General features: G+C 47.4%; 1 protein-coding gene across 1 annotated transcript; it reads left to right on the plus strand.

Moving 5' to 3' along the window:
* The first annotated feature begins 12,181 nt into the window (after window positions 1-12,181).
* On the plus strand, window positions 12,182-111,829 carry USP53 (ubiquitin specific peptidase 53). Its single transcript, XM_063920235.1, has 15 exons — window positions 12,182-12,785; window positions 48,513-48,605; window positions 50,317-50,451; window positions 56,803-56,916; window positions 57,008-57,090; window positions 60,336-60,441; window positions 62,797-62,943; window positions 66,449-66,598; window positions 67,441-67,609; window positions 68,793-68,948; window positions 74,790-74,954; window positions 75,695-76,430; window positions 91,186-91,247; window positions 104,598-104,694; window positions 104,887-111,829. The coding sequence occupies exons 1-15, from the start codon at window positions 12,639-12,641 to the stop codon at window positions 105,794-105,796; spliced, it is 3,270 nt and encodes a 1,089-aa protein (XP_063776305.1). The 5' UTR covers window positions 12,182-12,638; the 3' UTR covers window positions 105,797-111,829.
* Window positions 111,830-144,179: the final 32,350 nt, after the last annotated feature.

Below are 144,179 nucleotides of genomic sequence, written 5' to 3' on the forward strand. Positions count from 1 at the left end.
CTAACGTGCTCTGCCTGGCGCAAAGTGTCTAACGTGCTCTGCCTGGCGCAAAGTGTCTAGGAGGTTCTACCTGGTGCAGTGTGTATTAACTGCACTACTGTGTGGTGTAATGCGAATTGCCACTATTATGTGGCCACGCACCTTCCCCACGAAGCAACGCCCCTAAATTTTTGATGCGCGCCTTCGGCGCGCACTGTCCATGCTTTACCGTGTAGGTAGATGAGCAACAAGCATTACAGTATGTACATCATTTTGCCCTCCTAACTTAAAAATGTGCCCTCCCTGCCCTAAAAAGTGAACACTATCGTGTAGCTGGCACTGCTGGGGGGCATATTGTGTGTAGCTGCCACTGCTGGGGGGCATATCATGTCTATCTGGCACTGCACATTGTGTATCTGGCACTATACTGGAGACATTATGGCCCTCATTCCGAGTCGTTCGCTCGGTAAATTTCATCGCATCGCATTGATTTCCGCTTAGTGCGCATGCGTAATGTCCGCACTGCGACTGCGCCTAGTAATTTTGCAATGAAGATAGTATTTTTACTCACGGCTTTTTCTTCGCTCCGGCGATCGTAATGTGATTGACAGGAAATGGGTGTTACTGGGCGGAAACAGGCCGTTTTATGGGCGTGTGGGAAAAAACGCTACCGTTTCCGGAAAAAACGCGGGAGTGGCTGGAGAAACGGAGGAGTGTCTGGGCGAACGCTGGGAGTGTTTGTGACGTCAACCCAGGAACGACAAGCACTGAACTGATCGCAGATGCCGAGTAAGTCTGAAGCTACTCTGAAACTGCTAAGAAGTTTGTAATCGCAATATTGCGAATACATCGTTCGCAATTTTAAGATGCTAAGATTCACTCCCAGTAGGCGGCGGCTTAGCGTGTGCAATACTGCTAAAATCGCCTTGCGAGCGAACAACTCGGAATGACCTCCTATGTGTATCTGACACTATACTGGAGACATTGTGTGTAAGAAACACTACTGTGGCTGTTATGTGTAAGGCTGCTAATTGTGTGCGTAGAGGGGGTGTGAAAACATATTTATTTATAGTCTAATAATATGAAGTTATGAGACCACGCCCACTTTCCAAGAAGCCACGCCCACTTATCCTGGAGAGCGCGCCTTCGGCGCACGCATGGGGGGGGGGGGGGGGCGCTTTTACATGCTTTCGCTCAGGGTGCTAGTAGGCCTGGAGCCAGCTGTGTATACAGTATATATCTATGTGTAAAATGCACATATATGGAAACCCCTGACCCCCTGCAAATATTGTGTGTGTGTGTGTGTGTGTGTGTGTGTGTGTGTGTGTGTATATATATATATATATATTCATACAGCATGTACATCAAAATGCTAGCAGGGGGGAGTGCAATGAAGCGCTGCCACAGGTTCTATTCCCACCCTATGGGTGTCGTGGACACCCACGAGTGGGAAAAGCCCCTGTGAGCGGTATTCCGGCTATCAGTATAGTTGGCTGTCGGGTTTCCGGCGTCGGTATCCTGACCGCCGGGATAGCGACAGCCGGCAAACTGATTACCTCATATTATATATGAGGTACTCAGAACCCCCATGCGTGCGCGTATGCTGGCTCTCCCTAACACTCTCCTCTTGCACCTCTCTCGCTGACACTCTCTCTTTTTCTCCTCTCTTTCTCCCTAACACTTTCTCCTCTTGCTCCTCTCTCTCTCGCTGACGGGGGACTATGATATCCCGACTGTCAGGATCCCAGCGCTCAGCATACCGGCGCCGGGATCCTGACTGCCGGAAGTGGGGCGAGTGCAAAAGAGCCCCTTGTAGGCTCACTGCGCTCGCCACACTGCGGGCACGGTGGCACTCTATTTATTCTCCCTCCAGGGGTGTTGTGGACACCCCAAGAGGGAGAAAAGTTGTCAGTATCCTGGCAGTCGGGATTCCGGTGCCGGTATGCTGAATGCCAGGATCCCCACAGCCGGGATATCAAATGCTTCGCCTCGCCAACACCCTCTTTGTTTCTCTCTCACTCCCCTGTCTTCTGCTCCCCTAAGGGGAATTGTAGTGGCAGTGGATGGGTATGTATGGGGTCGGGGTAGGGAAGGGGGCCCAGAGATATCTGCATACAGGTCCCCAATATTTCTGTTGCCGTCCCTGCCTGCTCCCCGGAGGTCCCGGGGGCCAGCCTTACCTACACAATGGTGCTTGCCAGCGCAGTGCTGCAGTCCCAGGCTCCTCCTTCCCCCATCACAGCACCTCCGTCAGAGGGAGTCCCGGCCTCCATCTACATAGGGCGTCTCCTCCTCCACCATGGTGGTGGCTCCGCCCTTAGGGGCGCCACAATGAGGATCTATCTCCCCCCCCCCCCCCCCCAACCTATAAATGTTCTGACGCCCCTGGTTGCAGATTCATTACTTGCAACCCTGTCAGAAATCTGAGAAATCCAAGATTTGATAGAGGAAAACCACTCTGGTTCCCTTGCTGGTATCTGTGCTAAACCAGTGCTATCCTGATTACATGGAATGGGATCATCCTGGGAGGATAAATCCTCTGCAGCGTATGACACAGTGTCCCTGGACATAGCTAAAGGAGACCATCAAACACACACACAGGTGGGGGCAGACAGAGTTTCCCACCCCCCAAGAATGGCAAGAGAGACACAGAGATCGGAGCCAACCCAACACACAGCACTTTCAGCAAAGGGAGACCCCTTGTCAGTGCAGACTGTGTCCCTTAATAGGAGACACAGTCGGTTTACAGCCCCCTGGTGCCGTGTACTGACAGTTGGAGCTGCTGTGGAAGGACCTGTTCTTCCATCCAGCGCTGTGCAGGCAGGAAAATGGCGCTGGAACGCTGCTGGGTCCACTCTGAGGAGAAGCTCCGCCCTCTTAATGGTGCTGTCTTCCCGCTCTTCATAGACTATACTGGCCAAAGGTAAAACTTGCTGCTGAGATCCGCGGACCCCGACAGACTTGTGGACCAGTGTGAGGGTAAGCGCAGGCTCAGGGCGCCCCTCACAGCGCCGCACCATGTGTCTCTGAACCTTCACAGGAGCGCAGTTAATACTGCTTTCCCTCCCCGTTGCCACCATCTTCACACCGCCCCCCCCCCCCCCCCCCCGCTTGCTAGGGGGGTCGGTGACTCACTCACCACTTCTTCAGCTCTGTAAGGGATTGGCGACATGCTGCTGGGGCGAGCGGTCCACATCCCTGTTGCGGAGAACGATCAGACCCCTCTGGAGCTCATTGTCCAGTCAGCGGAGACAGTGGCTCAGACCCCGCAGAGCGGACACTGCTCCCCCCTTAGTCCCTCGTTGCAGGCAGGCTGTTGCCAACAGCTTCCTGTAAAAATATAAACTCTAAAAATAACTTTAACTAGAAAAGCTCTGTAGAGCTCCCCTAGCTGTGACCGGCTCCTCCGGGCACATTTTCTAAACTGAGTCTGGTGGGAGGGGCATAGAGGGAGGAGCCAGCCCACACTCTCAAACTCTTAAAGTGCCAATGGCTCCTGGTGGACCCGTCTATACCCCCATAGTACTAATGTGGACCCCAGCATCTTCTAGGACGTAAGAGAAAGTGGGTTCAATTAGCATTATCAAACTAAAGGGGGTACTCACGGAGCAATATTCTAAGCAATCTGACTAGATTGCTTAGAATTTCAGCATTATCGCTCCGTGTGTACCCCCTACAGCGATAGCGATGCGCAGCCCCGCGTATTGCTATCGATGCTGCTAGATTGGCCTGCATGCAGGCCAATCTAGCGGGTTGCTCACTTCACCCGCTGGGTGAAGTGAGCGGCCCCCCCGTCTCCCCCGCACGCTCAGCACAGATCGCGCTGTGCTGAGCGGCGGGATAGATGTCAGCACACATCTCTCCCAAATCGGCCCGTCTATATGGGCCTTAAGGCAGATGAGTTATCATGTCAAATTTTTGTTTAAATTGAACCTTAAAGTATGGAAGCCCATTGACCATCGATGATTCCTAATCATCAATGGTTTATGGCTGATGTCAAATGCTTTTGCCATCAATTGGAGAGAACCAGATGGTTTCCCTCCATCGATGGCAAAGTATATACGAATATTATTTGTTTTTTACTGCAAGGTGCCGGGACATAGAGCATAGCCCCACCCCCGACACCCACAAAGCCCCTGGCCCTCGGGTCATTCACTTAAATAAATGGTCTTCCATAGCATAGCTGGTGACTATTGATGGGTGTCAGTATCCGGAGCCTTACCTCCGGTGCGGTCTCCCAGGGGTTGCCATCCCAGTGGTTGGCGTGGCTGCGACGGCGGGGAGCTGCTTGCAGCGGGTCCTTGGGCGCATGTACGGCTTCCGGAGGTCGGGGGCCTGGTGAGCCAGGCGCTGCGGTGGGTAGTCGCTGCATCAGAGCCCTCTGGCAGTGACTCTGTTTCAGGAAGTCAGGGCCGGAGCTGTGTTAGCTAAAGTGCTGCAGCTGAGAATGTCCCCAGTGCTGGGGGCGGCCATGTTGGGGACCAGAGATCTGCCAATTGAATTCACACTCTGCTTCCAGCCAATCCGGTGCAGTCTTCCCTTATAAATGGGGGCTGGCCCAGGGAGAGAGTGCCAGTGCTTCAAGTTGCTTTCCTGTGAAAGGTGCTCCAGCTCTATGCTCCCAGGCTGCTCCTGGTTCCCAGGCTTCAGTTGCTATCATCAGTTCGTGACCTATCGCTGCTGAAGTCTTGTCGCTTAACCCGTCGCCACTCGTGGAGGCCATTAAGGGGCTTCGGGTGCTAAACGGTGGTCCCTGCGGGCGTCTCGCTAGTCCAAACCACACAGTCTTCGTTTCTTCAGAATCTGAGTTCTTCAGCCTCGCTTTCCAAGCCCAAGCCACAGTCTTCGTTTCTTCAGAATCTGAGTTCTTCAGCCTCGCTCTCCAAGCTCAAGCCACAGTCTTTCAGTTCTTCATAACCAGTCTCCTTCAATCTTGCCTACCAGACACTAGCCATAGTCTTTCAGTTCTTCAAAACCCAGCCTCATTCAGCTTTGTCTACCTATCATAAACCACAGTTTTTCAGTGCCTCAAATACCGGTGATCTTCAGCTCCATTCCTCAAATCGTTTAATCATTGACTCCAGTTCTTTTTCTGTGTCTTCAAGTATCGATGTACAGTTGTTTCTTCATTAAAGATACAGTTAACCTCCTACAGATTCCTCACTCTTTCTTCTGCTCACCAGCCAACTCTACACCTACTAGGCCTCCACCTCATGAGGAAGAACTACATTCAACCACCTCACCTACTTTCTACACAGTCAGCTGTCCTCCCAGCCCAAGCTCGGTTGTCGGAACCCCAATCCTTGCCGAGCGAGACAATGGGCACTCACAGCTTCGCCATCGATGGCAACCATCGACAGCGAGCACACCGATGGCCATCCCTACCTTTACGTATACTTTAAAAGGCTATAAAAAAATAATAATGAGATTTTGATTGCCTGTATGAGTATGTTAATGTCTAATTATAATTATTTCCCTAAAAACAAAAATTACAGTTAAGTATAATTTTGCACGGGGAGTATTTTCAATTGTGTATTTCTATGTATATGTGCAGATTTCTAATTACATATAGCGGAGTATTCAATTAGCTGCGATAACCCGTTTTTGCATGAAAAACTGCGATTTTACAGCAAATCTTGAAATACCCCTATTCAATTAGCCACAATAATCTATCGTCAATAATATTACTGCAAATTTCACTTGTCCTACTATGAACAGGTGCAAAGTTGGGGAAAATCTGTATTTTAAGGGAAACATGTTGGGATTTGGTTCAGAAGTCCTGGGACAGCCTCCCATCCCCCCCCCCCCCCCCCCCCCCAGATTTGTCACCATCTGTATTGATTCGTGTCACTGAATGCCCTTCTCTGCCATTTCATCTTGGATGTCATCTCGCCACCTCAAACTTAATATTTTTAAAGCAGAGTTAATTATATTTCCATAGGCCAATAGTAGTTACAAACCTGATATCTCTCCTACCCCACAAGCTGTCCTTAAGTGTACTGTACCATACCGTATACCCCTTATAGACATTATGCACCACTATAGTAGGACCTCTTATACTATCTAGTACTGATGCCGCTTTCTTATTACGCCACACATTATTAGCCAAAATTCACATTACGCCACACGGATGAGCCAAAATTCACATTACGCCATACGGAATGAGCCAAAATTCACATTACGCTACACGGAATGAGCCAAAATTCACATTATGCAACATGGAATGAGACAAAATTCGCATTACGCCACACATAATAAGCCAAAATTCACATAACTCCACACGGAATGAGACAAAATTCACATTATGCCACACAGAATCAGCCAAAACTCACAATACGCCTCACAGAATGAGCCAAAATTCACATTACACCACACGGAATGAGCAAAAATTCACATTACACCACATGGAGAGAGACAAAATTCACATTATACCACACAGAATGAGACAAAATGCAGGGATAGGGAGAGTTACAGCAGGGACAGGGAGAGTGACAGCAGGGACATAGGGACAGAGAGATGACAGAGTAACAGGGAGGGTGACAGCAAGGACAGGGAGAGTGACAGCAGGGACATAGGGACAGGGAGAGTGACAGCAGAGCCAGATAGATGACAGAGGGACAGGAAGAGTGACAGAAGGGACATAGGGACAGAGAGATGACAGAGGGACAGGTAGAGTGACAGCAGGGAGTGGAGAGTGACAGCAGGGACAGGGAGAGTGACAGCAGGGACATAGGGACAGAGAGAGTGACAGCAGGGACAGGGAAAGTGACAGCAGGGACATAGGGACAGGGAGAGTGACAACAGGGACAGAGAGATGACAGAGGTACAGGGGGAGTGACAGCAGGGATATGGAGAGTGACAGAGAGAGAGACAGGAAGGACATACAGTAGGGAGCAGGTTAAGATTACCTAATGGACCACGGTGCGGAGGAGGCTGTGGTCGGCAGTACGGAGGAGACACCTGTGGGTAGCTGCAGTGGCGGTGTGGAGGAGGCTGTGGTCGTCGTCGGTACGGAGGAGGAAACTGTGGGCAGCAGCAGCGGCGGTGTGGAGGAGGCAGCGGCGGTACAGAGGAGACAGCTGTGGGCAGCGGCGACAGCTACTGTCCTTCAGTGCGGCAGCTGCGGCTCTGATTGTGAACCACCCCCTGCGTCCAGTCCGCCTATCATTCTAAATCTGGCTTGGGCTGGCAGCCAATCAGGAGCGGTCGCGTGGCCACTACTCATTGGCTGCCGGTTCGAGAACTCCAATTGGCGCTTGAATAGCGCTAAATTTGAAATGATAGTGGCGGCAGGGGTCTTCATCAGCGGTCAGTGCTCGAAGTACCGGTATGCCATACCGGTGAATACCGGCCCACTTCGAGCACTGGATGTGAGAAAATAAACCTTTTTCATACCGACTTTACCTTACATATCGGGCCCATTTATCAACAAGTTTTAGCTATTTAAAACTCGTTGCATATGATAAATGTTGCTCCAGCCAAACAGTTCCTGTCAGGTGATTGAAAAATGACAGTTAGGAGTTGATATCATATGCAACAAGTTTTAAATGGCTAAAAATCGTTGATAAATGGGCCTCATAATTTCTTCTTGTATCCTTCAGGTGGTAGAGGATACTATTATGTGTTGGAGATGGTCCTGGAACAGGAAGATATAATATAGTTCCATTTTACCCAGGTGTAGTTCTTTGCCTACTATCAGAGTAGATTTACACAGAATAGTGGGGGTAATTCCAAGTTGATCGCAGCAGGAATTTTTTTTAGCAGTTGGGCAAAACCATGTGCACTGCAGGGGGGGGGGGCAGATATAACATTTGCAGAGAGAGTTAGATTTGGGTGGGTTATTTTGTTTCTGTGCAGGGTAAATACTAGCTGCTTTATTTTTACACTGCAATTTAGTTTGTAGATTGAACTCACCACACCCAAATCTAACTCTCTCTGCAAATGTTATATCTGCCTCCCCTGCAGTGCACATGGGCCCTCATTCCGAGTTGTTCGCTCGGTATTTTTCATCGCATCGCAGTGAAAATCCGCTTAGTACGCATGTGCAATGTTCGCACTGCGACTGCGCCAAGTAACTTTACTATGATGAAAGTAATTTTACTCACGGCTTTTTCTTCGCTCCGGCGATCGTAATGTGATTGACAGGAAATGGGTGTTACTGGGCGGAAACACGGCGTTTCAGGGGCGTGTGGCTGAAAACGCTACCGTTTCCGGAAAAAACGCAGGAGTGGCCGGGGAAACGGTGGGAGTGCCTGGGCGAACGCTGGGTGTGTTTGTGACGTCAACCAGGAACGACAAGCACTGAACTGATCGCACAGGCAGAGTAAGTGTGGAGCTACTCAGAAACTGCTAAGTAGTTAGTAATCGCATTATTGCGAATACATCGGTCGCAATTTTAAGAAGCTAAGATTCACTCCCAGTAGGCGGCGGCTTAGCGTGTGTAACTCTGCTAAATTCGCCTTGCGACCGATCAACTCGGAATGAGGGCCATGGTTTTGCCCAACTGCTAACAAAGTTCCTGCTGCGATCAACTCAGAATTACCCCCAGTGTCAAATAGTGTCAATGCTGAGGCTTCACCTGAGATGGGGGATTGGGTGTAGTCTGAGTGATGGTCCAGTTATTGGACTGAGGTGCATGCAAACCATGCGCAGCTGCAATTTCTCACGGATTCTCAAGTACAAAAAATATGCAAATAACAGCTTGAGCATTCCTCCTATGTACAGCCCTATAACGATGGACTGAGCAAACCCTGCGACACTCACTGTTGAGCAATGCTCAATTGCACTGGGTCTGCTACGTTATGCCGGCTGTCGGGATCCCGACCTATGGCATTCCGGCAGCGGGGCGAGAACAAAAGAGCCCCTTGCAGGCACAGTGGCGCGCTACTATTTATTCTTCCTCCAGGGGTGTCGTGGACCCCCTAAGAAGGAGAATAGTTGTCGGTATGCCGGCTGTCGAGATCCCGGCGCCGGTATGCTGAGCGCCGGGATCCCGACAGCTGGCATATCAAATGCCTCCCATTGCACTGAGATTGCAGCTGCATGCTGAAACACATGCATGACTGTCACATGCAATCACTGCAGATCATCTCCCAGTTTCCACCTGAAATGCCCATAGAATGCAGACCCCATGTCAGGTCATAGCGATGTTGTATGCAAATGTGATTGGTGGCAAAAAAGCAGGCGTGTCGCCATCATTTTTCGGGGCATGTCTCAGACTGACACTAACTTACTTAGGGAGCCGATGTTTTCACAATCGGAATCCGATGATGGGTATGTGTACACAGTAGCGGAAGCTACAAAGACTCTGGTGGGCACCCCATTACATTTCCAGGCAGCAGTAGCATTACCATAATTTCGCACAAGCACTGCATTAGTATACTGTACATTTCTCTGCATCAGGCCCACTGTTCAGTTAGATTTAGAGCAATACAATTGTCAAATACTGTAATATTAGTCAGTTGCTGATTTTACAAATTGTACTATTGGAAACAATGAAGTTTTTGCAAAGGAAACAAATGTTAATACATTTTTTTATTTTCCTTCCTTTCTTGCTAAATATGTATTTATTTTGATCTTTTTACACAGTAACTAAGGCCCTGTTATATATACATAAGTGCCTGGCATGTGGCACAGCACTATAATGCATATGTGCATAGGAGTATTGCTTGTTACCATATATAGGTGCCTGGCATAATACAAGTGTGCATAGGGATACTGCATTTTACCACATACTGTATAGGAGCGATACGACCGCAATTTATGATAGGGCTGCAGCGTGCATGCGCAGGTCCCATCCTGTGCATGTGTGCACAGTTAATGCGGTCGGGTTGCATTAACTGCGAATCAGGCAGAGGTGTTCACGGACTATTACGGGGCGTGTCGGCAGCAGCTCCAATCGATAAAATGGCGGAGGGACTCCTGCTGTCACAGCCAGGCTGCACCAGCAGAAGGCTTCCCTATTTTCTGCGACCGCATACTAATTGTGGCACGATCGCAATTAGAGCATGGTCACAGTTGGTGGGCTTTGGTAGCATGCTCGGTGGCCTTGCCCTGCGATGGGCGGCCCCCAGCATGCAATTGAAAGAGTAGCAGGTTCTGGTAAAAAGCAGAATCTGCTACTCATACTGAACAAGGGCCCTTGTTAGGCCATGGCATGTGACACAGCATATAATGCATATGTGCATAGGTATACTGCTTATCATAACATATACTGTAGATGCGCTGGCGAGTGTGACAGCACTATAATGCAGGAGGCATTTGATATGCTCGCTGTCAGGATCCCGGCGCTCACCATACCAATGCTGGAATCCCGACAGCCAGCATACCGACAACTATTCTCCCTCTTGGGGTGTCCATGACCCCCCTGGAGGGAGAATAAATAGCACGGTGCGCGTAATGCACCACCATGCCCGTCAAGGGCTCTTTTGCGCTCGCCCCGCTGCCTGAAAGCCGGTGGTCGGGATCTCGGCGCCGGTATGCTGGGCGCCGGGATCCCAAGCGCCGGCATAACATACCACACCCCTATAATGCTGTGGAACAAGTGGGGCACTTTCTAAACAAATCATCATCAGTACTGTGATACTGCTACCATGAGTGTAATGTAGGATGCTGGCAGCCGGTGCTCACATAGCCACCACGGAGATGAGAGAGCATTCCCAGCTATTCCATGTCCCCGCTACCTGTACCAGTGGGATTACTAGTACAGCCAGCCGGCTACATCTCCCTGACCATCCCGGCCCTCCACCTTACTCCTAGCAAGGGGCCTCCCTTGGCCAGGAACAAGGGGGGTCATTCCGAGTTGTTCGCTCGCAAGCTGCTTTTAGCAGCTTTGCACACGCTAAGCCGCCGCCTACTGGGAGTGAATCTTAGCTTATCAAAATTGCGAACGAAAGATTAGCAAAATAGCGAATAGACACTTCTTAGCAGTTTCTGAGTAGCTCCACACTTACTCGGCATCTGCGATCAGTTCAGTGCTGGTCGTTCCTGGTTTGACGTCACAAACACACCCAGCGTTCGCCCAGACACTCCCCCGTTTCTCCAGCCACTCCCGCGTTTTTCCCAGAAACGGTAGCGTTTTTTCGCACACACCCATAAAACGGCCTGTTTCCGCCCAGAAACACCCACTTCCTGTCAATCACATTACGAACACCAGAACGAAGAAAAAACCTTGTAATGCCGTGAGTAAAATACCTAACTGCATAGCAAATTTACTTGGCGCAGTCGCACTGCGTACATTGCGCATGCGCATTAGCGACTAATCGCTCCGTTGCAAGAAAAAAATAACGAGCGAACAACTCGAAATGACCCCCAAGGAGCAGCACCGGCCAATCCTGGGGAGCTGGGAGAGTCCGAGCAGCGCAGGACAGGGCAGCAGTGAGGGCATGACGCCCTTCCCTCCACTAAGACTCCCCCCCCCCAGGGCCCAGAGTCACTGACAACACTAAGCCCCCCCCCCACTCCTCCCCAACAGGTCTTAAGGTGGGTACCCACGGCACGATGTGTCACTGATCAACATATCGTGCCCAGCAAGGGGGGGGGGGGGGAGGCATCGGCAAGTGCATACACACTTGCCAATGCCGTCAGCAACTAACGGCGGTGGAAGGGGGGCAAGCATGGCATCACCAGTGACAGCCTTAGATATTTTTGCATGTACAAAAGATATGAGACTGTCGCTAGCGACCTGTGGGAGCACGCACCGTCATTGCCTTTGTTCATACACACGGAACGATTTGAACGATTGGTCGTTCCCATTGATCGGGAAAGCCCACATCGTTTGTCAAATCTATAGGCGGGAACGCAACGGGGAATTGCCTGTGGTGAATGACTATATCGTTGAGCGATAGCGCTCAACAATATAGTGCGTACACACTGAATGTTATCGTCCAACGATAACGTTCAGTGACGTCTCAGCCGGCATTCCGGAACATGCAGCTCAGCCCGACATTGACGGGTGGAGCTGCATGTCAGCTCAATACTGGTGATCGCTGAACGGCGTGCAGGCTCCCACATGGGTCACCAATATTACCCCCATACACACTGGACACTATAAGCCTAAAAATAAAATGATCGTTAATTTTTTGGGCTAAAATCGCCTAGTGTTTATCCCCCTTATCCGTGTGTATGAGCCTTATGTGAGAAGAGCTCATGGAAGCCCCGCCCACTACTGCCCATCATATGTCAGTGACCAACGGGACCGGCAGCTGATGCAAGCCACACCCCGCAGCGTCACGCACAGGTGAGCGTCCGGAACAGGAGACAACAACACAAGGAACAACAACTGGGCGGTGTCACGTGGTGCGTGCGTCCAACTGACACGCGCAGAGAGAGAGAGAGACACAGAGACAGAGACAGAGACAGAGAAGCGGCAGCAACGGGGACAGTGTGCTCTGTGCTCGAGTCACGGGGCAGCGGCGCCGGTGTCTGTGTGACAGACAGTACAGGATATCCCCGAGCTCCTCCTCCCGCTTCCTTAAATCAGAGAGTGGCCCCTGCACCTCCTCAAACCAGTGTCTCCCAGCACGTCTTCCCGGCTTTCAGTGTAAGGAGCGGGCACCGGCAGATGATGGGCGACTGTGTGACCCGAGGCTGTGCTCACCCGCTGTGCCCTCCACACCTGGCTCTGTAACGTCCGCTCACCCCACGCCGCCGGGGATCTCATGGCCTGGGTGAAGCTGTTCCGCCGACAGGCGGGGGGGAACCTGGGGAAGGTCTACCAGCCTGGCAGCGTCCTCTCCCTGGCCCCGGCCAAAGGCCTCTTCAACGAGCCCGGCCAGAACAGCTGCTTCCTCAACAGCGCCGTGCAGGTGAGCCGCCCCTGTCTACCTGCTGTGTGTGAGGCGCTGTGCTCACCGCCCCCGGCCTCCCTGTGCCCGTGTGTGTGCGCTGTATGTAGCGTATGCTTCCTGCTGCCATGTGTGCACTGTGCTGTACTACTGCCATGTGTGTACTGTTGTATGTAGAGCAATGTAAACATGCTATGGCTAGGCATAAGGTTATCCTTACAAAGAGCTAAGGATGGAGTAGGGTATGTAACGTGTCATTGACTGCATGTATGTACTGTGCTGCACATAGTGGTGCTCAATGCTGCCGTGTGTGTGTGGCATGTTGTCCCTGCTGATGTGTGTACTGTGCTATATGTGGCATGTGAACCTTGCTGCCATATGTAGCGTGTCCCTGGTCATTGGCTGCATGTATGAACTGTGCTGCATATAGTGGCGCTCACTGCTGCCATGTGTGTAGCATGTGATCCCTGCTGATGTGTGTACTGTGCCGTATGTAGCGTGTGAACCCTGCTGCCATGTATGTTCTGTGCTGTATGTGGTTTATCCCCAGTCACTGGCTGCATGTATGTGTAGTGTCTGTTCTGGCTGTGTGGAGGAGTGTAATGTCCTGTTTTGGTGCACATGTACAGCAATCTGTACATAACTTGTTTAGATTGTATAGCCTGAATCACACACGGATATGTTAAATTACAATCTGTGTGGTATGATACAATGTGTTTCATACAAGCATAAAACTGCTGCCTCTCCAGAATGTGTATGTATACTCTAAGGTTTCAGCATTATTATGCAGTAGTTTAGTTTCTATGTTAGATCTCGATTCATTTTATATTGTGTTGTAGCATCATACAAAGTCACATCCTCTGATGAGGTAATTTTTCTGCACAGCACTTGTATTTCCAGGTCTCTGAAGAGAGCACAATAGACCTCCCATTTTACCAGAGCACCTGCTCTCGCGGAAGCTGTGTTCTTTCCCAATACCCTGGTTCTTTGTTTATAGTTGTCTCCTGACCCAATTATGAAACAGGCTGTAGTGTAACTAGTGATGGCCTCATTTGAATAACCTGTTGTAGCTTGGTATAATTCTAAGTTTTCTTATATCAGTATATTGTAGTATATCTCTGTTTTAAGTAATTATGTAATGACTGCTGCTACTAGGAATTATTATATTTGTTTTGTATTTTTGTCATGTTAATGCTGGTTTAATGACTGAAGAATGCCTAGTGTTTTTAGGCCAGTCATGCTGTTTGCTTGCATAATGATAAACTAGAACATTATCACTGTGATTGTTCCTGAACTTTTTTTCATAGTGACATAGAAAGTTGTGTTGAATCATAACTGTGCACATATGTTTAGAGATTGATTTTCCGAAGTAGTTTTACTTGAATCTTATTCACTTCTAAACATGGTGTGGGGGAGCAGCACAATATATCTTTACATATGAACTTGATTGTAGATTAATGCTTAACTGGATGGGTGACATTCCAGCCATAGCTGGTCGATGTTATGTCATAAGGAGCACTTTTCCTGCCAAGGTTGGGAGACTGAAATTGCAGCACATATTAATAGTTTGGTACTGTACTCCTACATAGAGCTACAGATAAAGCAGTGTGTAGTAGTCCCATTAGAACTTTGACAGTAACCCATGAAAAATCCCTCTTAGGTGAGGCAGACAAGGAGCAAGAACTTGTATATTGCTTGGGTGACAGATATTGGGCCAAATTTACAAAAGTATTTTTATTTTAAGCTTGGAAAATGTTGGGTGACCTACAACAGATATTTTATTGACATATATTAAGCACTGCCAACAGGCTCTTCACTAATGCATATGTAATGGTCTAAAATAAGCACACTCCATTAAGAAATTGCACTTTGTATTTGTTCATACTTTGCACATGTGAAGGAGAAATGGACCTAAAAAGCTGGCATTTGTTAATGCAAAATGTGATGGCGGTAACCAGGTAATAAACAGCTCCTGCGATTATTGCCAAAGTGAAGGTGCACATGCTGCCATCGGGTTGGATAGCTTGATCTGTGGGCAATTTGGCCACACGTGTAGATGTCATGTTGCACAGTTCAGTCAGTTAAAGGCTAAACTATGTAAGAGGGCACATAGGGTCCGTGCGTGTTGTGAATTGGCTATTCAGCATGATCACAAAGGAAGTTGCATTCACAGTGTTTTCTTGCACCCCACACTGTAAGTTGCACTGTACAGTATATGGGCAGCTTTAGAAACGCTTTTCTTCATAGAAGCTATTAAACATAAATGTTCTGCTTTAATATTAACTTAAAGCAAAAATGGAAAAATTACATGTGGATCATGCCTCTTATGCTGATAAAACGTGTTGTTCTTCCTGGCGGTATTGGCAAATTGGTGCTATATTTGTTTGCCCCAAAACAAGTTTATGGCATGAATGTAATCTGACCAAAATCAGTTGGGTTGTTAGCAAACATGTTCTTACTGTAATACTCTTTCTGATCATGGTAGCAGACCTCTCGGGCATCAGTAGTCACATCAGAAAGTTCTTTTTGCTGGCATGACTCAAGTAGTATCATAGGGAAAACAAATGTGGGCTAAATTAGCAAAAGTTAATTGAAAATCTTTTTATGTTAATTCACTGATCATTTAAACACCTTGGCTTCAATGAAATGAGAAGCTTTCTTACATCACATGTAATGGCACAAATCCTGCTTATATTGTGTTTTTCTCCTGTGCACCCGTAAGGGACTGCCAGTTAGGGTGCCGTTATTGGTGTTCAAGTGCTGTCAAAATGGCACAACGTTGGCATATTGCTTTAGATTGGTTTGCTTGTCTTCTCCTCAAATTCATAGATGTCTAAGTCATGTATAGTGTCCCTACAGTTTGAGAAACTATTTAGCCACTCCCAGTTTTAATAGTCGACACCATGTTTTAACACCACAATTCTGGAGTACAGTGGAGCGTAGCATGATTACACAAGGCAGTACAAGATGACCTTGGGAGCTAGCTCTAAGAAGTATAGTTTGGAAAATCACGGTTTTTGTTTAAACAAAATCTGTTATAGTTGGTTATTCTGTGTACACATAATATTGCACTAAAACAGTAAAACTTTTTATGTCTGTGGAACAACAGCTTGTCGTACTACAGTATGTCTTCATTGTCTTTGTCTCTACAACCTGTTCCTTCCCTAAGGCTAAGCAAGTGAATGTGAGACTCTAAAATAAAGTGAGATCTAGCTATTGTAGCAAAAATATATTAAGCCATAGACCCGATTATACTCATTTTCCAACAAAATTCCAAGTCTGTCACGGGATTTTTTATTTGGCATTTTGCATCTAAGACCCGTTTCCTTTGCAGCCTCGTCCTGGGTTTTTCCCATGTCACCTCCTTTTCCACTGAATACGGATAAGCCCAGTAAAATCTGTAGATGACATTAAAAGTCTCTTGTGACCTGTGTGCCCAGCCTTCCAAGTATTCCAGGCCTATTTGCACCCAGCACTCCTTCCAGGCCCTCTCGCAACAGCTTCTCCTGGCATGGGCGCTTCTCCTCTGGTCTCCGGGTGATTACGTCAGCAACCAGCACCTTGGAGGGACCAATGAGTGGCTTTTGCAATTATCTGGCTTAAAAAATAAATAAAAAACCCAACTTGTAAGAGCTGTTTTGATTGCAGTATTACCGGGTGTTGTCATCTAAAATCCCTGCACGATACCTGGGAAGAGATCCTGTGTCAGTAGACCTGATATTTTTCCTTTGGCGTAATTTCCATTGAGCCACGTCTCAGGTAGACAAGGCAATTACCCGGGGGGGGGGGGGGGGTTTGTGCAGGGGAAAAGGAGTATAACATGAACTTTAATTTATAACTGTAGTGCGTGCCCTTCTATACAGTTTAGTTCATAAATGGTAAAGATCACTGGCTTTTCCATTGGTAAATTGTAGCTAATGCCATCTGGCGTTTGTTACAGGGGACAAGCTCTAATTAGATACATTTTTTAGGACCTTGATAACTTGAACACTTTTCCCTCCCCTATTGAAGTATCTGGGAATGGTGATACAGTATGAGCCATTAACTATGTTTCTCATACGTCCTAGAGGATGCTGGGGACACCATTAGAACCATGGGGTATAGACTGGATCCGCAGGAGACATGGGCACTTTAAGACTTTGAAAGGGTGTGAACAGGCTCCTCCCTCTATGCCCCTCCTCCAGACTCCAATTTTAGAATTGTGCCCAGGCAGACTGGATGCACTCTGAGGGGCTCTACTGAGTTTCTCTGGAAAAGACTTACGTTAGGTTTTTTATTTTCAGGGAGAACTGCTGGCAACAGTCTCCCTGCTTCGTGGGACTAAGGGGGGATAAGTGTGACCTACTTCCAGTGAGTTCAAAGGCTCTGCTTCTGGCTACAGGACACCATTAGCTCCTGAGGGTTTGATCGCTAGGTATGCCTAGATGCTCGCTCCCTGAGCTGGCCGTCACCCCCCTTACAGAGCCAGAAGACAGGTGAGTAGAAGAAGATCAAGAAGACTTCATTCTGAGGTACCGCACAGCGATCGCACGCTGCGCACCATGCTCCCACACACTCAGCAGCACTACAGGGTGCTGGGCGCGGGGGAAGGGGGGGGGGGGGGGGGTGCGTGCCCTGTGCCACAGAGAAGCCTCAAAATAAACTGGCAAGAGGGGACATAAATGCTTTGGCACTGTTCTAACCCCCGCCAGTATTAATATATAGTTAAAAAAAGCAGGACTGAAGCGCGCCATTAAGGGGGCGGGGCTTCGTTCCTCACAGCTCAGCGCCATTTTCCTCTACACGGGCTGCAGAGACGCTGGTCCTTCCTCACACTTCTGAATAAGTATCAGGGTGCAAAACGGAGGGGGGGCACAGAAATATTGGTGCAATATATATATATATTTAGTGTTCACTCTAGGCTGTTTTAGCAGGGCGCCGCACCCTGCCCGTTTTTTTAGCAGGCATTCTTTAGTGTTTCAGAACCGGTGATTAGGCGCTGGGTTGTGAGCTGGCAAACTCCCTCTCTGTCTCTCTGACAGACTTTACTGTGGCTCTGTCCCCTAATTGCCCGGTGTGTCTGTGGGTGTTTGGTGCACGAGTGTTGACATGTCTGAGGCTGAAGGCTCTTCCCAGGAGGAGGCTGTATTAGGGACACAGACGGCTGCGGGGGTTACCCTGTCGGCACCGTCGACACCTGATTGGGTAAATGTGTTGAACGCCTTGAATGCTAATGTGGCTCTTATTAGTAGATAAGTCTGAGTCGCAGACACAGACATGGAAGAAATCTGTGGAAGATATGTTATACCAAAATCAGGTCCCCTCAGGGTCACAAAAACGTACGTTGGCCCAGTGGCTGACACTGATACCGACACAGATTCCAGTGTCGACTATAGCGATTCCAGGTTAGACCCAAAATTGGCAAAAAGCATTCAGTACAAGATTGTGGCGGTTAAAGATGTTACATATCACTGAGGACCCAGCTATCCCTGATAAAAGGGTCTGTATGTATAAAGAAAGGAAACCTCAGATAACGTTTCCTCCCTCTCATGAACTGAACATCCTATTTGAAAAAGTTTGGGAAGGTCCTGACAGAAAGTTTCAGATTCCCAAAAGAATTATGGCAGCTTATCCGTTTCCCTCGACGGATAGGGAAAAGTGGGAGTCACCCCCCACTGTGGACAAGGCCTTGTCTCGTTTATCTAAAAAGGTGGCTCTCCCATCACCTGACACGGCGGCCCTTAAGGATCCTGCGGATCGTAAACAAGAAACTACGTTGAAGTCCATTTGTGTGACCACGGGTACACTACTCCGACCTGTCATTGCGTCTGCGTGGGTAAGTAGTCCTATCGAAAAGTGGGCAGATAACTTGTCATCTGATATAGATACCCTAGACAGGGATAACATCCTCTTGACGCTGGGTTATATCAAGGACGCTGCAGCATACTTTAAGGAAGCTGCGAGAGATATTGGTCTTTTGGGATCAAAGGCCAATGCCATGGCTGTCTCAGCTAGGCGTACGTTGTGGATTCACCAATGGAATGCTGATGCTGACTCCAAGAAAAGTATGGAATCTCTACTATATAAAGGTAAGGCCTTATTTGGAGACGGCCTTGATGATTTGATGTCTACGGCTACCGCGGGTAAGTCATCCTTTTTACCTTATGTTCCTCCACAACAAAAGAAAACGCACCATTATCAGATACAGTCCTTTCGGCCCAATAAATTCAGAAAGGGCCGAGGTTCTTCCTTCCTTGCTACTAGAGGAAGGGGAAGAGGTACACTATCTCCAGCCTTGTCAGGCTCCCAGGAGCAGAAGTCCTCCCAGGCTTCTGCCAATTCCACCGCATGACGTGGGCCCGTCTCAAACTCTTCGGTCAGTTTTGGGTTCGTTCGAACCTAGACCCTTGGATTAAAAATAGTATCCCAAGGGTACAAGCTGGAGATTCAAGACATCCCCCCTCGCCGTTTTTTCAAATCGGCCTTACCAGCTTCTCTTCCCGACAGGGAGGTAGTTTGCGACGCAATACGAAAATTGTGTTAAAATCATGTTATCGTCAAGGTTCCCCAGTCACAACAGGGAGAAGGTTTTTATTCAAGCCTGTTTGTGGTCTTCAAGCCGGACGGCTCGGTCAGACCAATCCTAAACCTGAAATCCCTGAATTTCTACCTAAGGAGATTCAAATTCAAGATGGAGTCTCTCCGAGCAGTGATCTCCAGTCTGGAGGAAGGGGATTTTATGGTGTCGGTGGACATAAAAGATGCCTACTTACATGTTCTCATTTATCCTCCGCATCAGGCTTACCTGAGATTTGCAATTCAGAATTGTCATTATCAATTTCAAATGTTGCCGTTTAGTGAAAATCTTCAGAGCCGTGGATAAACCAAAGTGATGGCGGAGATGATGGTTCCCCTTTGCATGCAAGGAGTCACAATTATCCCATACTTGGACGATCTCCTAATAAAGGCGAGACCCAGGGACCAGTTGGTCCAAAACGTTGCACACTCCATGACAGTTCTTCAACAACATGGTTGGCTCCTAAACTTGCCAAAATCACTGATTCCGACGACGCGGTTGTCGTTTTTGGGAACGATATTGGACACAGAACTACAGAGAGTCCTTCTTCCTGTGGAAAAGGCTCTGGAACTTCAGAGTCTGGTCAAACATTCTGAAAATAGCAAGTGTGTCAATCCATCAATGCATTCGGTTGCTGGGGAAGATGGTTGCGGCCTACGAGGCCATTCAGTTTGGCAGGTTCCATGCCAGAGTGTTCCAGTGGGACCTGTTGGACAAGTGGTCCGGGTCCCATCTACACATGCACCAGAGGATAATCCTGTCTTCCAAGACCAGGGTATCACTTCTGTGGTGGCTGCACAGCTCTCACCTCCTAGAGGGGCGCAGGTTCGCGATACAGGACTGGATCCTAGTGACCACGGATGCAAGCCTCCGAGGTTGGGGGGGCAGTCACAAGAGGAGAGAACTCCCAAGGAAGATGGTCAAGTCAGGAAACTTGTCTCCACATAAATGTTCTGGAGTTAAGGGCCATTTACAATGGCCTTCTGCAAGCGGAACATCTTCTTCGAGATCTGCCTGTACTGATCCAGTTGGACAATGTAACAGCAGTAGCGTACATAAACCGACAGGGCGGAACGAAAAGCAGAGCGGCGGTGGCAGAAGCCACAAGGATTTTCCGCTGGGCGGAAGAACATACAAGCGCTCTGTCAGCGGTATTCATTCCAGGAGTGGACAACTGGGAAGCAGACTTCCTCAGCAGACACTATCTCCATCCAGGAGAGTAGGGCTTCCACCAAGATGTCTTCCCAGAGGTGACGACAAGTCGTTGGGGAGTTCCTCAAATAGACATGATGGCATCTCGTCTCAACAAGAAGCTTCAGAGATATTGTTCCAGGTCAAGGGACCCTCAAGCAATAGCAGTGGATGCACTGGTGACACCGTGGGTGTTTCAGTCGGTGTATGTATTCCCTCCACTTCCTCTCATTCCAAAAGTTCTAAAGATCATAAGAAGAACAAAGATCCGGGCGATCCTCATTGTCCCAGACTGGCCAAGGAGGGCCTGGTATCCAGATTTTCAGGAATTCCTCATTGGAGATCCCTGGCCTCTTCCTCTGCGCGAGGACCTGTTACAACAGGGGCCGGGCGTGTATCAGGACTTACCGTGGCTGCGTTTGACGACATGGCGGTTGAGCGCAAAATCCTAGCCCGTAAGGGTATTCCCAGTGAATTCATTCCCAGACTTATTCAGGCCAGAAAAGGGGTAACGTCTAAACATTACCACCATATTTGGAGAAAATATGTTTCTTGGTGTGAATCCAAGGGGGCTCCTACGGAAGAGTTTTGCTTAGGACATTTTCTCCATTTTCTACAAGCAGGTGTGGATGCGGGCCTAAAATTGGGCTCAATTAAGGTACAGGTTTCAGCCTTATCTGTTTTCTTTCAGAAACAGTTGGCCTCCCTTCCAGAAGTTCAGACTTTCGTGAAAGGCGTGTTGTACATCCAGCCTCCATTTGTGCCTCCAGTGGCACAATTGGATCTTAATGTGGTGTTGCAGTTCCTTCAATCACATTGGTTTGAACCTTTACGGAAGGTGGAGTTGAAATTCCTCACTTGGAAAGTGGTTATCCTGTTGGCCTTGGCATCTGCAAGGTGGGTGTCTGAGTTAGCGGCCTTGTCTCACAAGAGCCCTTATTTGATCTTCCATGAAGATAGAGCTGCATTGAGGACACGTCAGCAATTTTTACCGAAGGTGGTTTCCTCTTTCCACATAAACCAACCTATTGTGGTACCTGTGGCTACTGACGCCTTTGCTGAGTCGAAATCTCTGGATGTGGTCAGAGCTTTGAAGATTTATGTCGCCAGAACGGCTCAGATTAGGAAAATTTAGGCTCTGTTTGTCCTGTATGCTCCCAACAAGGTTGGGTGTCCTGCTTCCAAGCAGACCATTGCACGCTGGATCTGTAACACGATTCAGCATGCTCCTTCCACGGCTGGATTGCCGTTACCGGAATCGGTGAAGGCCCATTCTACTAGAAAGGTGGGCTCGTCCTGGGCGGCTGCCCGGGGGGTCTCGGCATTGCAACTTTGCCGAGCAGCTACTTGGTCGGGGTCAAACACTTTTTTGCAAAGTTCTACAAGTTTGACACCTTGGCCGATGAAGACGTTAAGTTCGGTCAATCGGTGCTGCAGAGTCGTCCGCACTCTCCTGCCCGTTCTCGAGCTTTGGTATAACCCCACGGTTCTAATGGTGTCCCCAGCATCCTCTAGGACGTATGAGAAAATAGGATTTTAATATCTACCGGTAAATCATTTTCTCGTAGTCCGTAGAGGATGCAGGGCGCCCGTCCCGGTGCGTACTGTATCTGCAGTTAATAGTTATGGTTACACGTATGTTGTGTTACGTTTATTGTCAGCCTGTTGCTGCTATTATTCATGCCGTTGGCCTGTGTTCTGATGAATGCTATGTTCTGCGGCATGGTTGAGGTGTGAGCTGGTAAGTATCTCACCTTACTTTAACAATAAATCCTTTCCTCGAAATGTCCGTCTCCCTGGGCACAGTTCCTATAACTGGAGTCTGGAGGAGGGGCATAGAGGGAGGATCCAGTTCACACCCTTTCAAAGTCTTAAAATGCCCATGTCTCCTGCGGATCCCGTCTATACCCCATGGTTCTAATGGTGTCCCCAGCATCCTCTACTGACTAGGAGAAAAGGATTTACTGGTAGGTATTAAAATCCTGTTTTCTCTGGCGCTAGGGATTTATTAAATGACCATTAGCTTAAAGTTACACTTTCTCTGGTGAAACCTGCAGTTTTTCGACACAAATAGAAATATCCTTGTGCCTCATGATCGTTTCATTATAATACTTTCTGTAAAAGTTACAGGTCCAATCTAATACCTCTTTTTACACCAAATGAGGCGGGTCACACCCGGGAGCCTGACACGGGAGCTTCCCGGGCGCAACCCGCCTCTGGCCCATCTATGTCGCTGTTTCAAACCCGGCATATTGCCGGGGCGGTGACGGCGCTTTGAGCGCACCGCCCGTACATACGCTGTGAACGGGAAACTGGTCGATGCAACCCAGCTGCCATTTACACAACTCTGCAAGCTGGGTTTGAACCTGTGTTCAACCCTGCAAGCTACCCGAGTTGGAATACCGGGTCACTTGACCTGGATTATTCCAACTGGGACCTTTTACACTGCACAGCAACACGAGTTATACACGCTCAAATGCAATAACCCGTGTTCGAAGTTGACGGTGTAAAAGGGGTATAAGTAAATGTGAATATGTATATAGCATTGTTTTTAAATGCCTTCTGTAATGTAGTATAGCATTGTGCTGCTTTTAGTTCTGTAGAAGTCTCTCAAGAACCTTTCAAATAAGGAAAGAAATGCTTTTGAACCCTAATTGATTCTGGAATACATTTTCTCTAACGTCCTAGTGGATGCTGGGACTCCGTCAGGACCATGGGGAATAGCGGGCTCCGCAGGAGACAGGGCACATCTAAATAAATCTTTTAGGATCACATGGTGCGTACTGGCTCCTCCCCCTATGACCCTCCTCCAAGCCTCAGTTAGGTTTTTGTGCCCGTCCGAGAAGGGTGCAATCTAGGTGGCTCTCCTAAAGAGCTGCTTAGACAAAGTTTTTTTAGGTTTAAATCTCAGTGAATCCTGCTGGCAACAGGATCACTGCATCGAGGGACTTAGGGGAGAGATTTCCAACTCACCTGCGTGCAGGATGGATTGGAGTCTTAGGCTACTGGACACTTGGCTCCAGAGGGAGTCGGAACACAGGTCATCCTGGGGTTCGTCCCGGAGCCGCGCCGCCGACCCCCCCTTACAGACGCTGAAGATCGGAGGTCCGGAAAGCAGGCGGCAGAAGACTCCTCAGTCTTCATGAAGGTAGCGCACAGCACTGCAGCTGTGCGCCATTGTTGCTACACGTCTCACTGATTCAGTCACGGAGGGTGCAGGGCGCTGCTGGGGGCGCCCTGGGCAGCAATATTAAATACCTTTAGTGGCGAAAAATACATCACATATAGCCATTAAGGCTATATGTATGTATTTAACCCAGGCCAGTTTTCTTAAAACCCGGGAGAAAAGCCCGCCGAAAAAGGGGCGGAGCTTATTCTCCTCAGCACTCAGCGCCATTTTCCTGCTCAGCTCCGCTGGTGAGGAAGGCTCCCAGGATTCTCCCCTGCACTGCACTACAGAAACAGGGTAACAAAGAGAAGGGGGGCATAATTTGGCGATATTGATATATTAAAAGCGCCTATATCAAAAACAACACCTTCTAGGGTTGTTTATTTACATTTATAGCGCTTTTGGTGTGTGCTGGCAAACTCTCCCTCTGTCTCCCCAAAGGGCTTAGAGGGTCCTGTCTTCGATTAGAGCATTCCCTGTGTGGCTGCTGTGTGTCGGTACGTGTGTGTCGACATGTATGAGGACGATGTTGGTGTGGAGGCAGAGCAATTGCCGGTAATGGTGATGTCACCCCCTAGGGAGTCGACACCGGAATGGATGGCTTTAGTTATGGAATTACGTGATAATGTTAGCACATTACAAAAGTCAGTTGACGAAATGAGACGGCCGGAAAACCAGTTAGTACCGGCTCAGGCGTCTCAGACACCGTCAGGGGCTGTAAAACGTCCCTTACCTCAGTCAGTCGACACGGGTACCGACACAGATGAATCTAGTGTCGACGGTGAAGAAACAAACGTATTTTCCAATAGGGCCACACGTTATATGATCACGGCAATGAAGGAGGCTTTGCAGATCTCTGATACTGCTGGTACCTCAAAAAGGGGTATTATGTGGGGGGTGAAAAAACTACCTGTAGCTTTTCCAGAATCAGAGGAATTGAATGACGTGTGTGATGAAGCGTGGGTTAACCCAGATAGAAAACTGCTAATTTCTAAGAAGTTATTGGCATTATACCCTTTCCCACCAGAGGTTAGGGCGCGCTGGGAAACACCCCCTAGGGTGGATAAGGCGCTCACACGTTTATCAAAGCAAGTGGCGTTGCCGTCTCCTGATACGGCCGCCCTCAAGGATCCAGCAGATAGGAGGCTGGAAACTACACTGAAGAGTATATACACACATACTGGTGTTATACTGCGACCGGCAATAGCCTCAGCCTGGATGTGCAGTGCTGGGGTAGTGTGGTTGGATTCCCTGACTGAAAATATTGATACCCTGGATAGGGACAGTATTTTATTGACTCTAGAGCAATTAAAGGATGCGTTTCTTTATATGCGAGATGCTCAGAGGGATATTTGTACTCTAGCATCAAGGGTAAGCGCGATGTCCATATCTGCCAGAAGAAGTTTATGGACGCGACAGTGGTCAGGTGATGCGGATTCCAAAAGGCATATGGAAGTATTGCCATATAAAGGAGAGGAATTATTTGGGGTCGGTCTTTCAGACCTGGTGGCCACGGCAACTGCCGGCAAATCCACTTTTTTACCTCAGACCCCCTCCCAACAGAAAAAGACACCGTCTTTTCAGCCGCAGTCCTTTCGCTCCTATAAAAACAAGCGACCAAAAGGACAGTCTTATCTGCCGCGAAGCAGAGGAAAGGGTAAGAGAGGGCAGCAAGCAGCCCCTGCCCAGGACCAGAAGCCCGCCCCGGGTTCTACAAAGCCATCAGCATGACGCTGGGGCTTTACAAGCGGACTCAGGAGCGGTGGGGGGTCGACTCAAGATTTTCAGCAATCAGTGGGCTCGCTCACAAGTGGACCCGTGGATCCTGCAGATAATATCTCAGGGTTACATGTTGGAGTTCGAAAGGTCTCCCCCTCGCCGGTTCCTAAAGTCTGCTTTACCAACGTCTCCCTCAGAAAGTACGTCGGTATTGGAAGCCATTCACAAGCTGTATTCTCAGCAGGTGATAGTCAAGGTACCCCTCCTACAACAGGGAAAGGGGTATTATTCCACACTATTTGTGGTACCGAAGCCAGACGGTTCGGTAAGACCTATTCTAAACCTGAAATCCTTGAACCTGTACATACAGAAATTCAAGTTCAAGATGGAGTCACTCAGAGCAGTGATAGCGAATCTGGAGGAAGGGGACTTCATGGTGTCCCTGGACATAAAAGATGCTTATCTGCATGTCCCAATTTACCCCTCACACCAAGGGTATCTCAGGTTCGTGATACAAGACTGTCATTATCAGTTTCAAACGCTGCCGTTTGGTTTGTCCACGGCTCCTCGGGTCTTTACCAAGGTAATGACCGAAATGATGGTTCTTCTACGAAGAAAAGGCGTATTAATTATCCCTTACTTGGACGATCTCCTGATAAGGGCAAAGTCCAGAGAACAGCTGGAAGTCGGTGTAGCACTAACCCAGGTAGTGCTTCAGCAACACGGGTGGATTCTGAATCTTCCAAAATCTCAATTGACCCCGACAACACGTCTGCTGTTCCTGGGAATGATTCTGGACACGGTTCAGAAAAAGGTGTTTCTCCCGGAGGAGAAAGCAAGGGAGTTATCCGAACTTGTCAGGAACCTCCTAAAACCAGGAACTGTGTCAGTACATCAATGCACAAGAGTCCTGGGAAAGATGGTGGCTTCTTACGAAGCAATTCCATTTGGCAGATTCCATGCACGAACATTTCAGTGGGATCTGCTGGACAAATGGTCCGGATCGCATCTGCACATGCATCAGCGGATAACACTGTCACCAAGAACAAGGTTGTCTCTCCTGTGGTGGTTGCAGAGTGCCCATCTGTTAGAGGGCCGCAGATTCGGCATACAGGACTGGGTCCTGGTGACTACGGATGCCAGCCTACGAGGCTGGGGAGCAGTCACACAGGGAAGGAACTTCCAGGGCGTGTGGTCAAACCTGGAGACATCCCTTCACATAAATATACTGGAGCTAAGAGCGATCTACAATGCTCTAAGCCTGGCAAAACCGCTGCTTCAGGGTCAGCCGGTGTTGATCCAGTCGGACAACATCACGGCAGTCGCCCACGTAAACCGACAAGGCGGCACGAGAAGCTGAAGAGCAATGACAGAAGCGGCAAGGATTCTGCGCTGGGCGGAAAATCATGTCATAGCACTGTCAGCAGTGTTCATCCCGGGAGTGGACAACTGGGAAGCAGATTTCCTCAGCAGACACGACCTTCACCCGGGAGAGTGGGGACTCCATCCAGAAGTCTTCCACATGATTGTGAACCGTTGGGAAAAACCAAAGGTGGACATGATGGCGTCTCGCCTCAACAAAAAATTGGACAGATATTGCGCCAGGTCAAGAGACCCTCAGGCAATAGCTGTGGACGCTCTGGTAACACCGTGGGTGTACCAGTCAGTGTATGTGTTCCCTCCTCTGCCTCTCATACCAAAGGTACTGAGAATTATACGGAAAAGGGGAGTAAGAACAATACTAGTGGCTCCGGACTGGCCAAGAAGAACTTGGTATCCGGAACTTCAAGAGATGCTCACGGAGGATCCGTGGCCTCTACCTCTAAGAAGGGATCTGCTTCAGCAGGGACCTTGTATGTTCCAAGACTTACCGCGTCTGCGTTTGACGGCATGGCGGTTGAACGCCGGATTCTAAAAGAAAAGGGCATTCCAGAGGAAGTTATTCCTACCTTGATGAAGGCTAGGAAGGAAGTGACTGTACAACATTATCACCGCATTTGGCGAAAATATGTTGCGTGGTGTGAGGCCAAAAAGGCCCCAACGGAAGAATTTCAATTGGGTCGATTCTTACATTTCCTGCAAGCAGGATTGTCTATGGGCCTAAAATTGGGGTCCATTAAAGTTCAAATTTCGGCCTTATCAATCTTCTTCCAGAAGGAATTGGCGTCAGTTCCTGAAGTACAAACTTTTGTCAAAGGTGTACTACATATACAACCCCCAATGGTGCCTCCAGTGGCACCGTGGGATTTGAACGTAGTTTTGAATTTTCTCAAATCTCATTGGTTTGAGCCTCTAAAATCGGTAGATTTAAAATACCTTACATGGAAGGTAACCATGTTATTGGCCCTGGCTTCAGCCAGGAGAGTTTCAGAGTTGGCGGCTTTATCGTACAAAAGCCCATATCTGATTTTCCATTCGGACAGGGCAGAACTGCGGACACGTCCTCATTTTCTCCCTAAGGTGGTTTCGGCTTTTCACTTGAACCAGCCTATTGTGGTGCCTGCGGCTACTAGCGACTTGGAGGACTCCAAGTTACTGGACGTTGTCAGAGCATTAAAAATATATATTTCAAGGACAGCTGAAGTCAGAAAATCTGACTCGTTGTTTATATTGTATGCACCCAACAAGATGGGTGCTCCTGCGTCTAAACAGACGATTGCACGTTGGATCTGTAGCACAATCCAATTTGCACATTCTGTGGCAGGCCTGCCACAGCCTAAATCTGTAAAGGCCCACTCCACAAGGAAAGTGGGCTCATCTTGGGCGGCTGCCCGAGGGGTCTCGGCATTACAACTTTGCCGAGCAGCTACGTGGTCAGGGGAGAACACGTTTGTAAAATTTTACAAATTTGATACTCTGGCTAAGGAGGACCTGGAGTTCTCTCATTCGGTGCTGCAGAGTCATCCGCACTCTCCCGCCCGTTTGGGAGCTTTGGTATAATCCCCATGGTCCTGACGGAGTCCCAGCATCCACTAGGACGTTAGAGAAAATAAGAATTTACTTACCGATAATTCTATTTCTCATAGTCCGTAGTGGATGCTGGGCGCCCATCCCAAGTGCGGATTGTCTGCAATGTTTGTACATAGTTATTGTTACAAAAATCGGGTTATTACTATTGTTGTGAGCCATCTTTTCAGAGGCTACTTCATTTGTTGTTATCATACTGTTAACTGGGTTCAGATCACAAGTTGTACGGTGTGATTGGTGTGGCTGGTATGAGTCTTACCCGGGATTCAAGATCCTTCCTTATTGTGTACGCTCGTCCGGGCACAGTACCTAACTGAGGCTTGGAGGAGGGTCATAGGGGGAGGAGCCAGTACGCACCATGTGATCCTAAAAGCTTTATTTAGATGTGCCCTGTCTCCTGCGGAGCCCGCTATTCCCCATGGTCCTGACGGAGTCCCAGCATCCACTACGGACTATGAGAAATAGAATTATCGGTAAGTAAATTCTTATTTTCGTTATGAGGCTAAAGTAAATGTTTGTTTTTGTTGTTTTAACAAATCTATTGTTATAACCATATTTTTTGTGTACATGTGTAAGTATAATCCGGTTTGAGAATGAACTCAGATTATTAAGAAGTGTTTGACTAAAAACAGAGCAGACTAATGGTGTGTACACACAGTGAGATATTTTCTTACGATTTTGACTATATAGTCAAAATCGTAAGAAAAGTTAGTGCAGATCGCAAGGTGTAAGTCACCCTGCGATCCCGATTCGATGCAGATGCGCGGTCCCGCGTGGTCGGCATCGCAAGCCTGGATAGACTGTGCAGGCAAGACAATTTTGACTATCTCGTAGAAAAGATAGTCAAAATTGACACTTGGGCAAATTCGCACATAGTCAGTATCGCAAGCACACTCATTATGTGCTTGCGATGCCGACCTACCCCCTGTCGCATAGTGAGAATTGGGCATAGCCCGAATCTCACCCTGTGTATGGGCGATATTCAATTGTTTTGCGCACAATCTCCTGTATAAAGTGATGGAGATTACGGGGCGAAATTCAATTGATCCCAGTTATCGTGCCCATAGCTGTCGGGTTAAGCCACGTAAAACCGAATTTAAACGAATGGGCACAATCACTAAAAGTCCAGTTTGGGCGCCCAAACCGGTCACTTCTCGTGCATTTCAGCTCGCCACCCCAGGGGGGTAGTGTACTGAAATGATATTGCACCCACCGGCAGAAACAATTAAATAGCTGCCGGAGGGCACGAACTGGTGAAGGAGGGGGGTCAACAGCAATTGATTATCGCCCTATTTGTTAGCCTGTCCGTCATGATAATTTAGTGAAGTTCTTTGGTATAACTTCTGAAAGTTACCTCAAATTGCCAGTGACCACCTTCAAAGTTACTTGTTTGAATGCTTGTTTATAATCTAATACATTTCAGATGGAATGTGTATCAACCATGTTTTAGTATCAGGTTGATTCACCAACTTTAACTTGAGACCAGGCAACTGAACAGCTCTTCTGTCCAGCTCAACAATTTCTGCTGCAGGGTACACTGGGCTCTACAAGGATAGACATAGGGGGTGTAGAGTAGGATCTTGATCCGAAGCACCAACAGGCTCAAAAGCTTTGACCTTCTTCCCAAGATGCATAGCGCCGCCTCCTATATCACCTCGCCTCCATGCACAGGAGCTCAGTTTGTAGTTGGTGCTTGCAGTGCAAGCATGTGACAGGAAGAGCTGCTCACAGCAGCTCTAGAAAAAGCTTTTTCTGAGGAAAAAAGAAGACTACAAGGGCTGCAGCAGAGGATCAGATTGTGCTGGATGTCAGTAGACATTGCCTGCTGCAGCTCCATCTCTCCCCCAGCAGCGCTGTACACTCCTGTGCCCTGGTTGCAGGGTACCTACAGCAGGAAGCTCCAGTTTTCTTCCAAGTTAGTCACAAACGGCTGGGGCTCTCCGGGATCGCGTGGCCGCACTTCGGGAGGAAGTAATTGGGTCCCGCTCGCGGAACCGCACTTTATCGCGATCCGGCGCGGCCGGTGGGAGGCAGGCCGCGCGCGCTGGCGGTGGACACTGTGGCAGTACAGGCGATCCCACTAGATCACCAGGGCATGGGTGCAGGTCAGGTTTTCTCTCTAAACCTCTTTTACAAGTAGCCCGCAGTACCCGGTGGTTTTTCCAGCAGAGGGGTACACACTGGCAGATATATCTGCAGTTCAATCGATCTGCAGATATATCTGCAGATGGTGGTTGTTCATACACACAGAAAGATGCACCAATATATCTTAAAGATATATCTGCTGTTAAATCTATCTGCAGCTATATATGCAAATGGGGATTGTTCATACACACTGAAAGATGCACTAATATATCTGCAGATATATTGGTTATCTGCTGTGTTGCACAGCAGATGCAATATATCTGTGAAAGTTGACAAATTGCTTGTACACACCTGCAGATCAGTAAAAGATATATTGGACAACCAACTGATTGGCCAATATATCTGCCAGTGTGTACCCAGCATTAGACCTGGAGCCCCTCCCCCAGCCCTAGGGCGCCATTTCCCTCAAATGTTCCCGCCCTGGAGCTGCGTATCTGTCTCTCCCTCACTCCCTGGAAGTGTCTGCGGCGCCGTTATCCCTCAGCTCACTGTTCCTGGGAATGCTTGGGCAAATCCTCCTATGTAAAGCCGCCTGGTTGTCAGTGCTGTGACTTTACAAGACACTTAAGTATTCTACCTGCCTTTTTTAGTCAGTGTTAGTAAGAAAGAGTGCACTTAGTCAGGGTTTTACAGTACAATTACCCTGAGATATACATCCAGTTCTTACTGTGTACTGTTATATCTATTGTTATATAGCTGTGTAAGCTAGTCCAGTGCAGTATTATTGTTAGTAATAACCTCTGCATTGTACAGACTGTGACTATTTGTGTGTGCATTTGATAGCTGAGTGGTGTCCATTTCGTGTCTCTCACTAAACCTGCTATCCCTATATTCTATAACCTGAGGGGGCTTGGTGCGTCAGGTTTTATCTAATATAGGATTTTCACAAAGATATACTGTATTACGTATTTTCTCTGTGATTTAGTCACCATATCTCTCCTTTATCTCTGCTGGTGCTGACTACACTGTGCAGGGGTTTGGGCTAGAGGTATTGTGCTGCTGACAAATTGTACTGTTACCTGATACTGCAAGTTATATCATGTCGTCTGCTTCTGAGGGTAACTGTTCTGGGGCTGAACACACTGCCACTGTTGCTGAAGCCGCAGATACCTATGAGGAGAATATAGCAGCCTTGGGCTCTGATTCTGGGGGCTCCTTGCCCCCCAGTGGGACGGTGGCAACGGGGGCAAATAATGACCCGCCGTGGGCCACTTTTTCCTACGCTTCTGCATGCGCTAGTTCATAAGCTAACACCCCCTATGGGATCCCCAATGCCGGTGCAACAGTTTGTGGTCCCTGCAGCTAACCCGCCGTGGGCGGACGATTTTATCTGCTCAAATAAAGAAGTTGAACCAGTCCCTGACTACTAAAAAGTCTGACCGGCGCTCGTCTACGTCCAAGTGGTCCTCTAAGCGAGCGCTTGTCTCCTTACAATCCACTGCTGTCACTGACACCTCGTCGGATGAAGACGGCACTTACACTGACCCCACAGGTTCTGACTCAGATACGGCTGATGGGGAGGGTGGTTCACATGTGGATGTTCCTGATCTTTTGGAGGCTATTAAGTTGATTTTACAGTTTACGGTTATCCCGAGCCATCCGTTCCTCCTAAGAAACCAGATAGGTGATTAAACAAGTTTTACCTCACTCTGACCACCTAATTGATATACGTCAGGAACCCTGGGAAAACCCGGGTACGAAGTTTGTGCCTCAAAAGAAGATGCTGGCTCGCTATCCCCTCGCGCCGGAGCTGTCTAAGAATTGAGAAACGCCTCCTCCAGTGGACTCGCATGTGGCTAGGATGGTGGTTTCCTCAGCTCTACCGGTCACCACCGTCACGTCCATAAAGAGCCTACGGATAAACGTGTGGCGGGTTGTCTGAAAGCGATTTACACCCTCACGGGTGCTGCACAAAGGCCCACTATTGCAACTACTTGAGCTGCAGAGGCCATTGAAGCATGGGCCTTGGAGTTAGATGCTGAAATCTCCTCTGACCATGCTAGACAATGCTTGTCTTATATTGTCACAGCTTCTCGTTGTATTAAAGAGGCGGCTTCTGATGACTGTATCCTGGCAGCCAAGGCCTCTACTACGTCAGTCTTGGCTCGCCGGATATTGTGGCTGAGATCCTGGTCTGTGGATCTGGACTCTAGAAAAACCCTGGAGGTACTCCCTTTCAAGGGAGATATTCTGTTTGGGGAGGATTTAAATAAGATAGTGGCTGACTTGGCTACTGCCAAAACTGCCTGTCTGCCAAGTACTGCTCCTTCAGTGTCGAAGGCTAAAGGTACTCCCTTTCGCCCCTTTCGTCCTTCAGGTAAAGCAAAAGGTCAGGCGTACAACAAGCAGGCCCGCACTTTCAAACCTGATGAGCCTAAGCCCAAAAGAGCCTGGGCGGCCCGTCAGCCAGCTTCCAAGACAGATAAGCCTGCTGCATGACGGGGCCGGCTTCTAGGGTATACCCAGGAATGGTTGAAGGCCACTTCAGATGCCTGGGTACGGGAAGTCGTCACTCGAGGTTACGCCATAGACTTCAAAAACCGACCCCCTCATCGATTTTGCCAGACAGATGTCCCGTTGGACAAGACAAAGGCAAACACTCTACATTCGGTGGTACAGACCCTCCTGGATACAGGAGTCGTAGTACAGGTGCCTCTTGCGCAGAGGGGCCGGGGGTACTATTCTCCGCTGTTTCTAGTCCCAAAACCAAATGGGTTCTCCCGGCCCATTCTCAACCTCAAGGCATTGAACAGGTTTGTGAAGGTTTCCAAGTTCCGGATGGAAACCCTTCGCTCTATAGTTCTAGCCTTGGAACCTGGGGACTTCATGGTCTCCCTGGATATACAGGATGCTTACCTGCATATTCCTATAGCAGTGTCTCATCAGCAATACCTGAGATTTGCGATTGGCAACTGCCATTACCAGTTTCGGGCGTTACCTTTTGGTTTAACAACGGCTCGTGTTAAAAAGTCATGGCGGTGATGACGGTGGTAGTCCGCCGTCAAGGGGTCAGGATACTGCCGTATAAGGACGACTTGTTAATCCTGGCAAATTCCCCAGAACTTCTCCTGCGTCATCTAGATGTGACTGTCCGGTTTCTGCAAGCCCACGGGTGGCTCATCAACTGGAAGAAGTCATCCCTGATCCCTGCTCAGAGCATGGTGCATCTGGGAGCACTATTGGACACTCCCAACCAGCGGTTGCTCCTGTCTCAGGAGAAAGTCCTGAAACTTCAGGACAGGATTCGTTGCATCCTATCTTGTCTGCAAGTGTCGATACATTCGGCGATGCAGGTGCTGGGCCTCAATTTCGCTCTCGCCCTCTCCAGAGGCTGATTCTAGCCAAATGGGACGGCCTGCCTCACCGGATCAGGTCTCAAATGATCTCATTGACTCCGGAGGTCCGTCTGTCGCTGCTATGGTGGCTCCTGGGACCAGCAACTGTGCAGGGGCCGTCCGTTCTGGATATCCAACTGGTTCCTGTTGATGACAGATGCCAGTCTAAGAGGTTGGGGCGCGGTGCTGGAGCAGCATTCCCTTCAGGGGCGGTGGACCAAGGAGGAATCCCTCCTCTCGATCAATATTCTGGAGTTGCGGGCGGTCTTCAATGCCTTGAACCTAGCCCAGCATTTAATTCAGAACCGTCCTGTTCAAGTACAGTCGGACAATGCCACCACAGTGGCTTACATAAATCATCAAGGCGGCACTCTAAGCCGCCTACCAATGAAGGAAGTCTCACAGATTCTACAGTGGGCAGAACGCCATCTACCGGCCATATCGGCAATATTCATTTCGGGAGTCCTGAATTGGGAAGCGGACTTTCTCAGTCGTTGGGACGTGCATGCTGGCGAGTGGGACCTCCATCCAGAAGTGTTTCAACTCTTAGTGGAAAGGTGGGGTTAAGACGTAGATCTGATGGCGTCTCGACACAATCACAAGGTTCCGGTCTTCGGAGCAAGGACAAGGGATCCTCAAGCAGCATTCGTGGATGCGCTGGCGGTACCGTGGAGGTTTCGGCTGACGTACTTGTTCCCTCTGGTGTCACTCCTGCCCAGGGTAATTTGGAAGTTCAAGCAAGAAAAAGGAATTCTGCTTCTCATAGCTCCAGCGTGGCCCAGACGACACTGGTTCTCAGACCTGCAAGGCCTATCGTCAGAGTCCAATTTTGCTTCCACAACGCCCAGACCTCCTCGTTCAGGGCCCCTGTGTCTACCAGGACCTAGCCCGGCTGTCTTTGACGGCGTGGCTCTTGAAGCTTCCGTCTTAAGGGCTAAAGGGTTTTCTGTGGCGGTCATTCAAACTATGTTGCGGGCCCGGAAACCGGCTTCTGCTCTGATTTACTATAGGGTCTGGCATTCTTACTTTGTTTGGTGCGCATCTAACGATTATGATGCTTCCAAGTTTAGTATAGCCAAGTTGTTGGCTTTTCTTCAGCAGGGCCTGGACTTAGGCCTGCGTCTGGCCTTCCTCAAGGTTCAAATATCTGCCTTGTCGGTGTGGTCTCAGAGAAAAATTGCGACCTTACCTGATGTGCATACCTTTACTCAGGGCGTGTTGCGTATCCAACCTCCCTATGTCCCGCCTGTGGTTTTGGGGGCGTTACAAGAGTCTCCGTTTGAACCTCTTGGTTCAGCTAACCTTAAGTGGCTTTCCCTTAAGGTGGTGTTTCTGCTGGCTATTGCTTCAGCTAGAAGAGTGTCGGATTTGGGTGCCTTGTCCTGTAGTTCCCCATATCTGATATTTCACCGTTACCGGGCGGTTCTTAGGACTCGTCCCGGCTATCTGCCTAAGGTGGTTTCTTCGTTCCACCTTAATCAGGAGATTGTAGTTCCGGCACTTGTTTCTCCTGATCTGTCTCCCAAAGAGCGGTCTTTGGATGTGGTACCGGGCTCTCCGTATCTATGTGAAGAGAACTGCTCCTATTAGGAAATCTGATTCTCTTTTTGTTGTGTTTGGGTTTCTCAAACTGGGCTGGCCTGCTCACAAGCAAACTCTGGCCAGATGGATTAGAATGGTGATTGCACATGCTTATGTGGAGGCTGGTCTCTCTGCTCCTGATCACATTAAAACCCATTCTACTCAGTCTGTTAGACCTTCTTGGGCGGCCCAACGTGGTGCGACCCTTGAACAATTGTGCATGGTGGCTACGTGGTCCTCTGTGAACACGTTCTATACCTTCGTTACTACCGCTTCCCAGGATGCTTCCTTTGGACGCAGGGTTCTTGTGCTCACTACAGTGCGTCCCCTCCCATAAGGAACTGCTTTAGGACATCCCCTATGTCTATCCTTGTGGAGCCCAGTGTATCCCGCAGCAGAAAACGAGTTTTATGGTAAGAACTTACCTTTGTTAAAACTCTTTCTGTGAGGTACACTGGGCTCCACAAGGCGCCCACCCTGACGCACTTAGCTTCTTTGGGTTGGTATGGCATTAGCCGCTGACGCTTCTCCTGTCGGGAGAGTGTGGTGTTTGTGGCAACTGGCAGTTGTCGTCTTTTACTTGCTACTGCATTGGGCTGGTTAACAAAACTGAGCTCCTGTGCACGGAGGCGGGGTGATATAGGAGGCGGCGCTATGCTTCTTGGGAAGAAGGTCAAAGCTTTTGAGCCTGTTGGTGCTTCGGATTAAGATCCTACTCTACACCCCCTATGTCTATCCTTGTGGAGCCCAGTGTACCTCGCAGAAAGAGTTTTAACAAAGGTAAGTTCTTACCATAAAACTAGTTTTTATGATGTCGCAGAACTAACTCAGGAGACCACCGACGGGATGTAGGGGGAGTTTGTGACTGGTTGTCTCCTGACCGCTGGTCATATAACTACATCCCATCAATCAGTGGTACTTTCAGCCTATTACCGGTTACTCCAAAAGCAGGGGATTTGCGGGTTACCCCCCTGTCAGCCTGGATTGGTGTAAGCCAGGTATGAAAGATGATCAGTTTATTTTGCAACAGTTACTGTCTTGGAGGTACGCTTTAGTTTACATTGATAATGTATTCTCAGCATTGTAGTAGACTGTTATTTACACTATGATCCAGTTTAGTGTTTGTTTTTCCATAAGTGTAGAAAGGAAGTGATTTACTGGTATGCTGCCAGTAATGCTTACCAAAGCTTTTATGTGTTAACCTGCAAGAGGTGCATGCAGTGAATGACTGAGTATTTCATAGTCTATAAAGAGCTGTAGGAAGTAGCTAGGCCTGAGTGGCTGCCGACTGCTGTATCTGAGAGAGACACTAATGCAGTAGCAGGTGCAAATTTGTACACAGTGGATGTGTGAAAGTATGCTAATGCTGTAGCCGCTGGGAAATGTACGGAGATGCCTGCCGGCAGCGTCTCAGATCCCAGCACCTGTGTGCACACGCAGTGGAGGTCATACCGTGCGGTTGTGCAGAATGGCTGCGGTATTTGAGAAGCTGGCACCATGTTTTCTGCTTACAGGATATCTGATGTTGACTGAGACACGTCCAGAAAAAGGTGGCGGCATGCCTTCGTTTTTGCTGCCACTACCAGTTACCTCCCCAAAACAATCCCTGGCTGTCAATTATTTTAGGAAGAAATTTTCACAGAGAGAGAGAGACATGCTTAGCCTACCTTGGCGCATGTGCAGTGTGACCTTGGCCAATAATCGCTGAACGCCGTAAATATTGGCATTGCATAAAGTACCTCTGGTTCTGGCCCGGAGTGCGGCAACTAGTCTAAAATGTTACATGTACATAGCAACGTCTGTACACAAGATACAGGATATACTACAAGCATTTAAAAAAGAAAGTTATTGGTTGAGGTATATTTGAAGGTTGTTGTTAATATGTTGGTAGAGGAGGGGTATTGATGTAGTACCTAAGAAGAGAGGGTGAGTCACGAGGAATACTTGAAAGCCCCTAGAGAGAAAGAAATAGAGACTAAAATGGTTTATTTAGAGAAACTGAAATGATTGGCTCCCTGGGGTTGTATGCATGGAGTTCAATGTTTGTCTGCTCAAAGGTTGTTTGAAAAAAGCAAGCAGAGACCTAGGAGAATATCCTGGTAAATACCATTTTCTTTTTATTTAGATCTGAAAACCTCTCCCTTTCAGATTTGCCCACTTTAGCATTAAAACAGAATATCATGGTAGAAAAAGAATGAGGCAACATTCAAGGCTGGATTCAAATGTCCCCCCGAACTACCCCCCCCCCCCCCCCCCCATCCGCGAACACGCCCGCCGGTAGTATTCCCCGGGCATAGCAAGCTGAAATGCGTATAAAAAGACTTTTTTCTTTTCACGATTGTGCCTATTATTCAGTCGGGTTTAGGTGCTTTGCGCGCCTAAACCCGACTGTAATGGGTTCGATAACAGGGGGCATTTGAATATCACCCCTCTGTCTCTCGTCGGTTTAGTCAGGAGATCCGGGGGTGCAATAAGATTTGAATTCCCCTCTTTAGACTTATGGAGCCTTTTTTATAAATTATTTGAGAGATGTTTTTGGGGGGGTTTCCCACAAATATCCCCTGAATATATGTAGCTGGGGACCGCAGCAGACCTTGGGAGATCTGCTGTAGTCTCCCCCATTTTCTGTGGGGACTGCTTTTTTTTAGCCAAACTTCTCAAGCTCTTGTAATTATGCAATATATTCCAGTGCTTTGCTCCAGTAGCCAACGACATCTCTAGATCATAATATGGAGGAGGAGTGCATGATTGAGAGCTTTTGTAGTGTGTTGTATGAGGTGTGTGCATCCTGGATCTGCTACTTAGATGTATGAAACGGTATTTGGATATAGATTGATTTTGGGGAGCAAAAACATGGATTACACTGTGTGTGTGTGTGTGTGTGTGTGTGTGGGGGGGGGGGGGGGTCCGTTATTGCATGTTGTGAATAGAAATAAATGGGTATTGCTGTTAACTTCTCTTGGCTGGTGAGAATATTATAACTGTTTTTGAAAGATTGATTTTGAGGTAGCGAGTTGCCAGCCAACATAGCTCGAAGACATTCAGTCGAGCCAACTCGGACAGTGAGAAAAGGGCAGAGGATAGGTAAATGTAGGTATCATCTGCATAGAAATTATCCCAAAGCTGAAAGACTCCTTCCTGAACAGGATCCGCTAAAACGCTAAGCGCGACCCCAGCCTTAGGCTAGGACCACACAGAGCGGCCAAGAACGGGACCCGCTCTGCCGGAAGGAGCCTGCAGATGGACTCCTATGCAGCCGCCCACATACATGCGGCGGTGCCGCAGCCGCCGAATCGAACCCGGTCGATCTGGATGACAGGACAATGAGATTTCAAGTTGAACGCATACATTTGAATGTATGTATTCACACAGTGCACTGTGTTCTATTGAAGTCCCGTTGTGGCACTGGGCGGAACCTATTCTGTGGCATCCAGCAGAACAGGATCCGCGTGAACACACAACTCCCCTCCTGGCCAAGTGGGTCCCGCTGAACGGGACTCGCTTGGCCGCTATGTGTGGCCCCAACCTCAAAGAAAGCAGAGGGGAGGTGGATGTAGGGAAACAATCCTTTTAAAGCAGAGCTGGTCAAACCAGTTCTCGAGATCTACCAACAGTTCACATTTTCCATTCCTCCTAGCTGGTGCACAGGTGTAGTAATTACTAATTAAGATGTGCTGCATTCATTCCTAACTGACAATTCTACAGATATCCAGGAGACCTGGAAAACATGAACTGTTGGTAGATCTCGAGGACCGGTTTGGCCAGCCCTGCTTTAAAGGAACAACTTGATAAGAACTAGGACATGACTGTGTTCTGAAGAATGGACCACAATGTGATTTAAGGTTCAAAAACACGGGAAGATAAAAATGCACAGTAAAGATATCGTGCATATCGTCCAGTGTGTGTGCACGATAACTATGCGCTCTCCCGCGGGTCATTATCGTATATTTCTCGGACGTCCTAGTGGATGCTGGGTACTCCGTAAGGACCATGGGGAATAGACGGGCTCCGCAGGAGACTGGGCACTCTAAAAGAAAGATTAGGTTCTATCTGGTGTGCACTGGCTCCTCCCTCTATGCCCCTTCTCCAGACCTCAGTTAGAATCTGTGCCCGGCCCGAGCTGGTTGCACACTAGGGGCTCTCCTGAGCTTCTAGAAAAGAAAGTATTTGTTAGGTTTTTTATTTTCAGTGAGATCTGCTGGCAACAGACTCACTGCTACGAGGGACTGAGGGGAGAGAAGCGAACCTACCTGCTTGCAGCTAGCTTGGGCTTCTAAGGCTACTGGACACCATTAGCTCCAGAGGGATCGAACACAGGGCCCGACATCGATCGTCCGGTCCCGGAGCCGCGCCGCCGTCCCCCTTGCAGAGCCAGAAGACAGAAGAGAATCCTGAAAATCGGCGGCTGAAGACTTCAGTCTTCATTAAGGTAGCGCACAGCACTGCAGCTGTGCGCCATTGCTCCCTGTGCACACCACACACTCCGGTCACTGATGGGTGCAGGGCGCTGGGGGGGGGGCGCCCTGGGCAGCAATTAGAGTACCTTACATGGCTAATTGACACATAATACAGCTTTTAAGCTGTGTATATGTGCATAATCCCCCGCCATTATACAGATAAAAAAGCGGGAGAAGTCAGCCGAGAAGGGGGCGGGGCTATCTTCCTCAGCACACCGGCGCCATTTTCTCTTCACAGCTCCGCTGGAAGACGGCCCCCCAGGCTCTCCCCTGCAGTTTCCAGGCATCAAGGGTAAAAAAGAGAGGGGGGGCACTAAATTTAGGCGCAAACTATATATAAAAGCAGCTATAGGGAAAATCGCTTTTGTTAGTGTAAATCCCTGATTATATAGCGCTGTGGTGTGTGCTGGCATACTCACTCTGTCTCCCCGAAGTACTTTGTGGGGTCCTGTCCTCAGTCAGAGCATTCCCTGTGTGTGTGCGGTGTGTCGGTACGGCTGTGTCGACATGTTTGATGAGGACGCTTACGTGGAGGCGGAGCAGGTGCCGATAAGTGTGATGTCGCCCCCTGCGGGGCCGACACCAGAGTGGATGGATATGTGGAAGGTATTAACAGACAGTGTCAACTCCTTGCATAAAAGGTTCGATGACGCAGCTTTGGGACAGCCGGCATCTCAGCCCGCGCCTGCCCAGGCATCTCAGAGGCCATTAGGGGCTGAAAAACGCCCGCTACCTCAGATGGCAGACACAGATGTCGACACGGAGTCTGACTCCAGTGTCGACGAGGATGAGAAAAATGTACAATCCACAAGGGCCATCCGATGTATGATTACGGCAATGAAAAATGTGTTGCACATTTCTGACATTAACCCGGTTACCACAAAAAAGGGTATTATGTTTGGGGAGAAAAAGCAGCCAGTGACTTTTCCCCCATCTGATGAGTTAAATGAATTGTGTGAAGAAGCGTGGTGTTCCCCAGATAAGAAACTAGTGATTTCTAAACGGTTACTAATGGCGTACCCTTTCCCGCCAATGGATAGGTTACGCTGGGAGACATCCCCTAGGGTGGACAAGGCGCTCACACGCTTATCAAAAAAGGTGGCACTGCCGTCTCAGGATACGGCCGCCTTAAAGGAGCCTGCAGATAGAAAGCAGGAGGCAATCCTGAAGTCTGTGTATACACACTCAGGTACTATACTGAGACCTGCTATTGCTTCAGCGTGGATGTGTAGTGCTGCAGCAGCATGGTCTGATTCCCTGTCAGATAACATTGATTCCCTTGACAGGGATACTATTTTGCTAACTATAGAGCATATTAAAGACGTAGTCTTATATATGAGAGATGCACAGAGGGACATTTGCTGGCTGGCATCTAGAATTAATGCAATGTCCATTTCTGCCAGGAGAGTATTATGGACTCGGCAGTGGACAGGTGATGCTGATTCTAAAGGGCACATGGAAGTTTTGCCTTATAAGGGTGAGGAATTGTTTGGGGACGGTCTCTCGGACCTCGTGTCCACAGCAACAGCTGGGAAGTCGACTTTTTTTACCTCAGGTTCCCTCACAGCCTAAGAAAGCACCGTATTATCAAGTACAGTACTTTCGGCCTCAAAGGCAAGCGGGTCAGAGGCGCATCCTTTCTGCCCAGAGGCAGGGTTAGAGGGAAAAAGCTGCACCAGACAGCCAGTTCCCAGGAACAAAAATCCTCCCCTGCTTCCACTAAGTCCACCGCATGACGCTGGGGCTCCACAGGTGGAGCCAGGTGCGGTGGGGGCCCGTCTCCAGAACTTCAGCGACCAGTGGGTTCGCTCACAGGTGGATCTCTGGGTTCTACAGCTATCTCAGGGATACAAGCTGGAGTTCGAGACGTCTCCCCCTTGCCGTTACCTCAAATCAGCCTTGCCTGCTACTCCCAAGGAAAGGGAGGTAGTACTGGCGGCAAATTCACAAGCTGTACCTCCAGCAGGTGATAATCAAAGTTCCTCTCCTTCAACAGGGACGAGGTTACTATTCCACAATGTTTGTGATACCGAAACCAGACTGTTCGGTGAGACCCATTCTAAATTTGAAATCCTTGAACACTTATATAAGGAAGTTCAAGTTCAAAATAGAATCGCTCAGGGCGGTTATTGCAAGCCTGGAAGAGGGGGATATTATGGTGTCACTGGACATCATGGATGCTTACCTACAGGTCCCCATGTACCCACCTCACCAGGAGTACCTCAAGGTTGTGGTACAGAACTGCCATTACCAATTCCAGACGTTGCCGTTTGGTCTGTCCACGGCACCGAGGGTGTGTTCCAAGGTAATGGCCAAAATGATGATACTCCTTCGAAAGAAGGGAGTTATAATTATCCCGTACTTGGATGATCTCCTTATAAGGGCGAGGTCCAAGGAGCAGTCGTTGATCGGAGTAGCACTATCTCAGGAAGTGCTACAACAGCACGGCTGGATTCTGAATATCCCAAAGTCGCAGCTGGTTCCTACGACGCGTCTGCTGATATTGGGCATGTTTCTGGACACAGAACAGAAGAAGGTGTTTCTCCCGGAGGAAAAGGCCAAGGAGTTGTCATCTCTGGTCAGAGACCTCCTGAAACCAAAACAGGTGTCCGGTGCATCATTGCACGCGAGTCCTGGAAAAGATGGTAGCTTCTTACGAAGCAATTCCCTTCGGGCAGGTTCCATGCAAGGAACTTTCAGTGGGACCTGTTAGACAAGTGAGGATCGCATCTTCAGATACATCGGCTGATCACCCTGTCCCCGAGGGCCAGGGTGTCTCTGCTGTGGTGGCTGCAGAGTGCTCATCTTCTCGAGGGCCGCAGATTCGGCATTCAGGACTGGGTCCTGGTGACCACGGATGCAAGCCTCCGAGGTTGGGGAGCAGTCACTCAGGGAAGAAACTTCCAAGGACAATGGTCGAGTCAGGAGACTTCCCTACACATAAATATTCTGGACCTAAGGGCCATTTACAATGCCCTAAGGCAAGCAGAACCCATGCTTCAAAACCAGCCGGTACTGATTCAGTCAGACAACATCACGGCTGTCTCCCATGTAAACCGACAAGGCGGCACAAGAAGCAGGATGGCTTTGGCAGAAGCCACAAGGATTCTCCGATGGGCGGAGTATCACGTGCTAACACTGTCAGCAGTGTTCATTCCGGGTGTGGTAAACTAGGAAGCAGACTTCCTCAGCAGGCACGACCTCCACCCGGGAGAGTGGGGACTTCATCCAGAAGTCTTCACGCAGATTGTGAACCGTTGGGAACGGCCACAGGTGGACATGATGGCGTCCCGCCTCAACAAAAAGCTAAAAAAGTATTGCGCCAGGTCAAGAGACCCTCAGGTGATAGCTGTGGACGCACTAGTGACACCGTGGGTGTACCAGTCGGTTTATGTGTTCCCTCCTCTTCCTCTCATACCCAAGGTACTGAGGATAGTAAGTAAGAGAGGAGTAAGAGCTATACTCGTAGTTCCGGATAGGCCAAGAAGAACTTGGTACCCAGAACTACAAGAAATGATCTCGGAGGACCCATGGCCTCTGTCTCTCAGACAGGACCTGTTACTGCAGGGGCCCTGTCTGTTCCAAGACTTACCGCGGCTGCGTTTGAAGGCTTGGCGGTTGAACGCCGGATCCTAACGGAAAAGGGCGTTCCAGATGAAGTGATTCCTACGCTGTTAAAGGCTAGGAAAGACGCTGCCTGAAGTTCAGACGTTGTTAAGGGAGTGCTGCATATTCAGCCCCCTTTTGTGCCTCCAGTGGCACCTTGGGATCTCAACGTAGTGTTGGATTTCCTAAAATCACATTGTTTTGAGCCACTTCAGAACGTGGAGTTGAAGTATCTCACGTGGAAAGTGGTCATATATATTTGGCCTTGGCTTCGGCTAGGCGTGTGTCAGAATTGGCGGCTTTGTCATGTGAAAGCCCTTATCTGATCTTCCATAGGGACGGGGCAGAATTGAGGATTTGTCCCCAATTTCTCCCTAAGGTGGTATCGGCGTTTCATTTGAACCAACCTATTGTGGTGCCTGCAGCTACTCGGGACTTGGAGGCCTCCAAGTTGCTGGATGTAGTCCGGGCCCTGAAAATCTATGTTTCCAGGATGGCTAGAGTCAGAAATACTGACTCGCTGTTTATCCTGCATGCACCCAACAAGCTGGGTGCTCCTGCTTCTAAGCAGACTATTGCTCGCTGGATCTGTAGCACGATTCAACTTGCACATTCTGCGGCTGGACTGCCGCATCCTAAATCAGTAAAAGCCCATTCCACGAGGAAGGGGGCTCTTCTTGGGCGGCTGCCCAAGGGGTCTCGGCATTACAACTTTGCCGAGCTGCTACCTGGTCGGGGTCAAACACGTTTGCAAAATTCTACAAGTTTGATACCCTGGCTGAGGAGGACCTTGAGTTTGCTCATGCGGTGCTGCAGAGTCATCCGCACTCTCCCGCCCGTTTGGGAGCTTTGGTATAATCCCCATGGTCCTTACGGAGTACCCAGCATCCACTAGGACGTCCGAGAAAATAAGACTTTACTCACCGGTAATTCTATTTCTCGTAGTCCGTAGTGGATGTTGGGAGCTCGTCCCAAGTGCGGATTTTCTGCAATACTTGTATATAGTTATTGTTATGAGCCATCTGTTCAGTGAGGCTCAGTTGTTATTCATACTGTTAACTGGGTGTAGTTATCACGAGTTGTACGGTGTGATTGGTGTGGCTGGTATGAGTCTTACCCTGGATTCCAAATCCTTTCCTTGTAGTGTCAGCTCTTCCGGGCACAGTTTCCCTAACTGAGGTCTGGAGGAGGGGCATAGAGGGAGGAGCCAGTGCACACCAGATAGTACCTAATCTTTCTTTTAGAGTGCCCAGTCTCCTGCGGAGCCCGTCTATTCCCCATGGTCCTTTCGGAGTACCCAACATCCACTACGGACTACGAGAAATAGAGTTACCGGTGAGTAAATTCTTATTTTATATCAACTGAACATGCAGTCCAATTTAGGGTATATCTTTCATTACTGCATGTTCAGGAATGGGAGGGATGACGTCACTGATCGATATCTTTTACTATATCATTCAGTGTGTATGCTCTATATCGTTCATGCTGGGGATATTTCAAGGAAAATCTTTATCTTTATTGAGGCAAAGTCTTCTTGTGTGTATGCCCCTTTATAGTACTATTAGAAGCGTGCAATAGCCTTTAGACTTGGCGGTGACCAAATCTGGCAGTCTCTGTGGAGTGTAAGGAACGAAAGCCAGATTGAAGTATGTTTTAATAGGTTGTGTGAGGTGAGTATTGGTACGCCTCTCAAGGAGATGTGAGAGCAAGGGAACTCATACCACTTCTCCACTGCTGCAATAATCTGGGTTATTGCCGGGTCTCCCTAGGTTGGGACTTGGCAGAAAAGGGTCCTTGAAAAAATAAGCTTGGTCCAGTAACCTGTTACTTTGACCCATGTAGCGGTGCAAAAAAACTATTCTGTTTACCCCACCACCACCCCACCCCCGATCTAAAGTTTAACCACCAATCTGTGCCCATATGTTGCTGATATTTTTCATTGATCTGCAGATTATTTTTTTTTATTCAAAAATCAGAACTGCAAATCATTAAAGTGCCCATTTCAATAGTAAAATACTAGTAATGATCTGGAAGTTAGCTGATCGTCTAATACAGGGGTTCTCAAACTCGGTCCTCAGGACCCCACACAGTGCATGTTTTGCAGGTAACTCAGCAGGTGCACAGGTGTATTAATTACTCAGACACAGTTTAAAAGGTCCACAGGTGGAGCTAATTATTTCACTTGTGATTCTGTGAGGAGACCTGCAAAACATGCACCGTGTGGGGTCCTGAGGACCGAGTTTGAGAACCTGTGGTCTAATACACTACCAAATTATAGCCCTGATTTATCACTCAAATAAAACCTGTTCTACAACCTTATAATTTATGCTTCTGATCACTTTTTGGTAGTAATCAGGGGTCTGTAAACGCCTTACATTGCCTTTTTTTTTTTCTTTTTTCTTTTTTTCGTCTGCAAAATTGTTTCAATTAATCATAGATGCATGGGTCCTTTAGAATGCTATAGCTGCTCTCAAAATCTACGTGGAGTTTGAAAAGTAGCTGGATCCACTTCACCATGATGAGTATCACAAGAAAATCTGAGAGCAAATATTGCAGAGAAGTATAAACTTGTTTAATTTAATAGGCAATATTTCTGAGTGTGAGGAGTTTTGGTAGAGTTCAATAGCATGGAGGTTTCAAGTAATGCAATAGTTTGCAAGTAATCAGAGGTTTTGAAGTATTTAGGAAACCTGCAACTGAGCACAGTCTAGAAAAGCATAGGTTCTCAAACTTGGTCCTCAGGACTCCAAACCATTCATGTTTTCCAAGTCTCACAGAATCGCAAGTGAAATACTTAGCTCCATCAGTGGATATTTTATAATACGTCATTGACTAATGAATACACTTGTGCTTCTGCTAGGTGACCTGGGAAACGTGACCTGTTTGGGGTCGTGAGGTCTGAGAACCACTGCCATAAGGCAAGGTTTCAAGCAGCGTTTCTCAACCCCGTCCCTAATGGTTCACATTTTTCCAGTCCACCTAGCAGCTGTACAGGTGCTTTACCAGCTGTCACAATTTAAAAATCCACAGGTGACCTAGAAAACAGGAACTATTTGGTTCTCAAGTTCTGTCCTCAAACACACTGGTTTAAAGGATTTAATGCAGGGTTTCCTAAACTCTGCCATTACATTCCATGTTTTAAGGATATCCATGCTTGAGCACAGGTGACTTAATTCGTATCACAGTCAGTTTGATTTAATCATCTGGACTCGAGCAATGATGGCCTGTAATGGTGGAGTTTGGGAAACTCTGATTTATACCACTTTTACACCAAAATCCCGGATCCGACCTCGGATTTGGAACACTGTTCCAAGCTGAGTCAGACCTGGGACACCCCCCTTTTTACACCGCAGTGCCAATCCGGGATATTCCCAAATTGGCCGAGTGCAGTGTGTTTTGGGCTGGTGCTTAGTGATGACATCCCCTCCAAGCGCCCTGGGAAACCCTGCAGATCGGGACTCTGGAGCGTCACACTGGGGGCAAGCCCAGCAATCTGGAAGATGCTGTGCTGCTTCCGGGCACCCGACACGGCGCTGCTGTCTGCATAGACAGCGTGTGCTGTGACCCCCAGCTTCCTGACTGCCTGTTTGGGAGGTCTGCCATACTGTAAATGGGTACCGGGTCGGATGACTCTGCTTGCCCATTTACACCGCCTCCTGTACCCAACCCTGCACGCAAGCTGGGTTGGATTCCCAGGAAAATGGACCTTGGGTTTTGGAGAAGGACCCTTTAACACCGCCTACAATTCTGGGATATTGCGCGCGCCCGTAAAATATCCCAGGATATTTCAGGCGGTGTAAAAGGGGTATTATAAGGTGATGATAGCACTGGTGTGTTGACTATAGGATGTGTTCGCTTTTGTTACGTAGCAAAGGTGCCCTATTGTATAGACAACTGGTGACTGTGGGGGCCATTGGAGTACACTGAGCTTATTTTCATGTCTGTATAACCAGTAACCATTTTGAGATTATAAAATTATATATGCTTTGTGATACGCAGTGATCTCATGCCGTAAGTAGCCTTTTAGGAGATGGGTAGACTGTGACAAGAAAGATGCACATGGTCCGTAACAACTCCCTGGTAGGCTGTGGTGGTAAAACAATGCTCAGTTGGTATTGGGGAGCCTAATTTGTGGTAAGAAATAATTCCCCTCACCATTACTACACTGCCACAACCAGCATGAATCGATGATGCAAAGAAGGATTGTTTTGTGCTGTTTTACATTATATTCTAACCCTACCACCTGTATATTGTAGCAGAAATCATGATTCATCCCATTAGGCAACATTTTTATACTCTTCAGGTGGCCAGTGTTGGTGAGCATGTAGCCTCAGTTTCCTGTTCTTAGCTGGCAGGAGTGGAAGCTGGTGTGGTCTTTATGAGTCTGTAGCCCAACCAATCCAAGGCTTGACATGCTTTTCTGTATAACATTGTTTTATACGTTGTTTAAGTTATTCTCAACGTTTTGTTGTCTTTAATCAGTCTGGCTATTGTTATCTAACCTTGCTCATTAACTAGGATGGTTTTGCACAAAAATGTCAGGAGATCAGCAGTTTTTGGGATACTCCAACCACCCCATTTGTCGTCTGGCACCAACAATCATTCCACAGTCAGTCACTTGGCAGTGGTTCTCAACCTCTGTCCCCAAGTACCCCCAACAGTTCATGTTTTCCAGGTCACCTAGCAGTTGAACAGGTGTATTCATTACTCACTGACACATTTTGAAAGATCCACCGGTGCAGCAAATTATTTCATTTGCAATCTTGTGAGGAGACCCGGAAAATATTAACTGTTGGGGGTACTTGAGGACCGAGGTTGAGAACCACTGACTTAGGGCATATTTGTTCTCCATTCTAGTGTTTTGATCTGAACAATGAATACACCTCTACACCATGTCTGTCTTACCTAATGCAGTGTCCACTGAGTGTATATCATTGTGGAAAACAAGAACCACTGACAGTATTTGTAATTTTAAACTACTTTTTCAGTTTTGACCAACTTTTGCAACTGTTTGTTCTGCAGGTTTTATGGCAGCTGGACATCTTTCGACGCAGTTTACGTGGACTTACTGGACATGTTTGTTTAGGAGAAGCTTGCATATTTTGTGCTTTAAAGGTAATTTATTATGTTTACAAATATACCTTAAAGTGAACCAGTCACTTACATATTTGTGATAGACCTTTTTTTTTTTTTTTTTTTTTTTTTTATAAATGTAGTGGTTTTATTCACTAGAAACCATGGTCGTTCCTTGGACATTGTTTTTCCTTCAGGAAAATCATCATTTGGTTACTAGTTTGGTAATGTGGCCAATAAATTATAATGTATTTAGAATGGTTTATATACTGTTAGACATTTCCTGTCATTCAACACCCATGAGAGCCTACGACTCCAGTCACAGATGGCTACACTGTAAAGAGGCACATAATGAAAACTTTCTAAGAAAATAAATATATTGGGTTGACATTAAATAGTGTTTTCGTTGCCATACAGTCTTATTGCTCCTTATTTGTGCCATAATGTCCATCTTCTGAACAAACTGCGTTTAAATTATATTTGGAACATTTTGTGTTACGGATAACTAAAGTATTGAGTGCTTTATGAAAGGTGCTGATTTTAGCTGAGAGGCTGGGCCCATGGTGAGGTGTTTTTTGTATAGCACTATGCAATAGGACTATACATCCTCAGTGATCGCGCGGAGCCCAAAAAAAAGTGTTTTCAAGGACCCCTCACTTTTAAAAATTTTGGTTTTTCCTGTCCTTTTCTGGGTCCCATCGGAATGAAGGTTCTTAATAATCTTATTAATGATTAAAAATATAAAAATACAGACTTGATTTGGACAGTACAAAAGTGTTGCAAGGGGAGGAGGGGGTGACAATGCTGCTGGGCTGTGTAGCATACAGGACACCCTGCACCAGAGCTGTAACTAGACATTTTAGTGCCCTTCGGCAGAAAGTGAATAGGTGCTCCACCTCCTAGATAGAAAAGAAAAGACAGTGTGCGCCGGAGGCTTGCAGCAAAATTGGGGGCGTGGCTTCGTAGGGAAGGGGCGTGGACACACAATAGTGCCATTTCACATTACACCACATAGTAGTGCTGCTTATACACATTGCACCAAGTAGAACCTCCTATACACACTGCGCCAGGTAGAACCTCCTATACACAGTGCACCCTCAGCCCCTCAGTCGTCCACTGCAAACAGCGACCCTGGAACCCCCTACAGCAAGCCCATCCACCACCCCACACAGCCTGCTGCAGTGCGGGCACACATGCTCACCGTTGCGTAGGTCAGTCTCTTGGTGCTGGCGGCGGAGCCCAGGGTCAGCATGCAGCGGGGAGGAGGTGACGCTGTGCCGGGTGAGCGGGGCCAGTCTCATGGTGCTGGCGGCGAAGCCCAGGGCCAGCATGCAGCGGGGAGGAGGTGACGCTGTTCTGGGTGAGCGGGGCCAGTCTCATGGTGCTGGCAGCGGAGCCCAGGATCAGCGCGCAGCGGGGAGGAGTATTCCAAGCGTGGCAGGTAATGGAGGGAGACACTGCAGGCTGGTGATTGGCTGGAGACTACAGGAGGTGATTGGCTCGAGAAACAGCCAGTCACCTCCTGTGTGCCGCTGACTGGCTAGGCGATGAGATACAGATGAGCGTGTCCTGTGGGACAAGCTCATCTTCTAAACGTGAGTCCCAGGTGGCAGTTTTGGGGTAAAATACGCGCCACATCGCGTTTTTACAATCACTAATCCCCTCATTCTTCATATTAATGTTTCAAATAGGTTGAACATAACGAAGTCTGGGAATTGTAGGATGGTAATCTGTTTGTTTCTGTCACTTGTAGTCGATATTTGCACAGTTTCAAACTAGCCGGGAAAAGGTGCTCCCGTCAGATGCTATGAGACATGCCCTTGCGGAGAGCTTTAAAGATGAGCACCGCTTCCAGCTTGGCTTCATGGATGATGCTGCAGAATGCTTTGTGAGTATCGCATCATGGTTTTTATCTAAACCTCTGTGTAATGAAAGAAGGTGATCTTGTGTTGCTTGCAGACATCCTATAATGCTCATGATCCCAAACGTAGAGGCAATATAAACACAGATTTATATTTCCGTGGAACTACAGTTATGTAGCAAAATTCAGCTTTGTTGCTGTTATACTAAACTAAAAACAGCATTTTCTTATTTTAGTAATCTGTCTGTACCAGTGTGTGTGTATAGGTATATATAGATGCACTAGGCAGCACTCCAGATGACATATAATAAACAACGAATGAACATAAGTGAAATGTTCTGAAACGTTGACATCAACGGGACTAAGAGTCCTTTATTATAAGTCACCTGGAGTGCCGCCTTAGTGCTTCTATCTGAGTGCCATATATATATATATATATATATATATATATATATATATATATATATATATATATATATATATATATATATATATATATATATATATATATATAAATTTTTCCACTCTCTGGACAAGAGTATACAGACGCCTGACCACTACACCAACAGGCACTGTAATGACATTGCATTGAAATACATATACTTTACTGTAGAGTTGGACCCCCCCTTTTGCAGCTATAACAGCTTCCACTCTTCTTGGAAAGCTTTCCACAGGATTTTGGAGTGTTTCTGTGGGAGTTTGTGCCCATTCATTCTGTAGAGTATTTATAAGTAGGACGGGCTCGCAATCTCCGTTCCAGTTTATTCCAAGGGTGCTCAATGGGCTTGAGGTCATGGCTCTGTGCGGGCCAGTCAAGTTCTTACACACCAAACTCATCAAACCATGTCTTTATAGTGCTTGCTTTGTGCACTGGAGCATAGTCATGTTAGAATAGTAAAGGGCCTTCCTCAAACTGTTGCCACAAAGTTGGATGCCTAGCATTGTCCAAAATGTCTTGGTATGCTGAAGCATTAAGATTGCCCTTCACTGGAGATAAGGGGGCTAGCTCAAACCCTGAATAACAGCCCCATACCATTATCCCTTCTCCACAAAAGTTGGCATAATGCAGTCAGGCAGGTAACATTCTCACAGATTCTGCCAAATCCAGGCTAGCCAATGTGACTGCCAAACAGAAGTGTGATTCGTCACTCCAAAGAACACGTTTCCATTGCTCCGCAGTCCAGTGTCTGTGTGTTTTACACCACTTCATGCGACACTTGGCATTGGACTTGGAGATGTGAGGTTTGTATGCAGTTGCTGGGCTATGGAAAAACATTCTATTAAGCTCCTGCCGCACAGTTTTTGTGCTTTCATTAATGCCAGTGGAAGTTCCGAACTCTTCAGCTATGGAATTGGTGACTTTTGCTCGCTGTGCACCTTAAGTCGCTGATTTCACTGTGATTTACGTAGTCTTCGGCTTCATGGCTGAGTTGCTGTTCCTAAACACTTCCACCTTCTAATAATAAAATTTAGTTGACCGTAGAATATCCCGCAGGGATGACATTTGAAGTGACTGCATGGCTAGGTGCTTTATTTTATACATCTGTGCAAACAGGTCTGACTGAAACACCTGAATTCAATAATTAATAGGTGTGGGCTAATACTTTTGTCCATGTAGTTAGTGTGTGTGTATATTATAATTGCATGATTTCCTATTTAAAAGTTTTCCTTAACTTCCTTTATTCAAAGCTTCAAGCTCCTTTATTTTAACTAAATTTCTCTAATGTCCTAGAGGATGCTGGGACTCCGTAAGGACCATGGGGAATAGACGGGCTCCGCAGGAGGCATGGGCACTTTAAGAAAGACTTTGGACTCTGGGTGTGCACTGGCTCCTCCCGCTATGCCCCTCCTCCAGACCCCAGTTTTAGACTGTGCCCAGAGGAGAATGGGTGCACTGCAGGGAGCTCTCCTGAGTTTCCTGCTTAGAAAGCATTTTTGTTAGGATTTTTTCTCTTTTTCAGGGAGCACTGCTGGCAACAGGCTCCCTGCATCGAGGGACTGAGGAGAGAGGAGCAGACCTACTTAAATGATAGGCTCTGCTTCTTCAGCTACTGGACACCATTAGCTCCAGAGGGAGTGAACACAGGTTTGTCCTGGGCGTTCACCCCAGAGCCGCGCCGCCGTTCTCCTCACAGAGCCAGAAGAAACAAAGACAGAAGATGTCTCAGGCGGCAGAAGCCTTCGGTGCTTCACTGAGGACAGGATACGATGGGAATCTTCCCCGAAGGTAGACAAGGCGCTGACACGCTTATCCAAGAAGGTGGCACTGCCTTCTCGGGATACAGCTTCCCTCAAGGATCCTGCTGATTGTAAGCAGGAGGTTACCATGAAGCACATTTACACACATTCCGGTACTATTGTTAGACCGGCTATGGCTATGGCATCGGCCTGGGTGTGTAGTGCTGTCGCAGCATGGACAGATTCCTTATCTACGGAACTTGACACCCTAGATAAGGATACCATTCTAATGACCCTAGAGCATATCAAAGATGCTGCTTTATATATGAGGGATGCTCAAAGAGACATTTGTTTACTAAGCTCCAGAATAAATGCTATGTCTATTTCTGCTAGGCGACTCCTGTGGACCCGACAGTGGACGGGGGATGCCGACTCAAAGCTGCATATGGAGTCGTTGCCTTACAAGGGGGAGGAGTTGTTTGGAGAAGGCCTCTCGGACCTTGTCTCTACTGCTACGGCCGGTAAATCGAATTTCTTACCTTATGTCCCCCCGCAGCATTCTAAAAAGGCACCTCATTATCAAATGCAGTCCTTTCGTTCCAATAAAAGCAAGAAGGTACGGGGAAAAGGCAAGGGAAAAAAGCTGCATGCAGCTAGTTCCCAGGAGCAGAAGTCCTCCCCTACATCTGCAAAGTCCACCGCATGACGCTGGGGCTTCCCGGGGGGAGTCAGCTCAAGTGGGGGCACGTCTTCGATTTTTCAGCCAGGTCTGGGTTCACTCACAGGTGGATCCCTGGACTATAGAGATTGTTTCTCAGGGATACAGGCTGGAATTCGAAGACGTGCCTCCTCGCCGGTTTTTCAAATCGGCTCTCCCAGCTTCCCCGTCAGAGAGGGAGTTAGTGTTGACTGCAATTCAAAAATTGTATCTTCAACAGGTGATAGTCAAAGTTCCTCTTCTCCAGCAAGGAAAGGGGTATTACTCAACCCTGTTTGTGGTCCCGAAACCGGATGGTTCGGTCAGGCCCATTTTGAATCTAAAATCCCTGAACTTGTATTTGGAAAAAGTTCAAGTTCAAGATGGAATCGCTCAGAGCGGTCATCGCCAGCCTGGAGGGGGGGGAATTGGATGGTGTCCCTGGACATAAAGGACGCATACCTTCATGTTCCGATTTTCCCTCCTCACCAGGTGTTCCTGAGATTTGCAGTACAGGACTGTCATTACCAATTTCAGACGTTGCCGTTTGGGCTTTCCACAGCCCCGAGAATTTTCACCAAGGTAATGACTGAAATGATGGTGCTCCTGCGCAAGCAGGGTGCCACAATTATCCCATACTTAGACGATCTCCTCATAAAGGCGAGATCTCGGGAGAAGTTGCTGGACAGCGTGTTGCTGGACAGCGTGTCGCTGTCGGTGAGGATGTTGCAGGGGCACGGCTGTATTCTCAATATACCGAAGTCCCAGCTAGTCCCTACAACGCGCCTGAACTTTCTGGGTCTGATTCTAGACACAGACCAGAAAAAGGTTTTTCATCCGATGGAAAAGGCTCAGGAGCTCATAGCGCTGGTCAGGAACCTATTAAAGCTAAAAAAAAAAAAGGTTACAGTGCATCACTGCACGCGTGTCCTGGGGAAGATGGTGGCATCGTACGAGGCCATCCCCTTCGGAAGTTTCCATGCGAGGACCTTTCAATGGGATCTACTGGACAAATGGTCCGGGTCCCATTTACAAATGCATCAGAGGATCACCCTGTCTCCCAGAGCCAGGGTATCTCTCCTGTGGTGGCTGCACAGTGCTCACCTCCTAGAAGGCCGCAGGTTCGAAATTCAGGACTGGATCCTGGTGACCACGGACGCAAGCCTCCGAGGTTGGGGAGCAGTCACACTGGGAAGAAATTTCCAAGGTCTCTGGTCGGATCTAGAGACTTGTCTCCACATCAGCGTCCTGGAGTTGAGTGCCATATACAACGCCCTACGCCAGGCGGAGGAATTGCTTCGGGACAAACCGGTTCTGATTCAGTCAGACAATGTCACAGCAGTGGCTCATGTAAACCGCCAAGGCGGCATAAGGAGCAGAGCGGCCATGGCAGAAGCGACCAGGATTCTTCGCTGGGCGGAAGGCCATGTAAGCGCCCTATCAGCTGTATTCATCCCGGGGGTGGACAACTGGGAAGTGGACTTCCTCAGCAGGCACGACCTGCATCCGGGAGAGTGGGGACTTCATCAAGAAGTCTTCGCACAGATCGTGGGTCGGTGGGGACTGCCTCAGATAGACTTGATGGCGTCCCGTCTCAACAAAAAGCTAAAGCGGTATTGCGCCAGGTCAAGAGACCCTCAGGCGGTAGCGGTGGACGCTCTAGTGACACCTTGGGTGTTCAGATCGGTCTATGTGTTCCCTCCTCTACCTCTCATACCCAAGGTGTTGAGAATAATAAGACTAAGAAGAGTAAGAACAATCCTCATTGTTCCAGATTGGCCACAAAGGACTTGGTATCCGGATCTGCAAGAGTTGCTCACAGAAGATCCGTGGCCTCTTCCTCTAAGACAGGACCTGCTGCAGCAGGGGCCCTGTCTGTTCCAAGACTTACTGCGGCTGCGTTTGACGGCATGGCGGTTGAACGCCGGATCCTAGCGGAAAAAGGTATTCCGGAGGAGGTCATTCCTACCCTGATCAAGGCTAGGAAGGACGTGACATTGAAACATTATCACCGTATATGGCGAAAATGTTTCTTGGTGTGAGGCCAGGACTGCTCCTACGGAGGAGTTCCATTTGAGTCGTCTGCTTCACTTCCTGCAAACAGGAGTGACTTTGGGCCTAAAATTAGGGTCCATAAAGGTCCAAATTTCGGCCTTATCCATTTTCTTTCAAAAGGAATTGGCTTCTCTTCCTGAAGTACAGACATTCGTGAAGGGGGTGCTGCATATTCAGCCTCCTTTTTGTACCTCCAGTGGTGCCGTGAGATCTTAATGTGGTATTAAAGTTCCTCAAGTCACCTTGGTTTGAACCACTCACAACAGTGGAGTTGAAATATCTCACTTGGAAAGTGGTCATGTTGTTGGCCTTGGCTTCTGCGAGGCGTGTTTCGGAATTAGCGGCTTTGTCACATAAAAGCCCCTATCTGGTTTTCCACGTGGATAGGGCAGAATTGAGGACTCGTCCTCAATTTCTGCCTAAAGTGGTCTCTTCTTTTCATATGAATCAACCTATTGTCGTGCCTGTGGCTACACGGGACTTGGAAGATTCCGAGTCCCTTGATGTGGTCAGCGCTTTGAAGATTTATGTGGCCAGAACAGCGAGGGTTAGGAAAACTGAAGCGCTGTTTATTCTGTATGCAGCCAACAAAGTTGGCGCGCCTGCTTCAAAGCAGACTATTGCTCGCTGGATCTGTAACACGATTCAGCAGGCGCATTCTACGGCAGGATTGCCATTGCCTAAATCGGTTAAGGCCCATTCCACTAGGAAGGTGGGCTCGTCTTGGGCGGCTGCCCGAGGGGTCTCGGCATTACAGTTGTGCCGAGCAGCTACTTGGTCGGGGTCAAACACCTTTGCAAAGTTCTATAAATTTGATACCCTGGCTGAGGAGGACCTCCTGTTAGCTCAATCGATGCTGCAGAGTCATCCGCACTCTCCCGCCCGTTTGGGAGCTGTGGTATAATCCCCATGGTCCTTACGGAGTCCCAGCATCCTCTAGGATGTTAGAGAAAATAAGATTTTACACTTACCGGTAAATCTATTTCTCGTAGTCCGTAGAGGATGCTGGGCGCCCGTCCCAAGTGCGGACTTCTTCTGCAAAACTTGTATATAGTTATTACTTACATAAGGGTTATGTTATAGTTTCATCGGTTTAGACCGAGACTATGTTGTTTGTTCATACTATTAACTGGGTAGTTATCACAAGTTATACGGTGTGATTGGTGTGGCTGGTATGAATCTTGCCCTGGGATTCCCAAAAATCCTTTCCTCGTACTGTCCATCTCCTCTGGGCACAGTTTCTCTAACTGGGGTCTGGAGGAGGGGCATAGAGGGAGGAGCCAGTGCACACCCAGAGTCCAAAGTCTTTCTTAAAGTGCCCATGCCTCCTGCGGAGCCAGTCTATTCCACATGTCCTTACGGAGTCCCAGCATCCTCTACGGACTACGAGAAATAGATTTACCGGTAAGTGTAAAATCTTATTATAATTTATTTATTTATTTTTTCAGGAGAACATATTGCAGCGCATTCACTTCCATATTGTGCCAAATAGTGAGGGTGATATGTGCACCTCAAAATCTTGCATCACTCATCAGAAGTTTGCAATGACTCTATATGAGCAGGTAAGAAGCTTCCATTTCAGTTAAGTTTGAAAACCTTTTTCCAATTTAACTTGATAATTGAATTTTTATTTTGTTTTGTTTTTTTCCTCAGTGTGTCTGTCGAAGTTGTGGAGCATCATCTGATCCTTTGCCTTTTACAGAGTTCGTGCGTTACATTTCCACTACAGCACTTTGGTAAGCTCAAGAAATTTTTGGTTAGTCCTATACACAAACACAGAACAATTGTGTACCCCAGTGATCAGCATTGGTAATTAATACAATCAAAACACTTGGGCTCTTAGCTAGGACTCACAACTAAGTGATTATACCTATGTATAGAAATATAGGTCAGATGAATGCTCTAGTAAGCCATAATACATTAAAAAAAATGTAGAGAGGAGCATTACTTATATTGTGGGATTTCAAATGTCAAATCGTACTCTTAATACATCCACATATAAATGGGAATATAAAAAGGCACAATATAGTGTAGTACGTTTCAACAAATTTTAATTTCTTTTAAAAGGGATAAAGTGCCAAAACACATTTCACAAAATATACACTATGCTAATGGATAAGATGGAGGTGTACCAGATATCTTGAGAAATAGGGCCTTATGGTAAATATGGAACCCATGTTCTAGGTCCTATGGTCAGCTTTTGTCTGAATCTCCTTTCACTTGTGTAGGTAGGATAGCGCTCCTGTCACCTGCTCCTCAAGGCAGTGTGTTCCTAGCTAGACTGTGTGAAACGGAGTTAGAATATGTGTAATGCCCTTGCATTAAATGTTGATTAGCAAGTGAAAGCTTGGTTAAATAGTACACAATTGAATAGTGTCCTTCGTGAGCCATATTTCCTTTGTGACTTTAAAACCTGCTAGTAGCAGAAGCATTGGCACGTGGTCAGATAGAATGGAAATGGACGTGAGCACTCATAAAGTACATTTTCTTGCAGGAAAGTTTTGAGCATGTCTTAATGTCCCGTGCTATTTATTTGTTTACATTGGTACCTGTGTGACCAGATCCTTTGATTTAGGAGATCCATTATGGCTATTGTACATAAAACATTTGTGGTTCAGAGGGTGAGGGTACTTATTGCTTCCTATAAAATATGGGTATCCATACTTTACTAATGTGACTACTTTTTTATTTTTTTGTTCCTCCCTCCATTATTTGTTTTAATGTTTCTCAACTCCTGAACTTGGGGAGCCCCGACAGTGCATGTTTTCCATACTCTGTACTGGAGTATAGGTGTATGTATTTCTAACTGACACATGTTAAAAGATCCACATATGATATTGATTATTTCACACATGAGTCTGTCAGGTGACCTGGAAAACATGCACTGGCAGGATTCCCTGGGAACTAGAACTGTGAATTGATGCTCTAATTCTTTGTTTTAAGGTCAGCTGTTTTTTGTTAGTGGTTTTTAGTACAGGAAGAAACCCCTCTGTATCCATTAACCTGAGAGATTAGTTTGCCTTTTGTCTCGTGCTTTAGAATCTAGGGGAACAAATTGGTAAATAAAAGCAGATATGTACTCCTTCTGACCAGGCTTATTTCTGTAAAGCAATTGTACGATCAGAGGGAAATTTATGAATTTGTTCTCAAAGCATTTCTCTGACATGAATGGAAACTTGAGAGCTAGAGATCTAGAAGTAGAGTGTGCAAATGTTGCTTGCTGTAAGAGTGGTATTGCTAACGGTAGACTGAATATGTGGTAAATGTATTTTGTGCTACCTATTGCATTGTGGCCCTTTATGCCGGTTTAGAACGTGCTCTTTCTGAAGCTAACATCTAGGTTCAGAAGTTAGAAACTCGGGAAATGTTAATTATCTGCAGTGCAAAGAGCATAGTAAAAAATGAGGGCTATTATGAAATGAATATATCCAGTCATCTAGGTACTGTCCACCGCAGGATAACAGCCAATAATATCTTCCCTCCTCACATATTATAGTAGCCACCAAACCAGTGCACCTCCATGGAGTGCTGCATGCTGATCACATCCTTATTTACATAAGTAGTAACTGCTGACATTTCAGTGCATCATTTTTCCAACCGCCAGCCCTCATTTAGCCTAATGTGCTGTTAGCAAGGTTATCTTCATATGTAAAGTGTCAGTAATTAGGGACCTGAAAGTCTCAAATAGTGTTTGGAGATAATACACATTATTAATGGGAAAAGAAGAGTGCATTACTTCAGCCTTCAACATTTAAAAAAAAAAAAATGTTTCTCATTTATCTGGTCAAAAACACATTTACATTTGTGTTACGACGACGAGTGGCAGGAAATTGTTTCACTTTACATTCTTGTTTGAAGTGAGTCAGAGGCATTATAAGCTTTTGTTAGGAAAAGTTTTTCCAGTCTTCAGATAAATAATGCACAGTTACACGGCCGTGGGAGGTTTCTAGCATGTTAATGTTTTATTCAAATTGCAGGCTTTTTTGAATTGTGACTCAATCTGAAAGGTGCACCGTGTTATTTGGGCCCAGGGTTCCAGACACAAGCAGATGTTCTTTCTATGGCTGCTGTGCTGCCTCATTGTATTCGGGTTTTTTTCTTTTTCAATTTGCATTGAGCTACCAGGAGTGGTTAGCTTATAAATGCTGACGTCCAGACTGGAAATCGCTTTTACTGTCAACGTTTTCAAAAACTACTTACAGCGTATCTGAATATGTCATCCACAATTTAGCTATTGTGTGCCATTTGCTAATGTGTTCTAACCTTTGGTAGGAATGAGCGCATAAAAAAAGAAATAATTGTATGGTGGTGATCTGTAAATGGCTTATTTCATGTTGTGTTGAAGCATGTTCCCACCTACTCCTTCTCACTACTCCACTGAATCTGTTGCAGGCTGCAGCGGTACTGTAGATCACTTATCTAATCAAGAGCGTTCAGTAAAGCAATACTGTGTCATTTGTGTGCGTTTTCTAGATTTAGGATTTATTTAGTATTGCTTTTTTTCCCCTACTATATAAATATCATCTTTTGACTAGTCACTCTGTCCTATTCCCCAACACACACTTAATATCTTTGGTTAATTTTTAATGCAGTAGATTTATAGGACTATTTTTATTTTATATGTCCCATTACTCTTTACATATGGTTCTGCAGGTTGTACAAAGTAAACAAACACCCATATCTCCCCCATCTTTTGTCATATAAGAAAAAAATGGTGCCTCATTTAATTCGGCAGGTTATCTGTATTTTAAAATGGTAGACTTTAATAGGCTACCATATTCCTACAATTATAGTAAGCATTTAAGTCAAGACAGAGACATTTTGAATTTAAAGCCTACACTATCCTGCTTTTTACTTTAGGGGTTACTGTAGCAGTGCATAGACTGTAATGGATGATAGAGCATTGATCAAGCCTTAAACATTTGAACTATTCTTAGTTATCACCACCTATAACACCTGTGTCCCTTACTTTGTTATCCAGTAATGAAGTTGACCGAATGCTAGAGAGACATGAGCGCCTGAAGCCAGATATGTTTGCAGAGTTACTGCAGGCTGCAAACACAGCAGATGACTACAGAAAATGTCCGGTAAGTAAATATTGTAATGGTTTTTCACTTGGGTTCATGTGCCTTTATTGGGAAAGTTTTGTGACTCTCTGGTCTTCCTTTCATGTATGTGAGATGTTCACTATATTATTGGCTTTTTTCTTGACTAAAGAGTATTTGCACAGTTGCATTTATAGTCTTATAACTACCTTTTATTAATTAATATGCTTTGCCTTCTCCAGAGTTTGCTGGGCTCCAGGTTGATCTCCGCTAAAGACCAAAATAGAGGTTTAGGGTTCAATCTAAAGAGGAAAGCTGAAAAGCAAGCTAAAAAAATTTCCGGATTGAATTTTTTTTTTTTTTAGGTGTCTAGCAGAACTCTAGGGGGTTATCCAATTACCCGCCGTACATTACCGCGAGTAATGATATCACACAAGGCTATCCTTTTTAGCCCCGATAAGCTGACGTAAGCTGCGGCTTATCTGGGGGTTACCTGTTGCTTCACTGGATGCCAGCGCCTGACAGCTCCTGGTGCAGCGCTGTACCTCTGGCTCCCCCTGCTCACATGACCGATCCCCCCCCCCCCCCCATCATGTGAGCGCTGGTGGGGTAAGAGGGGGGATGCGTGTCGCGTGCTGCCCTGGTTTCCTTGCCGGAGGTTATAGCGCCAAGTGCCAGCCTGTGGCGCCTACCCTGTAGTCCCAGCCTGCTGCTGCGGCAGGCATGGGACACTGCAGGTCACCGTGGTTATCGGGGATTTTGTTTCACATGCCTCGGGTAGCCGAAACCAAATCCCTAGAAACAGCCCTGTATTCATGCGAAAACTGGGCTGTTTCTTCCGAAAGCACACAGGTTTCATATATATATATATATATATATATATATATATATATATATATATATATATATTTTTTTTTTTACAGGTGACAAAATTGAAACACCGGGAAAAGCGTGTGAAAAACTTTTTTTTCTTACCCATTGTTGTTTAACCTCTAATTGGGCACCCCCCTAGTTGTAAAGAAGAGGAGATAACTGCACCGTGCTGTCCTTTTTTCCTATGTGAGCATGTACCGTGTATGTGCCTCCCTGCCAAAGAGGCATGGGGTACCAATGCAGTATGGGAGAAAGCAGGAAGAGAATAGTCTCTTCTGCTTATCTTCCCTGAGGGTGCACATAATGCCATCCTGAGATGGTGTTATGTCTTAGAGTGAAGTATTGCTTTTTTTTTTTATAGTTTGTGTACATCCCCTAATGAAATCTATTGGAGCTGCAGTACTGTTATTGGCGCCACACTTTTCTTTATTCTAAATGGTGAGAAATGAAATTTTAATTTTTTTTCTTACAGCAAAAATGTTGGAGAGAACTTTTTTATTTTGTTCAATAAATAGACACCTTAATGCTATACAGGGGATGTGAGTAAGCAAAACGACCACTTACAAGCAGATATCAGACAGTTGTGATTTCTCACAAAAACACAAAGGCTGGTATGTAATGACGTCTGAGTTCAGTGGCCTTGCGGGATGCCGGCTGAACTCTGATGGTTTTTTTTTTTTTTTTAAAGGGGGGAGTCATTTACAAGGCATGGTTTGGCCTTGTAAATGATTGCCCCTTTAAAAAATCTGAGTTTGTCGAGCATCCCGCGCAGTTGCTGAACTCTGATTTCATTACATCCCAGCTACAGAGTAATATTACAGGTGCACATTTTGTTAAAAATATTACTTTGATATATATTCAAATTTAAAATGGGAATCCAATATATCTGCAAATTATTTAAAATATAGAAATTATGAAAAATAAGAAAAGGGTTTCTCAAATCTGTTGCTGCGGTCTTTATGCTGTACAGTATTTAGGACTAATAGTCCACTTGTCTAATAGCTTATTTATGTACAATATGTATATGTAAAGTCCACAAAATGAATTTATCAGATCCCGATATCTAATCTTCAGTACAATTGATTTCCACAGTGTGTTTGTGAGAATATCTTGTTGAGAGCATCAGGGAGCACTTTAAAACATTAATGATGATGTAATTTCTTGAGGGGTATTAACCCACTTAAATACATATTTCAGTGAATGAGGCTATAAGGGTCATATATATTGAAGTTTGTGAGTTGTGACTCCTCATTGATCCCTTGTACCATTCCCTAGTGGAATTAGTGCGCTATTCTTCAGGGTTTGACGATTTGAAACTTTAATACTAGTTGTTCTAAATTTATAAAATATTTTCAGCCTTTTATTTATGCTAAAACCTTATGCTGTGTATCCTATTCTGCGCTCCACGCTTCTGAAACCTTTTCAGCTGTGTAGAAAGCGATAAGGTGAGACCTTCATGTACAGCTTTTTGTTTGTTACTGCTTTCGGAAATCTCTGAAGTTAAATGTTTTTATTTATGTATAGAGCAATTGTGGACAAAAGATCAAAATTCGTCGCGTGCTTATGAACTGCCCAGAAATAGTAACCATTGGTTTGGTTTGGGATTCTGAGAACTCTGATTTGACGCAAGACGTTGTTCGAAATTTGGCTACACAACTTTACTTACCTGGGGTATGTGTTTGTGTGTGTATTTGCTCTCTCTTTCTTCCCTTAACAAATACTTGCCATCCAACCTTTTTATTAGTTAATGACTAGTATTTCACTGTGTATGCTCGGGCACATTATATGGGCCTTTCTTATGGTGCTGGCAACAAGTTGAATCACAGGTGGCTTCCCTAACCTAACACACGGGGCGATTCAATAGTTTGTCGCGCTTGATCTTCCCTCTAAAGTGATGGGAGATCAGGAAGTGGGAGTGGTGATATTCAATTGCTTTTTTCTAATCGTGCCCAGTCAGGCTTGGTTTATTTGCAACTAAACAGCTAAACCTGACCAAAGTGCTGGGCATGACCCCCAAAAAAGTTCCATTTGGGTGCCCAAATGGGTCTCCTTTTCGCACATTTTCACTTGCCAGCACAGTGTTCATTTTTACAAGGATTTTCAATTTCGTTTTAGGAGGGTATTCCATTAAAATTGCATCACCGGTGGCTATTCAATTAGACCTGATTAGCCGGCATAAGGCAAGGATTATCAGGGATTTTGATTCACCTGAACCAAAGTCCCCGAAAACGGGACTGTTTCTACCGGAAACACACAGGTTTCCCTGAAACTGTGTGTGTGGTTTTTTTGGGAGAATTTGTGTTGATATTTTTTTGTTTTTGTTTCGTTTATCGGGTGACCTAATTGGATAGCACAAAAAAAAAAAACGAAAAATTTTTGAGTTTCTCTCCTGATGTTTCTTAGCGGGTAATTGAATACCGACTATAGTTGCTTACTTAAAATTGTAGTTAAAGTCGTATTTTAGTCTTTTAATTAAGATTTAGTCAAAGGATGTCTGCTTTCATTTTAGTCTAATTTAGTCCATGTTTTATTCATAGATTTTGCAAACAGTTTAATGATACAGTAATGGATTTTGCTAAAGAACATTTCTCTAAAATGCTCATAAGAAGTTTGCATACTGTATCTTTTAACTATGTGTTTAGTATTCTAAGCTCAGTAGGCTGAGAATGTGTTACATACTGAAATCGGATTTATCAAAGCTTGGAGAGAGTACGAACCAATCAGCTCCTGTCATTTTTCAAACACAGACTATTTAATGACAGTTGGATGCTTAGTGGTTAGTACTTTTATTTCTCTCCATGCTTTGATAACTCTCCCCTTGAGTTTGACTGACTCAAGGGGACTTTATTTATTTATTTTCTACAAGTATGTAGAACACCTAGTTTTTCTTTACAGATTTGTAGCCATACTTCCAGTGTTGAACAGAAGAAACCAATCTGTGCGCAACAGGATCACTTTTAAATGTATTGTTTTATTAATAATCCAAAGTATGGATAGAAAATAAGAATATGGATAAAATATATAAATATATATAATGCTTCAGGAGTGACCACACAAAGAAAATTATATATATTAAAACAATTTAACACAACCAGATTCTAAACCATCTGGATCATATGGAAAAAAAAAATCATTTTTACTTGGATTTAAATTTTAGACTTAGGGGTATATTCAATAAGAGTCAAGTCCATTCCGACATGTAGTTGTTAGAATGGACCCGACCAACCCTATTCAAAGAGCGGCCGAATCAGACTGTCTGCAGCATCAGGGAGAACTGTCAGCGGCGCCGGGGGGAAGATGTCTGCGGCGTGGGGGGGTGGGGTGGGGGACACCTCGCTTGCTGGAGCCAGGTGGATGCGGCCGCTGGGTTCATTCTCTCCCCGCTGCTTCCCCCGTCTCCTGCTCTCAGCTCCCTCATCTCAATACGCCTTTTTTTTAAAAAGTCTGATTGAGATTGTCTGAAACTGGGCTAAAACCTGTCGGGTTTGGCCCCGCTTCAGATAATGCACGCTGATCGGCGGCTGAAGCCACCGATCAGCGTGCATTCCGACAAGTCTGGTTTCCCGACTTATCAGAAAAAATGGGCCGTAATGAATAGGTCGGAACCCCTTACAACCTAAAACTGTCGGAAGCTGACGTCTTTCCGACAAGACTGCAGCTTCCGACAGTTATTGAATATACTCCTTAGGGGGTAATTCAGACCTGATCGTAGCAGCAATTTTTTTTTAGCAGTTGGGCAAAACCATGTGCACTGCAGGGGGGGGCAGATATAATATGTGCAGAGAGAGTTAGATGTGGGTGGGGTGTGTTCAAACTGAAATCTAAATTACAGTGTAAAAATAAAGCAGCCGGTATTTACTCTGCACAGAAACAAAATAACTTACCAAATCTAACTCTCTCTGCAAATGTTATATCTGCCCCCCTGCAGTGCACATGGTTTTGCCCAACTGCTAACAAATTTGCTAATACGATCAGGCCTGAATTACCCCCTTAGTCCAGTGGTTCCCAAACTTTTTGAAAACACTGCGGTCTAGAGTATCAGAATTCTTTTCACAGCACCCCTAGGCAGAAATTTCTAACTCAGAAAATTTAGAAAGAAATATCAAATTAAGCAAATTGTTTGTCATCCTTATGTCCAATCATGTGGTGAGGGACAGGATTTGTTTCTGTTTGTCCACATATTTATGATTGGCAGCCACCAGCACTGGCTTTGTCTGTTACATTGACCATATAATTTAGTCCTGGACCCCAATCCAAGGCACCCCTGCTAGTGTCCCGAGGCACCCCAAGGTGCCATGGTGCACAGTTTGAGAACCACTGCTTAGTCGGTTTTTTTTTTCTTTTATTTTAGTAAAGTTATAGTAAGTGGATCTCTATTTTCATTTTAGTGTAATGTTAGTCCTGAAATAACTGTAGTCGATTAATTTTTGTAGCCCAGAATAACACTCTGCCAGCTCAGGGGGCTGCGAGCTGAAATGTGTCTTCCCACTGTTCATCGCCCCCGAACGAAGCAACAATTGAATCGCTTCATTGTGCACCATGTGATGCAATCCCCCCCATAGAAGAGTATGGTGGACTAATGTTGTATGTGTACAATCTCTCTAAAAAAGGCAAGATAACCATCGGTCATGCAGATGCTCTGATGCTATGCCTTATGCAGTGGCAGACCAGTGATGCTGGAAGGGAGGTGTCAAATTACTCAAGGCGCCTCCTGAAGCTTTAGCATATTGCACAGCCACGCATATAATTAAGCCCTATGTTCTTTATAGTGATCAATGATTATTCTTATTAGCAGTTTTCTAGGTGTTGTCATTATTACACTATACTTGCCTACTCTTTTGGTCCTTACAGTTGGGAACAAAAAGAGTACATAGTACAATTTGCAAAGGCGGAAATTGCATTTAATTCCACAGATCATGTGACTGGGTATTGAAAAATTTATGAGCAAGTTGTGTTCCAAGAACCACTAGCAAATAAAAATGCTAGTGGCAACGCTGCAAACAATGGTTTCTAGTGTCACCCTGTTTGTACTGTTGTGTTGTGTGTTTTTTTGTTTTGTTTACACTACAGAATATGTTCTCTTGAATTTAAATACACATCTGTGTTACTGTAGGTATCTGGATCATTCTAATTTCATTTTTTTAAATCCAACTTTTTTTTTTTTTTCTCTCCCCAGTTGTTTTTTAGAGTGACCGATGAACAAGCAAAAGAAAGTAGACTTTACCTTGTGGGTATGATCTGCTACACTAGCCATCACTATTGTGCCTTTGCCTATCACACTAAAAGTGCCAGGTGGATTTTGTTTGATGATGCTTCTGTGAAAGAGGTAACCAACCGCCTTTTGCCTTCTAAAACATGTATCCGCAAATAAAACTAAATCTTAAGTGATCATGTTACTGAGATGTGTTTAAATGTACTGTACTGCATTCAGGCTTTGTGTTTGCTTCCCAGCTAATGTAGAACTCCATAGACTGTTAATAGACGGTCAGTATGTCCACACCAAGTGGTCAACAGGTAGACCCTAAAAAGGTTGAACCATTGTTTTTCATGATTTGTCAGGTTAGGATTATGGTTAAAACAACAAATGTCCTTTTCTGTGCTGACCATGAGCGTGTTGGTCTTTTGACCCTGTCAGCCTATTGACCCTCTGTCTTATAATCGCGCACCCTTTTGTATCTTCTCTATTATGCAAAATTTTTGTGAATAATTTAGTTGTGCTTTTAAATCTTATTTTTGTGGCTTGTGGTTTTGTAATGTTCTCTGAAGGATTATAATTATGCAAATACTGGATAATTATAATTATTTACTTCAATCTGTTGTAAGTTAAGTTTTTTTTGTTTGATGCCGTGACTATGTAGTCATTGTAAGCAGATTGACTTAGCGTGCAATTTCTAAGAAGCTATAGTCGAGAGTCTTTTGGAATAAGAGCTCGTTTTAAAGTTCTGCTCTACTGAACAGCATACACATTAACGCAATGACAAGGAAACAAATGCCTTCCACTTCAATCAACTGCTTTAGCATAATACACATTTTATATTCTCTACAGGGAGTTTTAAGACATAAACTAAATGTCTTTTTGCATATTTTGTACTGCAGGCAGCACTAATTGGAGCATCTTTTATATACATTAGATGTCTTGACATAAGTCCTGTTTTCTTGGTTATTCAGGTTGGGACTAAATGGAAAGATGTAGTCACAAAGTGCATTCGGTGTCATTACCAGCCATTGCTCCTGTTTTATGCAAATCCTGATGGCACAGCGGTGACTACAGACGATGCTCTCAGGCAAGTCCTGCACTGGTCTCACTACAAGAGGATTTTCAACAATGTCGACACAGGTGTGTAGTTATTACTATTATATTGGTAAAGGGACAACAGTAGAAGGACATTCTGTAGCTGTACACCAAATCTGTGCTAAGGTCTGACAATGGCTGCTTTGTGCATGTATGCAGTAACCTCTTCAGAGCTCTGATTTTATCCATGGTAAAACGAAATGCTACAGTTCAAATGTAACTGAATATGTAGCTATCAGAGTAGATTAAGCAGGGTCCTTTCTGATGGGTTAATGTGTAGGAATTAGAAAGCATTGCTGTATGTGTAGATCTTTTTAAACCACAAACCTGCATACAGGCTATTTCCAGCCGTGCTTCTGCCTATCACAACTTCCTTATTAAGTCCTAGGCTCCAAATTTTGTCTTAGCTCAAGTTCCTTCATAGAACGGTTTCACAAAGTAGTGTTTGTGCAGTTTTGATTCTGCCTTTTATTAGAATGTAAAGTGGTGTTGCTGTGGTGTCAAATACAAGTTTGCTTTATAGACTCTCATATTTGGTTACTTTGTATGCACAATTTTCTGAAATAAAAAAAAAAAAGACATAATTACTGTATATACTCGAGTATACTGTAAGTCGACCCGAATATAAGCTGAGGCACCTAATTTTACCACAAAAACCTGGGAAAACGTATTAACTCGAGTATAAGCCTAGGGTGGGAAATGCAGCTCTACCCGTACACAGACCTCATAGTGCCAGATATGCCCCACAGTGCCAGGTGTGCCCCACAGTGCCAGGTGTGCCCCACAGTGCCAAATACTTACCCTCCGTCGCTCCCGCGCTGTCTTCTGAAGGAGGGACACGGAGAGCGCAGCGCGCGGCTCTCCTGTGTCCCTCCTGCATCTCCGGCGGCAGCGGCGTGTGTTAAAGGAAGTGCCGGTTCGTGCACTTCCTTTACCACTCAGATGCCGCTGCCGCTGGAGATGCAGGAGGGACACAGGAGAGCCACGTGCTGCGCTCTCTGTGTCCCTCCTTCAGAAGACAGCGCGGGAGCGACGGAGGGTTAGTATCTAGCACTGTGGGGCATATCTGGCACACCTGGCACTGTGGGGCATATCTGGCACTAAAGCTGACTCGAGTAAAAGCCGAGGTGGCTTTTTCAGCACAAAAGAAAGTGCTGAAAAAGTCGGCTTATACTCGAATATATACGGTACTTTTTTGACTTTTTTTTTTTTTTTTCTTTTTCAAAAGCAAATGAACGCATGTCATCAACATCAAGAAAGCCAGATTACAATAGAGATCGTGACTTCGAAGAACACGTCTATCAGAACAGTGGTTACAAATATCAAACAGATGAGTCCGGATTTAATCGGGGAGTTGTTCAATCAAGTGCTGGAAGAGGGCCTGGTAGGTCACTCTCTCTTTAATTCTGTCTAAATATCAGATTTGTTTATAAAGTGGAACAGGAGACGTCTTATTTTATCATATCACATTTATGTAATTATACCTTATAACTGATTGGAATGCTAATGATTCACCTCCATTACTGAGAGAGCTCCAGAACAAGAACATGCTGTAGTCTGCATTTGCAAAGGTAGATTTACATATTCACAAGGTAGCCTGAACACCCAAAGGAAGTGTATAGAGGTGTGGGAAGTATCAGACAAGAGGGCCGAGGGGTTGCAAGCATTGTTACATATATATATATATTTCTCTATCGTCCTAGTGGATGCTGGGGTTCCTGAAAGGACCATGGGGAATAGCGGCTCCGCAGGAGACAGGGCACAAAAGTAAAGCTTTCCGATCAGGTGGTGTGCACTGGCTCCTCCCCCTATGACCCTCCTCCAAGCCAGTTAGATTTTTGTGCCCGGCCGAGAAGGGTGCAATCTAGGTGGCTCTCCTAAAGAGCTGCTTAGAAAAGTTTAGCTTAGGTTTTTTATTTTACAGTGAGTCCTGCTGGCAACAGGATCACTGCAACGAGGGACTTAGGGGAGAAGAAGTGAACTCACCTGCGTGCAGGATGGATTGGCTTCTTGGCTACTGGACATCAGCTCCAGAGGGACGATCACAGGTACAGCCTGGATGGTCACCGGAGCCTTGCCGCCGGCCCCCTTGCAGATGCTGAAGTAAGAAGAGGTCCAGAATCGGCGGCAGAAGACTCCTCAGTCTTCTAAAGGTAGCGCACAGCACTGCAGCTGTGCGCCATTTTCCTCTCAGCACACTTCACACGGCAGTCACTGAGGGTGCAGGGCGCTGGGAGGGGGGCGCCCTGGGAGGCAAATGATTACCTATTTTGGCTAAAAATACCTCACATATAGCCTCCGGAGGCTATATGGAGATATTTAACCCCTGCCAGAATCCGTTAAGAGCGGGAGACGAGGCCGCCGAAAAAGGGGCGGGGCCTATCTCCTCAGCACACAGCGCCATTTTCCCTCACAGAAAGGCTGGAGGGAAGGCTCCCAGGCTCTCCCCTGCACTGCACTAAAGAAACAGGGTTAAAACAGAGAGGGGGGGGGCAATAATTTGGCGTTAGAAATATATAAAAAAGATGCTATAAGGGAAAACACTTATATAAGGTTGTCCCTATATAATTATAGCGTTTTTGGTGTGTGCTGGCAAACTCTCCCTCTGTCTCTCCAAAGGGCTAGTGGGTCCTGTCCTCTATCAGAGCATTCCCTGTGTGTGTGCTGTGTGTCGGTACGTGTGTGTCGACATGTAGGAGGACGATGTTGGTGAGGAGGCGGAGCAATTGCCTGTAATGGTGATGTCACTCTCTAGGGAGTCGACACCGGAATGGATGGCTTATTTAGGGAATTACGTGATAATGTCAACACGCTGCAAGGTCGGTTGACGACATGAGACGGCCGACAAACAATTAGTACCGGTCCAGACGTCTCAAAAACACCGTCAGGGGTTTTAAAACGCCCGTTTACTTTAGTCGGTCGACACAGACACAGACAGGGACACTGAATCCAGTGTCGACGGTGAATAAACAAACGTATTCCTTATTAGGGCCACACGTTAAAGGCAATGAAGGAGGTGTTACATATTTCTGATACTACAAGTACCACAAAAGAGGGTATTATGTGGGATGTGAAAAAACTACCATAGTTTTTCCTGAATCAGATAAATTAAATAAAGTGTGTGATGATGCGTGGGTTCCCCCCGATAGAAAATTATGGGCGGTATACCCTTTCCCGCCAGAAGTTAGGGCGCGTTGGGAAACACCCCTTAGGGTGGATAAGGCGCTCACACGCTTATCAAAACAAGTGGCGGTACCGTCTATAGATAGGGCCGTCCTCAAGGACCAGCTGACAGGAGGCTGGAAAATATCATAAAAAGTATATACACACATACTGGTGTTATACTGCGACCAGCGATCGCCTCAGCCTGGATGTGCAGAGCTGGGGTGGCTTGGTCGGATTCCCTGACTAAAAATATTGATACCCTTGACAGGGACAGTATTTTATTGACTATAGAGCATTTAAAGGATGCATTTCTATATATGCGAGATGCACAGAGGGATATTTGCACTCTGGCATCAAGAGTAAATGCGATGTCCATAACTGCCTGAAGATGTTATGGACACGACAGTGGTCAGGTGATGCAGATTCCAAACGGCACAAAGGTGTATTGCCGTATAAAGGAAGAGGAGTTATTTGGGGTCGGTCCATCGGACCTGGTGGCCACGGCAACTGCTGGAAAATCCACCGGTTTTACCCTAAGTCACATCTCTGCAGAAAAAGACACCGTCTTTTCAGCCTCAGTCCTTTCGTCCCTATAAGATCATATCTGCCCAGGGATAGAGGAAAGGGAAGAAGACTGCAGCAGGCAGCCCATTCCCAGGAACAGAAGCGTTCCACCGCTTCTGACAAGTTCTCAGCATGGCGCTGAGACCGTACAGGACCCCTGGATCCTACAAGTAGTATCCCAGGGGTACAGATTGGAATGTCGAGACGTTTCCCCTTCGCAGGCTCCTGAAGTCTGCTTTACCAAGGTCTCCCTCCGACAAGGAGGCAGTATGGGAAAAAATTCACAAGCTGTATTCCCAGCAGGTGAAAATTAAATTACCCCTCCTACTACAAGAAAAGGGGTATTATTCCACACTATATTGTGGTACTGAAGCCAGAAGGCTAGGTGAGACTTATTCTAAAAAATTTTTTGAACACTTACAAAGGTTCAAATCAAGATGGAGTCACTCAGAGCAGTGATAACGAACCAGGAAGAAGGGGACTATATAGTGTCCCGGGACATCAGGGATGCTTACCTCTATGTCCCAAATTTGCCCTTCTCACTAAGGGTACCTCAGGTTCGTGGTGCAGAACTGTCACTATCAGTTTCAGACGCTGCCGTTTGGATTGTCCACGGCACCCCGGGTCTTTACCAAGGTAATGGCCGAAATGATGATTCTTCTTCGAAGAAAAGGCGTCTTAATTATCCCTTACTTGGACGATCCCCTGATAAGGGCATAGTCCAGGGAACAGTTGGAGGTCGGAGTAGCACTATCTAGGATACTGCTACAACAGCACGGGTGGATTCTAAATATTCCAAAATCGCAGCTGATCCCGACGACACGTCTGCTGTGCCTAGGGATGATTCTGGACACAGTCCAGAAAAAGGTGTTTCTCCCGGAAGAGAAAGCCAGGGAGTTATCCGAGCTAGTCAGGAACCTCCTAAAAACAGTGCATCATTGCACAAGGGTCCTGGTAAAAATGGTGGCTTCCTACGAAGCAATTCCATTCGGCAGATTTCACGCAAGAACTTTTCAGTGGGATCTGCTGGACAAATGGGCCGGATCGCATCTTCAGATGCATCAGCGGATAACCCTATATCCAAGGACAAGGGTGTCTCTCCTGTGGTGATTATAGAGTGCTCATCTTCTAGAGGGCCGCAGATTCGGCATTCAGGATTGGATGCTGGTGACCACGGAGCCCAGCCCGAGAGGCTGGGGAGCAGTCACACAAGGAAAAAATTTCCAGGGAGTGTGATCAAGTCTGGAGACTTTTCTCCACATAAATATACTGGAGCTAAGGGTAAATTTATAATGCTCTAAGCTTAGCAAGACCTCTGCTTCAAGGTCAGCCGGTATTGATCCAGTGGGAAAAACATCACGGCAGTCGCCCACGTAAACAGACAGGGCGACACAAGAAGCAGGAGGGCAATGGCAAAAACTGCAAGGACTTTTCGCTGGGCGGAAAATCATGTGATAGCACTGTCAGCAGTGTTTCATCCCGGGAATGGAAACTGGGAAGCAGACTTCCTCAGCAGGCACGGCCTCCACCCGGGAGAGTGGAAACTTCATCGGGAAGTTTTTTCCACATGATTGTAAACCGTTGGGAAATACCAAAGGTGGACATGATGGCGTCCCGTCTGAACAAAAAACGGGACAGGTATTGCGCCAGGTCAAGAGACCCTCAGGCAATAGCTGTGGACGTTCTGGTAACACCGTGGTTGTACCAGTCGGTGTATGTGTTCCCTCCTCTGCTTCTCATACCTAAGGTGCTGAGAATTATAAGACGTAGAGGAGTAAGAACTATACTCATGGCTCCGGATTGGCCAAGAAGGACTTGGTACCCGGAACTTCAAGAGATGCTTACAGAGGTCTTATGGCCTCTGCCGCTAAGAAGGGACTTGCTTCAGCAAGTACCATGTCTGTTCCAAGACTTACCGCAGCTGCGTTGTCGGCATGGCGGTGGAAAGCCGGATCCTAAGGGAAAAAGGCATTCCGGAAGAGGTCATTCCTACCCTGGTCAAAGCCAGAAAGGAGGTGACCGCACAACATTATCACCACATGTGGCGAAAATATGTTGCGTGGTGTGAGGCCAGGAAGGCCCCACAAAGAAATTTCAACTCGGTCGTTTCCTGCATTTCCTGCAAACAGGAGTGTCTATGGGCCTCAAATTGGGGTCCATTAAGGTTCAAATTTCGGCCCTGTCGATTTTCTTCCAGAAAGAATTGGCTTCAGTTCCTGAAGTCCAGAAGTTTGTCAAGGGAGTATTGCATATACAACCCCCTTTTGTGCCTCCAGTGGCACTGTGGGATCTCAACGTAGTTCTGGGATTCCTCAAATCACATTGGTTTAAAACCAGTCAAATCTGTGGATTTGAATCATCTCACATGAAAAGTGACCATGCTCTTGGCCCTGGCCTGGACCAGGCGAGTGTCAAATTGGTGGTTTTTTCTCAAAAAAGCCCATATCTGTTTGTCCATTCGGACAGGGCAGAGCTGCGGACTCGTCCCCAGTTCTCTCCCTAAGGTGGTGTCAGTGTTTCACCTGAACCAGCTTATTGTGGTGCCTTGCACCTACTAGGGACTTGGAGGACTCCAAGTTGCTAGATGTTGTCAGGGCCCTGAAAATATGTTCCAGGACGGCTGGAGTCAGGAAAACTGACTTGCTGTTATCCTGTATGCACCCAACAAACTGGGTGCTCTTGCTTCTAAGCAGACTATTGCTAGTTGGATGTGTAATACAATTCAGCTTGCACATTCTGTGGCAGGCCTGCCACAGCCAAAATATGTAAATGCCCATTCCACAAGGAAGGTGGGCTCATCTTGGGCGGCTGCCCGAGGGGTCTCGGCTTTACAACTTTGCCGAGCAGCTACTTGGTCAGGGGCAAACACGTTTGCTAAATTCTACAAATTTGATACCCTGGCTAAGGAGGACCTGGAGTTCTCTCATTCGGTGCTGCAGAGTCATCCGCACTCTCCCGCCCGTTTGGGAGCTTTGGTATAATCCCCATGGTCCTTTCAGGAACCCCAGCATCCACTAGGACGATAGAGAAAATAAGAATTTACTTACCGATAATTCTATTTCTCGGAGTCCGTAGTGGATGCTGGGCGCCCATCCCAAGTGCGGATTATCTGCAATACTTGTACATAGTTACAAAAATCGGGTTATTATTGTTGTGAGCCATCTTTTCAGAGGCTCCGCTGTTATCATACTGTTAACTGGGTTTAGATCACAAGTTGTACGGTGTGATTGGTGTGGCTGGTATGAGTCTTACCCGGGATTCAAAATTCCTCCCTTATTGTGTACGCTCGTCCGGGCACAGTACCTAACTGGCTTGGAGGAGGGTCATAGGGGGAGGAGCCAGTGCACACCACCTGATCGGAAAGCTTTACTTTTGTGCCCTGTCTCCTGCGGAGCCGCTATTCCCCATGGTCCTTTCAGGAACCCCAGCATCCACTACGGACTCCGAGAAATAGAATTATCGGTAAGTAAATTCTTATTTTTTTTTTCATATTAAGTTAAACTAGGTCGCAACGATCATCAGGAAAAGATAAAGGATTTGTCACGAGAATGTGCCCAAAGGGCGAATGACCTAAAAAGTGCATCATCGTCATCCTCAACATCCTCATCTCACAGAAGAATTGTGGATAAAACACAGAGGAAAGAACTTGCCAGACCTAAAGGTAATCAGATATATTTCTGTGTTCATGGTCACCATTAAGGATGTGTTTTTATGTTTTATGTGTAGCCCTGTGATGTCATGTGAGTGTATTTAAGGCTAGTGTTTTACGTATGTAGCCTTGCGGTAGACCTCTACTGCTTGAATAATTGCTGTATATTTTAATTAGAGTGCTGCCTGAACTGTAATTGCTTACCCAAGGCGTGGGAACAGAATTTTTATTTTAGCAATCCCTAAGGGTGGGGTATAGCCTGCCTGGGTAGCCACGCAATAGTATAAAAGTTGGACTGAGTTGGGTCAGTCTTTTCCTCCTCTACATACAGTAATGCAGTCTGTTGTTAGGGAATTCTAACTTCCTTGATTTCTTTACTGAACTTTTGTTCTGTTGTGACTGTTCTGTTTCTGTACAGCAACTGCAAAGTTGCATTGCAGTAAAAGGGTAAATATTTTTAAGAAAAGTAGATGGCTATCAATTCCTCTGAAAAAGGTTATTCAGTTGCCGGCAATTAACTCGCACATCTAAATCAGTGCGGCACCTGGCACACTTTAGGACAGTTGGATCTCGCACAAGTCTTGAATAGCAAGCATTTTGTGTGCGAATCAGCCAAGTGAAGGGTGTGAGATAGAGTACCAGTGCTAGCGTTTAAACTCTGTGGCCGTTCACACCCTTTGCCGGCAGTTGAATTCCCCCCTATCTGTGAAATCTTTAACTGACTGATTACATTGTTTGTTTTTTCTTTTAAGAACCATCATCTGGAGGTGTGGCATACCATTCAAAGTCCTTTTCAGGCTCCCAGCAAAAATCTGTGTCTCCTTCACGTTCTAATGGCTTCAGGCAGTATCCCGATCCTCACTTCTTCAGCAGTCAAGGGAAAGGTCCATATAAGCAGCAGAGACAGGACCAACAGTCAAAGCCAGTGGCTTCACCCAGTACAGGTCAAACTGCAATTCCTGAGCCAAAACAATTGTCCAGAGTGAAGAACCATATTGTAACTGGCTATGATACCGATGGCAGTCTCGAATACAGAGAAAAGGGAACTGGCAGAAGCAAAAAACCCTGGCGGCCTATGCGAGAGACTCTTAACGTGGATAGCATCTTTACTGAAAATGAGAAAAGCCAGTCAAGTCCACGGCATTTAGCAAACTCTAATGGGAAACACCAAACAGTCAAGGATCAAAGCCTTAACCACTGCTCAAAAGAGAGTCCTAAGAGAAAAGTCCTGATGACCATTTATGAGGATGAGATAAAACAGGAATCTGGCAGCAGGAGTTCTTTGGAATCTGTTGGGAAAGGTCAGATGGAAAGGAGCAAATACATTCCAGAGTCGAAGATGTACCATCTTGACAGCTGGCAGAGGGCGGAGTCTGGGTATGAAAGCAGTGACCACGTCAGCAGTGGGTCAAGCAATCTAGATTCTCCAGTAATTGAAGGCACTAGCTTTGCTGATATGAAGGGTCTGCAAGAAGCAAATCTGAACAGGTAAGCTTAGTCTGTGCACACGTAGCTGTCTAGGCATTGTTGCATTAAACCTTTGCAGCTGTTGCATTAAATGAATATGAACGGTGGAGTCCTACAGGGGAGGCAGATATAACATGTGTAGAAAGAGTAAGATTTGGGTGGGTTATTTTGTTTTTGTGCAGGGTAAATACTGGCTGCTTTATTTTTACACTGCAAATTAGATTGCAGATTAAACACACCACACCCAAATCTAACTCTCTCTGCACATGTTATATCTGCCTCCCCTGCAGTGCACATGGTTTTGCCCAATTGCTAACAAAAATCCTGCTGCGATCAACTTGGAATTATCCCCCAAGTTCAAACTGTTATTTTACAGCAATTAAACCAATGTCTGGTTGCACCCGATTTGTGCATATTACATCACTCATTAAGATCCCAAATATAATTTACATAATATAAATGACTAATGTATTAGCATCTACTGTCAATTAGATTGGTTAAGTAGGTCATTTGTTGATTATAATAAGTAATATTAGAATGTGAAAGAAACTGCTAAATGCAGATAGGCAAGAGTGAGCTTTTATAGCCGTGTAGGCCTAAATGTAATAGGCTGCGATTTAGTAAAAGGGCATGTTTTTCTTCAAGTGTTGCTGTGGGATTTAGTAACTTAGCTGGCATGGCTGCATCTGATGCTTCCCTTCAGAAACGCCAGTCCTTCTACGAGGGAGCTCCCCTACCCTTCTGCACATCTGGTTCCTCCCCCAGTGTGTGCTAATCACCCCTGGTCAAAGTGATGCATCCGCTGGGGAAAGGAAACATTCAGCACTGTATACCTGGTGGCTGGAAAGGAGCAGCCATCGGGACATATAAACAGAGGGTGGGATGGATGATAGGGACCATAAAACTTGCTGATTTTATGGTATATTGTCGTTTTTAACTTTGTACTTACAAAATTGGTTTTATTTTAATTTATATTAAATATGTTTTAAATAGATTTTCAGGACCTAATTCAATCATGAAAGACTATTGTGAAGCAGGGGAATATAGTAGTCTCTTAAATGTTAAAGCAACAATTTTATTTTTTGTTTGACAAAACCAAGTCTCTGTTAGCACTGAATCACCCTTTTGTTTCAGTGCTGTACAAAGCCTTCCAGCGTGGCCTTACCCATAGATATTTACAGTGAAAAGAGTTTTCTCTGCCTTGACATTTCATTTTCTCAAATTGTGGAAGCAGAACAGATTTATTGTAGCATTACCACTGATGAACACAGAGTAGTCTGTAATTATAAAATGAAATGGGAAACTTGGATTTGACATGTTGGTAGAGGCAATTAACTGTATCCGGTCTTTAGGTTGACATGGTCACTAGGTCGACATGAAAAAGGTTGACACATGAAAAGGTCGACATGAGTTTTTCAAACTTTTTTATTTATTTTTTATTTTTTTTAAAAACTTTTTCATACTATGTTTCACGCGGACTACAATTGGAATGGTAACCTGCCGAAGCGCGAGCCATGTTAGGGGACACAGTGCATTAATTGGGGTTTCCAGTCACTTTACATAGAAAACAACGCCACAAAAATATTAAAAAAAACCTCACGTCAACCTTTTTCCATGTCGACCTGATGACTGTCGACCGAGTCAGTGTTGACCAATAGAGGTCGACTTAATGACTGTCAACCCTATGATCCACACCCGCAATGAACGCTGGGAGTCTGGGTAACGGCTCACCCTCAAAGTTGCTTTTTGTTGTAGTTATCGTGATGTCTATTGTTTCAGTTAGGTTTTTGGTGTAACACTGACTTTGGTCTGTTCCTCCTAAAACGGGCCATTAGAGCTCGGGGTCAAATGGTTTGGATGTGTTCCCAGTATGCATGCATGAGTATTGTAGGGCTCCAGCAAGGCTCATGTTTGGGTGGTGTTCTCCCTGCTCTAATATCCTCTAGGTATCCCCAAAGACAAACTTTTTCCATGTTGAAATTTAGATAGGTGTAAATGCCCCATAATGGTTAAAATGCTACATTTATGCTGATTAGTAGATATGGGTTATTGTCCTTTACATCTGTTTTAGAAATCTCGTGTGTGTGTGTGTGTGTAGCCCTTACACAGCAGCTAGCCCTAAGGCACTAGTTAAAGTGGATTTCTTCTCACTCCCTCAGGAGGGTGCGAGCAGAAATCCACTACACATGAGCTTGCCATGCAAGCATTTGAATAGCACTGGGCATGCATCCCTTCAATGATAACTGAATTCCCAACCCAATTCCCTGCCAGAATTAAGCCCTGTTGCTTTATAGGATAAACATCGCAGAGGCTTTTTAAAATCCGGAAGATAGCGGTGTGCCCATTAAAAGTGCTTCATTTTCCTTATCCTGGAATCCAAAGAGCCAGTGGCACCTTTGTTGAAGAGAAGAGGGTTTAATCTTTTCATATGTGATCGCTAGAGGAGACCCCTGTACTGCAGAAATTGTTCCGGGATGTGGTTATATAGAGGGAGATGTACTAAGCAGTGATAAAAGTGGATAAGGCAGTGGAGAAGTTGCCCATGGCGACCAATCGGCATTAACGAAACATTTATAATTTGCATTCTATAAAAGTATAGAGAGCAGCTGGCTGGTTTCCATGGCTCCCTTCTCCACTTTTATCACTGCTTAGTACATCACCCTCATAGGTCTCATACTGGCTTTAATAAACTCAAGGGCACCCTAACGTCCATTGGTGGCATCTGTTGCTGGTGAAAGCATTAAGGAGTCCAGAGATGGGTGATTTTTGTGCCCACATCCTGGCATCTATAAACAGTGCTGACACCCATTTCATGGTGTAATGCCCACAACCTGGCATCAGTAAGCAGGTAGCACCCTCATTTCGTGTGGTAATTTGATAATCCTGTTCTCCCTACAAGCTTTATGCATTTCAATCAAATAAAAAAAAAATAAATCTGAAATACATAATTTTTAAGTGCAGATTTTGGTATGAAAATCTTTCTACAGTTTTTCTCGTTTTGGGTAAGTGGATTATGCCTAAGCAAGAATCACAAAGTATTTTCTCTTACGTCCTAGAGGATGCTGGGGACTCCGTAAGGACCATGGGGATAGACGGGCTCCGCAGGAGACATGGGCACTTTAAGAAAGACTTTAGGTATGGGTGTGCACTGGCTCCTCCCTCTATGCCCCTCCTCCAGACCTCAGTTTACTACTGAGCCCAGAGGAGACTGGGTGCATTACAGGGAGCTATCCTGAGTTTCCTAAAAGAAAGTATATTTGTGAGGTTTTTTATTTTCAGGGAGCCTGCTGGCAACAGACTCCCTGCATCGAGGGACTGAGGGGAGAGAAACAGACCTACTTTAATGTTAGGCTCTGTTTCTTAGGCTACTGGACACCATTAGCTCCAGAGGGTTCGGTACGCAGGTCTCACCCTCGCAGTCCGTCCCAGAGCCGCGCCGCCGTCCTCCTCGCAGAGCTGGAAGATAGTAGCCGGGTGAGTATGAGAAGAAAGGAGACTTCAGAGGCGGCAGAAGACTTCAGATCTTCACTGAGGTAACGCACAGCAGTAACGCTGTGCGCCATTGCTCCCACACAGCACACATAAACGGCAGTCACTGTAAGGCTGCAGGGCGCAGGGGGGGGGCAGCAATAAATCTTGTTTTCTGGCAAAAGTATATATATATACACAGCTGGGCACTGTGTATATATAAAGAGCCCCAGCCAGGTTTTTAGATATTTGAGCGGGACAGAAGCCCGCCGCCGAGGGGGCGGGGCTTCTTCCTCAGTACTCACCAGCGCCATTTTTCTCCAAAGCACAGCGCTGAGAGGAAGCTCCCCGGACTCTCCCCTGCTTATCCACGGTGAAAGAGGGTTTTAAAGAAGGGGGGGGGGGGGGGCGCACATATTTGGCGCAAAATACATAGCCAGCCAGGTTTTTAGATATTTGAGCGGGACAGAAGCCCGCCGCCGAGGGGGCGGGGCTTCTTCCTCAGCACTCACCAGCGCCATTTTTCTCCAAAGCACAGCGCTGAGAGGAAGCTCCCCGGACTCTCCCCTGCTTATCCACGGTGAAAGAGGGTTTTAAAGAAGGGGGGGGCGCACATATTTGGCGCAAAATACATACAGCGCTATCTAGGTAAACATATTGTGTGTGTTTTTTCCTGGGTCATATAGCGCTGGGTGTGTGCTGGCATACTCTCTCTCTGTCTCTGCAAAGGGCCTTGTGGGGGAACTGTCTTCAGATAAGAGGATTCCCTGAGTGTGTGTGGTGTCGGTACGCGTGTGTCGACATGTCTGAGGTAGAAGGCTTTCCTAAGGAGGAGGAGGAGCAAATTAATGTGGTGTCTCCGTCGCCCACGCCAACACCTGACTGGATAGATATGTGATACACAAAGTGCACAGGTGAGAATTAATAGGGGTTAATAAGAAGCACAGAAGTGCTATGTAAGGGGTGTGATTAAAATAATATATACAAAGTGATAGGAAAAATAATAAGTGTTAATAAAGTGTTAGGGTGTGCCGACCTGAAGCAGCCCAGCCATACCGACACAGTGGCCACCGCACCCCACATCCACCCCATAAATAATTACAAATATATCTGGGTTAAATTCCCAGTGTAAGGCCACATGGTAATGGCACCTACAGCATCTGAGAGCCAGCTTACCTGGGGATACCCCTGGCTTCCCCTATGGCACTTCTGGAGTCAGCAATCCCTCCTAATGCTGACCCATTTATGCCTCTCTATATACAATACACAAGGTGGGAAGCTGCTCAATCAGATTGTAATGTCACTCAGGTGCTAAAAGGGGAGGGGTAATTCTGTGTAGGAAAAAAAAACTGTGTTCCCTAATGCACACCGAGTGAATAATATTACTTATTAACCCCTATTAATTCTCACCTGTGTGCTGACCTGGGGTGGCCGACCTGTGTCGACATCGTGGGGTCCTGCACCCCAGGCCCATACCTAGTATTAGGGACCCCCAGTGACGGAGAAGCCTTGTCGATCGGCCTGGGGGCTTAACCCTGTATCTGCAGATATACGCAACTAAGATCTCCGTATTATCTGACTATTATTATGTAGTAATATTATTCACTCGGTGTGCATTAGGGAACACAGTTTTTTTTTTTTTTTTTTTCCTGGATAGATATGTGGAATGTTTTAAGTGCTAATGTAAATTTATTGCACAAAAGATTAGATAAAGCGGAAGCTAGGGAACAGCCAGGGAGTCAACCCATGTCTGTCCCTATGTCGCAGGGACCTTCGGGGTCTCAAAAGCGCCCACTATCCCAAATAGTAGACACAGATACCGACACGGTATCGACTACGATGATGCAAAGTTACAGCCGAAAGTGGCTAGATGTATTCGATATATGATTATTGCAATAAAAGATGTTTTGCATATCACAGAGGAACCCCCTGTCCCATGTATAAGGGAAAGAAACCTGAGGTAACCTTTCCTCCCTCACATGAGCTGAACGAGTTATGTTAAAAAGCTTGGGTATCTCCGGAAAAAAAACTGCAGATTCCCAAAAGGATTCTTATGGCGTATCCTTTTCCGCCAACGGACAGGATACGGTAGGAATCCTCCCCTAGGGTGGACAAAGCGTTGACACGCTTATCCAAAAAAGTAGCTCTGCCATCCCAAGATACGGCTACCCTTAGGGACCATGCTGATCGCAAGCAGGAGGTTACCTTGAAGTCCATTTACACACATTCGGGTACCTTACTCAGACCGGCTATTGCGTCGGCTTGGGTGTGTAGCGCGGTAGCAGCATGAACAGATACCTGATCAGCGGAAATTGAAACCCTGGATAAGGATACCATCTTATTGACCCTAGGACATATAAAAGATGCCGTTTTATATATGAGAGATGCTCAAAGAGACATTGGTCTACTGGGTTCTAGAATCAACGCTATGTCGATTTCTGCTAGACGAGTTCTATGGACCCGGCAGTGGACAGGTGATGCCGACTCAAAGAGGCATATGGAGGTTTTGCCTTACAAGGGGGAGGAATTGTTTGGGGAAGGTCTCTCGGACCTGGTCTCCACAGCTACAGCTGGTAAATCACATTTTTTGCCTTATATTCCCTCACAGCCTAAGAAAGCACCACATTATTAAATGCAGTCCTTTCGGTCACAAAGAAACAAGAGAGTACGAGGTACGTCCTTTCTTGCCAGAGGTAAGGGCAGAGGGAAAAAGCTGCACAACACAGCTAGTTCCCAGGAACAGAAGTCCTCCCCGGCCTCTACAAAATCCACCGCATGACGCTGGGGCTCCGCTAAGGGAGTCCGCCCCAGTGGGGGCACGTCTTCGAATTTTCAGCCACATTTGGGTTCACTCACAGGTGGATCCCTGGGCAATAGAAATTGTTTCTCAGGGTAACAAGCTGGAATTCGAAGAGGTGTCTCCTCGCCGGTTTTTCAAATCGGCCCTGCCGACTTCTCCCCCAGAACGGGAGATAGTGTTAAATGCAATTCACAAATTGTATCTTCAACAGGTGGTGGTCAAGGTTCCCCTACTTCAACAAGGGAGGGGATATTACTCAACCCTGTTTGTAGTCCCGAAACCGGACGGTTCGGTCAGACCCATTCTAAATTTAAATCCCTGAACCTATACTTGAAAAGGTTCAAGATGGAATCGCTCAGGGCGGTCATCGCCAGCCTGGAAGGGGGGGATTTTATGGTATCTCTGGACATAAAGGATGCATACCTTCATGTTCCCATATATCCACCTCATCAGGCGTACCTGAAATTTGCGGTACAGGATTGTCATTACCAATTTCAGACGTTGCCGTTTGGGCTTTCCACGGCCCCGAGAATATTCACCAATGTAATGGCGGAAATTATGGTGCTCCTGCGCAAGCAGGGAGTCGCAATTATCCCGTACTTGGACGATCTCATAAAAGCGAGATCACGAGAGCAGTTACTGAACAGCGTGTCACTTTCACTGAAGGTGTTACAGCAACACGGCTGGATTCTCAATATCCCGAAATCGCAGCTGGTTCCCACGACTCGTCGGACCTTCTTGGGCATGATTCTGGATACGGTCTAAAAAAGGGTTTATCTTCCAACGGAAAAGGCTCAAGAACTCATGACTCTGGTCAGGAACCTATTGAAACCAAAACAGGTGTCAGTGCATCACTGCACTCGAGTCTTGGGAAAGATGGTGGCATCTTACGAGGCCATTCCATTCAGCAGGTTCCATGCGAGGACCTTCCAATGGGACCTACTGGACAAGTGGCCCGGGTCACATCTACAGATTCATCAGTTGATCACCCTGTCCCCCAGGGCCAGGATATCTCTCCTGTGGTGGCTGCAGAGTGCTCACCTTCTAGAGGGTCGCAGGTTCGGCATTCAGGACTGGGTTCTGTTGACCACGGACGCGAGCCTCCAAGGTTGGGGAGCAGTCACACAAGGAAGAAACTTCCAGGGTCTTTGGTCAAGTCAAGAGACTTGTCTTCACTTCAACGTCCTGGAGCTGAGGGCCATATACAACGCCCTTTGTCAAGCGGAGGCCTTGCTTCGCGACTTACCAGTTCTGATCCAGTCAGACAACATCACCGCAGTGGCTCATGTAAACCGCCAGGGCGGCACAAGGAGCAGAGTGGCAATGGCGGAAGCCACCAGGATTCTTCGCTGGGCGGAAAATCATGTAAGCGCATTGTCAGCAGTGTTCATTCCGGGAGTGGGCAACTGGGAAGCAGACTTCCTCAGCAGACACGACTCCCATCCAGGAGAGTGGGGACTTCATCAGTAAGTCTTCGCACAGATTGCAAGCCAGTGGGGACTGCCCCAGATAGACACGATGGCGTCCCGCCTCAAAAAGCTGCAGAGGTATTGCGCCAGGTCAAGAGACCCTCAGGCGGTAGCTGTGGACGCCCTAGTAACACCGTGGGTGTTCCAGTTGGTCTGTGTTTCCTCCTCTTCCTCTCATCCCAAAGGTGTTGAGAATAATAAGAAAAAGAGGAGTACAGACAATTCTCATTGTTCCAGATTGGCCACGAAGGGCCTGGTATCCGAATCTGCAGGAGATGCTCACAGAAGATCCGTGGCCTCTTCCTCTAAGACAGGACCTGTTGCTACAGGGGCCCTATCTGTTCCAAGACTTACCGCGGCTGCGTTTGATGGCATGGCGGTTGAACGCCGGCTCCTAGCGGAAAAGGGCATTCCGGATGAGGTCATTCCTACACTGATAAAGGCTAGGAAGGACGTGACTTCTAAACATTATCACCGTATATGGCGAAAATATGTTTCTTGGTGTGAGGCCAGGAATGCCCCTACGGAAGAATTCCATCTGGGCCTTTTCCTTCACTTCCTACAAACTGGAGTGAATTTGGGCCTAAAATTAGGCTCCATTAAGGTTCAGATGTCCGCCTTATCCATTTTCTTTCAAAAAGAATTGGCTTCTCTCCCAGAAGTACAGACTTTTGTGAAGGGGGTGCTGCATATTCAGCCTCCTTTTGTACCTCCGGTGGCGCCTTGGGACCTTTAATGTGGTGTTGAGTTTCCTTAAGTCGCACTGGTTTGAATCACTTAAAATGGTGGAGTTAAATATCTCACTTGGAAGGTAGTCATATTGTTAGCCTTGGCTTCGGCTAGGCGAGTGTCGGAGTTGGCGGCTTTGTCTCATAAAAGCCCTTATCTAGTTTTCCATATGGATAGAGCGGAATTGCGGACCCGTCCTCAATTTTTGCCTAAGGTGATGTCATCTTTTCATATGAACCAACCTATTGTGGTGCCTGTGGCTACACGAGACTTGGAGGATTCCGAGTCCCTTGATGTGGTCACGGCTTTGAAAATTTACGTGGCCAGAACGGCTAGAGTCAGAAAAACAGAAGCACTGTTTGTCCTGTATGCAGACCACAAGGTTGGCGCTCTTGCTTCAAAGCAGACTATTGCTTGCTGGATCTGTAACACGATTCAGCAGGCGCATGCGACGGCTGGATTGCCGTTACCAAAATCGGTCAAGGCCCATTTCACTAGGAAGGTGGGCTCGTCTTGGGCGGCTGCCCGAGGTGTCTCGGCACTACAGCTGTGCCGAGCTGCTACTTGGTCGGGTTCAAACACCTTTGAAAAGTTCTATAAGTTTTATACCCTGGCTGAGGAGGACCTCCTGTTTGCTCAATCAGTGCTGCAGAGTCATCCGCACTCTCCCGCCCGTTTGGGAGCTTTGGTATAATCCCCATGGTCCTTACGGAGTCCCCAGCATCCTCTAGGACGTAAGAGAAAATAAGATTTTAAACCTACCAGTAAATCTTTTTCTCGTAGTCCGTAGAGGATGCTGGGCACCCGTCCCAAGTGCGGACTACTTCTGCAAGACTTGTATATAGTTTTGCTTACATAAGGGTTATGTTATTGTTTTCATCGGTCTCCGACTGATGCTATGTTGTTTTTTCATACTGTTAACTGGTTAGTTTATCATAAGTTATACGGTGTGAATGGTGTGGGCTGGTATGAATCTTGCCCTTGGTTTAACAAAAATCCTTTCCTCGTACTGTCCGTCTCCTCTGGGCACAGTTTCTCTAACTGAGGTCTGGAGGAGGCGCATAGAGGGAGGAGCCAGTGCACACCCATACCTAAAGTCTTTCTTAAAGTGCCCATGTCTCCTGCGGAGCCCGTCTATCCCCATGGTCCTTACGGAGTCCCCAGCATCCTCTACGGACTACGAGAAAAAGATTTACCGGTAGGTTTAAAATCTTATTTTTTTTTTGCCAATTACAAAAAAAAAACACATTTGCCTATAGTACTTTCTTGTTGTTTCAACAAAAAAGCACTATTTTGGGTGGATAATCTTTTTGCCTTGTGTTGAGAAAAAAGCCTAATGGTGCTATTTTCATGATTCTCGTGAAAAAGCAAGTCAAACAAAGGTATAATTTGTGTCTGTACTGCATAAAACTATTTATTGTAATGCTGGATTGTGACCATTCCTAAAAGTGCTCAGTAGCGAAGGGTTAAAACAATAATTTGGTTTTTATTTCTCATTAAGAAAACTCTTAAATGCCAAATAGAAAAAAACAACTATAGAGTATATTTTGTTCAGTGGTTAGGAGTTCCTGAATAGCATATATAGTTCCACTGTTACAGCCCTGCACTCTTATACTCCTTTCGCACTGCACTTTTAACCCAAGTTATTGCTAGGTTAACCTGGGTTGTCGTTCAGGGGTGGTATTCATGTGACCGCCGGTCAGCTGACCGACAGTCACATGACCTCCTCCGTGAGCCCGACGGCTCACTATCCCGATGGTCGGCATGCCGACCAACAGGGACTATTTCCACTCATGGGTGTCCACGACACCCATAGAGTGGGAATAGAACCCGTGGCGACCGCAGGTCGCCACCGAGCCCGCAGCGTGGCGAGCGCAGCGAGCCCGCAAGGGGCTTGCTGCACTCGCCCCTCCCCGCCGGGATCCCGGCGTCGGTATGCTGCCGGGATCCCGGCGTCGGTAAGGTGACCGGCGGTCAGGAGACCGCCGGTCACCAGTACTACACCCGTCGTTCAGTGTAAAAGAGTTCAAAATAAAAATCCCAGGTCCAGTGACCCTAGAAATCCAGCCCAGGTAGCTTGCAGTGTTTGTTCCAGAAGGACCTTGGGGCAATGTAAAGTAGTACGCTGGGCTGTTTTAGAAAGTCCTGGTCCCTGCCCGATTTTTAAAGGGCAAAATGCGCCGACCCCTTTTTGCGGCACCCTGCTGAAACAGCCTGCCGCTACCGCATGAATTGATGCCGTGCGTACGGCATCTATTCATATTAAAAGGAGAGCTTGGGGGAAGCCTAGCACCTCCTTATGTACTAGGCATGCCCCATTAGTGACATCGAGGGGGCTGACCTGCCCCCAATGGTGGCGCCACGGTGGCCTATGCCTCTCCTCGGCCAGCCGTGCCTTTGTCGTGCGCAATGCCTGCCTCCCTGCCCTCCACAAATCCTGAGGGGAACACTAGTAAACTAGTAACCCTGATAGTCTGACCCAGGTCCCATGTTTACAGCATGGAGAGATCTGTATTTCCCCAGCGCTTGGAGATGATGTCTTCTCCCAACGTCAGCAGAAGAGTTCCACCACACACTAGTGCAGTATGAAAGGGGTCTGGCCTGGTTTGGAACAGAGTTCCAAATACTGTGTCAGACCCGGTACTTTTGGTGTAACTGGTATTACATCTTATCTTTGGTGTTTTGCAGCAGTCCTTTGCAGTTTCAGTAACTGTTGTGCTGTAGGTTTCCTGAGGTTTTTCACTGACTTAAAACACATACTAGAAAAAGAAGACCAGAGGGGAGTAGAATTTTGGTAAAATCAAATGTTTAGTGTTGTACATCTTTATATATTTTTGTGTTCCCTGTATTAAAATCATTGACGTTTTACATTGTTAGGTATTTAGTGCACTGCTCACATAAGTGCTTATTGTTTGCAATTCATGCTGTCAGTGTATCTAGTTTGTGGTCAGCCTTTGTATAGTTAGTTGAATATATGTTGGTTGGTAGTATTGAAACAGATGGAGTTTGGACTTTCGGTCTGTGATATCTGAGGCATGGATTACTGGCGTGGCTGTTTGGCATCTGTCTGTAGCTATGTGGGAACTCTGGTTTCGGTGGACAAAGCAGGTTGTACAAGCTGTTAAAATGTTGTTAGTCTAGGAACATTACAGTCAAAGGACTTTTCTTGCGGGGCGTTTAATTATTGTTAGAGGTATCTATCTGTAAGTTGGCATGAAGGAAATAGAGGTGTCTGACTGGAGCTACTGCTCAGAGATAGGAAGATTATGGAGGGTTCATCTGTTGGACATGCAGTGTCTTTATTGTGCTCAATCGCTTTGTCTGTCCATAGAATGAAGGACGGCAGGATGCTTCCTACTAGACATGAACAGTTTGTTAAATGTTGCAGGGGGAAGTGTTTGCATTTATCCATCATGAGTTTGGAAAAAGAAAATGTAGTCTAAAGCAGGGGAGCACAACTTTTTTAAGGGTGCGGGCTGCATTGGGGAAGAGAACTCTGTGAAAGGGCCACAGTAAAACTTTACCAACTTATACATGTAAAATGCATGAAAATATGTTCAATATACCTCTATATAATCTCCAAAGGTTCAAAGAAAAATCAGGACTGCTGCTTTTAAGTGCGAAACACAAATTTAAAATGGATTTACTCAGCAGGGGAAAGGGTCCTACTTTAGCAGGAAACGCAACTACAAACTTAAAGACAACCAAGGTACAATATTATATATGTAATGGAGGATATGTTCACTGGGGCCGTGTATTGATTGTGCACATTTACTGATTTTACCTGCCTGAGTACAGCTGGTGTATGCAGCGGTGCTGCTGGTAATGTCACAGGTCCCATTGATACTAATGAATCGTGGAAATGCTCCTCCCAAGCCGAGGTTGGAATACGTTTTGAGTGAGTGGTCATCACTGTCGCAAGTGAGTTTAATTGCTTCAGGACCAGTGGGATTGGAGTAACCCAGTCTGAAGAATTATAGATGGGCAGTGCTCATTGTGGAATGGGGTTGTCGAGGGTTTCCACCCTGATGACTAAATCTAATTTAGTATGTTTGGAAATTGCTTTTGCTAGGCCACCAACTGTGTAGAAGTGATTAAATAAAAATGGACCTTCTTCCCACCAGCTATGGTTCCGTGTGGTGATTTACTCTGGCTGAGATGTTATGACCTGTAGTATAAGGGTTTAGTGAATTGTGTAACACAAGGTAACCCGTCATACTTTGGCAGCTTAATACTGTGTATACACCACAGGAGATGGCGGCAGACTGGAAGGTAACATTAGGATATCTATTTCTACAGGAAGTTCTGTAGATCCATGTAGTCTCCTCGCAGTGGGTGTTGAGGTGCCTCCTACAGTAAATGTATGCAAGAATCTAACAGTTTGATTAAAAAAATAATAATACATAATTTAAGTCCCCCAGTTGAACATATTTGTTTTACCTGCTCATCCTCTTTCAGTAGTTGAATCACGAGTCCAAGTGGTTTGGGTGATAATCACTTGGTCTTCCACTCCTTTATTCCCCCAGACATTGCAAACTGAAGAAGTTCACATGCAAATATCCTATTATTTTCCAAATGATGCAAGCTTCAGATTGACCATAGCACTACCCGCAGGGGTCCAAGCTTGGTGGTTTCACTATTTATCAGGACAGAAAGGTCATAAAAGTTGTAGTTTCCCCCTTTGTTTTTGTTTTTTATTGTATTTGTAACTTTTATTTCTGTCATGGTTTCATTACCTTTTCTTTTATGAATCACTGATGAACAATTCACACATTGGGGGATATCTGGTAAAACATTGTGTGCAAAAAAAAAACGTAATTTTTTTTTTTTTTTTTTTACAGGCTATTCTGATTGATGGCCTGTAAAAAAAAAAAAAAAAAAAAAATTTAAAAATGCCCTTTCTCCCAAAAACACGCAGGTTCAGTGAAACCTGTGTGTTTTCGGTAGAAACGGCAAACGGGGCTGTTTCTGGGAATTTGGTTTTGCCTGCCTGAGGAAACAGGTGAAACAAATTCCCCAAATGACAGGTACAACCTGCAGTGTCCCATGCCCGCTGCAGCAGCAGGAGGCTGAGACTGCAGGCATGGTAATGTGGCCCGGAAGCTGCCCTCTGCGCGGTGTGACCCCCGGCGGAGAATCCGGGGCAGCGCCGTGACCGCATCCGCCCCCGGCAGCGGTCACATGACGGGGGAGCGCCCATGTGACCCTGGGAAGCCGGAGGAGCAGCGCTGCACCTGGAACTGTAAAGTACCGGGGCTAATTGGATATTCCCCATAGTCTTCTATATAGACGTGTACATTAAGCTCTGTAAGTGTTATTACTTCTTCCTTTTTTTTTTTTTTTTTTTGTAGCTTTTGTAAAAAAAACAAAAACCTTTGAATGCACCATAATGGAATATTCTAGTTATTCATATTTAAATTAAATAAAACTTGTAACACATATGGGGTCATATTTATCACAATCTGCATTTTTAATATGGAGGTGATTTTAAATATTTTTGCCATAAATTCATAGTGAAAATGTATATTTTCATGCAAACTTAGGAAGTTTTTGTTGGGCTCTGATGAGCGCCAGTCCTGGGGAAAAGCTGGAATCCATGTGATAGCGTAGCACCCATAACACTACTTCCTGGTTTGTTTGTCAGCCAGCCAATGCGCATACACCACCACTCTATAAAATGAGTAGCTGATAGGATAAAGCCGCCTGGAGGTGGCGTTGTCCTATGGGGGGCCAAGCTCTGGTAAGCTTGGTAAATCTGTCCACTTTGCAGCTGTCTGAATAAAGGGTCCGTTGCAGTCAATCCATGATGCGTCCGGGGGATACTGAATATTTGCAGGTATCTGGCACCTCCCAATAACTGCTGTTTTTAGGTAATGTCATGCAAATATTTGATAAATAGGCCCCATGGTGCGATTCTTTTATGAACACTATTAAATGTGATTAACCTGATAACTGCAGTCGTAAAATTGTACACGCCAACATTTTTCAACTGATCGTATCATACTGTAGCAAACCTTGTATTGTTGTTGCTTATATAAAGCTAGTTTTATCTATTTGTTGTGTTCTTTTTAGCAACAGATGTGGTTGGATGTTGTGTTGAGAGTGTGTGTGTGTGTGTGTGTGTGTGTGTGTGTGTGTTTCATGTCCTGGCTTCACGTGTAAGGTTTTTTTTGTAGGTTAGCAAGTGTCGACACAGACCACAATTATATGTAGATGGTAGGTTAGGTCAGCGATAATTTGCTGTAATAGAGGTTATAAGCCACACTGAATATCCAGAAATATTAATGCCATATGTTTTGGGTTTTTTCAGTGACCAACAGCCAGGAAATGGATTTCTTTCTACCTCTCCACACAACAGAAGTCAGTCAAACGGTAAGCTGTGTTATATACTACCGCTGAACAGCCTTATCAGTATTGAAATGATTGGGGCAGCTTATTTAGAACGGAGGGTGACCTACTGTAATTGTAGCATTTAGGCCTAGTGCTCCACTTTACAGGAAATAAACATAATTAAAATAAATTAGAATCCTTTCCAAAAAGACTTCATAAAAAAACACCAAGTGCTACACATGTCAGACAAATCACAGGTTAATTGTACATAGAACCCTAGAGATTTCTACACTATGCAGTGTCCTCATTATCTTGGTGCATGGGACTCCTATGGACACCATTTCTCTGCTGTGCAGCATATTCTCACCACTAATTTCATTAGTTTGGCAATGACTGGCACTTCACACGCTGCAGCTCTTAATGTTCTAGAGATTTGCAGCATGCAGACAAACAGGTTTCCCTGTACGGTACTGCCATAATAGAATGCTGACCTTTTGAAGTTTGTTATGGAGAATCTTATTGAACTTTTCCATTTTGGATTTAGTTCACTTGTTTATACTGTAATATTGGTGCTTACTTGTGGATCTGGTACCTTCTCATGCTGTGGTGTTGATGTCCCCCTCTTAGGGGTCGATCCCATTAGCCGTGATGATTAGAATGTTTCTCTTCTGACAAATCTAGCAAGTTCACAAGGTAGTGGCATCAATATCATTGCTGGAAACTTTAGGGGTATATTCAATTGAAGTCGAAAACTGCAGTCTGTCGAAAAGTCAGCAGTTTTCGACTTTTTAAGGTCGAATCCGGATTCATCCTATTCAATAAATCCCTAAATTTCTCTAACGTCCTAAGTGGATGCTGGGGACTCCGTAAGGACCATGGGGATTAGCGGCTCCGCAGGAGACTGGGCACAACTATAAAGAAAGCTTTTAGACTACTGGTGTGCACTGGCTCCTCCCACTATGACCCTCCTCCAGACCTCAGTTAGATTCTTGTGCCCGGCCGAGCTGGATGCACACTAGGGGCTCTCCTGAGCACCTAGAAAGAAAGTATATTTAGGTTTTTTATTTTCAGTGAGATCTGCTGGCAACAGACTCACTGCAGCGAGGGACCAAGGGGAGAAGAAGCTAACCTACCTAACAGGTGGTAGTTTGGGCTTCTTAGGCTACTGGACACCATTAGCTCCAGAGGGATCGACCGCAGGACCCGACCTTGGTGTTCGTTCCCGGAGCCGCGCCGCCGTCCCCCTTACAGAGCCAGAAGCACGAAGAAGGTCCGGAAAATCAGCGGCAGAAGACTTCAGTCTTCACCAAGGTAGCGCACAGCACTGCAGCTGTGCGCCATTGCTCCTCATGTACACCTCATACTTCGGTCACTGATGGGTGCAGGGCGCTGGGGGGGGGGGGGGCGCCCTGAGGGCAATAAATAACACCTTGGCTGGCAAAATATACATCATATATAGTCCCAGAGGCTATATAGATGTAAAATTACCCCTGCCAGTATCACAGAAAAAGCGGGAGAAAGTCCGCCGAAAAGGGGGCGGGGCTTCTCCCTCAGCACACTGGCGCCATTTTTCCCTCACAGTTCCGCTGGAAGGAAGCTCCCTGGCTCTCCCCTGCAGTCTGAGAATACTACAGAAGGGTAAAAAAGAGAGGGGGGGCACTAAATTTAGGCGCAGTATAGATATATATCTATATGTAATATATATATAAAAAAGCAGCTATAGGGAAAACACTCATTGATAGTGGGATCCCTGTGTTATATAGCGCTCTGGTGTGTGCTGGCATACTCTCTCTCTGTCTCCCCAAAGGGCTTTGTGGGGTCCTGTCCTCTCAGAGCATGCCCTGTGTGTTTGCGGTGTGTCGGTACGGCTGTGTCGACATGTTTGATGAGGAGGCTTATGTGGAGGCGGAGCAGATGCCTGTAAATGTGATGTCACCCCCTGCGGGGTCGACACCTGAGTGGATGGTGCTGTGGAAGGAATTACGTGATAGTGTCGACTCCTTACATAAAAGGTTTGACGACATACCTAATGTGGGACAGCCGGCTTCTCAGCCTGGGCCTGCCCAGGCGTCTCAAAAACCATCAGGGGCTCTAAAACGCCCGCTACCTCAGATGGTTGACACAGATGTCGACACGGATACTGACTCCAGTGTCGACGACGAAGAGACTAATGTAACTTCCAGTAGGGCCACACGTTACATGATTGAGGCAATGAAAAATGTGTTGCACATTTCTGATGTTACCCCCGGTACCACAAAAAAGGGTATAATGTTTGGAGAGAAAAAACTACCAGTAGCTTTTCCTCCATCTGAAGAGTTAAATGAAGTGTGTGAAGAAGCGTGGGCTTCCCCTGATAAAAAGATGGTAATTTCTAAGAGATTACTAATGGCGTACCCTTTCCCGCCAGAGGATAGGTCACGCTGGGAAACATCCCCTAGGGTGGATAAAGCGCTCACACGCTTGTCAAAGAAGGTGGCACTACCGTCTCCGGATACGGCCGCCCTGAAGGAATCTGCTGATAGAAAGCAGGAGGCTATCCTGAAATCTATATATACACACACAGGTGTGATACTGAGACCGGCTATAGCTTCAGCCTGGATGTGCAGCGCTGCTGCGTGGTCAGATTCCCTGTCAGAAAATATAGATACCCTAGACAGGGACACTATTTTGCTGAACGTAGAGCATATAAAAGACGCACTTTTATACATGAGGGATGCACAGAGGGATATTTGCCGGCTGGCATCCAAAATTAGTGCAATGTCCATTTCTGCCAGGAGAGGGTTATGGACTCGGCAGTGGACAGGTGATGCAGATTCCAAACGACACATGGAAGTTCTGCCTTATAAGGGTGAGGAATTGTTCGGGGATAGTCTCTCGGACCTCGTTTCCACAGCAACAGCTGGGAAGTCTACATTTTTGCCCCATGTTCCCTCACAACCAAAGAAAGCATCGTATTATCAGGTACAGTCCTTTCGGCCCAATAGGGGCAAGCGGGTTAAAGGCGCGTCCTTTCTGCCCAGAGGCAGAGGTAGAGGGAAAAAGATGCAGCATACAGCCAGTTCCCAGGAGCAAAAGTCCTCCCCCCGCTTCTTCTAAGTCCACAGCATGACGCTGGGGCTCCACAGGCAGAGCCAGGTACGGTGGGGGCCCGTCTCAAGCATTTCAGCAATCAGTGGGCTCGCTCACGGGTGGATCCCTGGATCCTTCAAATAGTATCTCAGGGGTACAAACTGGAATTCGAGACGTCTCCCCCCCGCCGTTTCCTTAAATCTGCCTTGCCAACCACTCCCTCAGGCAGGGAGGCAGTGTTACAGGCAATTCAAAAGCTGTATTCACAACAAGTGATAGTAAAGGTGCCCCTACTTCAACAAGGAAGGGGTTACTATTCCACAATGTTTGTGGTACCGAAACCGGACGGTTCGGTGAGACCCATTTTAAATTTGAAATCATTGAACACATATATATCAAAAAAATTCAAGTTCAAGATGGAATCGCTCAGGGCGGTTATTGCAAGCCTGGACGAGGGAGATTACATGGTATCGCTGGACATCAAGGATGCTTACCTACATGTCCCCATTTACCATCCTCACCAGGAGTACCTCAGGTTTGTGGTACAAGATTGTCATTACCAATTCCAGACGTTGCCGTTCGGTCTCTCCACGGCTCCGAGGGTCTTTACCAAGGTAATGGCGGAAATGATGATACTCCTTCGAAGGAAGGGAGTTTTAATTATCCCGTACTTGGACGATCTCCTGATAAAGGCGAGGTCCAGAGAGCAGTTGTTGGTAGGGGTAGCACTATCTCGGGAAGTGCTACAACAGCACGGCTGGATTCTAAACATTCCAAAGTCACAGCTGGTCCCTACGACACGCCTGCTGTTCCTAGGGATGGTTCTGGACACAGAACAGAGAAAAGTGTTTCTCCCGGAGGAGAAGGCCAAGGAGCTGTCCTCTCTAGTCAGAGGCCTCCTAAAACCAAAACAGGTGTCGGTGCATCACTGCACGCGGATCCTGGGAAAAATGGTAGCTTCCTACGAAGCGATTCCATTCGGCAGGTTTCATGCAAGAACCTTTCAGTGGGACCTGTTGGACAAGTGGTCCGGATCGCATCTTCAGATGCATCGTCTGATAACCCTGTCTCCAAGGACAAGGGTGTCTCTGCTGTGGTGGCTGCAGAGTGCTCATCTTCAAGAGGGCCGCAGATTCGGCATACAGGACTGGGTCCTGGTGACCACGGATGCCAGCCTTCGAGGCTGGGGAGCAGTCACACAGGGAAGAAACTTCCAAGGACTATGGTCAAGTCAGGAGACTTCCCTGCACATAAATATTCTGGAACTAAGGGCCATTTACAATGCCCTAAGTCAGGCAAAACCCCTGCTTCAAAACCAGCCGGTACTGATCCAGTCAGACAACATCACGGCAGTCGCCCATGTAAATCGACAGGGCGGCACAAGAAGCAGGACGGCAATGGCAGAAGCCACAAGGATTCTCCGATGGGCGGAAAATCACGTGTTAGCACTGTCAGCAGTGTTCATTCCGGGAGTGGACAACTGGGAAGCAGACTTCCTCAGCAGGCACGACCTCCACCCGGGAGAGTGGGGACTTCATCCAGAAGTCTTTCAAATGATTGTAAACCAGTGGGAAAAACCACAGGTGGACATGATGGCGTCCCGCCTAAACAAAAAGCTAGAAAAATATTGCGCCAGGTCAAGAGACCCGCAGGCGATAGCTGTGGACGCTCTGGTAACACCGTGGGTGTACCGATCGGTTTATGTGTTCCCTCCTCTTCCTCTCATACCAAAGGTACTGAGGATAATAAGGAGAAGAGGAGTAAGAACTATACTCATTGTTCCGGATTGGCCAAGAAGAGCGTGGTATCCGGAACTTCAAGAAATGATGTCAGAGAACCCATGGCCTCTACCGCTCAGACAGGACCTGCTGCAGCAGGGGCCCTGTCTGTTCCAAGACTTACTGCGGCTGCGTATGGCGGTTGAACACCGGATCCTGAAGGAAAAGGGCATTCCGGAGGAAGTCATTCCTACGCTGATAAAATCTAGGAAAGAAGTAACCGCGAACCATTATCACCGCATATGGCGAAAATATGTTGCGTGGTGTGAGGCCAGGAAGGCCCCAACGGAAGAATTTCAGCTGGGCCGGTTCCTGCACTTCCTACAGTCAGGGGTAACTATGGGCCTTAAATTGGGTTCCATTAAGGTCCAGATTTCGGCTCTATCGATTTTCTTCCAGAGAGAATTGGCTTCACTACCTGAAGTTCAGACTTTTGTTAAGGGAGTGCTGCATATTCAGCCCCCTTTTGTGCCTCCAGTGGCACCTTGGGATCTCAACGTGGTGTTGGATTTCCTAAAGTCACATTGGTTTGAGCCACTGAAAACCGTGGATTTAAAATATCTCACGTGGAAAGTGGTCATGTTGTTGGCCTTGGCTTCGGCCAGGCGTGTTTCAAAATTGGCGGCTTTGTCATGTAAAAGCCCTTATCTGATTTTCCATATGGATAGGGCAGAATTGAGGACTCGTCCCCAGTTTCTCCCCAAAGTGGTATCAGTTTTTCATCTGAACCAACCTATCGTGGTGCCTGCGGCTACGAATGACTTGGAGGCTTCCAAGTTGTTGGATGTAGTCAGGGCCCTAAAAATTTATGTTTCCAGGACAGCTGGAGTCAGGAAGGCTTTTTATCCTGTATGCGCCCAACAAGTTGGGTGCACCTGCTTCTAAGCAGACTATTGCTCGCTGGATCTGTAGTACGATTCAGCTTGCACATTCTGCGGCTGGACTGCCGCATCCTAAATCAGTAAAAGCCCATTCCACGAGGAAGGTGGGCTCTTCTTGGGCGGCTGCCCGAGGGGTCTCGGCTCTTCAACTTTGCCGAGCTGCTACTTGGTCAGGGGCAAACACGTTTGCTAAATTCTACAAATTTGATACCCTGGCTGAGGAGGACCTTGAGTTCTCTCATTCGGTGCTGCAGAGTCATCCGCACTCTCCCGCCCGTTTGGGAGCTTTGGTATAATCCCCATGGTCCTTACGGAGTCCCCAGCATCCACTTAGGACGTTAGAGAAAATAAGAATTTACTCACCGGTAATTCTATTTCTCATAGTCCGTAGTGGATGCTGGGCGCCCATCCCAAGTGCGGATTGTCTGCAATACTTGTATATAGTTATTGCTTAACTAAAGGGTTATTGTTGAGCTATCTGTTGAGAGGCTCAGTTGTTATCATGCTGTTAACTGGGTATTGTATCACGAGTTATACGGTGTGATCGGTGTGGCTGGTATGAGTCTTACCCGGGATTCAAAATCCTTCCTACTTGTGTCAGCTCTTCCGGGCACAGTATCCTAACTGAGGTCTGGAGGAGGGTCTTAGTGGGAGGAGCCAGTGCACACCAGTAGTCTAAAAGCTTTCTTTATAGTTGTGCCCAGTCTCCTGCGGAGCCGCTAATCCCCATGGTCCTTACGGAGTCCCCAGCATCCACTACGGACTGAGAAATAGAATTACCTTTGAGTAAATTCTTATTTTTTCGACAAGTCGATGAATTCGACGTGTTGAAAAGCACGTGGATCGGCGGAATAGCTGCCGATCCACGTGCTTGTGTCAAATGGTTTTGGCCCCCTTTTCGACCATCTCAGTCCAACATAAAAACATGTCGGCCTTAGATGAGGGATTAGAGCAGGAGAGGGTGGGGGGGCCGCAGGAAGACGGGGGGGGGGGGGGGGGGGGGGGACACAGCCTCGTCAGCCAGGGAAGATCAGCGCTGAAGCAGGATGTCACACAGCCGCTCCGCTCACGGCAGCTTCCACCCGGCTCCAGCAAGTGAGATCACGCTGGAGCTGGGTGGACACTGCCGTGAGGTCGGGCGGCTGTGTGACATCCTCCTGCAGCGCTATGCTGTAGCACTGATCTTCCCTGGCTGCCTGCGGCTGTCCCCCCCGGCTTCCCCTCCTCCTCTCCCCCTCCCCCCTCCTCCTCTGGGTCCCTCATCTCAATTCGAATAGAAAAAGTCGAATTGAGATGAGATTTGAATAGGGGTTGTTGGATCCATTCCGACAAATGCATGTCGGAATGGATCCGGCTTCAATTGAATATACCCCTAAGTAGATAAAGGTTAAGAGTACATGGTGCACCCATTACAGGGGGATATAGAACCTCTGATAAGTTCATTGTTCTGGCATAACATTTCTCTAACGTCCTAAGTGGATGCTGGGGACTCCGTAAGGACCATGGGGAATAGCGGCTCCGCAGGAGACTGGGCACAAAAGAAAAGCTTTAGAACTACCTGGTGTGCACTGGCTCCTCCCCCTATGACCCTCCTCCAAGCCTCAGTTAAGATTTTGTGCCCGAACGAGAAGGGTGCACACTAGGTGGCTCTCCTGAGCTGCTTAGTGAAAAGTTTAGTTTTAGGTTTTTTATTTTCAGTGAGACCTGCTGGCAACAGGCTCACTGCATCGAGGGACTAAGGGGAGAAGAAGCGAACTCACCTGCGTGCAGAGTGGATTGGGCTTCTTAGGCTACTGGACATTAGCTCCAGAGGGACGATCCCAGGCCCAGCCATGGATGGGTCCCAGAGCCGCACCGCCGGCCCCCTTACAGAGCCAGAAGACAGAAGAGGTCCGGAAAATCGGCGGCAGAAGACGTCCTGTCTTCAACAAGGTAGCGCACAGCACTGCAGCTGTGCGCCATTGCTCTCAGCACACTTCACACTCCGGTCACTGAGGGTGCAGGGCGCTGGGGGGGGGGCGCCCTGAGACGCAATAAAAACACCTTGGATGGCAAAAAATGCATCACATATAGCTCCTGGGCTATATGGATCCATTTAACCCCTGCCAGAATACATAGAAAAACGGGAGATAGGCTCCGCCCCCTTATCGGCGGCCTTATCTCCTCAGCACACTGGCGCCATTTTCCCTCACAGCTCCGTTGGAGGGAAGCTCCCTGGCTCTCCCCTGCAGTCACTACACTACAGAAAGGGTTAAAAAAGAGAGGGGGGGCACTAATTACGCGCAGTATTAAATAAAACAGCAGCTATAAGGGGAAAAACACTTATATAAGGTTATCCCTGTATATATATAGCGTTCTGGTGTGTGCTGGCAAACTCTCCCTCTGTCTCCCCAAAGGGCTAGTGGGGTCCTGTCCTCCATCAGAGCATTCCCTGTGTGTGTGCTGTATGTCGGTACGTTTGTGTCGACATGTATGAGGAGAAAAATGATGTGGAGACGGAGCAGATTGCCTGTAATAGTGATGTCACCCCCTAGGGGGTCGACACCTGAGTGGATGAACTGTTGGAAGGAATTACGTGACAGTGTCAGCTCTGTATAAAAGACAGTGGTTGACATGAGACAGCCGGCTACTCAGCTTGTGCCTGTCCAGACGTCTCATAGGCCGTCAGGGGCTCTAAAGCGCCCGTTACCTCAGATGGCAGATATAGACGCCGACACGGATACTGACTCCAGTGTCGACGGTGAAGAGACAAATGTGACTTCCAGTAGGGCCACACGTTACATGATTGAGGCAATGAAAAATGTTTTACACATTTCTGATAATACGAGTACCACCAAAAAGGGGTATTATGTTCGGTGAGGAAAAACTACCTGTAGTTTTCCTGAATCTGAGAAATTAAATGAGGTGTGTGATGATGCGTGGGTTTCCCCCGATAACAACTGATAATTTCTAAAATGTTATTGGCATTATATCCTTTCCCGCCAGAGGTTAGGGTGCGTTAGGAAACACCCCCTAGGGTGGATAAAGCGCTCACACGCTTGTAAGGGCTCTACCCTCTCCTGAGATGGCCGCCCTTAAGGATCCTGCTGATAGAAAGCAGGAGGGTATCCTAAAATGTATTTACACACATACTGGTGTTATACTGCGACCAGCAATCGCCTCAGCCTGGATGTGCAGTGCTGGGTTGGCGTGGTCTGATTCCCTGACTGAAAATATTGATACCCTAGATAGGGACAGTATATTTTTGCCTATAGAGCATTTAAAAGATGCATTTCTATATATGCGCGATGCACAGCGGAATATTTGCCGACTGGCATCAAGTCTAAGTGCGTTGTCCATTTCTACCAGTAGAGGGTTATGGACACGACAGTGGTCAGGTGATGCGGATTTCAAACGGCATTTGGAAGTATTGCCTTATTAAGTGGAGGAGTTATTTGGGGTCGGTCTTTCAGACCTGGTGGCCACGGCAACAGCTGGGAAATCCACGTTTGTACCCCAGGTCGCCTCTCAACATGAGAAGACGTCGTATTATCAGGCGCAGTCTTTTCGTGGACAAGCGGGCAAAAGGTTCCTCATTTCTGCCCCGTGACAGAGGGAGAGGAAAAAAGGCTGCAGAAATCAGCCAGTTCCCAGGAACAGAAACCCTCTCCCGCCTCTGCCAAGCCCTCAGTATGACGCTGGGGCTTTACAAGCAGAATCAGGCACGGTGGGGGGCCCGTCTCAATAAATTTCAGCGCGCAGTGGGCTCACTCGCAAGTAGACCCCTGGATCCTTCAGGTGATATCTCAGGGGTACAAATTGGAATTCGAGACGTTTCCCCCTCGCCGTTTCCTAAAGTCGGCTTTACCGATGTCTCCTTCTGACAGGGAGACAGTTTTGGAAGCCATTCACAAGCTGTATTCCCAGCAGGTGATAATCAAGGTACCCCTCCTGCAACAGGGAACGGGGTATTATTCCACACTGTTGTGGTACCGAAGCCGGACGGCTCGGTGAGACCGATTCTAAATCTAAAATCTTTGAACACTTACATACAGAGGTTCAAATTCAAGATTGAGTCACTCAGAGCAGTGATTGCGAACCTGGAAGAAGGGGACTACATGATGTCTCGGGACATCAAGGATGCTTACCTTCATGTCCAAATTTACCCTTCTCACCAAGGGTACCTCAGGTTTATGGTACAGAACTGTCACTATCAGTTCAGACGCTGCCGTATGGATGGTCCACGGCACCCCGGGTCTTTACCAAGGTAATGGCCGAAATGATGATATTCCTTCGAAGGAAGGGAATTTTAGTTATCCCTTACTTGGACGATTCCCTGATAAGGGTAAGATCCAGGGAACAGTTGGAGGTCGGTGTAGCACTATCTCAGGTAGTGTTGCGGCAGCACGATTGGATTCTCAATATTCCAAAATCGCAGCTGGTTCCGACGACTCGTCTTCTGTTCCTAGGGATGATCCTGGACACAGTCCAGAAAAAGGTGTTTCTCCCGGAGGAGAAAGCCAGGGAGTTATCCGAGCTAGTCAGGAACCTCCTAAAACCGAGCCAAGTCTCAGTGCATCAATGCACAAGGGTTCTGGGTAAAATGGTGGCTTCCTACGAAGCAATCCCATTCGGCAGATTCCATGCAAGAACTTTCCAGAGGGACCTGCTGGACAAATGGTCCGGGTCGCATCTTCAGATGCATCAGCGGATAACCCTGTCACCAAGAACAAGGGTGTCCCTCCTGTGGTGGTTGCAGAGTGCTCATCTTCTAGAGGGCCGCAGATTCGGCATTCAGGACTGGGTCCTGGTGACCACGGATGCCAGCCTGCGAGGCTGGGGAGCAGTCACACAGGGAAGGAATTTCCAGGGCTTATGGTCAAGCCTGGAGACATCACTTCACATAAATATCCTGAAGCTAAGGGCCATTTACAATGCTCTAAGCTTAGCAAGACCTCTGCTTCAAGGTCAGCCGGTGTTGATCCAGTCGGACAACATCACGGCAGTCACCCACGTAAACAGACAGGGTGGCACAAGAAGCAGGAGGGCAATGGCAGAAGCTGCAAGGATTCTTCGCTGGGCGGAAAATCATGTGATAGCACTGTCAGCAATTCCGGGAGTGGACAACTGGGAAGCAGACTTCCTCAGCAGACACGACCTCCACCCGGGAGAGTGGGGACTTCACCCAGAAGTCTTCCACATGATTATAAACCGTTGGGAAAAACTCGACAGGTATTGCGCCAGGTCAAGGGACCCTCAGGCAATAGCTGTAGACGCTCTGGTAACACCGTGGGTGTACCAGTCAGTGTATGTGTTCCCTCATCTGCCTCTCATACCCAAGGTACTGAGATTGATAAGATGGAGAGGAGTAAGCACTATATTCGTGGCTCCGGATTGGCCAAGAAGGACTTGGTAACCGGAACTTCAAGAGATGCTCACGGAGGATCCGTGGCCTCTACCTCTAAGAAGGGACCTGCTCCAGCAAGGACCCTGTCTGTTCCAAGACTTACCGCGACTGCGTTTGACGGCATGGCGGTTGAACGCCGGATCCTGAAGGAAAAAAGGCATTCCGGATGAAGTCATCCCTATCCTGATCAAAGCCAGGAAGGATGTAACCGAAAAACATTATCACCGCATTTGGCGAAAATATGTTGCGTGGTGCGAGGCCAGTAAGGCCCGACGGAGGAAATTCAACTGGGTCGATTCCTACATTTCCTGCAAACAGGAGTCTCTATGGGCCTGAAATTGGGGTCCATTAAGGTTCAAATTTCGGCCCTGTCAATTTTCTTCCAAAAAGAACTAGCTTCAGTCCCTGAAGTTCAGACGTTGTAAAAGGGGTACTGCATATACAGCCTCCTTTTGTGCCTCCAGTGGCACCTTGGGATCTCAATGTAGTTTTTGGGTTCCAAAAAGTCACATTGGTTTGAACCACTTAAATCTGTGGAGTTAAAATATCTCACATTGAAAGTGGTCATGCTGTTGGCCCTGGCCTGGGCCAGGCGCATGTCAGAATTGGCGGCTTTATCCTGTAAAAGCCCTTATCTGATTTTCCATTCGGACAGGGCGGAATTGAGGACTCGTCCTCAGTTTCTCCCTAAGGTGGTTTCAGCGTTTCACCTGAACCAACCTATTGTGGTGCCTGCGGCTACTAGGGACTTGGAGGACTCCAAGTTGCTAGACGTTGTCAGGGCCCTGAAAATATATATTTCCAGGACGGCTGGAGTCAGAAAATCTGACTCGCTGTTTATCCTGTATGCACCCAACAAGCTGGGTGCTCCTGCTTCTAAGCAGACTATTGCTCGTTGGATTTGTAGTACAATTCAGCTTGCACATTCTGTGGCAGGCCTGCCACAGCCAAAAATCTGTAAATGCCCACTCCACAAGGAAGATGGGATCATCTTGGGCAGCTGCCCGAGGGGTCTCGGCTTTACAACTTTGCCGAGCAGCTACTTGGTCAGGAGCAAATACGTTTGTAAAATTCTACAAAATTGATACCCTGGCTGAGGAGGACCTGGAGTTCTCTCATTTGGTGCTGCAGAGTCATCCGCACTCTCCCGCCCGTTTGGGAGCTTTGGTATAATCCCCATGGTCCTTACGGAGTCACCAGCATCCACTTAGGACGTTAGAGAAAATAAGAATTTACTTACCGATAATTCTATTTCTCGTAGTCCGTAGTGGATGCTGGGCGCCCATCCCAAGTGCGGATTGTCTGCAATACTGGTACATAGTTATTGTTACCAAAAAATCGGGTTATTGCTGTAGTGAGCCATCTTTTCTAGAGGCTCCTCTGTTATCATGCTGTTAACTGGGTTTAGATCACGAGTTGTACGGTGTGATTGGTGTGGCTGGTATGAGTCTTACCCGGGATTCAAAATCCTTCCTTATTGTGTACGCTCGTCCGGGCACAGTATCCTAACTGAGGCTTGGAGGAGGGTCATAGGGGGAGGAGCCAGTGCACACCAGGTAGTTCTAAAGCTTTTCTTTTGTGCCCAGTCTCCTGCGGAGCCGCTATTCCCCATGGTCCTTACGGAGTCCCCAGCATCCACTACGGACTACGAGAAATAGAATTATCGGTAAGTAAATTCTTATTATTTATAATATGTCCACTCGGTGAAAAATCAATAAGTTGAACAGTGATTTTATATTCCTTATTTGTTAAACATTTGTAATTGGAGCAGACTAAAATAAGGTGGTAACTTTGTACATTGTCCCATCACCCAGTTATGATGATGATTCTACAGGACAGGACATGAACATCTGCCATATTTAGTTTTGCAAAGAGCCCTGGGCCAAACTTCTCAACTGAATCACTAGCTGGTTTTAGCCATGCATGGTTCTCTGTGTCAGCCAAAGAGAAAAATAACGCTTCTATTTTTAAATGAACTGGAATCCTGAAGACAAACCCTTCTGGTGTCTGTGAACATTACTCACTTGCAGGCATGCCACTCATGTGATTAGAAGTGTCCTTGGTGGATCATTGCTGCCATCTGCCTGTGGACGTTCTCTGAAGCATAGTGTTCATGTGCTTTCATTTTCTGCATATGCTGGTGAAACCAGAATTGCAAGCAGAAATCCCTCTGGTTGTTGTGGGTTTTGTTTTTTGTAATGCAGTAAAGATACTGTTGCTTCTTTGTGCCTACCAAGTTGAACTTATTTTGATCTAAAACTGTATATTTTTATTTAAGGCTTTATCAAAGAATATAATGGTTTTGAGCGTAATAGATGTGAAGATAGACTGTCCCCAGTTCCACGTGACTCGTCACACAGCCCATCTTGCCAAAGGTAGTATATCCTTTTTATGTATTACTGTTTATATTGATGTGAGTACATTTTCTGAAACAATGAAAAGTAGCCCTACATAGGTTATAATCAATGTGATCGAATTACTATACACAAGTTTACAAAGTAATAAGATTATCAGAATGCTTGTAGTTTGATGATCTATACAGTAATATTTTATTTTCTCTTATATAGGAAGCAAGCTGGAGAATTTAAGAGAGAGGTTCGCTCACCAACCTTTCGTAACAAAGATTACAGCATTAAAGAGGTGCAGGTGAACAAACCAGATGATGCATGGGAAAGTTCTCATCGTCTGACTTCCTACTCTTCAAACAATTGCTGTTTGCACCTAGAGCATTCATCACGAGCAAATGTGCTGATGAACACAAATAATCTACCAGATCCTCTGCTGCAGCCCACTGCCAGTTCCTCACAGACATTCTCGCAGGGCAATAGAGTGCAATACATGAACACTCTGAGTTCTGTTCCAGATGAAAATCAGTCCTACAACAGAGGTGACAACTGCAATTTAAACAATCCTGACTTTAACAGCCTACCACCCCCTCTTCCCCTGAAGAAGTACAACCGAAGTGCTATACCAAGAACAGAGCAACATTTTGCACCAGCAACTACTGCACACCAGGAAACATTGTCTCATTTTCATTCAGCAGGTTCTGAGAGACATTCACATGGTGATTTTGTGAGACCAGACTCTGATGCAGACTACTATCCAAAGAATGATGCATTTCACAGTAATGAACTACAAATGAACACACCAAATCTGTCTGGAGCTTCAATATATGACTGTCGGTCAAAGTTGAGTCAACAGACTTTGGCACTAGATCCAATTCCCCATGTAAATGATACAGTTGCACTTACTACATACTTTTCTGTGGACAACTGTATGACCGACACATACAGGCTGAAATACCATCAGAAGCCAAAGGTGTACATGACTGACGGACCTTCATTCCATAGGGAACCTGGTCACTTAAAGCTAGCAGGGACAGTTATTGAACCTTCATACCCCAGAACCATTGATAGTGCTCATCACTCACTATCACGATCAAAAGCCTCATTTGGTGGTGTACCTTGTAATAGGTAGACTCTTGGTTTATCACTTTAGTCTTACTACAGATATTCCATGGAGAGGTTTAAACCCTATTTTTTCAAACTGGGTATTGTACAGGGCACTGCTGATTGTATCTGGTGAGCATTCATGCTTCTGTATAAAAAAAAAGAAGAAAAAAATAGAAAGTTTGTACTGGTTGTTGAACCGTCCATTTTACTTGGAGACTCCCAATCCGCGCACTACATAAATATGACACAAATGTGTTCTTGATATTTTTGCACATTGTCTAGCTGCAGGTGTCTTGTATTGAAAACTGTTTGAAAATAATTGTGTATTGGCAAAACTGTTTTGTGAGAAATATCGAGTTGTTAAGTTCAGGGAGAGGTCAACTTTAATTCTGTTAATGAAAACAGAACGTTATTGCGCTGTTGCTCAGAGGTCAAGTGAAAGTCGGGCACTGAGCCAATGTCCTCTATTCTCTGCAGGTTTCCCAGGGTTTACCTAATCGGATATTACTACACTTCTTTCACTTTTAAGTCAGAGCTTTCTCACACTACATACAAATGTGTATATTTTTTGCTACTAAACAGCAGGTAATTGATAAATATAAATTTTGATAAAGCAGTTGTGTATTTTTACATGGCCTTACAGGTAAAATGTCAGATTATTTATGGAATTCTACTAAACTTTCACAAAAACCTTACAGCTACGACCTCCCAAAAAAAACACTAGTAAAGGCATTTCTGCGTTCTGTTTAAGAACATAATCAGTGCTGTAAGCCGTTCAATGATTGAAACTAATGTACATGAGCATGTACTTGCAATGTCACCAGTTTCTGGTGCAGGTATCATGAATGCTGTTAGTGCACACAATACCCCCACTGTGTATAAGGAGACAGCTGGATTTTCTGAGATCATTATGGCAGCACCCAGTTAGTATTTTACATTGTAAAACTCTCTGGATGCATGCCTTGCTCCTGTCATTTTAATATGAATTTTCTAGACTTTATAAATGCACTCTTTCTGTATGCTAGTACGATCTGATTTTGGAGACTGAGCCCCTGAAGTAGAGGATTGAAGAACCGCATTTCTATGTTTTAGAGATTACAATTTTAGATGACGTGTATAGTTTTTGTATGTAGATAAGGGTACTATGGACTGTTATATAGATATATATCCCTATTAACTTTCACAGAAACTTGTAACTCCTTGCCTAGGCCACACACAAGTTAATCAATGTAGGTACAGGCAGCCAATGGCAACATTCCTGGCAATTTTTCAAAAGCTAAAATCATGCTCCCAAATGTGGGTATTGTATCTCCAGCTAGCATGGTTTAGAACCCAGCAGTGTACAAGACCTCTTCAGGTGACTGAAATCTAACCGACTTCAGCCACTAAAGAACCACCTGGCTATCTGTCAGTGCTTGCAGGTACATTTTAGGCTAAACTAAAACTAGATTTTCTCAGGAAATGACAGGAATATCTTTGCGTTCAGGGAACATCCTGGTTGTCCACTTCTTAAGAAACTAACCTTTAATATGAAGCTATCCTCCCTGTGTAGTATGTTGGTAAACCACCTTCCTCTGCCTCATCCGAAACTAAATTGTAATGCATTTTCTGTGCCTGGAGAACTTCTTATGAAGTTTGCAAAAAGGCAATGTCCCCTTTAAATAAATCCACTGCATATTTCTATCTTATCTCAGATCAACTCCATTAAGTTAGATTATTGTAGAATTCTTTTTTATTTTTTTGACCTTATTCTCAATGTCTCTAATTTACTATTATTATGGGTAGTTTTAGAGTTATAAATTAGCATGTCCTTTTTATTGTGGCTAATGCTACCTCCTCATGAATAATGCAAGTATTCAAAATTCTGCGGTAATATATTTATAATGTATAAAATAGGCGGTAAAGAATCTACACTCCTCCAGAATGTACTAGGTAATTTGAAGCATGTGTTATTACTGGTGAAATCCATAAAGGTATCCAGAACTAGTGCTTAAAGGGTGCCACAGCTATGCAACTTACACATGAAGCAAAAAAATGTCTTTAATTGGAATGACACTGCTGTTATCACTGCATACTGTGACCTGAAATCAACACCCATTAGCAGTATCTGTATAAAACCAAAGGAGTCAATTCAATTAAGCATGACTAAGTTGTGCCACTGTAAATCGGTGCTGCTGTATGTTGCATTTACACTACCATATATTTGTGGATTTTTGGTTTGCTGCCCTGTAGGCCTGCTTGGAGAAAAAAAATCCATTAGGCTGGGGTGAGATTTTGCCACGAAGGGGAGTGAGTTCAGCTGCTGTTGACAGTGTTTCTACACTGTTGCAATCACTCTTCCCCCTCGCTCCTAATTGAATTGACCCCATAGTGTTTTGTTATTAAAAAAAATTCTATCATTTTACGATTTCTTTAAATCACGCCAGGGCATCTTGTTTTAGTGCAAATTATTTTATTTTTAGGATTTCTAAAATGTAGGTGTTAAGGTATTATTTGTTTGCCTCTAATGCTCATGTTTTCTATAACAGTGGCTCCTTAAACCCTGTTCACACGGGGAGATTTGTCCCGGAGATATGTGCTGAGCAATCTAGCACAGATTGCTCAGCACACATCTCTCAAGCTCGGCACACAGCGCAATGTGTGCGCTGTGTGTTGAGGGAGGAGAAAAAAAAGCTCACTTCACCTGGCGAAGTGAGCGATCTCACTAGATTGGGCATGCAATCTTAGAAATTAAGCAGAGTGCTTAGAAATTAATATCGCTCAGTGTGTACCCCCCTGTACTCTAAAGAGTATGTTGACTAATTTAAGGATTGTCGATTGCCTAAGCAAATTTATTAACTATAAAGTACATTTTTCAGTAGAAACACTCCAGTAGAAAATATATATATATTTTTTTTTCATATGAGCTTCTAATGAATTTACATAATCTTCCCTATTTTATCTATTCATCAGTTTATATAGAAATGTCTCTTGGGAAACACTTCTCAGTGTAGAATGTGACCTCTCTAACCCTTGTACAGCTTTTGCTTCTGTGCCTATTTAATAAATATTTTGTGTACTGACATGGAAATATAGATTTGTACTATATGACTTTATATTTTGAAAACTGCTTGTAAATAAGAATACTACATACATGTCGTTACATTTCTTTCCTGTGTTGCGTTTGGAATTTAAACTGCATTTTGTTTTTCATGTTGACATTGCAGTGTGTTTGAATTAAGTTGTTACAAATATATTGTAAACTTTTGTACATTCAGAAATAGACAATTGATATTGTATTCATATCAAAAGAATGTTAATGTGCAATATTTAGTGCTGAACTGCTTTTTATAGAGTGATTTATTTACTAACCATACGAGCCTAAGAAATATTTTTATACAGATTACTCTGAAGCAAAGTGAAAATACGTTTGACAGCATTTCTCCCTTTGCCAGCTCTCCAAACAAGTTGTAATGAGAAAATGGTAGACTTCATGCACCAAAGTGTTTACTTTACAAGGATATGTCCGGATCTTAATGTATTGCTGCTAGAGCATTATCAGGGATATTTGTCAAAACCTAAGACGGACAATTTGATCACACTTTTTTTTTTTTTTTTTTTTCCCCTTTCGCCCCTCATATATTAATTTCCCTGTTCTATAGAGGGGAATTCAGTTGCAGGCATTAGAAAAAAAATTCAGGAGAGTTATCACACATATCGCCCATTAATGTCACATAATGCCTATATGTGTGCTCCTGTGTATCATCCAATTATAAAAGGGTGAATTCAGTATTTGCTCATTAATTCTTGCTGGTAAAACCAGTTATACGTATAGGTGAAAATGAAGAAAATTGCCTATACCCCCCCTCCCCCCAAAAAATGCAAAATAATATTGGATAACAGTATAGAAGTCTAATAATGGACATTAAAGTTTTTGGCCTTAAATTGTCGCATGGCTGTTATGACATTTTGAAATAACAATGAAAAAATTATAGAAAGCATGTGTTTTTCTTCAAATTAAATACTCTACTTAAATTGGGGGTGCATAAAAATGCTTAAGAGATGTCATTTTAAGGCACTTCAAAAAAAAAAAATCTTAAAAACCACACCTGTAACACCCACATGAAAGCCTAAAATCACCAATCCCATTCATACAGCACCCAAATATACCTGCCCCATATCTTGTAAACCTTATTCCTGCATTTCGCAAATTTTCACCCTAAAAATGACATGTCCTCATTGGCCAAAGTCAAAAGATTAATTAGGCACTTGGAATTTTATTATTATGGAGGGTGTCCAAGTGGTTCTGAGCAAAGTCCCAACAGTTTTACCTTTAAAATAGGTATTTTCTCAAACTTTGCACCTGCTTAGGAGAGTTGAAAAAAAACATTAGCATGAAACCCTATGGAGAATTAACACATGTAGCTTTTGAGGCCAATTGGATAGGTTCATTTTCATCTGTCCTAGAAAGTCAATTTTACACATGAAAACGGGTTCTCACCTGCAATTAAATTTCACCCCTTACTTGCAAGTTCAGGAAACATTTTATAACAAGTTTTAATACATACACACACACACACACACACACACACACACACACACACACACCTCCTACTTTAAGTTGCATAGGCAAAGAGGTTTAGTAGCCGAAAAAGCAATGGATCAGACCCAAATGATCCTTTCTCAAGCTTTTTCTTGGTAAAAAATATTTTAGTTGGCTACAGTACTTAGGAGGGGTGTGGATCTAGATAATCTGTCTCCCTTTTCAGTCTGTACATTTAGAGTGCCCACTTACAGTTTTTTCCATCTGTCCAAACATACATACATACATACATACATACATGTAACACACACACCTTGGTTGCACTACAATTATAGCACAATGTATGGTGGTTTTTGAAACTTCCACATTGCGTGATGACGTCTAGGATGCTGCTATTGTTTGTGTCGTCCCCATGATGCAAAGTACTTGTCGTGCACGGCTTTAGAACATTTGCACATGAACAAGTATTCTCTATAGCAAAACTAAAGAGTGGTTTTAAGAAAATGTGGCCCAAGTGTAATAGCCAGCAAGTTGCAGGCAGCAGTAAGATGTTGGTGCTATAGCTGTGGGATTAAGTGTTGGTTTGCTTTAACCACTTAACGGACTATTTATTTCTGCAAAAACCGCTCCGAAATTGTCAGGGTTTTTATGAGAGAATTAGGTGAAGAACATGAATTTGACCCTATCCAAAATTATTTTTAGTAAAAAAAAAAATATATATATATTTTTCTGAACATCTGAAACATTGCGACCATCGCGGCTTTCGTATTGAAAGCCGAGAGAGCCTCCAGGTACACAGGGGTCTAGGGGGGGCGGGTTAATTTACACTTCCCCAGCGGCTGCTATTGTCTGCAGCCACTGGAGGGGGGTATCCTGTCGTGCTGACCGATCAGCAGTGATCGGCAGCGCTGCAATCTGTACGGGAGAGTGCAGGGAGGCAGAGGGACCTTCCGGTCTCTCTGACAGCAGCAGTGGAGGGAAGTTTCTCTTCCCTGCCGCTGCTAACACTGTTTATCTGACTGGTCGCATCCTGTGCTACCAGGTCAGATAGAGCACTTGCAGGCATGGTTGCATCTGATGTGACCATGCCAGGCAAGTGGTTAAGGCAAGCCCAGGTCAGTTTAGTCTTAAAACAAATTGCTGCTTTTTAAATCTAGTGGCTACATTGCTGAAATTTCACTGCAACTTGTAGGCTATTACATTTGGGACGATACGTTTTCGTGGGTGGTATTTCATTGTTTGAAAAGTCAGTTGGGTGTCTGTTTTTTCCCCCTATCTAATAGACCAGAAAAAACAGACATCCAACCGATTTTTCAAACAACTGAGTAAAAATGTCATGCCTATTTTCTAACTGTAAATTTTGTTTAAATTTTTTTTCTCATTTGTTTTGTATAAAGCTTATATGAATGTCCATATGTGAAGACAATCAAAGAACAAATATCAATGTAAAAAGTTAATGGAATTTCTAGTACACTCCTGCACTTTAGTGTGCTTTTAACGGTTATTCTGCACAATAAAAATGTGGTATGAGAATTATTACAGTGTGCTGTGGTGTCTTAAAATAGTCTTGACTACTCATTAAGGCATCTGTCCCCATTAGGACTTTTTTTTGGCCTCATTGAACCTGCCCTCTGTGACTGGTTATGGGTATGCTCTTAATCCCCTCCTTGGCAACTCATATGAGACCCTGTATTTGTTACGCCCTAGGGGAAATGTGGTGTTTCAAAGGGTGCAAATGGCGCTTAAGTAGAATTAGATGCATTTTGCACATCTCCATGCAGTTTTATTTTATTTTACCTTGCACCAAACATTATGTGCCCATAGGTACTGTTCACTAGTAGACATTTTTAAGCATATTACCAGTTCACTTTTAAAGGGGTAGGCAACAGATGTGTATTGGCTAGAACTTAATAAAAGCTTACATTTTGTCTTTGCATCTTGATCAAATTTCTTTTTGACATAATAAATTTGTCAACATTTTATTAAGTTTGTGGACCGTTGCTATAATGCAGTCATTCCCAACCTCCGTCCTCAAGCCACACGAACAGTGCAGGTTTTTGTGATAGCCAGGCTTCAGCACAGATGGTTAAATCAAAATAACTGAGGTACTAATTAAATCCCTTATGCTTAAGCATGGATATCACTAAAACCTGGACTGTTACTGTGCCTAGTGGACTGAAAATGGAAATGCATGCTAAATATTGTGTACTGTATTTCTCTCAGGGTCCACAGTGATCCACTGGATCTACCTTGGGGTTTATGGCAGCGACAGCAGTACGGGCACCAAACAGTTAAACTTTTCAGACTCAGAGGATGCAATGGGCCAGCCCCCTATATCCCTGGCTCTGGCAATTCAGATTTTTGCGTGGTGCGGCAGGAGCCAGACCACTAGAACAGTTGGGCTACAAGATTTTTTTGGCAGCCACAAGCTTTTTCTTTTTTTTAAATTCTTTATTTTGCGTGGTTAAACAGAATGGGCAAACGATACATTGACAGAAGGGACAGGCGGTCAAGCAGACCAACGTCCAACAGAAACCACAATTTTAGAATAAACGAGAATAATCAGAAGTAAAACATTAGTAATCAAGTATCAAATTTTTTTTTTTTGGGGGGAAGGGGGATATAGGGGGAGGGGGAACCACGATATAATCCAATCAGAGTACATATCCTGGAAATAGTGAGATCAGAAAAAAGAGAGTGGGAGGGTAAGGGAGAGACGAGAGAGGATAAGAAGGAGAAAGAGAAGAGGAGAAAAGGAGCAAGGCGATGGAGGCGGAGTAGTAGGCAATGCCCATGGGTCTGCGGAAGGAGTTACGAGCAAGAGGGGGGAGACGGCGATCTACGTTCAGCAGCGAGCCAGGGGGCCCAAACCTGCTCAAAAACGTGACCCCGGTCGTGGAGATATGTAATCTCCATTGATGCAATATGCCAAATTTTGGTTTTAAGGGCCGAGAGAGAGGGTGGGGAGGGGTTCTTCCAATTAAGAGCTATCGGTGATTTTGCCGCAGTTAGAATATGTGCAGTCAGTTTTTGGGAGAATTTATTAAGCCTCGGAGGAGGGTAACACAGCAAAAAGATCCAGGGATCTTTCAGCATGGGGGAATCCAGGAGGGAGTTAAGGAGGGAGTGGACTAGATTCCAAAAGGAGACTATGGACGGGCAGGTCCACCATATGTGTAACATAGTGCCTCTAGATCCGCAGTTCCTCCAGCAATTAGGGGAGGAGGACAGAAAGAGTAAGTCTATCAAGGGTGTAGTACCAACGGTAGTAAATTTTGTAGGCAGTCTCCTTAAAAGCAGTAGCAATAGAGCATTTAGCAATCCCCAGTCTCATGTCCTCCCAGTCTTCGCTCTCCGGAGGGGGCCCAAGATCACGCTCCCATGCGAGTTCGTGGGGCCAGGAGGAGGGGAGGGAAGAATCCAGTAAAAGGGAGTAAAGTTGGGAGATTAAGCCTTTGGAGAGGTGAGAGTTAATGCATAAACTTTCAAAGGGAGTGGGGACTCGGAGGAGGGCAGAGAACCTAAGAAGTGTCTGGATTGTAGGAATTGAAAGGGATTAAGTGAGTATGAGGGAGTCTTCTGTTGGAGGTCAGGTAGGGACAGCCATTGGCCCCGATCGGCAAAATTAGTCGGGAATTTGAAGCCCAGCGTTATCCATGTACGGAATCTCGTAAGCAAGAATCCAGGAGGAAACATAGGGTTCTGCCAGATGGGGGTCAAGGGCGAGGGGGTGGTGGTGAGACCCATCTTCAGAGCGTGGGAATCCCAGATTTTAAGGTTAAATTTAATAGTGGGGAGGAGGTTGGGGGTCGGGAGGTAGAGGGCAGACCCCATAAGGGGGTCAGGTCCGAGAGGTCAACGAGGGCTGCCTCGATATCCAACCAGGATACAGATCCCGGAGGAGCATAAGAGGTGACAATATGAGATAGGTGGGAGGCTAGGTAGTAGAGTTTGATATCAGGGAGACCTCTACCGCCAGCAGAGGTTGGCCGTTTTAGGGTATTGGCGGCGATGGGGGGGGGGGGTCTGTGGTTCCAGATAAAACGCATGAGGGCTCGTTGGGTAGTGCGAAGAAAGGAGGCCGGAGTTGCCACAGGGAGGGTCTGGAAAAGGTAAAGCCATTTGGGGACTATGGTCATTTTAACCGCTATGATCCTGCCCAGCCACGAAATGAAGAGACTGTTCCAGGATGTCAGGTCAGCGAGTGTTCTGGTGAGGAGGGGTGGAAAGTTTTCCCGGAAGAGAGACTTGTAGCGGGAGGTCAAATAAATTCCCAAATATTTAATCTTTGTGGGCTGCCATTTAAAATTGAAATTGGCGCGAAGGGATTCAGCCTCTCGGTGAGGGACATGGAGAAGCATAGCATCGGACTTGGAATAATTGATCTTGTAGCCTGATATAAGGCTGTAAGAATGCAGGACTGAAAATAAATTTGGGAGTGAGATAAGGGACTGGGTCAGGGAGAGTAGAATGTCGTCAGCGAAGAGGGAGATTTTAGAATCGATACGGCCTACTTGTATACCGTGTATATTTGGATGAGCCCTGGAGAAGCGAGGGGCTCGATAATGAGGGCAAATATTAGCGGTGAGAGAGGGCATCCCTGACGTATACCATTTGAGATGCGGACTGGAGCAGATGGGGCGCCATTGATTAAGACTGTGGCAGAGGGGGCGGAGTATAGTGCCAGGACACCAGTGAGAAAGCCACCAGAGAAGCCGTAGGCCTCGAGGGCGGCTCTCAGAAAACTCCAAGAGATCCGGTCAAATGCCTTTTCAGCATCTAAGGAGAGCATGATAGTGGGGGATCCCCTGGAGTTCGAGATGTGTATAAGATCAATAGCACATCTGGTGTTATCCCTCGCCTGGCGGCCCGGGATAAACCCCACCTGGTCATAATGGACAAGGGAAGGGAGATGCAGGTTAAGGCGGTTGGCTAGGATTTTAGCGAAAATTTTCAGGTCCAGGTTCAAGAGAGATATAGGTCGGTAGCTAGCGCAGTTAAGGGTATCCTTGCCTTCCTTAGGGATCACCACTATTCTAGCCTCCAACATCTCAGGAGGAAAGGAGTCTCCATGGACAATCCTATTAAACAGGGACTGAAGGTGGGGGTGGGAGAGAAGATCGGAGAATTTTTTGTAGTAAAGAGCCGTGAACCCGTCCGGGCTCGGGGATTTACCAATTTTTTGCATGAGTATAGTCTGGGCAATTTCTTCCACCGAGATCTCACTGTTAAGATGGTCCATGGCGTCCTGAGACAATCTAGGCAAGTTAGAAGCCGAAAGAAAATGAGAGACTAGGTCAGGGTGGGACAGAGAGGAGGAACCAGGTGAGGGGGGTGGAAGGTTGTACAAGTCAGTGTAGTAGGATTGAAAGGCGGCCCTAATGGCAGTGGGGTCATGAACTAGCTGGTTGAGAGAGTTTCTGATAGAGATAATATTAGTTTTGGCTCTCGTGGAACGGAGTCGTGCCGCTAGGATCTTGTCTCCCGTCTCGTAAAAAGACTGGCGAAGCCATTTGAGACGTTTGGCCACCCGTCTGGAGAGAAGGAGATCAAGTTCTGCTTTGACAGTACGGAGTTCAGACAAGATAGCCTGGTCGGAGGATGCTTTATGCTGGGCCTCGAGTGTGTGGAGTTTAATAGAGAGTTTGTTGAACTGAGTGAGGGACTGTTTCTTGGTTTTTGAGGCCAGGCTGATAATGTGCCCACGAAGAACTGCCTTGTGTGCCAGCCAGAGAGTGGACCTAGAAATGTCAGAGGAATCGTTCAGGGTAAAATAGTCTGAAATCTTGTCCCGAAGATGGGAACGTATCTCCGGGTTGTGAAGGAGGGAGTCGTTAAGACGCCATGTCATGGGGCGGGGGCGTGAGAGCAGACCCGAGAGGTCGCAAGAGATAGGGGCATGATCAGACCAAATCAGTGGGTGTATATGGGCAGCGTGGAGATTCAAGGCAAGATCATGGCTGAGCAGGACCATATCAATGCGGGAGTAGGAATTATGAGGAGCAGAATAAAAGGTATAGTCACATGCAGAGGGGTCTTTTATCCTCCAGGAGTCGTAGAGAAGCTGGGATCGCATGAGACGGAGGAGGGATCTAGAGTGGAGGGAGTCCGACGGGGAGGCAGTAGGGAGAGAGGGAGAGCGGTCTATCTTTAGATTTAAAAATAAGATTTTACTTACCGGTAAAATCTATTTCTCGTAGTCCGTAGTGGATGCTGGGGACTCCGTAAGGACCATGGGGAATAGCGGGCTCCGCAGGAGACTGGGCACTCTAAGGAAAGATTTAGTACTATCTGGTGTGCACTGGCTCCTCCCTCTATGCCCCTCCTCCAGACCTCAGTTAAGGAAACTGCCCGGAAGAGCTGACATTACAAGGAAAGGATTTTGGAATCCAGGGTAAGACTCATACCAGCCACACCAATCACACCGTATAACTCGTGATAAACTTACCCAGTTAACAGTATGAACAATAACAGAGCATCAGATAAACCCTGATGCAACTATAACATAACCCTTATTTAAGCAATAACTATATATAAGCACTGCAGAAAAAGTCCGCACTTGGGACGGGCGCCCAGCATCCACTACGGACTACGAGAAATAGATTTACCGGTAAGTAAAATCTTATTTTCTCTAACGTCCTAGTGGATGCTGGGGACTCCGTAAGGACCATGGGGATTATACCAAAGCTCCCAAACGGGCGGGAGAGTGCGGATTGACTCTGCAGCACCGAATGGGCAAACACAAGGTCCTCCTCAGCCAGGGTATCAAACATGTAGAATTTTGCAAATGTGTTTGAACCCGACCAAGTAGCAGCTCGGCAAAGCTGTAATGCCGAGACCCCTCGGGCAGCCGCCCAAGAAGAGCCCACCTTCCTTGTGGAATGGGCTTTCACTGATTTTGGATTCGGCAATCCAGCCGCAGAATGAGCCTGCTGAATCGTGTTACAGATCCAGCGAGCAATAGCTTGCTTTGAAGCAGGAGCACCCACTTTGTTGGATGCATACAGGATAAACAGCGAGTCAGTCTTCCTGACCCCAGCCATTCTGGTTACATAATTCTTCAAAGCCCGGACTACGTCAAGCAACTTGGAATCTTCCAAGTCACAAGTAGCCACAGGCACCACAATAGGTTGGTTCAAATGAAAAGATGACACCACCTTTTGCAGAAATTTTGGACGAGTCCGCAATTCTGCCCTGTCCATCTGGAAAACCAGAAAGGGGCTTTTACATGACAAAGCCGCCAATTCTGACACACGCCTAGCCGGAGCTAAGGCCAACAGCATGACCACTTTTCACGTGAGATACTTTAGCTCCACAGTCTTAAATGGCTCAAACCAGTGGGATTTCAGGAAACCCAACACCACGTTAAGATCCCAAAGTGCCACTGGTGGCACAAAAGGGCGCTGAATATGCAGCACTCCCTTAACAAATGTCTGAAACTCAGGCAGTGAAGCCAGTTCTCTTTGAAAGAAAATGGATAGGGCCGAAATCTGGACCTGTATGGACCCTAATTTTAGGCCCATAGTTACTCCTGACTGTAGGAAGTGCAGGAATCGACCCAGCTGGAATTCTTCTGTAGGGCCTTCCTGGCTTCACACCAAGCACATATTTTCGCCATATACAGTGATAATGCTTTGCTGTCACGTCCTTCCTAGCCTTTATCAGTGTAGGAAAAACTGCATCCGGAATGCCTTTTTCCGCAAGGATCCGGTGTTCAACCGCCATGCCGTCAAACGCAGCCGCGGTAAGTCTTGGAATAGACAGGGCCCTTGTTGCAACAGGTCCTGTCTGAGAGGCAGAGGCCATGGGTCCTCTGTGAGCATTTCTTGCAGTTCCGGGTACCAAGTCCTTCATGGCCAATCCGGAACAATGAGTATTGTTCTCACTCCTCTTTTTCTTACAATTCTCAGCACCTTTGGTATGAGAGGAAGAGAAGGAAACACATAGACCGACTGGAACACCCACGGTATTACTAGTGCATCCACAGCTATCGCCTGAGGGTCCCTTGACCTGGCGCAATACCATTTTAGCTTTTTGTCGAGGCGGGACGCCATCATGTCCACCTGTGGCAGTTCCCGTCGATTTGCAATCTGCGTGAACACTTCTTGGTGAAGTCCCCACTCTCCCGGGTGGAGGTCGTGCCTGCTGAGGAAGTCTGCTTCCCAGTTGTCCACTCCCGGAATGAACACTGCTGACAGTGTGCTTACGTGATTCTCCGCCCAGCGAAGAATTCTGGTGGCTTCTACCATCGCCACCCTGCTCCTTGTGCCGCCTTGGCGGTTTACATGAGCCACTGCGGTGAGATTGTCTGACTGGATCAGAACCGGTTGGTCGCGAAGCAGGGTCTCCGCTTGACTTAGGGCGTTGTATATGGCCCTTAGTTCCAGGATATTGATGTGAAGGCAAGTCTCCTGCCTTGACCACAGCTCTTGGAAATTTCTTCCATGTGTGACTGCCTCCCACCCTCGGAGGCTTGCATCCGTGGTCACAGGACCCAGTCCTGAATGCCGAATCTGCGACCTTCGAGAAGGTGAGCACTCTGCAGTCACCACAGGAGAGACACCCTTGCTCTGGGGGATAGGGTGATTAACCGATGCATCCGAAGATGTGATCCGGACCACTTGTACAGTAAGTCCCATTGGAAGGTATGGAACCTGCCGAAGGGAATGGCATCGTATGATGCCACCCTCCTTCCCAGGACTCGAGTGCAGTGATGCACTGACACCTGTTTTAGTTTTAATAGATTCCTGACCAGTGTCGCGAGCTCCTGAGCTCTCTCTATCGGGAGATAAACATTTTTCTGGTCTGTGTCTAGGATCATGCCTAGGAGAGGCAGATGAGCTGCAAGAACCAACTGCGACTTTGGAATATATAGAATCCAGCCGTGTTGCCGTTTCACTTCCAGAGAAAGTGATACGCTGTTCAGCAACTGCTCTCTTGATCTCGCTTTTATGAGGAGATCGTCCAAGTACGTGATAATAGTGACACCTTGCTTCCGCAGGAGCATCATCATTTCCGCCATTACCTTGGTGAATATTCTCAAGGCCGTGGAGAGACCAAACGGCAACGTTTGAAATTGGTAATGACCATTCCGTACCGCAATTCTGAGGTACGCCTGATGAGGTGGATAAATGGGGACATGAAGGAATGCATCCTTTATGTCCCGAGTCACCATAAAATCTCCCCCTTTCAGGCTTGCAATCACCGCTCTTAGCGATTCCAACTTGAACTTGAACACTTTCAGGTATATGTTCAGGGATTTTAAATTCAATATGGGTCCGACCGAACCGTCTGGTTTCGGGACTACAACATGGTCGAATAATAACCCACTCCTTGTTGAAGGAGGGGAACCTTGACCACCACCTGTTGAAGATACAATTTATGAATTGCAGTTAACACTGTTTCCCTCTCGTGGGGGGAAGCCGGCAGGGCCGTCGGTGAGGGGGCATCTTCTCAAAGTCCAGCTTGTATCCCTGAGACACAATATCTATTGCCCAGGGATCTAACAGGGAGTGAACCCACTTGTGGCTGAACTTACGAATGCGTGCCCCCACCGGGCCTAGCTCCGCCTGTGGAGCCCCAGCGACATGCGGTGGATTTTTGTAGAGGCCGGGGAGGACTTCTGTACCTGGGAACTAGCTGTGTTGTGCAGCTTCTTTCCTATGCCCCCGCCTCTGGCAAGAAAGGACGCACCTCGGACTTTCTTGTTTCTTTATTCGAAAGGCTGCATTTGATAATGTCGTGCTTTCGTAGGCTGTGCAGGAATATAAGGCAAAATATCAGAATTACCAGCTATAGCTGTGGAGACCAGGTCCGAGAACCCTGCTCCACACAATCCTCAGCCTTCCAAATGCCTCTTAAGTCGGCATCATCTGTCCATTGCATATTCTACAGGACACGTCAAGCAGAAGTCGACATAGCTTTGACTCTAGGACCCAGTATACTCATGTCTCTTTGGGCATGTTTAATAGGTGTGTGTATATATATATATATATATATATATATATATATATATATAATGTGTGTGTGTATGTATATATATATATATATATATATATATACACACATACACACACACCTATCACTTAAGACAGCATCTTTAATATATATATATATTTCTATATATATATATATTTCTATATATATATATATATATATATATATATATATATATATATATATTCCATAGACAAAAAACCTTACGGTTTCACATGTCCCATTAAGGCTTCTTAGACATGATCGAAATTTCAGAAACCTGTTGTAACTCTTCCACTCAAACTCCAAAAAGCAATGAAATTCCGATCATTAAGGCTGACGCCTTAATGGACGTGTTCCTTGCGCAATACAGATATGGTATGCCATCACAGCCTGTGGGTAAGTGCAGATTCAGCACTCTCACAGAGTGAGATTGCTGTCACTCACACAATGGTGGAGCTGCTAATTCACAGATTTGTGTGCTCATTGGAATACACACATGCAGTCTATGCAACTGAAGGTCTGAGCGGAAGACAAAGCTGCTCAGATGAGGTAAGAGTGTTGTTGATTGGAGGGAGGAAATCGGTGTGGATGGGGGGAACAGAAGTGTGTGGATAGAGGGAACACTAAGCAGCACTAATGGGGGGGACAAAGAAACACGGGGTAATTCAGACCGCAGCAGCAGCGATTGCAGTCTGAATTAGTTTGTGAGGTGCGCACGTGCAATGGCCGCACTGCGCGTGCGTACCCCAGGAGCCCAGTGAGATGCTATCACCCTGCCTGATTGATAGGCAGAGGTGGTTGCGGGGAAGGAAGGGGGCGAGCAAACAGCGTTAGAATGCCATTGGCAGGGCATGGTCTGCACAACGGAGGCGTTTCCGGACCACTGGGGGGTGGGCTGTGGCGGTTATCCCCCTGCCAAGAGCGCAGGATCCACTAAATTTACCTTCAGGATGTCAGCTACATGAATGGGGTAAGAGTGGTGTGGATAGGGGGTAGATTAAGCAGCAAGTATGGGAAGGGAGACAGAGCAGTGTAGATGGGGGAAATGGTGCAGATGGGTTGAAAACACTGGCATGGATGGGTAGAAAACTGGTGCAGATGGGAGAGAAGACAGTGTGCTATGTATTGGAGGAGGCAGAGTGACGTTGAAGAAGGAAACACTGAGCAGCACAGAGAAAAGGAAACGGTGGTACAGACAAGGCACAGGTGGGGAAAGATGGTACAGACTAGCACAGATGGGAGAACACAGCAGTAGGGATTGGGGAAGACAGGGCAGCATGGGGGTGTATAGGGGAAGTAAGTGTAGATGCATAGTCCGTAGATGGGGTATTATAGTTTAGCAAATAACCAAGATGTTTGAGGGAGCTAAATGTGTATACTAAGTGAGATGGATGTATGGAGTGAGAAGGATGTTGTAACAAGGTGGCATTGTTGTGGTGACTGAATGGGATGGTTGTGGGCACTGTGTGGGATGGGAGCACCACAAAACTGCACAGACCTTCAGTTGCATAGACTGCATGTGTGTATTCCAATGAGCACACAAATCTGTGAATTAGCAGCTCCACCATTGTGTGAGTGACAGCAATCTCACTCTGTGAGAGTGCTGAATCTGCACTTACCCACAGGCTGTGATGGCATACCATATCTGTATTGCGCAAGGAACACGTCCATTAAGGCGTCAGCCTTAATGATCGGAATTTCATTGCTTTTTGGAGTTTGAGTGGAAGAGTTACAACAGGTTTCTGAAATTTCGATCATGTCTAAGAAGCCTTAATGGGACATGTGAAACAGTAAGGTTTTTTGTCTATGGAATTTCATCGCTTTTTTTAAATTTATTTTTTTTATTCAGAAATGTAAAATTTCACTGTAAGAATAAACATTTGATTTTTTAAATGTTTAATGAAAATGTTCGTATAACATCACTGTTCTGTGCAAAATAATTTTATTTACCAAACCGAATTGTTTAAGGTCCGTACACACTTAACGATTTAATGAGCGACGTCGCTCATTTTCCCCCTCCTTGAGCGACGTCGCTCGTTTTATCGTTAAGTGTATATGCCGCCAGCGAAGAAACAATGCGCGGCCCCGCGGGTCGGCAACAATCGTCGCTGTCGGTAGGGCATGCATGAAGGATGTGGACTGTCGTCCACGACCTTCATACAGGGCTGGCGGGGGCGTGACGTCACTGAGCGATATGAGCGGTCATACCGCTCAGTGTGTACAGCCGGCCGCCGGCCCGGGAGGGGGAAACATTAGACAATGTCGCTCACAGAGCGACATCGTTTAATGTGTATGGGCCTTTAGACTTTGGTCAAAATATTTTGCAGCTGATGCAAGGAGGGGGGTAGGCGGCAGCAGCAGCATGTAACTGAGGCTGGAGGTAGGCGTGAAATGCATTGCTTGTACGTGTGAGTGCGTGGTGTCAGGTGCTGCGCATGTATATGTGTGTGTGTCAGGTGCTACCTGTGTATGTGTGTCAGGTCCTGTGTGTGTGTGTGTCAGGTGCTGCGTGTATATATGAGTGTGTCTGATGAAGCGTGTGTATGCGTCAGCTGCCGCACGTGTGTGTGTGTCAGGTGTTGCGGGTGTATATGTGTGCGAGTATCATGTGCTCCGCGTGTGTACAAGTGTATGTCTGGTGCTGCGCATGAATACGTATGTCTGTGTCAGGTGCTGCGCGTGTACATTAGTGTGCGTCAGGTGCTGCGCGTGTACATGAGTGTGTATTAGGTGCTGTGCATGTACATGAGTGTGCGTCAGGTGCTGCGTGTGTACATGAGTGTGCATTAGGTGCTGCGCATGTACATGTGTGTGCGCGTCAGGTGCTGCACGTGTCTATGTGTGTGTCAGGTGCTGCACGTGTATATTAGTGTGTCTGATGGTGTGCGTGTATATGTATGTGTCAGGTGCTCCGTGTATATGTATGTGTCAGGTGCTGCGTGTATATGCATGTGTCAGGTGCTGCGTGTATATGCATGTGTCAGGTGCTGCATGTTTATTTTATTGTGTCTGATGCTACGTGTGTGTGTCAGGTGCCGCATGTGTATATGTGTGTGTGTCAGGTGTTGCGCGTGTATGTGTGTGTCAGGTGCTGCATGTATATTTTATTGTGTCTGATGCTACGTGTGTGTGTCAGGTGCCGTGTGTGTGTGTGTGTGTCAGTGTGTCAGGTGTTGCGCGTGTATGTGTATGTCAAGTGCCGTTCCCCTTCTTCCCATCCCAGCTCTCTCTATAGAATACAGCTCTGCACCCAGAGAGAGGGAAAGACCAGGGGGCTGATCACTGCACTGCTCACTTTTTGGTCATGAGTTCGGCCTCCTGTTTCTTCCAGTGCTGTGTTCCTGCAGCCCAGCCCTCCCTGTTGTGCCAGAGAATCAGCCCTTCCTTCCCCTGCCAGTGAGAGAGAGTCCGAGGCAGAGACACTCTTCCCGTAGCTGGCCTACCCCCAGTACTTCAGCACTGGCCATGCGGCAGTCAACAAAGGAGACCAGCAAGGGGTTCTGGCAGCATCAGCTGTGGCCGCAGCTGGATCGGGGAGGCCTGCAGTGTCTGAGGTGGGCAGCACTTCCTCCGCCGCTGTCACCTTCCCCTGCCGGAGAGAAAGCCAGAGACATACCCTTCCCGCAGCTGGGCTACCCCTAGTACCTCATCGCTGGCCAGGCAGAAGTCTATGGAGGGGACCGGCAGGGGTTTCGGGGCCGCAGCGGCCGAAGCCAGATCAGGGAGGCCTGCAGGGTCAGAGCTGGGCAGCACTTCCACCAACACTGTCACCTCTGTGCTGGGCATGTACACCAGTCCGTACAGACGGAGGTGTCCACAACAGGCAGCAGTATAATGAGTCAGACAAACTCATTACACGCTGCCCACTGCTGCGCCGCATGCCCTCGATGGAGGAAGCCTAGATGCGGTCCCCAGCTGCAGCGAGGGAGAAGGGTGATCACATCACCCTTCAACCCGGCACCTCACAATCAGCTGGGGATCTGCAGTAGCTTCATCTCTCTCTTCCTCTCCCTCTCTGACAGCACAGCAGCCCCTCTGGGTCCCATGTAGCTCTGCCCCCTGTTCACAGTTCACTCGGCCTCTCCTGATTAAAAAGAAAATAAGAGCCTGACCTGCTGCTCAGATGCGAGGAGGGGACGGGCGGTAGGTCCTTTGTGAGTGCAGTACACAGTCAAAATTAACTCTGACTCCTCACAACAGTGTGGACTGCGGGCGACGTCATATGCCAATTTGGGTGTGCTTGCCGCACTACCTGCCCATCAAGCCCAACGTGGTGCCATGGTGCCAGCCCCACCCACTATACGGATTCCATTTTGTATTAGGAACCCTATAACAACATTCCGACATCCCTCCCTATGACGCTGTCATCCATACACTGCCATTCTCATATATCCGTACACCGCCACTCTCATACACAACTGTACACTGCCGCTCTCATATATCCATACACTGCCGCTCTCATACATCCGTACAACCCCGCTCTTATACATCCGTACAACCCCGCTCTTATACATCCGTACAACTCCGCACTCTTACAGACGCACACTGCCGCACTCTTACAGACGCACACCATCACACTCATACAGCCGCACACCGATGCAGTTATACAGCCGTACATTGCCGCTCTCATACATCCGCACACTGCCGCTCTCATATATCCGCACACTGCCGCTCACATCTATGCATACATAGCCTCCATACATCTACACATCAAATCCCCGCGCAAGGGAACACTGAAATCACTATCACTTTTCCCCGGGGTGTGACCACAGCCAGCCACTACTCCGGCCACCTTCTTGTGACACCAAAATGCATCTTACATATCATCAGGGTGGTGCTGCTGTTGGGGGCAGGTTGCTGCCTCAGTCTCCTGGTTGGTGCTGCGATTGGAAGGGGTACTGCTTCCCTGTGCTGCCACTGTCTCCCGGATCATCGTGCCGCTGGCTGAATTGCAGCTTGACGCTACTGCTGCCGGGAGTAACAGCTTTCTGACTGTTGTTGCTGGTGGCTGCCTACTGCTCATTGCCGCCGGAACACTGACCGGCTCGGCAGTGATGCTGGCAGAGGCGTAGTGGCGGTGGGGTGGGGGGGTGCCTGCTCCCTTCCCTTGAGCATGCCGCAGTGTAAAAAAATCAATAATAAATAGAGAGCATACCAGGGTGAGAGTCTGTATGGATCACAGTGATTACACGGGGCACAGCATAAGGACACCTTGCTGTGAGGGGCTCTGCCCACACAGATTGCTGCACCCTCTCTGATGTCAGCCGCTGCCCTCTCGTTCTCTGGGCAGCCAGTTCCAGTGTGAGGTAGGAGAGGAAGAGAACACACAGGTGTTAGGCGCCGTGGTCCGCAATGTCCTCGTGGCCCGGCGCCTAGCAACGCCGAGCGTGCTAGCCGCCGGCTCCCTAGCAACGCTAGGACGCCGGGCGCGCTGAGCCGCCTGGACCCTAGCAATGGGGACGCCACGGACGGACTGCGCTCCCCGTTGCAGGGTCAATCAAGTGAACTACACACACACTTGTCTTCTGGTCGTGCAGCAAGGCAGCTGCACGGCATTGTGCTAATCAGGCTCTGAACTTCTGATTGGAGGACTCCCTGCTAAATACCTTCTCAGTGCCTCACACAGACGCCGGTTATAGCTTCCTGCATGCTGCTTTGGTTTGCTGACGTCTGTTCCAGTTCTGCTGTGTCCGGTCATTCCTGTCCTCAGAGTTCCTGAATCTTGGTGTTGTCATCTCTTCCCAAGGAGACTTCCAGTCCTCATTTACCCGCAACAGTCGCTAGAGGATCTCGTGTGGTTTTCGTGAGTGGCAGCTCTGCCGCGTGCTGCGGCCTAGGCCGCTTTATTTTGTATTTTGTGTTGGTGCATTTGCGGAGGTTTCCGCTCCCACAGTCCTCTCCGGAACTCGCCGGTGCCGGGTAGGAGAGTGGACAAGTGGGTATTTTAGTTGTCCTTTTCCCTGGCGGCTTTCCGCACATACTCTAGTTTAAAGTTAGTTTTGAGCCCCTGGCTTTGTTGTTTAGTAGAGGGCCCCTTGTTATCACCCTGTCTCGGATTTCTCTTTGTCTCCCATTAAGACCTGAGGGGCCATCGGAGTTGGGCAGACGTAATCCGCCCTTCAAACGCGGCTGCCATGGGTCCAAGCAACCATAGTCTCGCAAGAGATTTCTGACAGCACGGGCGAGACAACGGAGATAGGGCGCCAGGGGCTATTCCCGTTCCCACTCCCTTTCCCAGCATTACGTTCCAGTACTCAGGTCCTTGCTATAAGATATCCCCAGACCAGAGTATTGGAATCATAACAACAGGAGAGCAGCCCTGATATATAACAGAGGTGGAAGTTCTATAGGCAGCAGAGACGGAGACCAGCCAGCCAGTCTCCCAGTGCCCTGATCACTACACGCCGCCAGCACAGCATTACAGGAGGGTCCTATAGTGCTGCCCTGAGCTAACAGGTGTGTGTACCAGTGTACCCCGTACAGTGTGCTGCGCCCTGGTGTCTCTGAGAGGGGTGAGGTCACCGTGCCGCTTTAGTATATGGCTTTTCCTTAGTACTGTACGTTACAGCCCTGCACTAGTAGTGGCAACTCTGCCCTATGTGAACCTGTGAGGTTATTTTCCTATTTACAGAATAACCGGGGAGAAGGCGGCCATATTGCGGCTCTCAAGAGAAGGCACTCTAGTACACCCCCTGCTGGCGGCCACTGCGCAGGCGCAACAAATTGAAATGCCCGATCTCTATAATGGGGCATATTTCTCTTAATTAAAAAAAACCTGTAACTTTCTGAAAAACCACAACCCCAAAAGGCACTTCACAGGGACATGCTCTATCTAATAAAACAAACCCCAAGTCATATTATATATATATATATATATATATATAATAAGTAAAATCTTATTATATATATATATATATAAATCTATTTCTCGTAGTCCGTAGTGGATGCTGGGACTCCGTAAGGACCATGGGGAATAGCGGCTCCGCAGGAGATTGGGCACAACTAAAGAGAGCTTTAGGACTACCTGGTGTGCACTGGCTCCTCCCCCTATGACCCTCCTCCAGACCTCAGTTAGGATACTGTGCCCGGAAGAGCTGACACTAAGGAAGGATTTTGAATCCCGGGTAAGACTCATACCAGCCACACCGTACAACTCGTGATATTATACCCAGTTAACAGTATGATAACAGTGGAGCCTCTGCACAGATGGCTCTCAACAATAACCCTATTGTTAACAATAACTATGTACAAGTATTGCAGACAATCCGCACTTGGGATGGGCGCCCAGCATCCACTACGGACTACGAGAAATAGATTTACCGGTGAGTAAAATCTTATTTTCTCTGACGTCCTAAGTGGATGCTGGGACTCCGTAAGGACCATGGGGATTATATCAAAGCTCCCAAACAGGCGGGAGAGTGCGGATGACTCTGCAGCACCGAATGAGCGAACTCCAGGTCCTCCTCAGTCAGGGTATCAAACTTGTAAAATCTTGCAAATGTGTTTGACCCCGACCGAGTAGCAGCTCGGCAAAGTTGTAAAGCAGAGACCCCTCGGGCAGCCGCCCAAGAAGAGCCCACCTTCCGCGTGGAATGGGCTTTTACTATTCTAGAATGCGGAAGTCCCGCCGCAGAATGTGCAAGCTGAATTGTGCTACATATCCAGCGAGCAATAGTCTGCTTTGAAGCAGGAGCACCCATCTTGTTTGGTGCGTAGAGGATAAACAGCGAGTCAGTTTTCTTGACTCCAGCCATTCTGGAAACAAATTTTCAGGGCCCTGACTACATCCAGCAACTTGGAATCCTCCAAGTTCCGAGTAGCCGCAGGCACCACAATAAGTTGGTTCAAATGAAACGCTGAAACCACCTTAGGCAGAAATTGGGGACGAGTCCTCAATTCCGCCCTATCCATATGGAAAATCACATAAGGGCTTTTACATGACAAAGCCGCCAACTCTGACACATGCCTGGCCGAAGCCAGGGCCAATAGCATGACCACTTTCCACGTGAGATATTTTAACTCCACGGTTTAAAGTGGCTCAAACCAATGTGATTTAAGGAAATCCAACACCACGTTGAGATCCCAAGGTGCCACTGGAGGCACAAAAGGAGGCTGAATATGCAGCACTCCTTTAAAAAAAAGTCTGAACTTCCCGCAGGGAAGCCAGTTCTTTTTGGAAGAAAATCGACAGAGCCGAAATCTGGACCTTAATGGACCCCAATTTGAGGCCCATAGTCACCCCTGACTGTAGGAAGTGCAGGAATCAACCCAGTTGAAATTCCTCCATTGGGGCCTTCCTGTCCTCACACCAAGCAACATATTTTCGCCATATGCGGTGATAATGTTTTGCGGTCACGTCCTTCCTGGCTTTGTTCAGCGTAGGAATGACTTCCTCCGGAATGCCCTTTTCCTTCAGGATCCGGTGTTCAACCGCCATGCCGTCAAACGCAGCCGCGGTAAGTCTTGGAACAGACAAGGCCCCTGCTGCAGCAGGTCTTGTCTGAGCAGTAGAGGCCATGGGTCCTCTGAGATCATTTCTTGAAGTTCTGGGTACCAAGCTCTTCTTGGCCAATCCGGAACAATGAGTATAGTTCTTACTCTTCTCCTTCTTATTATCCTCAGCACCCTTGGTATGAGGGGAAGAGGAGGAAACACATAAACCGACCGGTACACCCACGGTGTCACTAGAGTATCCACCGATATCGCCTGAGGGTCCCTTGACCTGGCGCAATAGTTTTCTAGCTTTTTGTTGAGGTTTGTAATCAGCCGGAAGACTTCTGGATGAAGTCCCCACTCTCCCGGGTGGAGGTCGTGTCTGCTGAGGAAGTCTGCTTCCCAGTTGTCCACTCCCGGAATAACACGTGATTTTCCGCCCATCGGAGAATCTTCATGGCTTCTGCCATCGCCATCCTGCTTCTCGTGCCGCCCTGTCGGTTTACATGGGCGACCGCCGTGATGTTGTCTGGGTGAATCAGTACTAGCTGACTTTGAAGCAGGGGTCTTGCCTGACTTAGGGCATTGTAAATGGCTCTTAGTTCCAGAATATTTATGTGTAGGGACATTTCCTGGCTTGACCATAGTCCCTGGAAATTTCTTCCCTGTGTGACTGCTCCCCAGCTTCGAAGGCTGGCGTCCGTGGTTACCAGGACCCAGTCCTGTATGCCGAATCTGCAGCCCTCCAGAAGATGAGCACTCTGCAGCCACCACAGTAGAGACACCCTGGTCCTTGCAGACAGGGTTATCCTCTGATGCATCTGAAGATGCGATCCGGACCACTTGTCCAACAAATCCCACTGAAAGATCCGTGCATGGAACCTTCCGAACGGAATTGCTTCGTAAGAAGCTACCATCTTTCCCAGGACTCGCGTGCAGTGGTGCACCGACACCTGTTTTGGTCTTAAGAGGTCTCTGACTAGCGATGACAACTCCTTGGCCTTCTCCTCCGGGAGAAACACTCTTTTCTGTTCTGTGTCCAGAACCATCCCCAGGAACAATAGACGTGTTGCAGGAACCAGCTGCGACTTTGGAATATTCAGGATCCAGCCGTGCTGTTGTAGCACCAGCCTAGAGCAAGTGCTACTCGGATCAACAACTGTTTCTTGGACCTCGCCTTTATCAGGAGATCGTCCAAGTACGGGATAATTATAACTTCCTTTTTTCGCAGGAGTATCATCATTAACTTGGTAAACACCCTCAGTGCCGTGGACAGACCAAACGGCAGCGCCTGGAATTGGTAATGACAGTCCTGTACCACAAATCTTAGGTACACCTGGTGAGGAGTGTAAATGGGGACATGCAGGTAAGCATCCTTGATGTCCAGTGATACCATGTAATCTCCTTCCTCCAGGCTTGAGATAACCGCCCTGATTCCATCTTGAACTTGAACCGTTTTATATACGTGTTCAAAGATTTTAAATTTAAAATGGGTCTCACCGAACCGTCCGGTTTCGGTACCACAAACATTGTGGAATAGTAACCCTTTCCTTGTTGAAGGAGGGGTACCTTGACTATCACCTGCTGCGAATACAGCTTGTGAATTTGCCTCTATCACAGCCTCCCTGTCCAAGGGAGATGTTGGCAAGGCAGATTTTAGGAAACGGCGAGGGGGAGACATCTCGAATTCCAGCTTGTATCCCTGAGACACTACTTGTAGAATCCAGGGATCCACCTGTGAGCAAGCCCACTGACCGCTGAAGCACTTGAGACGGGCCCCCACCGCACCTGGCTCCACCAGTGGAGCCCCAGCGTCATGCTGTGGACTTAGCGGAAGCGGGGGAGGACTCTTGTTCCTGGGAACTGGCTGTATATATATATATGCACACACACTCATGTATATACATGCATATACATGTATACACAAATACACGTATGTACATGTTTATGCATGTATAATACACTGATAGAGTACATTATATTTATGAATTAATTGCTTCCCGATTCTGCAGCAGCATCATCAGCACCACCAGTGTTACTCACAGTCACTTCACACTGACTGCTGCACAACACATCACTTAATTTCCGGGCCGCCCGCCACCTGGTGAAGAGACATGGGAGATGAAGGACCAGCAGTGCCACGTTGAGCGGAAGTATTGTGAATTAGTTACCCACACACTCCTTGTGACACCTGCTCCCCGTCTGCCCTCCCAGCAGCGGTGGTGGGAGGTACAGAAATGAGCTGCAGGCTAGGCTCCACTGATCACACACTCAGCGATCACTGTGCTACAGCAAGCGTGGCGTGCAGCGGTGCTGGACATTAGGGAGTGCCTGTGCGCACCAGGCCCCCCCTGTACGCACGCCTATGCGCTACCACCCCCCATATGCCACACTACATCACTATGCTATAGCCCTCCCATATGCTGCACTTCATAGTTACACTATACCCCCCATACAACATACTACATCACCACACTACACTACTCACAATAAAATTAAAACATCCCAGTTCCTCATTCTTAATAAGCTCACGTGAGTTCTCTCCCCAACGGAGCTCCAGACCAAGTAACAATGAAGACACCAGCAGCGTGTAGGAGGCAGGCCTGGTCCACTTGTCAGGAGAGAGCAGTCACTGGAGGGTAAGAAGGGGGCGGGGCCTAGTCCTACAGACGGGAGAGAGCACAGACAGGAGAGAGCAAGGTACAGGGGTAGAAGAGGACGGCTGATGTGAAGAAGGGGGAGGGGCCTATTCTTACAGGCTCTCAAAATTCGACTTTTTAAAATTCGACATTTGACAAATTCGACTTTTCTGCAATGGTACAAATGCAGCAATTCGACAAAAGTATATTCAATTGAAGTTTGTAAATTCGACAACAGTGCTTTTAAACAGTAAATTCGTAATTTTCAATCCACCACACTTTGCAGGCGGAATCTAATAAAAAAATTAAAACGTGTTTTTTTTGCTGTTTTTTGGGGGGTAATAGCATATCTATTTATATTAGAAGGGATTAGGTACTTGGTTTGTCTTTTTTGGAGGCACAAGTATTATTTATATATTTTTTAAAAGATTATTATTTGTTTGTTATTTTTAAATGGAATGTGAAAAACCCGGAAAATTTTTTTGCGTGGGGTCCCCCCTCCAAAGCATAACCAGCCTCGGGCTCTTCGAGCCGATCCTGGTTCTAAAAATCCGGGGGAAAAACGGACAGGGGATCCCCCGTATTTTTAAAACCAGCACCGGGCTCCACTAGCTGGACAGATAATGCCACAGCCGGGGGTCACTTTTATACAGTGCCCTGCGGCCGTGCCATTAAATATCCAACTAGTCACCCCTGGCCGGGGTACCCTGGGGGAGTGGGGACCCCTTCAATCAAGGGGTCCCCCCCCCCAGCCACCCAAGGGCCAGGGGTGAAGCCCGAGGCTGTCCCCCCCATCCAAGGGCTGCGGATGGGAGGCTGATAGCCTTGAGAAAATTGAAAGAATATTGTTTTTTCCAGTAGCACTACAAGTCCCAGCAAGCCTCCCCCGCAAGCTGGTACTTTGAGAACCACAAGTACCAGCATGCGGGAGAAAAACGGGCCCGCTGGTACCTGTAGTTCTACTGGGAAAAAAATACCCAAATAAAAACAGGACACAGACACCGTGAAAGTATAACTTTATTTCACACCTGCCGACACACACATACTTACCTATGTTGACACGAAGCAGTCGGTCCTCTTCTCCAAGTAGAATCCACGGGTACCTGAAAATAAAAGATAATTATACTCACCTGATCCAGGTTCCAGATTAAATCCACGTACTTGGCAAAACAACAAACCGAACACCCGGACCAGACGGACTGAAAGGGGTCCCATGTTTACACATGGGACCCCTTTCCACGAATGCAGACATCCGAATCTCGCGGGAATCAGTGGGATGATGACGTTCGGGCGCGCTCGGGTTAGCCGAGCAAGGCGGGAAGGTTCGAACCTGCCTCGGACCCATGTAAAATGGGTCAAGTCCGGAGGGTCCGGATTCCGACGAACCGAACCCACTCATCACTAGTATGTACGCGTGTGTCAGGTGTCGTGCGTGTACGTGTGTGTGTGTGTGTCAGGTGGCGCGTACCTACATGTGTGTATGTCAGGTGCTGTGCATGTGTGTACGTACACGCGTGTATGTGTCAGGTGCCACGCGTGTACGTGTGTGTGCGTGTGTGTGTGTGTGTGCCAGGAGCAGCACGTGTACATGCGTGAGGGTGTCAGGAGCCACGCGTATACGTACATACGTGTAGGTGTCAGGTGCAGCACGTATACATACATACGTGTGTGTGTGTGTCAGGAGCCGAGCGTGTACGTACATGTGTGTGTGTCAGGAGCAACACGCGTGTGTGTCAGGAGCCACGCGTGTGCATACGTGTGTGTGTGTCAGATGCCACACGTGTACGTACGTACGTACGTACGTACGTGCGTACGTGCGTGTCAGGTGCCGCGCGTGTACGTGTGTGTGTGTGTGTGTGTGTGTGTGTGTGTGTGTGTCAAGTGCCGCGTGTGTACGTACGTATGTGTGTGCCTGGAGCCGCGCGTGTACATACATGTGTGTGTTTCAGGTGCTGTACATGTATGTGTGTGTCTCAGGTGCTGTACGTGTATGTGTGTATCTCAGGTGCTGCATTTGTATGCGTCAGCTGCCACGTGGGTGTCAGGTGTTGAGCGTGTATGTGTTTGTGTCAGCTGTCGCATCTGTATGTGTGCGACTGTCAGGTGCTGCGCGTGTATGTGTGTCAGGTGCTGCATGTATATATGTGTGTGTTAGGTGCTGTTCATGTATGTGGGAGTGGCAGGTGCTGCATGTGTATATATGTGTGAGTGGCAGGTGCTGCGTGTGTATACGAGTGTGTGTGAGGTGCTGCGAGTGTATGTGTGTGTTAGGTGCTCTGAGTGTATATGATTGTGTGTCAGGTGCTGTGCGTGTGTGCGTTAAATGCCACATGTATATATGTGTGTCAGGTGCTGCGTGTGTGTGTGTCAGGTGCTGCTTGTCTGTATGTGTGTGTGGGTGTGTCAGGTGCTGCATATCTGTGTGTGGGTGTGTCAGGTGCTGCATGTCTGCGTGTGTGTGTGTCAGGCGCTGCATGTCTGCGTGTGTGTTTCAGGCGCTGCATGTCTGCGTGTGTGTGTGTCAGGCGCTGTATGTCTGCGTGTGTGTGTCAGGCGCTGCATATCTGTGTCAGGTGCTGTGTGTGTGTGCGTGTCTGCGTGTGTGTCAGGTGCTGCGTGTCTGCGTGTGTGTCAGGTGCTGCGTGTCTGCGCGTGTGTCAGGTGCTGCGTGTCTGCCAGGTGCTGCGTGTCTGCGTGTGTGTCAGGTGCTGCGTGTCTGCGTGTGTCAGGTGCTGCGTGTGTGTCAGGTGCTGCGTGTCTGCGTGTGTGTCAGGTGCTGCGTGTGTCAGGTGCTGCGTGTCTGCGTGTGTGTCAGGTGCTGCGTGTGTGTCAGGCGCTGCGTGTCTGCGTGTGTGTCAGGTGCTGCGTGTGTGTCAGGCGCTGCGTGTCTGCGTGTGTGTCAGGCGCTGCGTGTGTGTCAGGCGCTGCGTGTCTGTCAGGCGCTGCGTGTCTGCGTGTGTGTCAGGCGCTGCTTGTGTGTCATGTGCTGCATGTCTGCGTGTGTGTGTCAGGTGCTGCATGTGAGTATGTCAGGTGCTGCGTGTGTCAGGTGCTGCGTGTGTGCCAGGTGCTGCGTGTCTGCGTGTGTGTCAGGCGCTGCGTGTCTGCGTGTGTGTCAGGCGCTGCGTATCTGCGTGTGTGTCAGGCGCTACGTATCTGCGTGTGTGTCAGGCGCTGCGTGTCTGTGTGTGTGTCAGGCGCTGCGTGTCATGTGCTGCATGTCTGCGTGTGTGTGTGTGTCAGGTGCTGCATGTGAGTATGTCAGGTGCTGTGTGTGAGTGCGTGTGTCAAGTGCGTGTGAGTGTCAGGTGTGTGCGTGTGTGTCAGGCGCTGCCTGTGTGTCAGGCGCTGCCTGTGTGTCAGGCGCTGCCTGTGTGTCAGTGTCAGGCGCTGCCTGTGTGTCAGGTGCTGCCTGTGTGTCAGGCGCTGCCTGTGCGTGTGTGTCAGGCGCTGCCTGTGCGTGTGTGTCAGGCGCTGCCTGTGCGTGTGTGTCAGGCGCTGCCTGTGCGTGTGTGTCAGGCGCTGCCTGTGCGTGTGTGTCAGGCGCTGCGTGTGAGTGTGTGCGTGTGTGTCAGATCCGTGTGAATGTTAGGTACTGCATCTGTGTGTGTGCGTTTCAGGTGCTGCGTGTGTGTCAGGCGCTGCATATGCGTGTGCGTGTATCAGGTACTGCGTGTGAGTGCGTGTGTGTCAGGTCCGTGTGAGTGTCAGGTGCTGTGTGTGTGTGTGTGTGTCAGGTGCTGCATATGCGTATGCGTGTCAGGCATTGCATGTCTGTGTGTGTCAGGCGCTGCGTGTCTGGGGGGGGTGGCCGGACACACAGCAGAGAGGGGGGGGGGGGTGGCTGGACACACAGCAGAGAGGGGAGGGTGACCGGACACACGGCAGGGAGGGGAGGGGGTAGGGGGTGTTCGAACACAGCGGGAAGGGGGGGGGTTGCCGAACACACAGCAGGGGAGGGGAGGGTAGGCCGGACACAGCAGGTGAGGGGGGGGGGGGCTGGACACACAGCAGGGAGGGGGGGTAGGCAGGACACACAGCAGGGGAGGGGAGGGGGGGTAGGCCGGACAAACAGCAGGGGGGGGGGGTAGGCCGGACACACAGCAGGTGAGGGGGGCTGGACACACAGCAGGTGAAGGGGGGGGCTGGACACACAGCAGGGAGGGGGGGGGGAAGGCCGGACACACAGCAGGTGAGGGGGGGGGGTAGGCGGCTGGACACACAGCAGGTGAGGGGGGCTGGACACACAGCAGGTGAGGGGGGGGGTTAGGCCGGACACAGCAGGGAAGGGGGGGTAGGCCGGACACACAGCAGGGAAGGGGGGGGGGTAGTCCGGACACACAGCAGAGGAGGGGAGGGTGGACAGACAAACAGCAGGGGAGGGTAGACAGACAAACAGCAGGGAGGGGGGGGCGGGCATACAGCAGGTGAGGGGGGGGGGGTAGGCCGGACACACAGCAGGTGAGGGGGGGGGGGTAGGCCGGACACACAGCAGGTGAGGGGGGGGGTAGGCCGGACACACAGCAGGTGAGGGGGGGGGTGGCTGGACACACAGCAGGTGAGGGGGGGAGCTGGACACACAGCAGGTGAGGGGGGGTGGCCTTATTATAATAACCGTGTGGGGGAGGAGTCTGCGGCGGTGGGTGAATGAGATGTGGGGGGGGTAGGCCGGACAAACAGCAGGGAGGGGAGGGGGGGTAGGCCGGACACACAGCAGGTGAGGAGGGGGGGGCTGGACACACAGCAGGTGAGGGGGGGGGCTGGACACACAGCAGGGGGGGGGGGGCGGGGGAGTAGGCCGGACACACAGCAGGGGAGGGGAGGGTGGCCGGACACACAGCAGGGAGGGGGGGGGGGTAGGCCGGACACACAGGGGGGGGGGTAGGCCGGACACACAGCAGGGAGGGGGGGGGTAGGCCGGACACACAGCAGGGGAGGGGAGGGTGGCCGGACAAACAGCAGGGGGGAGGTAGGCCGGACACACAGCAGGGAGGAGGAAGGGTGCCCGGAGACACAGCAGGGAGGAGGGAGGGTGGCCGGAGACACAGCAGGGAGGATAGACGGACACACAGCAGGGAGGGGGGGGGGTGGCCGGACACACAGCAGGGAGAAGGGAGGGGGGTTGGCCGGACACATAGCAGGGAGAAGGGAGGGGGGGGGGGGTTGGCCGGACACATAGCAGGGAGGAGGGAGGGGGGGGGGGTTGGCCGGACACACAGCAGGGAGGAGGGAGGGTGGCCGGACACACAGCAGGGAGGAGGGAGGGTGGCCGGACACACAGCAGGGAGGAGGGAAGGTAGACGGACACACAGCAGGGAGGGGGGGGGGGTGGCCGGACACACAGCAGGGAGGAGGGAGGGGGGTTGGCCGGACACACAGCAGGGAGGAGGGAGGGGGGTTGGCCGGTCACACAGCAGGGAGGAGGAAGGGTAGCCGGACACACAGCAGGGAGGGGTGGGTGGCCGGACACACAGCAGGGAGGGGGGGGGGGGGGGTGGTGGCCAGACACACAGCAGGGAGGAGGGGGGGGGGGTTGGCCGGACACACAGCAGGGAGGGGGGGGGGGGGTGGCCGGACACACAGCAGGGAGGAGGGAGGGGGGGGGGGTTGGCCGGACACACAGCACGGAGGAGAGGGGGGGTGTAGCCGGACACACAGCAGGGAGGGGGGGATGGCCGGACACACAGCAGGGAGGGGAATTTGGAGTCTGGCTATAGGTGCACATTACGTGGGGGGGGGGGAGGGGTTGGTGAGCTGGAGGATAAGTAAAACAGCTGACACGACATGGGAGTTGGAGTGCCAGCAGGTCACACTAGTGTACACAACACATAACAGGGGGGAGGTGTTGGGAAGAGGTGCGGAGCAGGGAATTGAGCAGTGCTGGGAGTGGCAAGTAATTGCCAGTCAGCCTTGTGCTGGGCACATCCAGACGTTGATCACATGCCACTGTTTTCTTACCCAGACACCTTTGCCGCTGTGTGCTAGATCTGTGAGTGCGCCTCCCCCCTCTCTTCTCTACGCCACTGTGACTGGCCTGGCAGAGCTGTCTTCATTGAAGCAGCGGGGGAAGGGGTGGTAGAATGCAGGTGTCCGGGTCTTCTCCCCCTATAAGGTGCTGTTTCCAAGGTCCGCTGGAGGGGGAGTGGCCAAAGTGTTTCATCAGCCCCTCTACACCGCCGCAGCTCCCGGCCTCCCAGAGTACACCTTCCTCCTCGGCTCCTCCTCCCTTTCCTAAGAAAGTAATGAAGAAGGGGTCGGGGCCTATTCCTGCAGACGGGAGAGACGGAGAGCACACTCGGGAGAGAGCAAGGTACAGGGGAAGAAGGGGGCGGGCTGAGTAAAAAAGGTGTGGGGCCTATTCCTACAGATGGGAGAGATCACAAATGGCAGAAAGAAAGATACAGGGGATGAAGGGGGCGGGCTGAATGAAGAAGGGGGCGGGTCCTATTCCTGCAGATGGAGAGAGACAGGGGGGGGGGGGGGTGGAACATAGAGAGGAGAATCAGAGAATTGGGAGATCAGAGAGGCGGGTTGGAGGGGGGATCGGAGTGCTCTTGCTGCTTGTGAACCTGTAGCGGAGGAGGAGGATGGGGACCCAGAGTCTGGTGGCGGAAATTGTGGGTGGTGGGCCCAGGTGCAGAAATATGCTTTGGGCCCCTCTCCTCAAGTTCAAAATATGTTGCTTGGTAGTGGAGAGAGAGAGTGAGAGGACTACAGGGAGAGGCAGTGGGTGAAGGGTAGAAGATGACAGGGAGAGGTAGTGGGTGAAGAGGAGAGGGTTAAAGGTAGAGGCAGTGGGTGAAGGGGAGGTGGTTAAAGGTAAAGGCAGTGGGTGACGGGGAGACAGAGGGTGACAGGAGAGGTAGTTGGTGACGGGGATAGGGGGACAGGAGAGGCAGCAGGTGATAAGGAGAGGGTGACAGGGAGAGGTTTAATGGTTACAGGGAAAAACAGTGGGTGACTAGGAAGAGGCAGAGTGTGACAGGGAGAGTTAGAAGGTGACGAGCAGGGCCGTCTTAACGGCAGTGTAGGCCCCTGGGCACAGCAATGCATTGGGCCCCCTACCCATCCTCCAGCGGTAGGGGTGGGGGGTGCTATCAGCGGCAGCTTTGATGTCCCACGGGCGGTAGGGGGTGTTCTATCTTCCGCTCAGCATGTAGGACCTGGAGCAGTCATTTCTGCTAATTACTCCTTTACTGCACAGATGGGGCAGGAGTGAGAACACTAAACTGTAGAAAGGGCATTGGGCTGAATGAAGGCGCCCTGGTACATGACTTCCGGGGTGGTAGGAAGTGTTTAATACGCAGGGGAGGGGTGGATAGTGGAGTGGGCTTAATATTCATCATTTTCTGGTGGGAGGGCAGCTTGCTTGACTGCAGATATCTCAAGTTCCTGAAAATATATTTCTTAGTTTTGAATGGGATAAAAAACTAGAGAGTCCCACCTTTCAGGAGGTTCTGGGGGTTTGGGGATCAGAGGTCAGGAGCCAGAGCAATCCTCCAATGAATATATAAAACTGTATACCAGGCGCGTGGAGCTGGAGCAGGGACCAGCTGCTGGAAGGCTGATATCTCTGGATCTCTGGTTCTGGGCACAGTAGAGGTAAGCTGCCAGCGTACAGCAAAAGGGGAGAGTCCCAGCTTTTGGATTGTACCCTCACAAAAACTCTATGTCAGAGAGAACCTGAGATATCTGGCTGGGAAGAGCAATTAACAGGCTTGGATGGGGACCACTGCTTTCACGTTGGATATCTCCGGTTCCCCAAGGCCGATTTTCAAAAATCTGGTACCCCTGGAAAGAGGGGACCCTCAGCTATCAACCTAGGACCCTTATACTCCTGGGGCCCTTGGGCAAGAGCCCATTGAGCCCATACGTAAAGACGGCCCTGGTGACGAGAATTAGAGTGTGACAGGGTGAGGCTCAGGATGACAGAGTGGGTGAAAGGAAGAGACGGTGGGTGACTGGGAGAGAGTGGGTAACAGGTAGAGGGTGACGGGGAGAGGCAGAGGTGAAGTCTTTATAGGAGGGAGTCAAGGGGGTAAATTGGGTTTAAAGGGTTCACTGGGATTCGGTATGTGTGTGCGAGAGAGTAAGACAGAGAGAAAAAAGGAGAGACATGGAGATTAGACATAGAGATACATACATGTATGTCTGTGTGAGAGATATGCATATGTGTGTGAGAGATATATATATATGTGTGTGTGAGAGAGAGCGATATACAGTATATGTGTGTGCGAGACAAAAAACATTAGAAAGACATGGATAGAGAGAGAGACAGAGCGATCTATATGTGTGTGCGAGTGAGACAGAAAAATGAGAAAGACATGGGGCGGGATGTACTAATGTACATCGCAGCCTTGCGCCATGATGCTGATCGCATATGTACTCAGCATTGCGGAGGACAGCTCTTCCGATAAGAGCTGTCCTCCGCGATGCGCAGCGGCAGCCTGACTTCCGGGATTCGGCCCCAGAAGTCAGTCTGTGCATGCGCAGGGTGACGGGGGTGGCCGCAGGGCATGCTAGGAGGGATCCGATTAGATCCCTCACACAGCGCCGCGGAGAGAAGCCCCATAGGCTTCTATGGACGTACCCCACCGCGGCGCTGTCCTGCCGGCCTGGGGTTAGTACATCCGGAAAATGCGGTAAACAGGGAGTTTACCGCATTTTCCGCTTAGTACATCCCGCCCATGGAGAGATAGAGAAAAAGAGAGACAGAGAAATAGAGAGAGTGAGAAACAGACAGACATGGATAGAAACAAAGAGAGAAAGACATGAAAAGAAAAACATGTATGTGTGTGAGAGAGATATGTATGTGTCTGAGAGAGACAGAAACATGTAGTGAGACATGGGGAGACAGAGCAAAAGGGAGAGACAGAGACAGAAAAAGGGAGAGAGACACAGAGAGACAGAGAAAAGGAGAGAGACAGACATGGAGAGATAGAGAGACAGAAATGGAGAGACAGAAAAAGAGACATGAAAAGACAAACATACTGTACGTATGTGTGAGAGATGTGTACAGTGTGTGTGTGTGTGTGTGTGTGTGTGTGTGTGTGTGTGTGTGTGTGAGAGAGAGAAAGAAAGGTGTGTGTGTTAGACAGAAAAATGAAGAGAGACATGAGGAGACAGACATAGGGATAGAGACAGAGAAAATGGGATATTTACAGAGACAGACATGAAGAGAGAGAGACATGAAAAAAAAGAGATACAGAGAAAAAGAGAGACATGAAAAGAGAGAGAGAAACAGACATGGAGAGACAGAGTGATATGAAAAGAGACAAGAAAAGAGTCATGAAAAGAGAGAGAGAGTGAGATATCAAGAAAGAGACATGAAAAGAGAGAGACACATGAAAAGACAGAGACAGGAAGAGAGAGAGATGGACATAAGAGAAAGAAAGTGATAGACATGAGAGAGAGACATGAAGAGAGATATGAAAAGAGAGACACACAGAGGGAGAAACATGGAGAGACATGAAAAGAGAGAGGGAGAGAGACACATGAAAAGAGAGAGACACATGAAAAGAGAGATACAGAGAAAAAGAGAGACACATGAAAAGAGATATGAAAACAGTGAGAGACACATGAAAAGAGACATGAAGAGAGAGATACACATGAAAAGAGAGAGACACAGACATGGAGTGAGAGAGACATAGATTGACATGTAAAGAGTCATGAAAAGAGAGATATGAAAAGAGAGAGATGAAGAGACAGTGAGAGACATGAAAAGAGAGAGATACAGAGAAAAAGAGAGACACACATGAAGAGAGACTTGAAAAGAGAGATAGGCACATGAAAAAAGAGAGATACAGAGAAAAAGAGAGAGAGAAAGACATGGAGAGAGAGACAGAGTGACATGAAAAGAGACAAGAAAAGGGCGCTATGAAAAGAGAGTGAGAGATCAAGAAAGAGACATGAAAGGAGAGACACATGAAGAGAGAGACACACATACACATCAAAAGAGAGATAGGCACATGAAAAGTGAGATACAGAGAAGAAAAAGAGCCAGACACATGAAAGAGAGAGTAAAGGCCCGTACACACTGGTCGATGTATCGGCCGTTCTCTTGAACGGCCGATACATCGCGGGACCGTCGGCCAGTGTGTACGGGCGATACGTCTGTGAACTCCGTCGTTCACAGACGTATCGCGGCGGCCGCGCAGCACAGCCGACAGCCAATATATCTATCGATATATTGGCGTGTCGCTGTGTGTGTACGGGGCGGTCGTCCGACCGCCCGTACACATGCTGCGGCGGCCGGCGGTGATTGACAGGTGAACTGGGCGGGCGCGAGCGCCCGCCCGCCCAGTTCATGACAACAGTCCCCCGACGGATCGGGCTGTGTGTATGCACAGCACACTGCCCGATCCGTAAAAAGATATATCTGCAGATCAATTGATCTGCAGATATATCTAATAGTGTGTACCCACCTTAAGACACATGAAAGAGAGAGTAAGACACATGAAAAGAGGCAGAGAGGACAACACCATCACCCTCCACACCCCTAGATAGACAATGTAGCACAATCTTTTCCTCCAGCAACGCCCCCTCTCCCCCCCCCCCATAGACAGACACTTCCTCTTCCCATAGACAGACAGCACAATCACCCCCCCTTCCACAGGCAGACAGGACAACACCATCACCCCCCCCCTCAACACAGACAGCTTTGCACCATCTTTTCCCCCAGCATGACCCTTCTCTCCCCTGCCTAGCCAGACAGGCGCAGCACCATCATTCCCGGACAGCACATGGGCACCATCGTTCCTCTTGGTCAACCTTCTGGCAGCGCGAGCTTCCGAAAAGGGGGCGTGGCCTACGAAAAGGGGGCGTGGCTTCATGGGAGGACCCGCGATCGCGAGTCACGCCCCCGTTTTCGTCACTGAGGGGGCATGCCCAGCGCTCTGTGAGCTGCTGGCATGCCCCCTCTCCCTCTGTCTGCACTGAACAGACGCTGTGCGCATGCGCACAGCGTCTATTCACCGCTGCTCTGCTAAGCAGGGCAGCGGGTGACAGAGCCTCCCAACTGCCCCCCCCCACCGTGGGACACTGCGGCCCGCGGGTGGGACAGCGGGACAGTCCCCAAAAAACGGGACTGTCCCGCGAAAATCGGGACAGTTGGGAGGTATGATGATGGAAGTGACCAGGGCCGGAGGGTGATGGAGGTGACCAGGGGTGCTATGTATAAGGCTTACCGGGGGACATGGACTCAGGAAAGCTTCTCTGCTCTCTTTATTTTCGCGCCGGGGCCGGTCACTAGATCATGACGTCGAACCCGGCAATAGCAGCCTGTCTGTGAGAGGGGATGAGGACGGTAAGAGAATGGGAGGAGATGTGAAGAGAGGGGAGTGGGCTCCCTCTTCCTCCTCCAGCTAGACCGCCTCCTCCTCCTCCTTTATTACAGACCACAGCCGTGCGTGCCCAGCAATACATTCATAAAGATAAGTCAGTATAATTAAGTTTGACACATATGGGCCCCTTCATTACCATGGGCCCCCGCGCATTGCACCCCCTGCACCAGTGGAAGTTCCGCAGCAGCAGCTGCAGTGCTAGGCTGCGTCTATAATGACGGGATAAATACTGCACAGTGCTAAGCACTTTTGAACTTCCCGCCCCTGGCTGACTGTGCTGTGATCACGTGGTGTAGGAGCCGGCCCTGCCACCGCTCCTACACCACGGAACAATAAAACTAACGTGAGCCGTGCCAGGGCCTATAATTATCACACTATGCCCCCAGTAACCCCAAAACACCCCCTTACCCCACTGTATCACCCAAGTGTAGGCCGTTCCCCTCCAGTTTACCAACAAAAACCAGAGGCGAGGAAAAAGTCGTCCATGTTAGTACACCCAAGTGAAGCTGCCACTGTATGTACACCCCCTGCTGGCGGCCACTGCGCAGCCGCAACAAATTGAAAAGCCCTATCATTATAATGGGGCATATTTTACTTAATAAAAAAAAAACTATAACTTTCTGAAAAACCACAACCCCAAAAGGCACTACACTGGGACATACTCTATCTAATAAAACAAACCCCAAGTCTTTCTTTGTCCTCTACCCTGAGTTATGCCTTCCCAAAAATCTCCTCATTCACTCTATAGGAAAACGGTGTCAATAAGCCAACAAGGAAGTAGCAGAAAAAAACTGACAGTTGGAACTTTAGGTTACTCCCAATTCCTCATTTTTTATTATTTTGCCCTGAAATTTGGCATGCAGCACCGGGTGACGATTCTACGCTCCCATGCCAAATTTCAGCTCAGTACGTCCAATCAGTTTTGAGGTGTAGCCCCTCAAATACCATGCCCCCATCTCAGAAGTTCCCTATGGGAGAATTCCGTTTGTTCGATTCAGCCTTAATATAAGGGCACGACCGTGCCCTTATAATATATATATATATATATATACACACATACATACATATATACATACATACTAGGGTCTCAATCTCTGCTGATAAGGTACCTGTCCACGCTGCCACAGCGCTATAAACCCATGCCGACACAATCGTCGGTCTGAGTAGTATACTAGAATGTGCACGCTATCTGCAGGATCCCTGAGAATAGCTAGTGCTACTTTCTGGGCAAACGGGACACTCTAGGGGAAGATTCCCATCACATCCTGGCCCTAGTGGGGAAAGGATACTGCATGAGAATTTTTTGTGGAAAGCTGCAGTCTCTTGTCTGGAGTTTCCCGCTCTTTTTCCTCATGAGAGGAGGGAAATTTACCTCAGCTTTCTTCCCCTTAACATGTGTACCCTTGTGTCAGGGACAAATGAGTCATCAGTGATGTGCAAATCCTCTTTTATTACAATAATCATATATTGAATACCTTTCAGCCAGTTTGGCTG

This window comes from Pseudophryne corroboree, chromosome 1 (assembly GCF_028390025.1).
Source record: "Pseudophryne corroboree isolate aPseCor3 chromosome 1, aPseCor3.hap2, whole genome shotgun sequence".
Classification (NCBI taxonomy): domain Eukaryota; kingdom Metazoa; phylum Chordata; class Amphibia; order Anura; family Myobatrachidae; genus Pseudophryne; species Pseudophryne corroboree.

Excerpts from the sequence above, each read along its gene's own strand:
- USP53 (XM_063920235.1), top strand. The coding sequence starts at position 12,639 with ATGGCCTGGGTGAAGCTGTTCCGCCGACAGGCGGGGGGGAACCTGGGG. Across the intron at positions 57,091-60,335 it reads ATTTCCACTACAGCACTTTG|TAATGAAGTTGACCGAATGC; the intron begins GTAAGCTCAAGA and ends TTTGTTATCCAG. Across the intron at positions 91,248-104,597 it reads CAACAGAAGTCAGTCAAACG|GCTTTATCAAAGAATATAAT; the intron begins GTAAGCTGTGTT and ends TTTTTATTTAAG.